Below are 144,179 nucleotides of genomic sequence, written 5' to 3'. Positions count from 1 at the left end.
AACATGTTTTTATTTAAATGCCTGTGGTGTACAATGCAGTATATGCAGCGTGAGTGATGTCAGTTTGCAGGCCTTTATCAATCCACTGCTGGATGACGGCCTGCCACGTGGAACTGATTAAGATAGGCTGTCTACCGATGTCAGTGGTTGCCGTCACTAGGGTAGCCACCTGTTCTACCAGGATTGCCCTCTTGTTTAAGGAGCTGTTATGGGAAATCTGTTAGTCTTCCCGGAACATTGAAAGTCCCGGTTTGTGGTAGTTGCAGAACAATTCAGCACTCAAGACAACGCATTCGATACGTTGTTTGGTTTGGCCCTGTTTGTTTGTTGTAGTACAGAGTTAGACTGATGGCCTTAATCTAAGTTGTCTTGTGGTTGTTGTTGTTTGACTTGCATCCCACTGGGATTTTTGCACATTTTTGTGTACGGTGCTTTTTCTGCCAATATTTTACTGTCTTTTCTTGGATTTTCTGTTTGCACTCAGTCACATATTCACTTTAAGATGTTTTTGTTCTTGTTTTTGTTTGTTGCGGTTGCACCCGATTCAAGAGCCGAATGGCTCACAGGGCTATACCTAATAAATGAACTTGAACTTGAATGTGCTGTAGTGCTCATCTTTTCTGGTGTTTAGATTTTTTGAGTTTTTTGTACCTCAGAGGTAACAAGCCTAGCCATGAGTGATGAATACATCCACATGTCACGTGAGTTATCAGGTCTTTATTTCACCGTATTTCACCGTAATAGTCAATTGTGGATTGGTAAATGAGGGGCCCAAGACCATTTCAGGCATCGCCGTGGCAGGAGTTGAACGTTTTTTTGTGCTTTGCGTTTTGCCACAGCTCCACCGCTTCATGCCTAGCAACAGCACGTGGTGTTTTAAAGGTGCGGTGAAGTGTGGCCATTGCTGGACGGCACCAAGGTGGTAAAACCCACAACTTTACCCCCAAAAGTCAGCAGGGTACACTTGCAACAGTTCTCTGTGCCAACAATTGGCACGACTAGATGTCAATGTTTGCAATTGGCACTGTCCAATCACTCACTCCAGACACTTATTATTTCCCTGTTGATCACCTAAAATGAATCTTAATGTACCCAAGCGTACAAAGTACGTAAGTAAACTATGTAAATTCTGCCAACATTGGGCAATATATATTTTAGTGAGTGGCCGGGTGCCACTGTGGTAACACTTGTGCCACACAGGAAGAAGGGTCTGGTTGTGTTCTGTTCAATTCCCGACTCGGGTGCCTTTCCTGCTTGGAGTTTGTAATGCTCTCTCTCTATTCTGCGTGGGTATCTTCTGCATCATCCGGTTTCTCCACATATATAAAAAAAACAAGCGACTCAATGTCGAAAAACTTACCTACAAATTCATCAGTTGGGATTGCACATAGCAGCATTGCCACCTGCTGTGAAAACTTGGCCGGAGCCTCCTGAAAACGATTCTTGAGACTCGGTGAGGTTTTTCCTGGGTAAAAAAAACCCAGTGGCAGATACACAAATGTAAAACTCTCCAGTGTGCAACTGTGGTCATCCAGAACAGACGTAATGCCCGATCCACAAAGACGAAGGAGACGTCACAGCGACACACTCCACTGCCCCTGACACAGTCGTCTGGCTTGACCACCTGAATTGTAAAATTGCAGTTGTTGCTCTGCATCTACATCAGCCATCCGAAAGAAGACGCGTAATAATGTGTGTGGTGGTAAAGAATAACAAAGCATATCCAACAAAATTAAGGTCCTGGCTCGGACAGAATGCAGGGGGAGTTGTAGCACAGTGGTTAGCCACTGTACTATGAACCCCGTTACCTGAGATCAAATCTGGCCAACAGCTAACATCGGTGGCAAGTGATATTTTGAACCGTTTCTGGGCCCCCTGTCACCAACCCGTGGTAGATGTGTGGTACAAACAACCCTCGTGACACAGCGTGGTGAGGCCTTCATCCAGCGGTGGATTAACAAAAGGGTGTTTATTGTATGTTATTAAAGTGAAAATCAAATGCACATACATAGTACCATGAAACTCCTCTGGTCTGAGTGATGTTGGGGGGACACGATTAGTGGATCATATTATCTTCCTTTATTCACTCGGTTATCTGCAGATATACGTGGAAAATAACATGGATCTGTTGCCACTTCCATGTGACTTCTCGTGAGTGCAAAGTCTTCCTTGAACGGGTGACGCACCTCCAAGAGACAAGTGACAGGCGATTCATTGACAGGCAGAAGCAGGTAATAGGGTGAATTTACAGCCACTTGCTGGTGACTTATTACCTGCAGAAAAATGTGAATAACAGAAAGCATCCGTAGGATTTTCTGCAGATTGAGGCTCAGATCATAATAGTGTTGGCTATTAGGGGCTCAAATAAGTGAAGTTTTATTGTACAGTATGTTTTTTGGAGGCCACGTAAACTAATGAGAAAAAAACAACCGTTTACTACTTGTGTTTCTTAGACATTGTCTCTGCTTTAGAGGGGTATTTGTGTCACATATTCATGAAGCAATATCAATGACTATTTTTTCCAAATTATTTTTCCATTGATACACGATCACGGTTGTCATAGGATAGGTGTTGTGTATTCCAGCTATTACAATTGTCTCGCCCGAGCAGCTCGTAATGCCCATGAATGAGTCACCGTATCAGAAAACATCTCCAGAAGAGGCTGACGCAAACTTGAGTTGTTATTTCAAATCTCCCTCTGCCCGTCCGTCCATCAGAGACGCAATGAGTCATCTGTGACCACAAGGGCTGTATAAGGGAGAATATGCTATTTATAGACCAGATACAATTGAGTGGGACACGTTGCCTTCAAAACAAGAGGCGATAATATAAAAAAGGCGAGATTATATATTTACATAAAGTTGCGAAGTAGCCTACAGCCAATGGCAATAATCATTCCCCCCCAACCCCAAACGTTCATCATGTTATAACAATGGAGGCATTCTGATCTGCCGTGTTCTTGTCATTGTGGCGTTCGTGTTTTATTTATGACGATTCTCAAATTTTCGCCGTAACCGTTCACACGTCCTGCCTGCCGCTGAGAAGGAGACACGTTCGTCTGCGTGGCGAAACTCGCCTCCTTGCCAATGGCACTGTTCATTAAGGCAGGGGGCTATGGCGGAGAGAAGGGTGATGGGCATGATCTCCTGATGGTGGACCAAGGGGGGGGGGTTAGGGCATGGCCGTGTGGCTGTGTTGTTGGTAGCGGCGGGCGGTTGTTGGTGGTGGGTCGCAGGAGTTATTGAGGAGGAGGAGGCGGGGAAGGCTATGGAGGGAGGAGGGGGATCAGGACATTATGGAGGGGGGTGGTAGGGGAGGTGACATCATTGTGGTGGTCTACTCGTAAACAACGGGCGCGGCCACGGCTGGCTGGCTGGCGTGTGCGTGCGTGTGTCTGTGAGGACCCCGAGATAGCATCAGCTGCAACTCAAGTGACGCCTCCTCGGCAGAGTGGCGTGTGTACGGGAGTGCCGAAGCAAGCTTTTGTTCCTGGCACAGCTGCACCCGAGGCCATGGACGACCCTGTTAATGAGTTCTCCGAATCGGTGCAGGTTGACACGGAAGGGAGTGGGGGCGAGTCAGATTTGTCCTTAAGCCTACCCGCAATGTGTTGGTTTAAAAAAATATAAAAAATGGGAAAAAACTAAACAACTTCTGAATACAGGATTCAGATAAAGATTCACGTCTCCGCATTATGTACTCATATTTTTTCGCCACATTATGCCGTGTGTGTAATGGTCAGCACGCTGGGACTTGGAATCTCAAGGGCTGCTGGTTTGATTCGATTTTTCGGCGAGGCAGTCGAACACATTGGTGGGAAAGTTGGTTAACACCCTGAACCTTAACACCCTGTACCATGCAGGAGGATACATGGGAATACCACGGTCGATCGGGAGGTTGTTTGTGGCGGGGTAAAGTGTGGGGTGCTCCCATCTCTTCCGAGACATCTGGCGAGCGTGTGAAATATTTTTAGGTTTTTTCGGTAAGTCACGTAGGTAAAAAATTAAAACTGATAAAAGTAAAATAAAATAAAAATTACGACGTTTCGGAGGAAACACAAGCTTCCGTCTTCAGGTGGAACCATCACAGCACGATAGCTGTATCAAGTGATACTTTTATCAATTTAAATGTTTTACCTACGTGACTTTACCGAAAAAACCTAAGAATATGAATCCTTACAGTCACGAAAGCTTCAAATCTATAGCGCGTGAAAGTGGGCCGATGTGGCCGTAGAGGGCCTTTCAAGAGCTCCCTTTTTGCGGAGGCTCTTCTGCCAGCAGTGGTGTGAGCAAGCAATTGCAGGGCGGCGCCTTTACATTCCCAGTACTTGTAGAAGCTACATTGAAAACTAAAGTTTAAGGACTAGTTTTTGTGTTCAGTTGTCCTTCCCCCGCACCTCCGGTTAGCGATTAACAAAAAAAAACCTCTTATGGATAATATTGGTTGCTGTCGTGTTCAACTGACTTTAGGTTGTTTTGCTGCTATAAATGTCCAAATGATAAGGCACTTTGTTCAGCTATCATTTGTGACCAGGTCGCTTTTGAATTAACAAGTTAATACCCTCCGTGAGCTTTGCCAGGTAGGATGGGGATGGTTTAGTTTATTGTGTTTGGGTGATTTGTTTACCTTTCTTGTACTTTGCACTTCCATCGTGTTTGTGTATTGTTCGTTGTTGTGGCGTTCTTACCCCGTGCCACTACTGGACATCTGTGAAAAAGAGCTAATAGCTAATCGGATTCCTCCAGGATAAATATATATTCTGAATTCTGAATACAAGCTCTGGATAGCTGAACTCTCTACAAATATCACGACCTATTCTAACATGCAACATGCCTTACAGAGGGAACTCGAGAGGAGGTTCTCCCGCAATAACTTATCCGATCAAGTAATTGCATGGCTGCACCTTTGGCCTGAAGCTGTGATGCTTAATAACGTCAGTACGTTACACAACTCAACTGATCAGGTTCACTGCCTTGGCTGTGATCGACTTTGTGGTTAACACGCCTTCAGTACCACGCAACACTGGAGCTGTGGTTGTACACGGGTGCGTATGCCAGCTATACGCGTGTCAAACTGTACAGAAGTCGTATTTTGAACATAAACCCATTCGTAATATCGTTCAGTTTTGTTTAACACACTACAAAGTTGAACACTTTTTTTAAGGGTGGTCATTGTTACGAAATGCCTAATTATATCACATGTTGAATGTCTCTGTTGTATATTGATGGACATCTGTGAAAAGGAGCTTCATGGTTCAACGGATTCCTCCAGCATAAATAAATATTATGATGATCATGATGAAAGCTTCACTTAGTCTTAAGACTCTTTTTCAAGAGGTTCTCAGATTTGAATGTTTCGCCAACACTACCGATTATTATGAAATACGTTTAGCTTCACGTGCAAGCAAACTTGAGTATTTGGCACACACAAACTCACGCATGCAAGTGGCAAAACTAAACGCTGTTATCTCCTGGCCACCTCATAGCCCCACACCTACAACACCTCGCAAGCCCCGGTGGTCACTCACCTACTACACGAGAACGAACTGTACTCAACCCTGATTTTCTTTCAAAATCTGACAAGATGGAGCAAAAAGGTTTGCCATTTTTTTTCCACAGACCTAAACCCGGATACACGTTCCCCTGTCTGCCAAGGTCTGTCAAAACTCTGTGGTATTCTGTCAAAAGTTCGGCACAATTCCACCGTGCATCAGTACCAATCAATTGCTACCATCCAAACATTATGGCAGCAATTCCCAGCAGACCGTCGAGACCAGGGCTCAGCAACGTGTGACACCCCCAGGGCCGCACGCGGCTCTTTGAGGACAGCTTCGTGACCGTCATTCACCACGTGCATTGCTGATCTTGAAATATCGAGGTTTGTTTTTTGTTGGTTTGCCTAATTCGAAAAAAAAATGCTCCAAACCCAAACAAGTGGCACCTCCGATAAGCACGGTTGGCAACGTAGGGTGCGAAAGAAATTCAACATTCATACATACAACCATAATTCTGTGCATAGAGGGTAATATTATCATAAGCACGTACACCTGCATCTATTTAAATGCATTATTGATCCTGTTTATTGTTTTAATTAGCAAATTTCCAAATATCATAAACGTTACCTTTTTTGTACAATTTTACATGGCATGGTAACGTGCTATCTTGCATTAGTCTATACAGGATATGCCTATGACCGCATCATCTAGAGCGTGTTCGATCAGTCCTCTCTCAGAAGCTAAGCGAGTTTTGAGCCTGGATAATAATACCAGCGTAGTGGTTGGATGAATGTCCACCATCTATTCAACATGTTTTGGAGGCTACTTCAGAGGACATTGAAGCAAACACCACTAGGTTTAATCTTCTTGGTTTTTTCGGTAAAGTCACGTAGAATGGAAATAATAAAATAATACAAATAAAACATAATAAAATAATTCTCACGACGTTTCGGCCACAACGCAAGCAGCCGTCCTCAGGTGAAGAACAAGTCTGTCGGAAAGACAGAGTCTGAATTTTTATTTTATTTCCATTCTACGTGACTTTACCGAAAGAACCAAGAAGATGAATCCCTGCAGTCACGAAAGCTTTAAATCGAAATTTACACCACTAGGTTGTTCTGTACAATGCACCAACGTCCCTGCGTTCGCTAACCCGCACTCACCAGCAAGGGGAAGTATGGTCAAATAACCTCCACGGCACGCAGGGGAGACACTCATCCAGCAGTGGGATAACAAAGGGATGTCACTGAACACGTGCACGCAGTAAATGGTTATCGCTATTGCACACGTTGCTCTCTAGATGGCAGCATGAACCGCCCGACTCGTGCAGTCTGGGTGCATTAGAGTAGCACACACTCCATGTGGACAACACTCGCACACACACACTGCACGTGAACACTCACACACACACACTGCACGTGAACACACACTCACACTGCGTGAACCACACTACTCATGGTGTGTGTGTGTGGGAATAACACACAATCCAAGTGGACAACACTCACACACTGCACGTGAACACACACACACTGCACGTGAACACACACACTGCACGGGAATACACACACAGGCACCACGTGAACCACACACTGAGTACAACACACACGCACACTGCATTAACCACACTACACATGGGGTGCGCGCGCGCGTGTGTGTATTTTGATGCACTTTCAATATTAAAATGTTTCCTATTAAACATGCAAAATACACTGTTCAATGCATTCTCGGTCACAATAACTACCGTTGTTAAATTAATTAACACTGTCAGTGAAAGGCACCACTAGGCATAATGAACTGTCGTCACCCCCGCCCTCCCCCCTCCCCAATTTTACCAACATCTGTTGTTCCGCTTATAGGTAAGTAATTATAAATTGAAAGGCAGTCTATACATATGAGAAAGTTTATCATTATTTTGCTGCTGCTTGTTTACCCAGGAAAGCCTTAGTGAGCCTCGTGACTCTTTTTCAGGAAGGGTCCTGCCAAGTTTTCACGGTAGGGGTAGATCATTTCTAGCACGCATATTCCAATTTAGTAATTTGCAGATTTTTTTTTCAAATGTGTCAAATTGCGACCATTCATCCTTACGTGGAAGATTTTGCTCCAGTCTACAACATGATAACATTTCCAGCGCATATGGGTTTGTTATATTTGTGTACAAATTGTTTTAATAAGTCAAAGTGATTTCTTGGTCAAATAAGCATCTCTCATCTCCCGTTTACAGCCCTGAGGCCCAGGGGTGAGTGAATATACGACATCATTATGGAGGTGCGAGTCTCTACATAGGACTTCCCCACTAAGTGGTATAAATTTGATCGACCCTGGGGGGATGATTGGCTGAGTAAACCTCCAACTAGGATTTGAACTCGCAACCAAGCCACCTTGAGCCACCTTGGCCAGTTTTGGCACATCCGTGGTTCAAACTATTTTAACAACTTTGAAAAAATGTACTTCGCGGGCGTGACGTCATATTTCGCTTTAGCATTTGCACGCAGAGACCAAATGAAACGTCGAAGGTGTTTAGCAGCGGGCAGCTGTTGCCTGGTGACTGCTGACAAACATTAACAAAACAAGGGCTCAAAGCCAGTCACTGCTGGGAGCGAGCCCTTCACGATTGCGCACCTGAAAAGTGGGTCAAGGGCAAGTCATGTCTCATTCACCCCACGCCCGTTTCTGTTTTAATTCGTGGATATATTTGCTTGTATCAAGACCTCGGTTCGAGAGAGCGCGGAATGACTCGCATCAGTTGCCACTGAATCACACTAGCCAATCGTAATGGTGTTTGATATGCATTTGTCTTCATTAGAATCCGACTGACAGTGCGTAAAAACTGTCAGAAAGCAGAACAGTATGTAACGAATGTGGAGATGCTTTGGGAATTTCACCGAGAGACACAACGTGGAACGCATGGAGCAGAGAACAAACACATTGCAGTATAGCCATAATATGGACTCCATACTCTTTGGTTCTTTCGTTAAAGTCAAGTAGGTAGAAATAAAACACAATAAATCACGACGTTTCGGACGCAACACAAGCGCCCGTCTTCAGGTGAAATTCGCGAATTTTGTTTTATTTCTACCGACGTGACTTTACCGAAAGAACCAAAGAGTAGTGGATTCCTGCAGTCACGAAAGCTTCAAATCAAGAATAATACGGACTGTTAAGAAATGTGTGGGCTTGGGAAGGAGACATTGCTATAAGGGGTGACAGCAGATGGACTCGACTGATGACAGAATTGCAGCCAAAGGCGAGAGCATGCCCAATGTGATGCCAACCCCAGTGATTGGGACAGGGCATGACAGCGAGCCAGAACGCAATATCGCAGGTCTGTCAGAGATGGTGACGTCGTGGGAAGGCCTTCACCTAGCAGTGGATAGAGCATGGCTGCTGCGGATGATGATGATGGTGGGTTTGCACTTAAAAGGGTTCAATTTCCTGCACTGCCTGTGCGTAGTAACGAACACCACAAAGTAACCTACTTTTGCCACCTGATGTGTTGCTGTGTGGGTGTATTATTCCAAAGCGTTGTACAGTGATCAACGCTGGAAATATTAAATCCTCCTTGTTCAGACCATGTTCTTGAATAAACTGCCTTGAAAACGCGTGCGTTGTTTTTTCTTCTTTCAATACTCTGATCTTAAACACGCATCCTTTGCTAGACAACTGTTATTGCAGGGAAATTGCCTAACCCCCCCCCCACTGTCCCTCCACAGCGTCTGTTAAGGAAATACAAAGCGAATGAAAAAGGAAGGAAAAACGATCCCAGAGTGGTGAACTTTAGACCCATCTTATCGCCGTTGCAATAATGTGTCCGGACAGTCCTGATGGATTTCTAATGGCTTATCATGTTGCGTTGTCTTGTTGTGTGTTCTTTGCGAGCTTGTCCCTATTTAATGGCCTGGTCTTTTTTTTCGCTGCTAATTGTTAAAAGCACCATTTCCACAGCAGAGGCAATGTGTTTTTCACATGCGGGCAGCCAGCAATTTTCGTCGCTAAGGCAATAGAAGATCGGCAATTGGCACTTGGTGGCAGCTGAGGTCATCAGCGGGTATCGATCACTGGTCAGATGCCTCACTGGGCACGGTAATGATTTTGTTAATTAATTTTGTTGTGCCGCGAAAAAAACACATTTTGACCAGCTACCAAATCACCAATGTTTATATTATACATAGGACTGCGTTCGGGATATTGCACATGAGAACTTAAACAGATGCGTAATTGTATGATAATAATACAGACGTGAAAAAAATGTATTGTCGACATTTCTGTAGTTTCACCAAATATATCGGTTTTTATAAAACATGAAAAAATATCTCTAAATTGTTAGTGTAGATTAAAGGAACATAAGTGTTTCTAAGAATATACAGAAAATTCTAATAAATTAATAAAATCCTAGCTGTTATGAATCCACCAGCGGAAGGTCTCTTCACACCATGTCAGCGATCAGGGTTTTGACCATACTTCACCATGCTGGTCAGCGCGGGTTGGTGAACGGTGCAATGGCAAGACCAGTTCTTATATATCACTGGCCGCTGATGTTAACCGTGGCTGGGAATTGAGCTTGCGTCGCTGGGTTCGTAGTGTATCGAGCTAACCACTGTACCACCAAATCCTCCCTGAATAGAATAGTTTGTTTTTATATTAGTGGCAGCCTACAGCAATGTCTGAATCGTATTAGCTGACAGTGTAATTTGTGCATGACAACAGAAAATCCCTAATGCAGTTTATCAATTGACAATCTGCTCTATATTAATCTTTATAGCTAAGCCGGGAATTAGTATTTTTTATGACAACCGGTGCTCTTCAAGGAAGAACAATACAATAACCTTCACTGCCGCATGCATATGTACAAATGACCTCTGTTGACAGAATACACTTTTTCAATCACGCAATCATGGGGACAGTGCATTTGGCGCAGCCTCGTGGGAGCTGCCGTCAGCGGACGTAAATTTGTGCGTTGGGGCCACATTGAGCGCACATGCTTTGGTGCAAATACCGCATTCGTTGTGAAAGTGCTGCCTGCTGTAAACATTAACAGAGGGAAGGAAATGGATGCCAAAGAAGGCCGATGGAGCGGCACCATGCTGCTCGGTGTTTGTGTCTGCTGCGAGAGTGCCGTGGCATGTCGTTGACTGGCCCGAACGGACATTCCCTCGCAGCAACACATTCTGCATTGGCAGAGCGGCTGGACCGTTTCCTTCGTACGAATATTTCCACGATCGTTGGAACTGCTTCATGGTGATGATTAACTTGGATACTATGGTTGGTGCAACGGGCCTCTGTCGCCTACGTGTTTCTGATAATGATGATGGTTATAACCTACCCCCCCCCCCTTTGAATCATGCCGTAAAAGAGATAAATCAAACTCTATTTTCGTGGCTATTTTTAACTCTACTCGACTTGGCCAGTGGTTGGGGCGGTGACCTCATTTATGGTCTGTTGTGTGTTGCGCATTTAGGAACGGTGCCTTTGGCTTGATCCACAGTTTCATGCAATTGCGCCAGAGTCAATCTGCCAAATCTCCCGGTTTGGCCAGAACGGAATTGTTGGTTCCGCAAAGGCCGTCCCGGTGTTGCATTTCCTAAATTTGCATTTCCTAAATGTTTGGCCTCGTGCTGGACTCACCACGGTGGCTAGGAGATGTTAACTACCTCGCCTGTTATACAGGAGGTCGTGGGTTCGACCCGGAGCCTGATTCTTGCTGTATATTTGGAGTTTGCATGTCTCTCTCCCCGTGGTCACGTGGGATTTTCCTCCGGATCCTCCGGGTTTTCCTTCCACATTTAGAATGAACATGCGTTTAGTATATTCGATTGCTACAAATGTCCACGTGATAAGCCACTTCGTTGAGTTATCACTTTTCCCAGGTCGCCTCTGAAAAAGAGCTATATAGCTCAGTGGGACTTACCTCTTAGCAAAAAAAAGGTAAGGTTTAGTTAATATGTGAAACCGACGGGCCTACCCGAGTTGTAGGTGAGTTTGTCAGTGGAGTCGACCAATACGGCAAGCGTTAGGTGAGGCCAATGTTCTAGAGCAGCAAGACCACTCACTGTGTGGACGGGGCTCGTGATGGCAGTAGGCACGCCTCAGTAAAGGTGGGCGGGGCTGCCGGAGGAAAGGGCCGTCACCTCTCCATGTGTCCTGGTTGAGGTTGCCAGAAATGTGGCATCATTATGGATTGGAGAAGGGTTGTGCAGGGAATTCGTGCTCTTTGCTGCGTATTCACGGAGAAGAGGTCATCTGAAAGTGATTGCCAATGATGCTAAATGTAATACTAGTTAAGGATTCACCCAGACGTGCTAGATTTATGCTAGTGTCAGTGTATATTTACCACAAGAGGGATGCACAAGGGGAATTACGCAACAACATGTATCCCGTTGTATCTCGTTGTCCGCCAATAATTTGTTCGGATATGAGGAGTTATATCTGCAAATGTTTACGTACATATCATAGGATACACCAATAGTATCCTCAACATCGACGTGAGCGAGAGGAGCTTAGCTATCAATAAAATAAAAGAGTGCAGGATTATCCGCTGTCATCACTAAATCTGTTGATCCCCCCCTCCCTGCTGTTTATTACAGCGTTGTTAGAGCATGAATAATGCAAAAGAGGCTGGATAGCCAGATGGTGAACTTTAAACTGTCCTCGGCTCAATAGTTACCATGTTGGGCATTTCATGATGCTCAGTAAACTATTCCATCAAATTTATGAATGCGGTTTGAAAGCATTATTTATCAATTGGCGTGTTTAGTGGCGGTAGTAGTGGTGTGTCCAATTTGAGTTCATTCTGATACAATTTTGTGTGCGCTCACTAAATGTGATGCATATCATTGATTGGGAAAGTGGATAATGGATTTGTAAAAGGGTTTTTAATTGGTGACCTGAGTCTGATTCCTGGCCACGGCTCCAGCTCCCATCGATGACGAGTAATATCTAAACCAGCACTGCACCCCCATTCCCCTCCAGTTTTACAACAACTTGTGCTCACCAGGGTGGTGAAGTATGATCACAAACCCCCCATGACTGATAGACGTGGGGAGGCCTTCATCCAGCTTTGGATTGACAAAGGGCTGGAGATTATTCCGAAAATTACATGCACAATTACTTGGAACAATGACTGCCACTGTGCCAATGTTTACAAACGTGTCATTTTTAATAAATCAGATTACGTTTTGTCTGTATTCTGATGCTACAGTCGAACAATGCTCCACTTTAGATACACATGTCCCATGGAATCTAAACAATTGTACCCTTAATTTTCTTCTACTATATTTCATATCGTGTTTGTGATAATTATACGGACGGTTTAATATTTTGGCTGGAAGTGTTTATTGTTTTCATGTTGGAAGCCCTTGCATTGGCTTCCACGTCACACACTCGGTTCATCCTTCGCTTATTTCAACAGGACTTCTCGTCACAGTTTTATCTTCGCTGGCAGAGGCCAGAGCAACATGAAAAAAATACAGTTCCCGTACAATTGTGACAGGCTTAAATGTAACTTTCCAGCTCTCTACCAAACCTCTCACTATTCTCGAAAGGTTTTGTATCTCTGGCCAATGAGATTGTGGCGGATTTTCAAACTGATGATGACTGGGGGCTCCTCACGCTGTCGTCAAAACGTCTCGCTTCGTGAATAAAATGGATCCAGTTTTTTTCCCCCAATGGCTGTCACCGACATTGTTGTTCCAAAACATCGCCCTGCGTGTAATTTCTCTAAAAGCTGCCGTCGTTGCAAGATAATAATGATGATGATAAAACACGATCTCGAAAGGGTACTTGAGCTAACTTGCCGTGACAACGTCGTATTTTATGTCACGTTTGATGTTTATTTTCTTCTCCTGCGCTCTCGCTGCGGTACAGTACACTTCTGTAAATGGCGAGAGAGGGAAAAAAAACATCGCAACGGGAAAAATTAGCGGAGGCCGACAAAAAAAGAATTGCGTTAACAACGCACGAAGATATGCGTCGCGTGCGAACAAGAGCGCTTGTGGACTAAAGCTCTCGGCTCTGAACCCCGTGGAGTCTGCAATTCCCAATTGTTTTTGAGTTGCTGGTGTTAAACAACACGATGTTCAAAACAAGCTGTGTTTTTTTTTGGGGGGGGGGGGTCTGCAAAAGGCTGAGAGGTTTTGTTGTTGTACGAGCAGTGCATGTCGTTGTGCGTCGTTGAAGCTAGCAGCAGGATATGGCGATCACTTTGGTGACTGATATTGAACATTGTTCTCGGTCGGGGGTTGTGCTTCGGTTGGGGGCCCAGCAACTGAACTTTCGCTGTTGTAGTTAATTGAGATGCTGCTCGATGTCTGCCAGCCTGCTTAGGAGCTGGAGACGACTAATGAGGTAGAAATTAGACTAATGTGGCCAAGGACACGGATCTCAGCTGGATTCTCACAGAGTGCCAGATTCTGTCTGATCCCCCCTCTGTCCTTTCAGCGGTGTCTTGATCATGCATCAACCCAGTGGCCAGGCGTACTGATGGTTCGTGGATAGTACGTAACATTATTAAGTTAGGCTTTCAGAAAGCACTCTAACCTGCTCTCGCTTGGCTCTTAATTGTATCGTTGTGTTTTCGGGTCGCCCTTCATTACTGCCCTAGGTATACACACTCTGATGTGATTTCTAATCGTGCATCTTCAATAATATATTGTTTAAATATATATAGCGAACCTGTACATGTAACTTTTGTCTTACTCATGTCTATCTTGAACGCAAAATTTGCAGCCTTCTCAATGAAGGTCTTCTTCAACCTTTGGCAACACGGGACACTGACAAATTAAATGGAACAAATGCTGAACGGTGAGGACAGAGGCACGGAGTGCCGCTTGCTTGGAATTACAGTGAGAGAATGAGGAACACATGGTTTACAGAAAGAAAAATGCCAATTACAGACAGATTGACTGTTCAGGAAAGTCGGTTTGGACATTGTCCTTGGCCAATGAAGGAGTCTTGTGATGGAATTGCAAACAAAAGAGAGCATTGCCGGACGTGGAGCAATGAGATGAGTTCATGCAACGGGAGTAGTGAAATAGATTGTGACAGTGCGGGGCCGAGAGAGATGGCGCAGACCGGAGACGTTACTGATCGTTGATGAAAGGGAGCGGCGCTTGGACAGAACACAGCACTGGAAGGGAGTGTTAAGGAGTGGAAGCCAAAGGGGACGACGGCACGCCCGAGAAGACGGCCGCCAAGGAGATGGAGCGATAAGAACATGTGCAGGAGCTAGATGGATTGTTGGATCATGATTATGTAAGGGATGCAGGTGACTTGAGAAGGCCTTCATCTAGCAGTGGATGCAGCCTCACTGCTGCTACTGCTGATGATATAAGCAGCATGTTTGTAAATGTATACGCTCTGGCTTAACGTTTACAACTATGTTTTGGGAGGGAGAGAAGATGAGTTTGTCGACAGGGAGTCTGATTGGTCACTCGCCACGGTGTTGGCCACGGTAAACATCGCAAACACCCCCCCCCCCCCCACATCATGCCTCCCCAGAAGTGTCACCATCTAAAGTTCCCAGCCTCAGCCGGTTTCACAAAACGGTGGCGAAGTGTTTGCTCCACGTTCACAATAGTTCTTTTGTATAACCGCCGTTAAAACACTCAGATGCTAGATAAGATGCTAAAGCTTGTTGTTGCGATTCATTATTATCATCATCATCATCGGAGTGCTGTTTGACACTTCCTTTAATTTCGTGCTCAGTTGCTTTGTGATGTTTTTTTCTGTATGCTCGATCTGCCTGGATGAAACTTGCGCAATTCTCGAGCCCCGATGAGGGCCAAACGCGATTTGGCTGTGGTCGTAGGAGCCACGCTGGGACAGTATTGCAAGGATCTTAATTTTGGAGCTTTCGTGACTGCAGGAATTATTCTTTGGTTCTTTCGGTAAAGTCACGTATAAAGATAAAATAATAAATTAAATAATAGCATACGACGTTTCGATGGCAACACAAGCAATCATCATCAGGTATAATGAAATAGCGACATCAAATCTAACCAGAAAACTATAGACAGACATATAAGCAGACAGATATCACCAAGATACATAGAGCGAGCAACACAGGTACAGAGAGGGGTGATCGTGGGGTGGCCTTAAATAGACAGAGGGGGGCGGAGGCAGCGAGAGGGAGGGGTTAGAGACAACATTTACATGTCAATGAGTACGAGGAGACGCGTAGAGAAGTACGCAAGGAATTGCATAATAAGGTTGCTGAATCAGCCTAAGCCAGTTTTCTTTACTAATTTTCAGAGGGGGGGACACTTTGGCCGATAAGGCGTCATCGGTGTGGGGGCCGCCACACGTTTGAAACCATTGTGGGGTTTGAGAGCGGCACGACGACGACGATGGGGGGGGGGGGGTCACTCTTTGTGTTTTGTCGGGGGCCAAACGTCAGGGGCCGCACTAAAGGCCACGAGGGAGCTTCAGTGGCCAGCAGGCCTTGCAACGAAGAACACTGGCCTCAGCTGTCAAGGTCTTGTGCTGCTCCTATTCGGATGTAATTTCTGGTTGTGCCGCGCGATGTGCAGCACGATGTCTGTGACATTTCGCTCCACGTGTGTATGTCGAACTTCTATTGCACCGTATGTAGCCAACCGTGCTAAACGGAGGTGCGGGAGCTTCTTCCTGTGAGTGTGTCCCAGTGCGTCTGCATTCGGTACACCTTAACCCCATGCGCGAACAGCACACACATGGCTCTCCAATGTCTCTTATTATTCACATATTTTTTTCACCCTGATTATTATCGCTTGAGATGGAAGGTCTCGTTTGTATGGATGTCCACGGTGTCAATTGGCACATACGTATTGCTCTCGGATGTGTCTTTTGGTTGTACCACGTGTTGTCAAATAACTGAACAATTCAGTTCCTTAAGAAGCCCCAGGCACGTTGAGCTGAAACGTCGGACATCGTGCCGTACAACACGCGGTACAACTGGAAAATACACCAGAGAGCTTGACAAGAGCAACCTCTTCAACGCTTCCATCTCTGCATTTTAACCCCGACTTAGCAACAGAGACTGTTTTAGCAACAAAAACTGTTTTTTTTTCATGAGCAGAGGACACTGGATGGCAGGAGGCCCGCGCACCTGATCACACTCGGTGTGGTGACCTTCGAGTTTACACGTTTCCCCTGAAAGCCTGGAGTGGTTTTGCTGTGAAATCGTGCTCGCTCTACCAGTCGCTTTAGAGCAGAGAAGAGGCTTATTGACCGTGTTATTGTCCCAGGGCTGGCCATAATGATTGCGATGTCCATAGGGGCCAGAACAGACTCCAGAGATGGCCTTGATAAAAGCTTTTGTGTGGAAGCTTTGTGGCCGTGGACATGTTGTATCTTCAGACATGTGTGCGACGTTTTTGGTGTTGGGGCAATGGATTGAATATTCCTTGCATACGGAACTATAAAATGGATGCCACACTTCTTTTAAGTTTAGATTATGTTTTATTATTATTATTGCAGCAGCACACATTTCCACTCACTTGTTATTAGAATAAACACTTTGCAATGCCATTTTGTCCAAAATGCTTGCTTACTCTATACCGTTAATTACCTTTCAAGGTACAATTTAAAAAAAGTTTTAGAAAATAGCTACGTTAATATGGAACCAAAGTATAATGCGTAAGAGATTAGTCAGTAGTATAGTTTATTTCTTCATCGTTCAAAAGTCGATTCTTAAAGGCTCTTACTTCGTACAACTTACAGCTTAAGCATGCCTGACGGATGAGATGTATAATACACGCACCCACGTGAACCCTCTCGGCTTCTCATTACACTTGCCGAAGTAATGTTAGTTAAACCAATTGAGTGAAGGACAAACACACTCTTTAATCTATTGTGGCAGGACAGTGCTTTGAGCATGGTTTCAACATTAAATCAAAACATTTCGGGGCAGAGTGTGGATAGTGCAACACAAGCACGGTATAACCAAAAAAACACCCTCACAACATTCGTCATTAACACTGTCTGTCCTTGAACATAAATACAAGGTGCTTCAAAAAAATGTTGACACGTCTGAGAATTTGCAACAATACCACAAGACATGTGCTGCCTCCGGGCTCTGGAGACCATCTGGAGAAGATTCCAGGCAACGTGTTGACAATGATGGCGAACAAGTGGAGACTTTTTAACTTTTTGAAGCTATTAACATCACATTTGTTATCATGTTAAAACGATAGTCCCATGTCAGTGTTGACTTTTTGTCGAAGCACCCTGTACATGGAGTAGGCTGTCTTCGGAGCATGTGGAGAGGGCATGAAGACGCACAGTATGCAGAGGTTTTTTTCTTCCAGTTGCAGATCACACTTTTACAATGGGTTGCCCTGAGCTACTACATGTACCTACGAATATCTATAACTGGGAAATGAGATCCTGAATGTCCACTGATATATAAAAAAAAACTACTCGTCAAAATTCAAAACAATTCGTTTGATCAATTTTGTAAAAAAAAAATGAAAGAGTTGTCGATTGTCTCAGAGCTCCAGAGGACAACTTTCTTTGCCCAAAACATCAGCCTGCGTTATGTTTGCAATTTTAAGGCAGTGTTAATGATCGATTAATGCTGGGAGGTTTTTTTTCTCTTCGCTCGTTCCACTGTGAAAGTCGATCCGATGCCGCTGCGAGTTTACCATCGTAAAATCGACCACGTGTTCCATTCTTTGAAACCGCGCAGAGCTGCTTTACAGACGCCGGGTTTTCGATGGGGGCTCTCTCATTGCCACGTGGTCCAAACGGGCAACGCATCGCACGTGGCTTGCCGATCAGCTTTTACCAACAAGTTCAGAAGCTCTGCCTCTAGAGATGTCGAGCGTGACAATCGAGAAGAGATTGCAACTTAAAGCACTTACAGTAGAAAAGCATTGCTGCCACTTTGGAGTAATCTGTGCCACATGCAGCAAGCCTATCCTCATCTCACCAGGTAAAATGTTTTCATTAGAATCGTGCTGGTTAATAAAAAAAAATAATTAAACCTTGTTCGGAAAATCAATATGAAGGATAAACATACTCTTAGGTTTTTTTCGGTAAAGTCACGTAGGAATAAATAAATAATAAAATCTAAGAACGATTTATTATTTTATTTCTATTATTATTATTTTTATTATGTATTTTAATTATTTATTTATTTTTGCCTATGTGACTTTACCGAAAAAACCTAAGAGTATGAATCCTTGTAGTCACGAAAGCCTCAAATCTAGAATTAAGGATAAACATGTTACATTTATTTATATCGTTTTTTATGTATTTATTTCTACTGTCATCGCAAATGGTCCTGGAAACCCTCAATCCCTCTTCAGTTCCAATCAACTCCCTCTGGCTTTTATGGAACTCAGTTTCCTCATTTACACCATCAGTGGCCAAGTACGAAACACTCTGGCCCTGTTTCCATGGAAAAGTCAGGAAAATCACGAATGGCATCGTGGTGTCTCACTCTGCTCCTCCTATTGCCTTTCCCGTCTCGAAATCACATACCCTTGACATCTGTTCACATTTCATCATAAATATCACACAAAAAAACACAACCCAACAAAAACTTCATCCATCCTCAGTAATGTATCTACCAAACGCATCCCTCACCCACCCTGGCCCCGTATATCACCAGCTTTGTCAATGCCTCCATCTCATCTGTGTATATTCCCCCAGCTCCCAAGCCTGCTGCTGCTATTCCCAACCTGATATAAAACCACACTGGATGCCAACATCATTGCCAATTTCCACCCCGTCTCAAAACCTGACTTTTCTTGAAAAAGTGTCGGATAGGGTTTTCTTTCATATCTCTCTAAACGCCTCTCCTCCCGAGGTCCCCACGACTCGGGGAACTCTGCTTTCACCAAGGTGATTTTCCAGAGACGGTTCTCCTACATGTGGTAAGCGGACGTCTTCTTTCCTCGGACCGTGGATCATTCTCACTGCTAGTCCTTCAAGACCATTTCTTCAGCTTTTTAAATCCTTTATATTAAGTTCGCTTGCTTGCGTGCTTGCTTGCTTGCGTGCGTGCTTGCTTGCTTGCTTACGAGCGTGCAAACCTTTCGGTCGTTTTTTAACCCACTTCCCGTGATCCAATAGAGCTGACATTTTGCACACAGACTCGTTGTGCGAGACAATTAATGTTCGTGAAATTTTTTTTCTCCAAAATTTTACACTGTTTAGGGAAAACAAATTAAATATTTAATTACCAATTGTTTAATACTGCAGACAATCATCTGACCCATAGGTGGCAGCCATCTCAAGCCAGAGGACGAGAGGACTCTCGCCGCCACGCATATAAAGGATTTAGAGTGAAAAACTTTGTTTTTACGGGTTATACTTATTACATCATGGACTGCTCCATCCTCGTTGAGTGTCTCCACACAACAATGCAGGCATCTCTGACACACTTCGTCTCCTGGGTCCATTCTCGCCTCTCAAACGGCTACTTCTACATTTTCATACGAATACTGTCTTCCTACTCTTTGGTTCTTTCGGTAAAGTCACGTAGGTAGAAAAATAATAGATCACGACGTTTTGATCGCAACACACAAGCAATCGTCATCAGGTGGGACAACCGCAGCAAGAAAAAACTGCTGAAGTAGGCGATTGTTTCGTGTGTTGCGATCGAAACGTCGTGATCTATTATTTTTTTTACCTACGTGACTTTACCGAAAGAACCAAAGAGTATGGATTCCTACAGTTACGAAAGCTTCAAATCAACTGTCTTCCTCTCTAAAATCCCTGTGCTTATGCATCCACGCAAGACTCCATCCTAGGCCCCCTGCTCATATCAGTATATCGCCTCCCACTTGGCAAGATCCTATCCAGTTTTAATGTCGGCTCTCACTTGCATTGGTAATTGTAATCTGTACATCTAACTCCACGTATCGGACTTCACTGTCCACTCTCACATTCTGCTTTGACATGGTCTCGTGTTGAATATGTTCTAACGTTCTCCAAATAAACGTTGCCGAATTGATGTCCTCCTCATCGGACAAAAAGGTTCACTTTCAGTGGACTCCAGTTTTAGTGCGCACCTCTCAAATTATTGACATTAAATTGGCAAAGAGTGCAGAGCCTTGGAGTTGTTATAGATCCTGAGCTGCTATTATCCTCATTCCACATATCTCAACTCCCCAGGATCTCACGTATCTATTTGCGTCACCTCTCCGGCACCCACTATTTATTTCCTTAACCCAGCTAGCGCCGAGACCCGACCCCCGTCACGTGACTGATCTCCAAACTCCACACGATCTACAATATTACTGCCAGGCTCCTCGCTATAATCTGCAAGTGAGACGTCACACGTATATTCTAATCACCCCACCGGCTCCTAAAGCAGTACTGGATCAATTTCAAGATCACACTCAACATTTCTTTGGGCTCGCTCCCTACCTACCTCGACCGTTGCGTCTCACACCCCTCTCTTCCACACACGCACTGCTCCAGTCACCAATGTTTTCTGTCAAATCCCCCCGTGAACCATCACTCAGTGGGAAGTTGCTCACTGTCCTCCGCTACCCCCATAGTCTGCAACTCTCTTTCTCAGGACGTCCGTTCTATCGATTCCCTACCCCTGTTCAAGTCCAGGCTCAAAATCATCCTCTGTTTCCTCTGCCTATGACTGACTTCCTCTTTACCTCGACACAATAAACACACCCACTTGTTCTGTCCAGCACCTCGAGATGCAGTTGCATTTTGATGATAAAATACATAGATAAACGTTGCCTTTCATTGTGTTCTTCCGAAGAGACCCACCCTGCTCACAAACGGGAAACAACATGAACACGTGCTCGATATATGAACGAATAAATGCATTCGGGATGCAGTGAATAAGTTCGAAGTTTAAATAGGCTACACTTGACAAAATTCCATTCAATAATAGACGGTTATAATCAGGGTGCTAATGTAAACAGAAATCATTAATTGCAGTACAGTACACGAGACAAGCAGTGGCTGATTGGGAGAAACACATCCATCCATCCATAAGGCGTAAATAAATAAATGTGTCGTTAAAACCCGCCACCACCCGACACAGCCAACTAGTAAGGGTTGGCACGTAAACAGAACATGCCAAAAACCTCTTATGGATGATATTGGTCGCGAAAGCCTCCGTGTTAAACTGTTAAACATCCATCCATCTTGGAAAACATATTTGAATAAAAAACAGCAAGTTTAAAATTCGAATACACTGCCGGTATTTCTACTGATTATTTTATGGAAATCCAGCGTATCTCCAAGAGGGCCTTGCAAGACAATGCTAGTTGTCTCCAAATCACAAGTAAGATTGCACTCTTTATTCATTTCAAGAGCTAGTGTTTTACGACGAATATTCTGAATGGCTATTTTGGCAAAAAAACTTTAAATTGGCTCAAGTTTTTGTTTGCCATTTGTCAACATGCACTTGGATTTAATTGAGGCTGGGTGGGTAAAAGTGTGTCGAGGTGTGAAAAAGTCACTTTAGATTTGACAGGCTGCACATGCAGTTGGACACAGACGATACAGTTAAAAAGGGGGAAAATGTCAGATACTTTCTCAGAAAAGGTCCACTTTGTGATGTTAATACTTCCACTACCTATACCATTCAGATTAATGTACTCTGTTATTAATGTGATGGAATGTAATGTTATTATAAACCAATGTGGACGTATGTTGTTTACCATGTTTTAATCTATTAACACCCTATGGAAAAAAGCTACAATTTCTTAAACACCCGTAAATGCAACAAAAATACTACATTTGCAACATTCTTGGTAATTTTATTTATGTCAGTACATGCAGATATTCTGCTTTTTAAAATGGATGTTGAATGGAGTTAGGATAAATCAAATACAGTATTACAATATGTCATGGATTATACTAGGTTAGTAATAACCTGGAATACATTCTGAAGGAACTAAAATACTGCACAAATACTTAGGAACAATTCTGTAGATATGGAGTTCAGCAATATTAAAAATGAGCACTACGTCGGCAACATCCAGTCACCATTCTGTTCTTGCGCATGGCATTGTGTTTGGGAGCTAAATGCCAAATGTCGAAGTCTGCTCGCCACGACAAGAAGGCTTCAGGAGAGAGTTCGTGTCGTTTTGCTTTTCCTCCGTTGAAGTCGCGCAGACTACTGTGGGTTTGATAATTGATTTTTTACCCTTTTATCTGGCAACAAAACTGACACCTTTTTTTACAAGGAGTCATGTTTGCATAGACCACAATACCTGCAGTCATAATGCAAACAAAAAACATAACTCTGATAATGTATGCACGGTCCTTGAAGTTGATTGGTCCACACCCGAGAGACAGCTTTCCTTAGAGCCTAGTCTCACTAGGCGCAGTGCGCCTTTTGGCGTCATCTGGTCCAACCCATGTGAGACTAAGCTCTAAGGAAAGCTGTCTCAGGTGTGGACCAATCAACTTCAAGGACAGTGCATACATGATCAGAGTTATGTTTTTTGTTTGCATTATAACTGCAGGTATTGTGGTCTATGTAAACATTACTCCTTGTAAAAAAAGGTGTCAGTTTTGTTGCCAGATAAAAGGGTAAAAAAATAATTATCATATTTTTTATTGGCAAATGAGGTTCCAATGGTGTAAATACTGTGGGTTTCTATATGGCCCATAGTTTCGGTTGCATGGCCACACTCGCACTGTGGTTCATCTTTTATTTCCCGTTCATGAAGGACATACCCGGTTACCATCATTAACACTGTTTTGCTACATTACGTCATCCAGTCGGGTCTTTGCTTAGATGTCTTCAACACACTTCCTTGTGGCTTGAAGCTATTTTTAGTTTTAATGACTTTTTGACAATTCAGGTCCCATAACAATGCATTCCAGGTCATGTATTGCACACAACCACAACTCTATATATTTATATTTGGACAAACGTTTTAAGTGTATCTTTGTTACATACATTTTATTGAAGAAAACCTTACGTTATTTTCGAGATGTTTGCTCCCATATCCCAATGACCAATGACATCTTGATTTGACTGTTTATCATGAGTCGCTTTCTGGAGAGGCTTGTGAGACAGGCAGGAGAACTCGAACACGATGATCGACATTCAAAGTGTTGTGTTGTTTGGTAAACTTGTGAAACGCAGACAGGGGAAACACGTTGTTACTTGGTAAAGGAAGCAAGGACAAACGAGTGACATTCATCTACTAAAGTTATTGAAAATGTTTTCTTCAGGTTGTTTTCTAGACATACACATTTTAAAAAAGTAACAGTAAATATTTTGCCCTTTTTAATGATCACGCATTTTGCCGCGCCCACTCCCAGGTTATGGGTTTCTACTTGAGAAAGCACTTCCACATGCGCTTAGAGCACATCCACAACCCGGTTGCCGCAGATGGCCCCCGCACTCTGGCGTGTGTCTGCGCCGTGTTTGTACCTGTGACATGAGATCACGGGCTCACCAAAGCCATGTGATGGGGGCCCTTTTGCTTACCAGGAACAAAAAATCAAGCGAAGCATCGTTGTACGCTGACGTTATGGGTAACACCGTGTTAAATGTAGCGCACACCATGCCGACATTTCTAGATATGTCGTTGAGCTACAGGCAACGCGAAGCATTGGCCCAAACCAAGATAGAAGCCAAACGTAGTCTTTGTGTTAGCCCAGGTGTGTTGTTTAATTATAGTCGTTCTTCTTCCCACTTGACCAATGCGGCTCCGTGCTGTAACGCTGCTCTGCGGCCGCGTCCTCCAAGGGCAACGGAGACGTGTAGTAATCCAAGAGGGTGCTCTTTCCGAAGTGATCAGACCTTGCTTCCGTGTCCTCGCCGTGCAAGTGCCGGCGCTCCGTTCGAGTCCCGGCGGACGTCTCTGCGGCGCTGGGCGGGCCGACTACCGGCGGCGCGGCGCGGGACGTCTCCCCGCGACCGTCGGTGACCGGCGCGCTCGGCAGGACGGTGCTCACGACGCCGACCGGTGCCGCCGCGGTGGCTTTGGGGACGACCGCCCCGTCCGCCGGGACGTTGACGGGCTTCCAGAAGATGCAGTAGTAAACGGCCAGCACGATCGCAGCCGACGAGACGGAGAGGACGTAGGCGAAAACCGTCGCCAGCCGCACCCACTTGCGATTCGTCTTGGCGGCGAGTTTGGCTTTCTTGTCGCCCGTGTAGGTGGGGGCCTTGCCTGGCCGCTCGCCGGCGGGCCGAGAGCCCATGGCGTCGCGCTCGTTCATCGGTGGGTTTCGCAGCGCCACTCTGAGATGTGTCTCGATTCCCTTTGCGCCACGGGTTTATGCCCCCCCCCGCCCGCCGCCCCTAGACTGGGCAGCACCGATGACCTCTCCGCGCACACAATTCTCTCTCCTGTGCAAGTGAGAATTTAAAGAAAAAAAGAAAACTTTGTTGTTGGTGAACTTTGACATGGGTTCACTGCACATTACACGGCTGGCAGCCTTTGAATATCATTGTTCCCCCATGAGACTGTATAATGGCACTTGCTTTGACAGTTTTGAGATGTGGCAGTTCGGGCCGTATCCCATAAATATGAATTATTTCACGCTAGATGAAGTACTGCCGATATAATAATGCAGATTGTTTAATTGCATAGATATAATGTACAGTACACGTGCAGCCCTTTGTCAACCCACTGCTATAGGATAGTCACCCTACGCCACGTGGGTCATCGGGGTCGATTGGCCATACTTCTCCACGCTGGTCAGTGCAGTGCGGAGAAGGCAGCGAGCGAGGATTGAGGCGAGGACATAGAAGTACAGTCGAACGATTGACTTTTGTTCACTTTACATACAGTATTGCATATTCGTCTTTAAATACAGATATATAAAAAAAACTATAGCATTGAAATTAACTTGTATTCATGAGCTGTTTAAAAGTTGGATAGATTTAGCAGTTAACTGAGAATGCAAAACAATTACATTCCTAAAGACTGTCCATGTATATCCGCACAGAGCCAAGGCGTGCATTGAGCGTCGATTGAACAATGCTGGACCGAGCGATCTCAGTGCAAGTTATTTGCTACGCCATCCACACGGCATACATACAGTACAGCTGAGTATAAGCCACAGCAGAAGACAAATGGACAATAAAAATCAATTTGACACAGACGTGCGCGTACCCGGCATGCTATCTAGCCACATGGCACGTCCACGTTATTTACCGTACATCACATACACACCACCGCTTGTGTTTGTGTTGTTGTTGTTACCTTCAAAGGGATATTTCGCCTTTCATTTCCGCGAATCTTGACCTTAGACGAGACTGCTGGGCCCGCGAAGCTTCCACAACTGGCTGAGCTCCTCGTCAAGTTGAGACGCAGGCCACCGCCGCCAAGGCAGCGGCATTGTCGTTCAGCATGAGGCTCCCCTGCGCCCGTGCTGGCACCGTAGCGCCTGCTGTCCGAGGTGCTGAATCTGTGGGCGGGACTCTGAGCAGGTCGTACGGGCCCCGTTTATTCGGGAGCCAGTCCCGTTGCGTTGTGACGCACGACTACGGGCGGCCGAAACGGCTGGAAAGAAATCTGCAGCTGATACAGTGCGACTCGAGCATCAGGGCCGCCTTGCTGGCAATTTCCTCTTGTCACCGCTTGCCATATCTTACCGTAAGTATTGTAACGAAAGCGCACTCGTCCCCCCCCCCCCCCTCCCGCCGTCGCCGCCCCAACACGCATAGCAGCTGCAGCTGCAGTAGCAGCTTCAGCAATGTGGCAGCCAGTTTATTACAGTAGTTGGGCAGTCGTGGTGGTTGGTGTGGGTTGTCATCGAACCGCTGCTGCAATTCCCACGGGAAGGTTTCAGGGCTGGTCTGCTCCCCCATCCCTCTCCCCCATCCCTCTCCGCCTCAGCTTGTGAGATGCTAAAATAAACACGCAGTTTCAGATTGCGGTTACATTCCGGCAAGAATTGCTGGGTTTTTTTCCGGGTGTACAACGCCGCATGCCATGTGTGGTAACGAGCTGAGCACTGTGTAGGTGCACAACTGTGTTTCACTCTGTTAATCCCTGCGTCTTTTAATCGTAAGCTACAGAAAACGAATTGGTTTGTTGTACAAAGATATCTCCCATGATATTAGTTCTCGTTTGACGGCAGAAAGATTTGCCTTGCGATTATAATTAACTGTTTAATACTCTTTTTGTCATATTGTCATTGTGTTAAATTTTCTCAAGAGGTAAATTAAATAGTATCAAATACATTTGCCACGGTTTTTAGGATGGAATTATTTATAACACCGATAACAGCTTGTACGATGCTTGTCCAATCTGATTTAAACATAACCCATTTGATAATTAACACATCTTAATTGTTTTCTGTTTATGTCTTATGTTTAGCGAAGTTTAAATTTTAAAATAAATGTAAAGTTACTTCTTTTAAAACCATAAACCAAATTACATTTCAGATGAAGAGAAACATGTACCAGAGGGATAATGCTTGAAAAATGTAACACTGCCCTTTGTAGTATTAAGAAATGAAAGCTCCTGGACAATTTTGGAATAACTGTGGACACCAACAAAGAATTGACCAGCTTTTTGGAAAAAAAATTGCGGACATATTTACTAGACGTTTGGATATAAATGCAATACCTCAATCATGTAATAATCTCCCATTCTTCTTCAACAATGGAGGTAAACTAACTTGAACAATTACAGAATCACTCGTCTCCTATATAAATTGTTCACGGAGATCATTTGGGAACAATGAATGGGCAATTTACTGGCCAATGAGCCACGTGAGTAAGCCGAAGTAATGTTTCCCACATATATACTATCAATCAGACTATGATACTTTATTTGATTGAGTATAAATTGATGAAGTAATCAGAGCTGTCACAAACCGATTCTTAAAGAAAAAATAATCTAGAAAGGCTTGACAAAATGGATTTATATAATGGAACACGAAGATTGCCTAAAGTAACATTACATATCAGAACGAGAGTCAGGCAAAAGGAATCAGATTGAAAAAAAAGAAATACGGTAAATATGAATGATCAACCATCTTAGTTTTGCTGGTGACACCGTCGTTATAATTACAAATGGAAATATAATTATAGAGACTGAAACACGTAATAAAGAAACTGCAAGTTCAGCTCAAGATAAACACAAGTAAAATTAAAATCAGGTGTAAGAAGTTCGATAACCAAATGGGCACATGTTGCTAACGGTGACACCACTGGAAGCCACATCCTAGTATCTATACCTCGGGCAATTACTAGCGGACTGGGTTCAAAGGATGAAATTAAGCCGGAGTGAGAACAGGGTTGAGTGCTTTTGGAAAATAGAACTTGATAATGACAAAATACCTTAGTGTGCCTACAGGATAAAGGTTGCAATCAGCTGGAAATACGGACATCGACAATTATAATGGAAGAAAAGCTGACAAATACGCAAGGATGCACGTCAATGCTTGGAATTAGACTGTTAGACAGGCAAGAAACACGTGGATGAGAGAACAAATGCAACGTTGAGGTCTCTTGTTGACTTAAGAAAAGTGTGATCGGGCAGGACACGTAACTCGACGGGGTGATGGACAACAGTCAGGACTGACAACGGAGTGGCAACCGAAGCAGAGAGCACGCACGACTCAGAGGACGGACACCGCAGAGAGGGGGTGACGAAATCATCTCTGGTGTGTGACAGATAGACGGATTGTGTGACCACGAGGTCGTGTGAGATGGTCATTTATACATGATGACTGTACTGAACTCAGGGCACACTGCTGTTAATGTCCAACCCATCACTATGAAACAAGCTATCCCAAAAAATATTTTCGTGAACATTTACGTCCAATGAAGAGCTTTGCCTCTGATGGAGTCATGTGAATATGCACAATAATTATCAATTAACGAATCGATTACAACAGATATAACGGACACGATGCATGCATGAAATTCTGCGCATCAGATTCTGATAGTGCTCTTAATTTCAGAAAATTATATTCATAACTCAATGTTACTCATGATAAATTCAATCTGGAACGCAACACAGTATCCACCTGCTCGCAGAGATACCGACTCGGAGACGTGAGGAATCACAGACAAACAGGAACGCAGCCACGCGATGAGCAGGTTGCCAAACTTGCCCAAGTTCTGTGTTTCTCTATATATCAAGGTGTTTGTCGGCCATTTAATGGGTGTTTCACATGTGGGCGGAAACTGGAGCATCTGGAGAACACACACGCGTGCGAGAGGGAAACACTCGAGCCCATACAGACGGACCAGGTGGATATTCTTAGTTTTTTTCCGTAAAGTCACGTAGGTAAAAAAATTACATTAATAAAAATAAAATAAAAATAAAATAAAAATCACGACGCTTCGGAGGCAACACAAGCTTCCGTCTTCAGGTGGAGCAGTCACAGCACGATAGCTGTATCAATACAGCTATCGTGCTGTGACTGTATCAATACAGCTATCGTGCTGTGACTGTATCAATACAGCTATCGTGCTGTGACTGTTCCACCTGAAGACGGAAGCTTGTGTTGCCTCCGAAACGTCGTGATTTTTATTTTATTTTTATTTGACTTTTATTAATTGTAATTTTTTACCTACGTGACTTTACCGAAAAAAACCCAAGAATATGAATCCTTGCAGTCACGAAAGCTTAAAATCTGGAGCAGGTGGAGTCCACATTGTAGCTGTACCGCCGTCTCCTGGCGAACCAGGGTTAAGACAACTTCCTCGATGCCCGCGAGCAGAGAGAGTTTCTCAACATCTGTGCGACCCAAAAGCCCCTTGCCTCCACAGTGCTGGGTCACCGGGCTGACATGAGTCAGGGCGTCACGACGGCGAGATGGAGGTCGTGGGTCCGATCCCGCCTGCTGTATATTTGGAGTTTGCATGTTCTCTCTCTCTCTGCCCGTGGCTCGTATGGATTTTTCTTCGGGTCCTCTGGTTCCCCCCCCCCCCCTACATTTATAATCAACATGCTTTTAGAGTATTTGGCTGCTATAAGCTTCCACCCGATAAACCACTTAATTGAGCTTTCATTTTTGACCAACAAATAGTTTTATAGCTCAGTGGGCCTTACCTGGTAAAATAAAAAGTTGAGTTTTAGGGAACGAGACTGAACTCAAGGACAGAAACAAAAGTCGAGGAAATATAAATGAGCGAGTGAAAACGAGACAATAGGAATGCATCATTGAATCGAGTCATTGGAGTGGAGAGAGGAGGCGGGGTTACACGCCTCACAACACCGCGCAGGGCGATAAATCTATGATGTTAAATGTGAATTCGTCAAATTACCCGATGCAGTACTGCCATCTGCCGACCCGATTACGGAACGGAATTTCAAAATCAGTGTCGTTTACATCAGTACCATTAACCACAATACTTGTGGTCAGAATAAAAACAAAAAGCATACTCTGGTAATATGATGCATTGGCTTAAAATTGATTGGTCAACACCAGAGATAGCTTTCTTTCGAGCCTAGTCTCAAACGGTGTTAAATGCAGACATGAATTCTTGTGAAAGGTTTCAGTTTGCTGTTTTAACATCTTAACACCTGTTTTGTTGTCAGAAAAAAGGGGTAAAACCTATTCTCAATGTGTAATTCGCTAAAATTCAGCCGATCCATTTATAGACACCCCACTAAACAGTGGCAGCGGGATTGCACGCAGAAATTGTTAAATTTTATTTCAAAGCCTCCACCTGTTTCTCACCTATATATACACACACACACAGTATACCTGATACATATTGGAACACTCCGTGTAAAATATGGAGCCGTTGCGTTCACAATACAGTCGTGAAGCATCTGTCGCGAAGCAAGTAAGAGGGCCGTAATAAACCAATGGGGTATCTATAAACGGATCACCCATTTCATTGGCAAATTGTCTTAATGTGTCACTACAGTAACAGCGGAATGTAAACCACTGTTAGTTAATGTTTTAACATCAATTGGATGTCTTCGGTTAGGTATTATTTGGCTAAAGTTATATATATATGTTGTTTTAATACTGTAAGTAATTATATTAATGAGCGAGTGGTGACGCAGTGGTTAGCGAACCTGAGTTCTATTTCCCGAGTATGGCAGCGGCTCAGGCGAACTCACTTCAGTAGCGAGTGATCGGCCACCACCCCGCACTGACCAGGGCGGTGAAGTATGGTCAAAACAAATCACCAGCACCAACACGGCGTGGGGAAGCCTTCGTCCGGCAGCGGACTGACACACGTTTACATTTGTAAATCTGCGTCTGACAATTGTAGCCGCAGCAATTGACTCGATTTATTATTTTTTGTTACATTGCAAGATTGGCCGTGTGTCATCTGCCTTTTAATCGACTGCATGTATTCCAGAGCCTCGCCAATTCACTGCAAACCACAGGGTGGCACGTGTGCAGTGAGCCCACTGATTTCTGGTGACCCTCTTTCGAGATGCTTCTCAGCAGGTGATTGAATATCGTGAGCGCGGTGGATTCATGTCTCACAGAGGAGACCGGTAACAGATGTAATGAGTGTGTCGGTTTTGGTGGGAGGAGGCATGTAGAGTGGCTTTGAATTCAACTGTGCCTCTTCTCTCGATATAATTTCTCCCTATGACAATGGCACAGTATGTTCGTGGGGCACCTATGCGACGCGAATCACTCTGCGTTGAGGTCCACGCACTTCCAACCCCAATTGAACTCTCTGTCACAGGTATATATTGGTTCAAAGCTTTCGTGACTGCAGGGATTCATCTTCTTGGTTCTTTCGGTAAAGTCACGGAGAAGGGAAATAATAAAATAATAAAAATAAAACATAATAAAATATTATAATAAAAATATTATAATAAAATATTATTTTATTATGTTTGATTTTTATTATTTTATGATTTCCCTTCTACGTGACTTTACCGAAAGAACCAAGAAGAGGTATATATTGCCATACTGTTGTATGTGTCGCTTTGATCTTCGCTGCCGTGACTTGCAAGGGCCCTCTGCTCAGGATCAGAATCAGATGGAATTCATACGGGAGGAATCCGATGAGCCAAAAAGCTCTCCTTTTTCACAGCTGCTCAACAGGTCTCCTGGGTGCAGCAAGCGAGCAAATGTAGCGCCTGCGGTGACAATCGGACCCTCCTGTCGAGCTCTGGGTGCGAGACGAGACGGGTGGTTGGTGAAGACCAAGCTGAGCTGCGGTCTTGGGGACGACGGGATTCTTAGAGGCGGTAAAGCCCTGCTCGTCTCTCTCACTCATCCCCGAACGCACGCGGCTGGCTGATTGAATATGCATTGCACCACGTTGACACCAGGGCGCGCCACACGACAAATTTATCGAGCACCCGAGTTCAGCGTTGGGATTTCAGTTGAGTTCTTTCGAAGCTTACTGATATGCAAAAAGAATACCCACACATATTTGGTACACATTTGCGCAAGATAATCACGCGCCTCGTTGATGAGAATATAAATAGCATAATATAAATAAAGCAGACAATATGCATCCTTCACGCATTGAAATTAAACAATTTCTTACACAACCCATCAGTACAATGGTCTATTGGGAGTGCATACACGTAGTGAGTGGTTCATTACAAGCAAACACTGGATCGGGTTGGTACAAATTGGTTATTATAATCTGTGCCTGCCAGTGATAATCCTGTGCTGGTAATAACCACGAGCCCATGATGAGACGCATCAATGGCACCACGGTTTGTGATGTGTGCCCTTGTACAGGGTAGACTGGAATGATTGAAAAGGGTCATTGTGGCTTGTGTGTCAATTTAATAATGTGCTTTGTTAACTCCTCATTCTGTTGATCTTATTCAACGTACATGCAGACGTTTAGATTACTCGAGCACGATTATCATTGCCCATTAGTATGGGGTTGGAGATGTCGGTGTTTTGTTAAACACGGTGAAGAGTGCATGGAAACAACTCTTCCTTGTGCTCTTGCGATTGGCCTGCATTGCAAAAGTCCAAACATGATCTCACTGGCGTCTGTTTGCTTTCCGGCTGTTCCTTGCGCCCCTCCCAAGCCAAGTTTCCTGGCAAGGGAAGACCTATTGTCAATGAGTCGGCGAGGGTGTGCTGCTGCTTTTATACACTGATTGGAACAAGACCCCCCCTCCACCCGTCCCCGTGGCCTCCTCACCCCTGGCATTAGACAAGGTCTCAATGTTGAATAAATGGGTGTTGAATAATCTCTTGCCATTGCACGTGCTGGTTATTTTAGGGTATCAGGATGAGAGCCAAAACGTGGACTATATTAATGTCTGAACTCCACTGCGATGAACGCACGTGCACATTAATATAAGTGCAGCGACGTAGTTGTGGTTGATATTTGTATCACGTGGAAGTTGTCTCTGTGTACATGTAGCGGACCTTTTTGTTAATCCCCTGCTGGATGTAGGGTCTCCGCATGCTGTGCAGGTTGCGGGGTTTAATTACTGACGTTTGCACAAAATTTCTGAAGCTTAGTTGTTAGAATAACACAACGATGGAATGTTGCCTAATGAGGGGTAATTACATGTCCGTAGCCTGACATAGAGAGCAATGACTGGGACAAAAAAAAACTCATTTCTGCATGGTCCTCCTGAGGTGCAAAATACATGGTCCATGGAGGTTCCACGGCTTTAACCCTGTCCCAGAAGGACGCATTGTCTTACTACTCAAACACTCATTAATAGCACGCGCCACTTAATTGTTGGCATAGAATTGCTTTCCTGCATGTGAACCTATAACTCTGAAATATGTAAAACATGTGATGGGAGCCAGGTCTAGTGAGAATGCATTTTCTCATTTTTGTGTGTAAATGGGTATTCCATTAATTATGTTAGTATTTTAAAAAAATTATTATCAGAGTAATTTTAAATTAACAAGTTTAATTATTTACATGGATTGTGAAGGAGATGGCCTTGGAGTCTTGGAGTGGAATGATTGGGGAAAGACTTGCAGGATTGCAGATGTCACACGAGTGGGGAAAATGCTGGGAAGAAGAAGAAGTAGTGAAGGAAACAAGATGATTTCCAGCACCAGCATGTAATCGTAATCGATTTAGAAACTAGTCAATAAAATGCCACTGCTACGTGAACCATCTATCACATGTACACCGGGCCATAGCACAACACCATGCCGGCACGTGAGACGAAGGGAGTGACGGACGTATCGGGTAAAGTGCCCTCAACGAGATGCCTCTGTCCAGGTGATGGACGACAGACGGTTGACCGGCAGAGACAATCCGCTGGTGGATGAGAGCCTCCCCGTGCCGTGGGAGCTGTTTGATCATAATTAATTGAATGGGCGCGGCACGAAATGATTGAATCGGTGAGTTGCCTTGTCAAGATAATTGACGGAGGCACTTGTCGAGTTTTAATTGTCAATTTAATGAGCGTGAGTAATTGCAGTCTGCGACATTTATGGCACTCGTGGGAATAACGAGAGGCGCTGGAAGTGAATTCCGTAAAGTCCAGTTAATATATATCCATTTATGTGTTAAAAAAATCAATTAGTAAAAAAAAAGTGCCCAAATGAAACGTGTAATTCTCTTATTTTAACGTAACTTTATACATTATAGTGCCATCATCATCCACAATGTATCCACTGCTGAATGGAAGCCTTCTCGAGGTGTCGCGATCTCTCACGGTCGAGCGATGTGACAGTATAACTGCTACGTGCACATGTGCTCATTTCACCCATTTCGAGAGTCATTGTTTATATTAAAACACATTTGCCAGTCCAGTGGAAAACCTATTTTAAGAAAGGAAACTACAACGCCCACACCTCGACCTGACCTTGCACCACCCATTTCTTTACATTAATTTATTTTCCATCCTTTGATTTGTTTTTTTATTTTATTTCAGAACTGATTTAGCAAAAGCAAGCAACTCATTCGTTAGGTCAGGCTGAAGTGCAGTGCATCTGGGAAAACACACAACTCGTTCCTCAGACGTTGAAAGTCTTGCTTATCGAATTGGAACGTCGGTACAAAAGTTTAACTGTTGTTGCGATTTCACATGCCGTAGATGTAGGAAGCCGTTGATCAAAATCGTCTGGAATTCGCACGATCACATAAAATCTCGCAAGCTAAGCTTGAGCCTGGCTAGTCAGCCAGAGGAGGGCCGCGGTGTGTTTTTTAGGGAGCAGCAGAGGGCAGTGCATCTAAATACATTGTTGTACTGTACTCTCCTTCTATGCTCCCGCATTTACGATTCCCGTTTTCACCAATCCGCACTGACCAGTATGGTGATGTACGGTCAGAAAACCCCCACGACCCGCGAGGCATGGGGAGGCCCTCGTCCAACAGTGGATTGACACAAGGGCTGTGCGTGTGCGCGTGTAGGAGCAGTGAGGCTGCTGCTACTCGGCCTGGTGGTGGCAGGACACCGGCTGATCATTATCTGAGCGAACCCCCCGGGCGGTGCTGATGTCCTACAACTCAATGCCGTGCGCTTCGCGATAAGCGGCTCCCCAACTCCACCGTGTACGTGGGCACAGCGTGGATATTTACATAGAAGCTCACTGATAAAGCGCAGTAGTTCTGTTCCTAGAGTACAGGGCATTCACTGTGAATTTTTTTTATTTTTACCACCAGGGGTTGCAACATGGGCAAAAAAAAAGTTCACACGAAGTGAAAATTATATTGAAAGTCAGGATCATTGTCCGTGACATATCCACTGCTGGATGAAAGCCTCTCCAAGCTGTTTCCATCTTTCACGGTCCTTTGATACAGCAATCTTCTTGCGAGTGCCTTCATGCACTTGAGCCAACTTGATTGCTCCATCTCCGTGGTGGACTGCCTCACACATTTATTTTCTGCCACTCCACCGTTATTCACAAACACCGGCCAACATCCATTCTCGTGACATGTTCTGCCCAAGTCCACTTAAGTTTCTGAACGGTCAAAAACATTTCTAATAATTTGCGTTCTGTAATCCATGTCTTTCTTTTTCCTGTCTCTCGTTGTGATTCGAAGTGGAATCTGCGTCTCTCCGCGTTTCAGTCCACACTGTTCAGGATTCATTGTGTTGCCGATTCAGAAATAATAAATTGGAGTGTGGACAAGTAGGCCAAGTGTAGCTTGGAAGTGATGAGAGGTGGACTAGAATCTAAATGATGAGGTCAAAAGGTGATGGTAGCAGGTTGGAGTTATTTTTGAAAGCTTAAATTAATAACGAAACTCAACATTCCAATGTGCCAAAAGAAGGTTTTTAATCGGTGTATATAACATGATATGACATTTATGAAAGGGAGGCGTGACAACGTGTTTCTGTAGACAAATTACTAAAGTTAGGTGCCAATTATCCAATCGTTAGAGTTTTACTCCGTTTTCATGTGTGTAATCAGATTGACGTTGCTTCACATGGACTGGAAAAAAACGCGATGTTCCATGCCAATGGATTTTCCAGGTGAAAGTAATTTAACTTTAAAAAAAATCTCTCATGATGACTTCAAATTTGAAATAAAGAATCAATCAAAACAATGAAGAGTCAAAGCAAACAGTCGCCACAAAGTCTGCGGACTGAGTAGCAACGCGAATAGTTTTGATGTGAAAGCAACCACGTGCAGAGGAAATGGAATAAGCATCGTTTAGTTTATGTTTTTGCACTTCAAAAACATTGCACACGTTACAGGTTGATTTCTTAAACGGATTCTGGCCTGGTGGAATGGTCAGCACGCTGCAGTGCGTGGCACTTAAACAGGTGGCACGCTCCTTAAATTATCCCCGCCTCTTTGTCTGCCCAGCCGTCTGCAATCAATAGATTATATTGACAACTTATCCTGCGCCATAATATTGGCAGGTCATCACAAAATGGTTACACCGCAGTTTGTCGATGGGGAAGGTCCCGTGCGCGGGTGCCGTGAAAGTGTGTGCAGCTTCCAGGCCAGCGTGGAGAAGTACCCCAATACAGCCACAGAGGGACTGTCAACTGCTCCCTTTTGCGGAGGCTTTTCTGCCAGCCGTGTTGTGAGCAAGCTATTGCAGGGCTGCGACTTTACCTCCCCCGTTACTTCTAAAGGGGGACGGGCGTTGAGAAGTTGAGCAGTGGAAGATAAATTGAAAACTCATTTCGTGTTTATAAAAGTCGAAAGCAGCCATGACAACACGTGCTGAAGCAAGCAAGGATACTCAACTGGGTGGGATCTGTCATGCGAAGCCCTCTAGCCATCGAACAAAGAGGGTCACCGCATCGCGGGCTTTCAGATGCACTTCTGCGGCTGTCTGGAACGCTCTTCCTTCCAATATTAGGAAGCCACTGGAGTTACACACTTTTAAAGAATCTAGATTGAAAACTATTTTTTTTGTGTTTATATTGTTGTCCTTCCCCTGCACCTCCGATTATTACGGTTGGCTATGCACGGTGTGAAAGACGTTCAACATACATACATAAAAGCTTTGGACAGCCACCCTCTGGACAGCCGAACGCTCTACAAATATAACGGCCAATTTTTTTCCATGCTGGCCAGATGTCTTGGAAGGTGTGGGAGTTCCCACATTTTACCCCACCACACACGACCTGCCAAATCAACAAACCACGGTGTGTCCATTTCGTCATGCCTTGCCATGTGTCGGCGCGAGAGGAGTCGTCATTTCAGTACAGCATCACCATCTATACTGCCCCCTAGAGAGCTTTTAGCCGATTTTTCCATGCTGAAAGAGGAGTTGAAGTAACCACACTTTACGCCACCACACGCGGCCTGCTAATCGACTAACTGCGGTGAACCCATTTTTACTGTTGGGTAGACAGAGGCGAGAGGGGATGAATACGATTTCATGAGTAATCGTATTATTAAAGGACTACAATTTGAATTACAATACATTGCGTTTAAAACCCGATTACTCTTTATTAACGTAACTCTCCAAATGTTGTTTATATAGCAATAGCCACGCTGAAACAAATATAATTTGAAAAGCAAACAATGAAATTCAGCTTTTCGAACAAAGGCACGCCACGTTAAAGCCATTTTCCCGTTTCAGCATGCAAGGATATTAGACATTCCTGCGTCAATTGGGCATATAATGGCATCTTGACTTCGGAAATTGTCAATAACTCACTGACCTTTACCACGTGCATAGCCGGTAAAAAAAAACCAAACAAATGTGGTAAATCTCATTAATACTGCCTCAGCAATTTTAAGGCGATTTTTTTTGTCAGCTGAAATACATAAATCGTCCACTCATAACTTTAATTGTTTTTTACTGAACTACTGCAGTATGTTTCTCTACAACTGTCCATAATCTTTATCGTGCAAGAGGATTTAAACGAAACATTGGAACATCTTGAAAGACATGAGCGGCCTTTGATTTGTATCACTTGACACACTTTGATTTAGGCTGCTCATGCCACTAACTGTACCGACAAAGGTGCAGCACTGCAGTTGCTCGCTCATGCCACCACTGGCATCAGGACCTCCAATAGAGGCTTCTCTCGAGGGTATTTGGCCTACTCTTCCACACTGCGCAGACCTCTTACAATTGTATTCATCACGTATAGCGAAGGGCCGTTGTGCAAAAAGCGTGACCTCTTTCGACAGCATTCATGCTGCCAGACCCTGGCGTGTCTCGAGTGATTTGTTTGATGCACGGATCACGTGGGTGGCACCGTTCATTCGAGGGTCGCAGTCCGCTTCGAACGGCGACATCCAAACTGAAGCACGCGCATTTTTTCAAAACGGAGTTTGCGCATCAAGACGGCCCGTGCGACGTGTTCACACAAAGTGACGGCCGTCTTCATCCTCGTACTAAGCTCGCAATCGCTAGGAGGCCGGTCGCGGATGCAACGGATGACATTTCTGAACAAGTCCAACCGTCGGATGCCAAGAAGTCGTCTTTGGCATCGCATGCTGCGGAAGGACTGCAGCCGATCGAAATCACCTTGAAGCAATGTCCAGGCGTCCGCACCATACAACAAAACACAGCACCGTTAGACTCTCGATCTGAACAGGGGTGAGTTTGCATGTTGTACCCCATCACACGCCGATAGAACAACGGGGGTCAAGGCAATTCTCCTGCAGGGTGGACAGAGGCGGCGGGGGAGGGGAGGGGTCGGCTGGCGCGGGGGGTGTAAGAAACTTGATTTCGGCTGGAGTGGTGGACATGTTCGGTTGTTTATCTTGGCAGAGTATTCCATTTCGCAAATGGAAGGTCTAGAGTCGGCTTGGTTCATCATGGTAAGGTTACGATGGACAGTACATTCAACGTATTGGCAACCGTTGTCCTCTCTGTATACTGGCCCCTGCCATAGGAATGGAGAATGTCCACCACTGGCTAAGGACCATCAACCGAGATGGGTATCAAGCCACGTGTAAGCGCAGACGCACTTCGACCTCGATGAGAGTGAAACATGTCAATGTTTATTTTGTCTATAAAAAATAACGATTGGATACGAGTCGTGTAATGATTTGCCCCAATGCGATTGGAACAGTTGGCTTGATTTGAGATCACAATTCAATATAGTAATATTTTCTCTAAATATCGTATTGGGATGAGTGTAGTGCATCTCGTGGCTGCAGGGGTCATGTAAACCATTATATACAGCATACTTAACGTTGATAATTCAAACAAAAAAATATTTCTTCAATGGCAATACATGAAAGCAATGTGAATTGTGGGGAGCAGTACGGCATTGTGGTTCGCGCACTGCACTACAAATCCTGCGATCTGAGTTTGATTTCCAGCCACAGCTAACATCAGTGACGAGTGGTGTCTCGACCGGTCATGGGCCTCTCATAGGTCGTCTCAGCCTTAAATGAGCACCCGGTGCTCGCTAACAGTACTTGTTTTATGAATTGACAAAAATATGCTCACGAACAACACTGATGCTTATATCATGGAGGTGAGAATCAATTTGAATCGACGAGTGTATTAATGCATTCAAGCATTTATATTGAATAGTGAGGAACTTATGGTTTTGCATATACATATGAATTCGTCAATTTATTTTATGTTGTCATGTGAAGCATATCATTTATACTTTTTGCATAAATAATTTTAACAGTGTTTTCTTTCAGTGGTTTTATGTTCAACAATTACATTTTTCTTTTGTAAATTACATTCACTGGCTTATGACCAATGCAACTGTAAATGTGTGTTTTATTGTATAAGTTGTGCCTGATAAAGACAATGGTAAATATGATGATCATCCTGCATTACTGTATCCGACATGCTATATAAAAATATGCTTTAAAAAAACATGTTTACCGGTCAACATCATGTTTTTCTCTACAGTATTTGAATGGGCCCTAAAAGCTTTTTTTTACAAATGTGCTGAACTAATTTAAAAATAACGAGTTTTGGATGTTTCACTGGAAATATTGCCACTTTTACAATGCTGTAGTATCTTCTTGGTTCTTTCGGTAAAGTCACGTAGAAGGGAAGTAATAAAATAATAAAAATAAAACATAATAAAACAATTCTCACGACGTTTCGGCCACAACGCAAGCAGCCGTCTTCAGGTGAAAACCAGGTCCGTCGAGGCGACAGAGTCTTCAGACTCTCACCTGAAGACGGCTGCCTGCGTTGTGGCCGAAACGTCGTGAGAATTGTTTTATTATGTTTTATTTTTATTATTGTATTACTTCCCTTCTACGTGACTTTACCGAAAGAACCAAGAAGATGAATCCCTGCAGTCACGAAAGCTTTAAATCGAAATTTAATGCTGTAGTATTTGAAAAACACGTGAGTGCAGAGGAAGATTTAACTACTCTAAATGTTTAAACATGCCTCAGGGTGGATTACTACAAACTAAATCCAAACTATCAGTACAACATATTATTTTTGCCTTGAATAAGCAGACAAGCCAAAAATGGTATAATTATTGCTTGAGAGAAAATTATGTACATAGAACTGCAATTTTATGAGCTTAGATATGTTTTAACTTGTTCTACATATTTGACTTATTATAGCTTGTCTAGCTAGAATATTACAACGTTTTTCTATAACATATGTGTGTGTCTTCTGAGCGTACAGTCCATGAGAGCTGGTGAGGTTACAATTTTAGGTGTGGCTTACTAATTATCAGGATTCTGCGTGGCTTAACTGATCCTTTGATAACAGAATACCACTCAAGTTCGTGCCGAATGCACAAGACAGAGAATCGGGAAGACTGCTTTTGTTCTATTTCATATTGATGCCATTACTGCGCCCTTTGATCTCTTGCCTCTCAGCCCCAGCACGTGTTCCCGTTTTTTTATAAAAACATTCTCAGAGAAGCGTCGGCAATTCGTGGGTTAGGAATTTTTATTCCCACAATCAGCCCCGATGGGATGACAGTGATGCTGTCACCATGATGCCATTGGCATTGTCGTCAAATTCCTCGCGGTGCGTGAAGTCGCTGCGCTGTTTCGGGAGTGGAGATTGCGTCTTGCCCGTTGGGGTACAGGGCATGAACGAAGTTGGCTCAGCGACGGACATCATGATTGTCAGCAATGATCAATCCACGGTGGGATGAAGGCATCTCCAAGCCGTCACCAACTCTCACGATTCTGCACTCTTTAACAAACCACCCAGCACCTGCACGCGATCTGATTTCATCGCTCCATCTCCTCGATGGATGGTCCCTTGGATGCATTCCATTTCTTGGCTGTCACCATCGGCCATGATAACAGCAGTCATAGTTTATACGCCTCTGCTAATCCATAGCGGGATGAACTGCTTTTCATGCCGTGTCAGTTGTGGGAGTTGTTTGACCAAACTTGAACATTTTGGTAAGTGCTGATTGGTGGGATAATAGGCCAGGAATCAAGCTCAGTTCTCTGGGTTCACAGTGCAGTACGTTACCCACTGCGCCATAACCCATCCCGCACACAAGTCCAGTATACTGAACTAAACGCTCTACATATGCAGTCATATGTTGCTATATCAGCACTTCAAATCAATTTTAGCCAATTTAATGTATATCCATCTCGCATACACATGACTTCCGTTCACAACTAAGTAGCGGTGATGTCACGTTGGTACGCGTGTCAGGCTTGGTCCTCCTTGAGGCTACGCGAAGTGTCAAAAGCTCACCTCGATGAAGATCATGAGACGGGTTGAAGCATCAAGGTCACGTGACTACTATGACTGGCAGGTCCACCGCCTGTGCTCCCCACTGCGCATAACTGGACGTGTTTCAGCTGCCCGGTGCTTTCCTCGTTGTTGTGTGCGTATCGTCTCCACCTTCTTGTTCTCGGAGGGTGGTTGCCTCCAACTGCCCAGTAGCGTATTTCATGAGCCCCCTTCACAGAGGCTGATCTGAACACCGCGGATACCCGTCATCTGTGAGTCCACTCAGATCCTAAGTCCTCCTGTACCAGATCCACCCATCTCTTATCTAGCCTGTGCTATGCCCATTCAGTCGACTTAACCAGCCAAACAGAAGCTGCTCGGGCATCTGGTGTCTGGCATTCGAGCCAATGCATTATTTCCTGCTGTAGGAGTTCACCGTTGGGCCTATGTCCAGATCTTTCAAGTATCTGTGAGCTCTACAAAAAAACAATCCAGTCTGGTTGAACCTCGGAAGGATCATATGCAGACCAGTCTGACAGCTTCAAGCTGGCTCGAGTGTTTTTGGTTCGGGATTATAATTTTGCAGGCACGAAGAAGAGGGCGGGGCTTCGTGTGAAGCGACCGGCCAGGCAGCTTCCAGTGTGATTCACCAGATAATGAGATCCTGCTGCTGCTGATCTGATTCTGAGCGAGACCTCTACTGCCAAGCCGGAACTGGCAATGTTGACCACTGCTCAGGTACGTAAAGTCCTCCACAACCACTCCATAACTCGTGGAGGGCTGAGGGGATGGAGTGCGTGATCACGCAGATTACCAGTGCAGTTGCTTTGTTTTGGTGGATGTGATGGTCAGCTCCTATTTCTTATTACGTGGCAAGCTCATGTTAAGCAGGAATCTCCACCTCGTCAGAATGAGCAGCAGTTACCAAATCACCAGAATAACGACCATCAATACGTAGCAATTATTAGTAGGAAGTCCTCCCTTGTATGTACGCACAGAACCGGCCCTAGACCTTCGGGGGCCCTAAGCAAAATTTGGTTGCAGGCCCCTTTGATGTATGATTTTTTTCACCCACTAGCTCGCAGTGACTCTAGGGGGCCCTCTGCTGGCCACGGGGCCCTTTGCAATTGCAAGGGTCGCTTAGTGGCTGGGCCGGCTCTGTGTACGCAGGTATCGATTTGTCTCCCTTTGTATCTGCACCAGATGTAAATTCCACTGGTTACAGCCATGAAAGACTTCTCGAACTACGTGGTCAAACATACGTGGACTAGCGTAGGGATCAAAGAGCATCTCGGTTGCATCCCAAGCGTCAACTTGAATGGCCATCCACGTGTGCAAGGGCACGTGATCTGCGGTGAGGGAACACGTGCTAACTTCCCAGTGTGTCGGTCAAGACCAAGCCCCGTCACTCGAGCACAGTGGCGTGTCCAACAAGGGGGGGGGGGGGGTGGTGCGGGTGGGAGGGAATGGGGGGGGGATAGAGGGGGCTGGGTGATGACCCCTCCTGGAGACCCCGAACAATTGCATTTAAAACACATGTATATATTTATCATAGAAGGTGGATTTAATGTATTATTGTTAATGTAGGGCCCTCTGTGAAATGTAATTGTGGGGGTGCCCTCCTCTTTGAAACGTTTCTAGATGTGCCTCTAGCAGTGCGGGTGTTAATCTTCATTCAGGCAGATGTTAACCGCTTAACGCCCAATTAATGCGCTCTCTGAGTCCATGGAAGCTCATTAAGCTCCAGGGTACATGAATCTAGTTAGACCCAGTGAACGGCTGATAGAGGCGTTTCCGTGTCTATGTTGACGCATGTGAAACGCCTATATACTCGTGGGAGGTTCAAGGTTGTGTCATCATTGAGATCTGGGTAACGAGTTTGGAGAAATTTATTTTGAAATTACCACATACCAAAGGCGGACAACATGCACGAGTGTGTGTACCAGCAGTACACGGATCACTCTCATACATATACACACAAGGAGTGTGCTTCGTAAAACAGTCTGGCTTAAACACGTACCTTCGCGTCCATACATTTAACTCGTACAACACCCGCAATTCGCCACTAAGTGGCGATGACGTCTCCATGGCGCTTGCGCCAGGCAAGGTGCACTCCGAGGCCACGTGAAGTGTCGAAGGCGCGCTGACTGACAAGAGGTAACGGGACGGACCCAGGTGTCAGGGTTGACTGACTGAGATGACTGGCAGATGCACCACCTGTGCCCCCTACTGCGCCAACTCGCTGCATTGTAGCCGCCGGGCGGTCTGCTCGTTGTGAGGGTCGCTCCTCCGCCCTCCGTTGTTGTTGGAGGGCGACTGCGTCCAACTGCCCAGTAGTGTCCTTCATGAACCTCCTCCATAGAGGGCGATCTTGACACCGCTGGTATCAGTTTTCGGCAAGTGCACTCAGCTCCACATCCTCCTGTACCGCATCAGTCCATCTCTTCTCCAGCCCGCGTCGTGCCAGGTTATCCCCGTCTATACGGCCAAAACAGAAGCTGCTTGGGCATGCGGTGGCTGGGCATGCGGGCTACATGACCCAGCCAACGCAGCCTCGCCTACCGGAGGAGCTCACTGATAGGAATGTGTCCTAGATCTTTCAAGGATTTGTGAGCTCCTCACACAATCCAGGCTGGTTAAACGCAGGATGGATCGTAGACAGGCCAGCCTGAATGTTTTAAACCGACGCAGATGTTCCATTAGAGGGGTCCACGTTTTGCAAGCATAGAGAAGAGAGGGCATGACTGTGGCCGAGAAGACCCGGAGCTTCGTGTGGAGTGGCAGACCAGATAGCTTCCACACAGCGTTATGCAGTTGTTGAAAAGATAATGCCGCTCGGCTGATTTGGAGTGAAACCTCTGCTGCCAAACCGTAATTAGTCATAATCAGACGATTTAGGTATGTAAACTTCTCCACTCTCCACACCTGCCCCATCACTCGTATGGAGTTGAAAGGGTATTGGATGACACAAAATATCCAGGCAGGTGTTTAGTTTTGGTGGGGCTAATGGTAAGTCCCCACCTCTTAGTGGCGCACTCCAGGTTCAGCAGCAGCGCCTCAAACTCATCAGAGCGAGGAGCAATCGCCGAACCATCAGCATACATACCATGTTAGGTAGGCCAGGTTGAGTCACAAACCGTGCCTCTCCATAACAAGGGCTCACCCTCTTAAGCCTCACCTTACCATATGAATAGGGAGTGTGCTGTACTTGGCCTTTCCCCCCCTCTACAACCATTATATAAACGGAGTGGTAGCTCCTGCAATCTCTCATTTACTTGATACAGCTGTCGTGGCTGTGACGGTTCCACCTGAAGACGGAAGCTTGTGTTGCCTCCGAAACGTCGTGATTTTTATTTTATTTTACTTTTATTAATTTTAATGTTTTACCTACGTGACTTTACCGAAAAAACATGAGAATATACATACCATGGTTGACCAGTAGAGTGCCATCCCTTGACTGCACCCGGGCATCGATCAGCCTCCCATTGTGTCTGTACCAGATATAAATTCCTCTGGTACAGCCTTGGAAAGCGTCTCGTACTACGTGGTCAAAGATAATAAATAATGTCCGAGCCAGAGAACAACCCTTTTGTATCACAACGTGAGCAGGGAATGGCTCTGACTTCTGGCCACGTAACTTTACCCAGGCCTGCCCACCATCATGAAGGTCCTTAACGATTGTGAGAATAGAGTCAGGGACCCTGAAAGCACGAAGAACAACCCAGAGCCCTGGCCTATTGATTGTATCAAAGGCCTTAAACCAACTCAATAATGCAGATATATAGGCCTCGTTTAAATTCCCTCCACCTCTCCTGTAGAAGACGCACAGAGACGATGGCATCCCTTGCAGGACCGACTAGGCCTGAAAAAGGAGACTACTGCAGTTGCCAAACAATCACACATAGCTACAGACAGTAATGGTAAAACTCACGAAAATCAGATTTACATTATTCATAATATGTAGACAATTACCCCTAAACATATACAGTACATGTACAGATATTTTTGTTAATTTACTGGTGATTAGAGGGCAATAACCACTCCGTGTTGGTTATGGTCATTGTTTGACCATACTTCACCACACTGGTCGGTGTTGGCTGGTGGTGGCAGGAAGCATGGACGTGCTGCAGGATCATGGTTGCAGAATTGATTTTGCTGCTACCCATCAGAGCCAAGCAGCCTCTAATGCATGTTATGTGTGGTAGTGATCCATTCAAGCACTTTGCAAACTCAAAGCCTGCTTAGCATTTTAAAATCTGATCAGATTGTGTGATTTCGTTCAGGGGCAATATTGTAACCGTAAACATATATTTTAAAAACAATAATAACGTTAGCGAGTAATCTCACATCACATCCCCTATATCTTCTTAGATTCTGTTTGGATCTGCCAGTGCCCGAATCGGAGTCTGTAGCGAATGAGTCTCTTTATTTAAAACGAGGCGAGAGCGGCGAACGGACTCTGGTGAGCACATCCAAGGGGTCATTTCCTACTCTCAAGGCGGGGAGACACAGGCGGTTGAACAATGCGTTTAGATTATTTAGCTGATAAAAATGTCCACATGATAACCCACCCACTTCGTTCAGCTATCGCTTCATGAAAAACAGCTACATAGCTCAGTGGAGCTAACCGGCAAAAAAAAACATTTTAATGAATACACTTTTTAAAAAATACTTGAATCAGCAACCTTTGAATCAGTGTGCCAACCATTACACCAAGGTAGCATCTCACAATAGATCAGTGTGCTTTAGCTGGTAAAATAAACATATATTAGCGTGCTTTAGCTGGTAAAATAAACATATATTAGTGATTTGCGTACTTTTCCTATACTTTGCACTCATATCGTGTGTTCGTATTGCTTGTTGTTGTAACTTGCTGACCCGCGCCTACTGGACATCTGTGAAAAAGAGCTCTGGAGCTCATCGAATTCCTCCAGGATTCATAAATATTCCGATCCTCCGTGTGCCACCAACCAGATGCAAGACCCCCCCGGGGGATTCATCTCGGCTCAGCAGCAGCAGCAGCAGCAGCCTGCCGCCGTCTGCCGTGCCGCTAGAGGGCGACACGCGCAGCGACATCCTCGGCAGAGCAAGGTGCGTGGATCAACAACAAGCAGAGGGCGGCAGGGTTATCAAGAGACATCGTGAAGGGGTGCTTCTGTTATTTGCACAGGAGGAGGAGCAGAGGGTGCAGAGGAGCGGGAGAGGCATGGGAAGTGGAGCGAGGTGAGAGGATCGAGCGAGATGGGAGAGAATGGAGAAGGGAGGGAGATGGTGAGAGCATGGCGAGGGGGAGGATGATGAGAGGTGATGATGAGAGAATTTTTTTTACGAAATGATGAACGAAGCAAAGTGCCGACTACACCGAGCATCTTCTTGTTTCCACCGATCGTAAAAAAAGAGAGGTGAGATCGATGGGAGAGCATGGCGAGAGGAGGGAGTTGAGAGGGGAGCATTGAGAGTGGAAAAGATGGGAGAGCATTGGCAGGGGAGAGAGACGGGGAGAGGGTAGAGAATGCTTTATTGATGTTTACTCAAGTGGTTTTCTCACTCTGATTTTGTAATGGGATTTGATATTTTACGTGACGTCTTGCATTTTAGACATCTTTGTTAATGAATCATGGGTTTTATTCTTATTTTTTCCGTGAAAATGTTAGCAATAACTTTTTAATCTGCATTTTTTTAGAGTAATAGAAAGTACGGTGGGGATATAGTATGTGTGGTATTGTTCCACTTCGCTTGAACCGCTTTTACTGGTTGTTGTAAGTAGGCGACTACTTTTAAATCAATCCACTGCTGGATGAGTGTCTACTAGTCTGTGCTGGTCATGGGGGTTATTAATGAGCTATTAGTCACAACACCGCTCAGTCGTTTACAGGCTTTAAAGATTTAGGCACCTACATTTAGTTTATTGGATATTTCACTGGTATTGTAATGTTTAAGATAAATGTTACTTTGCTTTAAATATACGTTATCGGTGGGAAAACAGCAAGTTTGCATGCCGAATTACAGGAAAGCAGAGCAAATCGTGGTTTTAAATCACCGTTTTAAGTGTGTTTTTCGTTTTTTTTGTTTCAGGGGGCATATTTCGTCGTGATTTTGCACAAAACGGGTAGCTTATAGCCTAATTTGCTAAAAAAAACCAGTTTATTCCGTGTAATTGCAAGAAAATCACGATTCCAATGGGTAATGTAATGAAACAGCGCCCCCTAGGGAGAAATGGCGCCCCCTAGTGGTGAAACAGCGCCCTCTAGTGGCCAAAAGTGTTCAGTGGCAGAAAAAAAAAATTTCACCTTTTCCTTCTCTCTTCCAGGTCGCCTCGTTCCTGTGTTCGCCTCTCCACCTGCACCCATCAGGAGGCACTCTCTCATGTCTGGTTGCAGGTCTCTGTCTGCCAGCCTTGTGTACAACATCCGTCAAGTCTTGTCACGAGGGGGGGGGGGTCCATCTCCAACTTCGCCGTATGCCGACTTGTCCTGTGTTATTCAGAGGAGTTCCACACATATGGGTGTTCACAATCATCTCTGCGCGCCCCCAGTGACTGCAAACCTACTGCATTGTCATGTAAATATTGCAACTATTTAATCTGGGATTTGAACCCAGGTCGCCAGACTTATAAAGCAGCAAAGTGATCCATTACACCACAGTGGCTTTCTAGTGGTTTGTAATGTTCCGGTTATTAAATCATCGACGTTGAAGAAGTTGGTTCAGGTGTATTTTTCAAAATGTAATAAAAAAAAGTTAAACGTTTAACTTTATCTCATGTAATTGAGCCAAAAAATATGTAAAATATAGTGGGATTTGAACCCAGGTCATCAGCTTCAGTAGCAAAAGTTTGTCCACCTCGCCATAACGGTCTAGGCATGCATGCGACTATTCCGGTTATCTTATTATTGTTTGAAACAATGCTATTTCACGTATATATATTTTTTTAACTAAATTATTTTGAAACAAAAAAATTCGTCAGCGTTTCTAATTTAGTTCTATTCGTCATTCAAACTAGCAACAAAAAAACGAAACTAAAATGTGGATCTGAACCCAGAATTTCATGAGTTGCAGCCTCATGCCGTTGGCCACTTGGCCACTGAGGAGATGCGACATCGTGGGCCTCCACGTGGGTCTACCGGCGTGACTTGAACGGTGCATAACGCAGTCAGTGGAGGATAAGAGTGTGAGTAATTATGCAATCATTGAATGAATAAATGTATTTTCGCAAGTGACAAGCGTGTGTGTTTGACTTCATCACGTTGAAGTAACGTCGTTATGGGCATGCATAAATAAAACTTGGTAAAAGCTTATAACCGGGTTTTGAACCATGACGGATTGCTTCAAAGGCAGCCGTGTGAACCATTACACCACCACGGACTGAGGATGGTGGCAAGTATTCTGATTCATATTCTTAGTTTTTTTCGGTAAAGTCACGGAGGTAAAAAAAAATTAATAAAAAGTAAAATAAAAAATAAAATAAAAATCACGACGTTTCGGAGGCAACACAAGCTTCCGTCTTTACTTGATACAGCAATCGTGCTGTGACGGTTCCACCTGAAGACGGAAGCTTGTGTTGCCTCCGAAACGTCGTGATTTTTTATTTACTTTTTACTAATTTTAAGTTTTTTACCCACGTGACTTTACCGAAAAAACCTAAGAATATGAATCCTTGCAGTCACGAAAGCTTCAAATCTAGAACTGTTAAACTAAAGTCGTTTTCCACTTTATAGAAAAAACTTTTTTTTAAAGATGTACCTCCTTCGCTTTTCATCTTCGTGCATTATTGGCGAATTTTCATAACGAAGAGGTGAACAATTTAAATGGGAAAAAGGGAACGTCAACAGGTACGGGATTTGAACACAAGCCTCACGCACACTGCACGTTCGCACACCGCGGAGCTGTGCGCGCAGCCAGTGCCACCCTTGCCTCCGTGTGGTGGCATCATCGTTCAGAGGCTTTAGAAAGACACCTGCCACAGCAGCAGCTGCCACCGTTTTAAGTGACGGTTGGATCCTAGCCAACAACTTTCTCTCCCAGGCAAAGAGCTGGCGCATGGAGGTCGCCTTCTTCTAAAAGTTAACATCTCCTTTACATTTCGATTTAAAGCTTTCGTGACTGCAGGGATTCATCTTCTTGGTTCTTTCGGTAAAGTCACGTAGAAGGGAAATAATAAAAGAAAGCGTCTCCTCGACAGACCTCCCCGACAGACCTGGTCTTCACCTGAGGACGGCTGCTTGCGTTGTGGCCGAGAATTATTTTATTATGTTTTATTTTCATTATTTTATTATTTCCCTTCTACGTGACTTTACCGAAAGAACCAAGAAGATCTTCTTTACAGTAATTATTTTCTGGTATTTGCATTTTAAGCGACGAGAGTGGATATTTAAGCGATGCTTCATCTTTGAACGATACGAGGAGTAAGTGGGGCTTCGGCAGGAGCCGTCGGGAGAAGGGATTGTGGCCAATGGTTGTGACTACCCGTGGAGTGGCAGCCCCATGGGGTGCTCCCTAAATGTAACCCGATATTGAGTTTCTGCAGAGAAACAGTCGGATTTTATTTAGATTATATATGGAGGCAGTCTAAAAGTAAACTAAAACTAAGCTATTTTTATTTGATCAGGTAAGGCCCATTCAGCTATTTAAGCTATATAACTCTTTTTCAGCAGCGACCTGGCCACAAATGATAGCTCAACGAAGTGACTTATCATGTGGAAAAATACTCCCAACGCACGTTTCTAAATGTGGAGGGAAAGACCGGAAGACCGACAGAAAAATCCATGCGAGAACATTCAAACTCCAATTTTACAGACTCGAACCCACGACCTCCTGTATACCAGGCAAGGTAGTTAACATCTCGCACAGTAGCGCACAGTTAGTCATGACAGTGGTTATTATGTTTTCTGATAAATCACAAGAGGCATCTCATCGCGCTGAAAGTTGCCCCCTTTATTATAATTTGCAACGCCTTTAAATGGAACGAGCGAGGGAACAATTGGATCATTGTGTGCTTGAAACTTTGACACACTCCTTTTCAGTACGTCAGCATGCTGTTGAAGTTGCATGTTTTCCAAATGTGCAAGGCTTGCTCATTGCTCATGGTTGCGTGGGTACCGCTATACAATTAGATTTTCTCTGGAGGCCAGTATTACTCATTTCACCGAGATTCAAGAAAGTGAAAACCTCGCCAACGTTAATTTACTTGGTACGAAACGGTCATAATTCACGCAAACGCTCTTTTTATGATCGTTATGTTTGAGGCAAAAAAAGCATACGGTGTCGTGTATTTTGTTAATGTTGTGTATAGCAAGAACATTTGAATAAATTTGCGGTTTAGTTAATTTGAGATAGCAACATATGCCAACGATGGGAATGATACCACGTGTTTGCACCGCCTTCCCGGTTGTGGCAGCATGTTTCCTTTCTGAGTGAAGAAAACATAACAAGTAACTCACAAATGTGTGCACACAATCATTTAATAATGAGGCTTCTGTTCATTGGTCTGGAATGTCACCAGACCAGAGCTGCAATATTGCCAATTTCGGTCTGCAGTTAATGAATTTAGATTTGGCTGCTCCAGTTCATCAATGTGTTAACATTTTGCATTCATTATTTAGCCTTGTTAAATTTGGAGTGCCAATTACCGTATGCTTACGCACGTATGCCCTGTGGCAAACGCATTGTGCATAATTGGCCTAATGACGTAATATAAAGAGTTGTAGGAGAATGAGACTCTGTGCCTGTTGCGCTGTGTGAGGCCACTATGTGATGGGTCTGAACAAGAACAACAACAGCACGTGTACCATGGCTCTTACTGGTCCAGTGTTGTTACATTGTGCCTGCATATCTTTCCAAAGTTTGCTCGTCGCAGTCCGCACCTCCGATGAGCATGGTTGGCTACGTACGGTGCGAAAAAAGTTCAACATTCTGTCCCTACATACGGCCTGACAGGTTATACAATTAAATTTGGATGTATTTTAGCTTATAAATGTGACTGCATCTTAAGGGGCTGCACAGAAACAACAGTTGACATAATTATTTTGTGGAGACAAAAGAGGCATTCAGTCACAGCCAGTGGATAGAAAGGACTTCGACAGGGGTAAGGATGACGGGCGAACGGGAGTTTCTGACGTAGAGGGGGCAGCAGAGGAGAAGGAGCGACCTCCCACTGTGTGAAGGTTGCCCGAGGGCTTCAATAGAAAGCCTGGGGCTCAGGGTGCGCGGAGGGGAGTGCAGTGAGATGAGAGGCGAGAGGTAGGCAGCTGGGAGTCCATGGAGGATATGCTGTAATGTTTATAAAAGCAACCATGAGAACACGTGCTCAAGCAAGCAAGGGTACTCAACTGGGTTGGGATCCGTCATGCGAAGCTCTCTAGCCATCGAACAAAGAGGGGCACCACATTGCGCGCTTCCACATGCGCTTCTGCGGCCGTCTGGAACGCTCTGTCTTCCGATATTAGGAAGCCATTGCAGCTACGCACTTTTAAATATTGATTGAAAACTCATTTCTTTACTTGTGTTTGGACAAATTATCTACGCAAGTATGTCCAATGCATGCTAACATTGACAGCATGGTCTTGGTCCAAAACAGTTTAAAAGACGTAGTCCATTAAAACAAGCGTGTAATGACTCAGATCCAACACAATGTCACGATTCAATGTTACGATTTGGTGTCACGATGTGCTTAAAGGATGGATAATTCATTATTATTTTTGGTTTTCCCTTGGCGCTGCGGGGCTACGTTTTGAGCAGCACAAGGCGATGCAGCAAAACTCTATAGTTGCACTGCACTGCTATGGTGCCATGTGTACGCTCCCCACCTTAACCAGTGTGGTGATTTATCGTGAAATAACCCAACAACTAGGCCCTTATCTCGCAGTGGATTGGATAATGGGGCTGTAACTGTAGTACATGTGGAGCATGTAGAATATAGACTAAATAATGGCTGTACGTTTCACACTCCGTGAATCCGACATGTAATGTTTAGTACAGGTATCTCTCGATTTACATAAAACGAAACTTCGTATATTGAAATGGCCTTTTCCGTTAACTTAAGACTAAACATGAGGGATGTGTTTCGGACAGTCATGCCAACCCTACTCCTAACCTAAAAAATATACAACCATATTACTTTTCGCAGTACAAAAATAATAATAAAGAACGTGAATATTAAAACGACTAAATAACTCTTGACTCCAAGATTTCGTGACTGCAGGAATTGATATTCTTGGGTCTTTCTTTAAAGTCACGTAGATAGGTTCAAAGAAAATGGCTGCTGACATTTGGGCTACGCTCATTTCAAACCTTTATAAGCAGGTTGCCTTGGCAGACTAACCCCACTTTCATGATGACGACCGCTTGTGTTGAGATCGAAATGTCGTAGATTTTTTTGTCATTTTCTTTGAAACTATCTCCATGACTTTACCGAAAGACCCAATAATAAGATTAGATAACTATTAATTGAATACGAAAATAATTAACATTTTCAGGGAAGTCACCAAAAGATCTGCACGTTGGAATGAATAGAAAGGTGACGTGAAGGCGTTCCTGTTGCACTGCGGGGGACATCGTGACGCTGTCGTGGATGGATGACGCAGCCGACCGGGTGATTCTTCTTTGAGTTCGTGGTGCGTGCCGTAGTGAAATTTCGTAAACGCGGAAATTCGATTCCATCAATCGAAAGTTCCCATGATTTGTTAATTGCATTCACGCGAGATTTCGGAAACCGAACGTTCGTACATCGAGGGATAATACCTGTACTGGATACACAATAGGCGAGTGATGATGCACCGATTCTCTTAATTAAAATCGATTCTTACACTCGTGCAGACAGGCGCTCATATTCCTACCAGGTTAAACAAAGTATTCACTCTGGAGTCAAATTGCAAACGCGAATTATGACAAGGAATCAGATGACGAGAGGGAGCAAATCTTTAAAGATCTAATTTACAGGAACGAGAAGATAATCGGTGCACTTATAAATTATTTAAGCTTACATAGCAAGGATGACAAGTTATTTAAATCAATTGTTTATTACATACTTACCTACACAACATACAAAGATTACAGCAAGAAGTTGTATGCCATTCAATGAAGTGACCTCAATGATTATTTGCAAACACATCGCAAAACACACGACTGCTGTCGGGAAGGATATTTTACACGATCAATTACAAATGTCGACAAGGGTACCACCGATCGTTCGGGCATCAGTGTGGTGTGGGTTTTTACTCCTGTTGCCATTTTCCAGTGAACTCGGAGGCCTTTTTCCGGATTTACTCCAAATGTGGTGGCGTCCAAAAAAATGTGGACGGATTAGGGTCCCTAGAACATGTGACCACAGTTTCCGAGCCCCCTGTAATTCCATCGTTTAGTCACATCCTGCCACTCTCCCCCTCCCCTCCAATTCGTCTTGCGTACAGCCCTTCCGTTTGAAATCAGAGATGCAGTGTCTCAGCCAGACTCATGGAATGGCATCTTCTGTATTGATTCTGAGGATACGGGATGTCCAGTGGCAGTCACATGGGGTTTTCAGATATTTGGTTGCTCCAGCTGTTACTGCTGCGAATGGGATGTCCAGCCGGATTCCAGTAAATTAGGTTCTTAGTAAGTACCAATTAAGTACAAATTATAATCTACAAATCACTTTGATTTGCTGGGACCAAGGTTCTTATGAATAATTCATGGCCATGTACATTTTTTCTGCTATATTTGTAAGTTATGAGTACGTTTGTTTCACAGCAGGCCAATGTGTGCCTGTCTCATGGTCCGCATTTGCTGACGTAGAATTTCATTTCAGTTTCATTTATTTGGTAAAGCCCTGTGAGCCATTCGGCTCTTGAATCCCCGCAAATGACGAACTTTAAATTATGCCACGGCGAGCAACCATCGCCCCCCTAGTTCAAAACCTTGGCAGGATCCTCCTGAAGACGACTCACGAGACTCAGTGAAGCACTGCTGGGTAAACAAGCGCAATCATATAAGCACGTGTGTCCGGGTCAATATTTAACATACACGTATTGGTAGATATTTAATATATCATTAGAGAGAGACAGCTCTGTGTGTCTCTGTGTTGTCTCTCTCTGCTTGTGTGTCTGTCTGTGTGTCTCCGTGTCTGTGTTTTGTCTCTCTCTCAAATTTAGTTCTACCTGATGACGGTTGCTTGTGTTGCAATCGAAACGTCGTATTATATTATTTTATTTATACGTGACTTTACCGACAGAACCAAAGAGTAATTTCTGCAGTCACGAAAGCTTCAAATATATAATTAAACGTTTGAAAATGTAATTGGAAGTATGTTTTGTCAATGTTATTAATTTGTCAATGACACTACAAACATTCTTCATAAGGTAGTAAAACAAAATTATCCCGTATTTTAAAAAAAATATATGTTCGGGTAAAGCGGTGGTGCAGCAGTTTGCACACCGCATTATAACCCCGGTGACTTGAGTTCTCTTCCCGGTCACGGATAACATCAGTGGCGAGTGATACCTTCACCGGTCCAGGGCTTGCACTCCTCAACCCGCACCGACCACATTGGTGAAGTATGGTCAAACAACCACCTCGGTCGACATGGCGTGAGGGAGGCCTGCAACAGATTGACAAAGGGCTGTGAACTATTATTATTTTAAGATTTTATAATTTTCCAAAAATATTCGCTGTGTTGCTGGTAATGTGCTTGGCCGTGTGACAGCCTCTTTCCGGAGTCGGACATCACAGACAAAAGGAACAATAATGCATCGACTCACAGGTATGCACCCATTATTAGCAGCTAGTGCGGGGTAATCCTGAGCAAACGATGACAAAGTTACAAAACAATCGCTGTCGTTAATAATATTGTGCAGCTTGCGAGCTCACTTTTTTTTGGTTTCGGCTGAACAAAAAAAAACTACTTGTTCAATTTGTAAACGACAGATTAAATCAGGAGTCGAACGTCGCGAAACGATCATGTTTCCAAGCTTTTAACAATTAAAAAAACAGCCCCCTACTGTGTGTTTGTAGCTAAATTTGTGTTTGACGTGGTACACTTTCTGCTACAGATACTCTCGGTAAATGAACTCAGTCTTAAAAATAAAAAGAGGGCTTCGCAGCGCTAAGCCGCATGTTTTTTTTTGGGGCCACAAGTATATGTTGTCATTTCGGGAAAGGATCATTCCACAGCTGACAGTAATTGTGGTTTCACAGAGGTATTTCAAGGTAATCTTGAGCTGAGTCTTGGAGCAAACTTGACATTTTTTTTCAACGGGATGAATGATTTGTCTGTGTAACGGCTGCTTAAGTTGGAACAAAAATTGCAGACCGCGCTGAAACGAGCAGTCCGCTCAGCGCATACCCGATGTCTACAGGAAGACGTGCACAGACAGTGGAGATGATGTTTACATTTGAAGGTGCTACCGAGAGCCAGAGGTTTTAAATCCAGGCAGCCAACCGTCCTCAAGTATAGTGAGTTGACAGTTTCAGTCCAGTCACCAAGGACGACACAAAGACAAAGATCTCTCGCATAGCCTTTAACAGACTATACTCTCTGCTTCTTTCGGTAAAGTCACGGAGATAGAAAAATAATACAATAAAATAAAACACGACGCTTCGGTGTGACTTTACCGAAAGAGCCAGAGAGTATGGATTCCTGCAGTCACGAAAGCTTCAAATCAAGATTTAACAAACTAGTTTGGGCAAGTGCTGTTAGCGAGCACCTATGATGGCCGGTACGGTACGCGAGAGGGTGGCCAACACCACGTCAGGCCGCCTTTGTCTCCCTCGTGGCGATGTTTACACGTCGTGAGCGGAAATCTAACTCGGGTTGTCGGGTTTGAAGTGCAGTGAGCTAACCACTGCGCCACCGCTCCCCACAACGACTACACACGCAAACATGATAATCAATAAACTAATTCTGCACTAACTGGGCTCGATTCTATTCCTGAAAATGTAACATTTTTATTGAACTGTCACGTGCTCAACATGACTCCCAGTGGCAGAGTGGGTGTGGAAGTGCATCCCCCTACTGTGCTGAACAAAAGCCACTCGAAGGAATCTCCAATCTCAGAAGTTGTTTTTGTGATATCCGCTGTTTCCCACACACGTTTACACTGCTCTGCAAGCAAACGTATTCGATACTTGATCTCAGCACATTACCAAGATTGCGAAATTGGTATAAAATGGAGACAAAATGAGAAGAGAAATGAAAAATGATAGACACGCAGTAGGCCGCAGAATATGCCTGCTTGGAAAGAAAATGCCATGTTTTTTTAAGGGGATCAGCATGGAATATGTAAAGATTGTGCCATCATTTAAGAGTAGGGCAATATCTTTGGTATTCATTTGAGATTTAGCGAGGGTTTTAAGAGTTATGCTGATTTAGGGGTGTGCCAGGTGGCACTGAGAGTAGACATCTTTGTTTGATGGGCACATTCCGGCTTTAAGGAAGGATGTGGCTGCCACATGCACATATACCTCACTAACTCCAACTTAAGAAGAAAATTCTAAATATGGCAAAAAAATGGAAAAAGCGTACCATTATTTTAACAATAAAAAGCGATAGCGATTTCCACACTCAAATGAGCATGAGATGGAGCTTATCAACAGCCTTGAGCCAGCGGTGGAAATTCCACGTATCTATGATGGGGCTAACTACTCACATCACAACCACCGTTGACTTCCCACAATGTGGTTCTCATCGACCTCGGAGGGACGATGAGCTGAGTGGACCACGGACTGGGGATTTGAACTCGTACAATTCCGCTCGTGAGTTGCGCGCACTGACGGTGCACTTCGTTGTCTGGCCTGACATGAGCAATGGGGCAGATGCAGGTGCCGTGTGGCCAGGTCGCTCCGGGGTCAGAGAGCACAGTGCTGGCACCACTGAGACCCAGGGTTTGAATCTGGGTTTAAGAGACCGGTGATGGAATTTGATTCTAAGGTCTAATCGAGTTGATGGTCTTAGCACAGTCAACGATGCACGCAAATCCAATAATAATAATAACACACGTGGGGTTTAATTTAATTTGACAAAATGTCAAATCTGCAAGGAAAATAAAATTAACATCCCTAAAGCAGGAAACATGGGACAGTGCTGTGCCACTTAGTGTGGATAGAGGTCAATTTGAAGGATCTCAGAAGTAGTTCTGTGGTATCACCTTCTGCGGACTGGTCACCAACATGGGGCGGTGCACTGCTCTGCAAGAGTTCAAAATGAGCATTTCTTGATGTCGATGTTGGGATTGTGATACCGTTGGAAGAAAAAACAAATCAAGAAATATCTTAAGTAGCCTAAATTACATACATTTAGATTAAATAGGAGTCTAGAGTGTTATATTTATATAGTTAAATAACATATTCTTAGGTTTTTTCGGTAAAGTCACGTAGGTAAAACATCAAAATTAATAAAAATAAAATAAAACAAACAAAACAAAACCATTTTTTTTATTAATTTTGATGTTTTACCTACGTGACTTTACCGAAAAAACCTAAGAATATGAATCCTTGCAGTCACGAAAGCTTCAAATCTAGAGTTAAATAACATTCATGATATGCATTTAACAAAAATAATTATCCCAATGCTCCACTACAGCACGAAATAAGATATAAAACCACATTTCTTGAAAAGAACAGGGCCCCAACATTCGGATGGTAGTGCTCCCACAAGTAACATTTGGTAAGAGCGAGTGTTGGTTTCGCAGACTTCACTCCGCTGGTGAGACCCAGAATGGGTGAAACCCAGTCCAGAGTTTGTTTGCTTAAGCAAATTCCGCGGATTAATATAAGTCTCTCAGAGGTGAATATTTGATGAAGGAAGGGATTTCTAGAAGGACGGAGATCGGGAAAGAGGCTAAGAAGCAGAGAAATAAAAATGCTGCTTGACGACTTGAGGAAGACGAGGGGGGGGGGGCACCGTGAAATGAAGAAAGTAGCTCAAGAATGGAGAGAAGGGAATGAGTTTGAACCAACGACCTGCCATATATATAAAATATTTACCAGGTAAGGCGCACAGAGTCTATACAGCTCTTTTCAGAAGTGACCTGGGCCACAAATGATAGCTCAACCAAGTGGCTTATCACGCGGACATTCATGGCAGCCGAAGACTCTAAACGCACGTTGATTCTCAATGCCGAGGTGGAAACCGGAGGACCTGGAGAAAAGTCTACGCGACCACAGGGAGAGAGAGAATATGCAGACCCCAAATATACGGGCGTCTGGGTCAGGATCGAACCCCCTACATACCAGTCGAGGAAGTTCACATTTAGCCACCATGGCAGAACTAAGGGGGACTAAGGTGTACGAGTCGATAAGGCCAAATAGTCGGACAGACAAAAAAACAACCCCGATATTGATTGAAGTCAATGTATTATTTAATTACCCAGAATCCTCCACCACAGCGCATAACGAGTTTATACTCTTAGGTTTTGTCGGTAAAGTCACGTAGGTAAAAATAATAATAATTGAAAATAAATCTATTAAATCACGACGTTTCGGAGGCAACACAAGCTTCCTTCATCAGGTGTAAAAAGGCACAGCAAAATAACTGTATTGCAGTTACTTTATTTTCATTTTTTTTATTTTTACCTACGTGACTTTACCGAAAAAACCTAAGAGTATGAATCCTTGCAGTCACGAAAGCTTCAAATCTAGAAACATAACGAGTTTGTTGTGTACAGTCGTTTCCGATGTGCCCGTACGTTACAGCGAAGTTGACTGTGCGCTAATCCACCTGTGTGGATGACTGCACATCGGGTGAGTTTGCCAAGCAGGAAACCAAATAAGAAGTGGTCCCAAATGAGGGAGGCAAGAGGCACGGGGGGGGGGGGGGGCTCACCTTTCTTTTTCCACGTGAAATGCGTGTGGATTGTGTCTGCTGCTCCACACACAACCAGGGTCACGCTCCACTGTAAACTGAACTGCGCCATTGTATATTTGCCAAACGAGAGCCAAAAACTCCTCGCCATGAGTGTGTGTGTGCACGATACTTACTACTAAATACAAAGATCCCCGCCGTATAGCCTTCACAGACTGTTGGGGCAAGTGCTGTTAGCACCTATGAGGGTCGGTGGCTAGCACCACGCCCGACCGCCTTTGTCTCCCCAGTGGTGATGTTTACACACCGCACCAAGTACTCATTTTGTGGATAAGTCGACCTACGGGAGGCCCAGGACCGATTCAAATATCCGTCACTGGTGTTGGCCACGAGCAGGAATCGAACTCGGCTCACTGGATTCATTGTGCAGTGCGCTAACCGCTGCACTTATCACACACACACACTTGCCGTAATGTTGGGGGAAGGGTCTCTTCGGGAGGGAGCTGTAGAAAGCCCCCTCCAGAGGGTGTATTTGGCCGACTCTTCCATGCTTGCTTGCCTGGCGTCTTGGAAGAAGTGGGTTATCGGAAGGTCGTGTGTGATGGGGTCAAGTGTGGACACACCACCCTCTTGCAAGACGTTTGTCCAGTGTGGAAGAGTAGACCAAACACCCTCTTGTTGAAGGCTCTTCTGCCAGCGTTGGCGTGAGCCAGCGAAAGTTCGGGCCGCATGCATCTTGAACTTTTACAATTTTTCACGTGAACCCACCAATCGACGAGCCGTGGTGTAACGCATTGAAAGTGCTGGATGGACCGAAGCGGGTTAATTTAAGAAACCAGCCACATAGCTTCTTCAACATCCACCCCGGTGTGATGGAAATTCAACAGGCGACCTGAGGATTGTAAAGCTCTGCGTGCTAACCACTACACCACGGCAGAAATTGAGCGCATTAACATTAATAACAAATAAATTAAAAGTCAATATTCTGGCCACAGGAGACATTTCGATGTGAATATAAAAGAAATAGAAAAGTTTTTTGGGGTGGTTCGTTCGTTGGCGTTTGGCAATGGGAAACTTGCTTTGTTTTTCATAGGCAACTGTTGCTGGCGCTCTTTGCTCCCACTCGGAAATGTCAACATAATGGGGGCTTTTAGAAAAGCAGAGGATATATACTGTACTATATGTACGTATGGACCACCGGCAGGTTAAGTTAGCCATGACCCGGTAGAATGTGGCTTGTTATTGTGAAAGGAATAACTGTGAGACTATCATTGTCCGAACAATCTATGAAATATGACGGTAAAGATGCAACCTGGAATTTCCTTGTTCATGCCACTGCTGAAGGGCCTCGATTAAATGGATCTACAGAGAGGCCTTCTGGAGGGTCTTTGGCCTACCCGTCCATGCTGGCCAGACGTCTTGGACGAGGTTGGAGTACCCTCACTTTACCCCCCATCACACGCTACCGGACAATTCTAGATTTGAAGCTTTCGTGACTGCAAGGATTCATAAAAAATTTCACGAAAATTAATTGTCACGCACACCGAGTATGTGTGCAAAATGTCAGCTCGATTGGATCACGGGAAGTGGGTTAAAAAACTACCGAAAGATTTGCACGGTCATAAGCAAGCAAGCAAGCACGCAAGCAAGCAAGTGAACTTAATATAAAGGATTTAAAAAGTGTGCTGTACTTGGCCCTTCCCCCTCTCCAACCATTATATATACGGAGTGGTAGCTCTTGTAATCTCTCATTTACTTGATACAGCTGTCGTGGCTGTGACGGTTCCACCTGAAGACGGAAGCTTGTGTTGCCTCCGAAACGTCGTGATTTTTGTTTTATTTTATTTTATTTTCATTAATTTTGATGTTTTACCTACGTGACTTTACCGAAAAAACCTAAGAATACCGGACAATTCCTTAACTGGGCCGTACGCTTGTTTTACGACTGGGTGGGCAGAGGCGGTGGCGGGCGGGGATGTATAAAAGCTGCCTCATTGTTTTCAACTGCCCAGGAGATTAAACCAGCGATCTCTAGATCGCAAGTCAAGTGTGCAAAGCCATTAACACAATGGCAACATCCCGAACGAATGTATAGTGGTAGCATAACATCCTCTTGCAGTGTAGAACATTACACATTGCTCGTGGCTGGAGTGTGAGAGACACGATGAGCAACAACCTTGAACTTGAATTAAGGGAGCTCAATTAAAGGAACCGATGGGCAGACTGTGAATGAATGAATGCGAATATTGAATACAATTTTGGGAATAAGATGCTAAACTATTATTCACATGTATTGTTGAAGGCCCAAATATGTATTTTTTTCATATCAGTTACATTAGGTTATTCCAATCCTTAATCCACTGCTTGATTAATGCTTCCACATGCCATATTGGTCATGGTGGTTGTTTGTCCATTCTTCACCATACTGGTCAGTGTGGATTGGTGGAGCGACACAAGTTCAGTTCCGCAATCTAACAACAAACAAACCTCTATTGTGGATAACATTTGTCATGAAACCGACGTGTCAAACAGGCTCAGTTGTTCAAGTGTCACTCAACTTTAACGGTGGCCGTCGCCAGAGTTTAACTCAGGTCAGGGGATCCATTGTTAGACTGTGCAAACCACTGCACCCACCACTGCACGCACCACTGCACGCCTACGACATCATAACCATCAGCAGCAGCCATTGCCGATCAACTGCTGGATGAAGCCCCCCCCCCCCCCCATGTCACCCCATCACTTTCCGTCACGATCCAGAGCTGTTGCCATTCGCCATCTCTTGCAAATGCATTACATGGTATCGGTGCCGATTAAGCTAGCGCGGGGCCTGTGTAGCACATGTTATAAAAGGGGCCTCAATAAAAAAAACACGTAAATATAAAAACACATAAATGTTTAACTTGCATCTTGAAGTAATAGTATTTTATCATTTGCTATACAGCCGGATAATGACAAATCGCTAACCTTAAACACCCAGTCGTTCATAAAAGTTGAAGGCAGTATAGTAATATAGCAAGTGCAGAATCATTGAACTGGAATTGATAGCTTGAAAGCATTTAGCGCGGGGCCCTTGAAAGTGCGGGGCCCGTAACTGCACATGTAGATACTTTTTGCTACTCGGATAATCCGGCACTGGATGGCATCTTGGTTGATGGTACCCAGCCATTCTGAGCACCCCCTGCTCTTTCGCATCTCAGCAAACAGCCACCCCTACATTATATCACGAGTGTCACGTTCTACACCGAGTGTAAATATATAAGCGTGTATGCATTGGTTTCTATATTAAAACCGTTTGATTCTTGGTGGTAATATGGTGACTTGAATCATTCACGACTGTTGCTTACATTTCCAGGATTAACTGAATGCAGGAAACGACCTTTGCTCTTACACATCCTCCACATATTCACAGCTCCGCGCTATTATTTCTCGTCATGAAAACAAACGACGGACAAGACATAACGAACAGAGAGGTTGCTCTGACCCTTGTTTTCTTTTGTTAAACCGGCACGCAGCATTCTTTAAATAATGGTTGCCCTTGTATCTCAATGGAAGTATTAACAACAAGTTAAGTCCATGGTGTACAGTGCTTTGTCATGCTAAACCACATGGAATTGATTTACGGACAAACATTTCATTCTGGATCCATTGAACTTCTACCTGGCTTAGAGGCCATCGAAACACAACGAGCAGGCTTGAGCTTTACGTGACTATAATTGACAGTCGTTGGTCAATCCACTGCTGGATGAATGTCTCTCCAGGCCATGTCGGTCGTGTTTGATTATGCTTCACCACGCTGATGGGTGTATGTTGGTTGAAGGGGTGCCAGGGACTGACTCAGATATCACTCGCTGCTAATCTCTGGGATTCGCAAACTCTGCTTGCCTGGGGTCATTAGTGCAGCTAACTGCCGTGCCTTTGCTCAACCACAAATTCGACAATTATCAATTGAAGCCATTCTTACACACACACACATACAATTCCAACGGGTGTACCGCGAGCTTGAGAATCGATTTAAACGAATTAATCATTGCACCCTTACACCTGCAGCTCGCCCTGACAACTGTGCCACCACTCCCCCACTATAAAGATGTAATGACACTTCATTTCAACTACAGTGGCTCTCGCTGATCGTGTTCGCTCAACCAGCCACCCCCCACCGCCTACCGCTCTGGGAAAATGTTGCCAATGAGGGGAGAGGTGGCGCAATGAATGAAAACATATTACGAAGCCAATAAAATGTAGTTCCCACGCTCTCTGTAAAGAAACCATAGGTCACGGGGCCCGCTGTGTGGCGCGAAACTTGCCATTTAAATGTTGTGCTCTATTGGCGAGTTATTTCCATTTTCAGAGCTCGGGGTTTCACAACAATTGTGGCCAGAGTTTAAATCGCGAAAGCGGCGGAGGCACGCAAATGGATGGCGAATACACATGCATCGACTGATTAGATTCTTAGACTCACCATGCATTGCGTTGATTATGCATATTACATGTACACGAAATGGTAATGTTACATATAGGGTATTGGGGTGAGCGCGTTAAATAAATGGGAATTAAAAGGATGCACTCTCATTTATATAATTGATCACTTTTGCTTAACATTGGGCTGTTTCATTTATTGGCATTCTCTTTGTCATTAAAAGAAATGTATTGCACATTTTATATCGATATAATAAGCAGCTGTGCGTATGTTTCTAAGCATTAATCTTAAGGCTCATGTGGTATTTCGTTTATGTAAACGACGTTGGAATTCCACCGCTGTATGCGGTAGATGCGTTCCAAAACAACAAAACGGGTGCACAAATGAAAGCAGCACGAGACAGCTGTCTCCTGGTTAACACACACAGCAGATACACACACACTGGGTAGCACGTACAGCACACACACACACACTGGGTAACACACACAGCACACACACACACACTGGGTAGCACGCACAGCACACACACACACTGGGTAGCACGCACAGCATACACACACACACTGGGTAGCACGCACAGCACACACACACACTGGATAGCACGCACAGCACACACACACACACTGGGTAACACACACAGCAGACACACACACACTGGGTAACACACACACACACACACTGGGTAACACACACAGCACACACACACACTGGGTAACACACACAGCACACACACACACTGGGTAACACGTACAGCACACACACACACACTGGGTAACACGTACAGCACACACACACACGCACAGCACACACACACACACTGGGTAACACGTACAGCACACACACACACACGCACAGCACACACACACACACTGGGTAACACGTACAGCACACACACACACACTGGGTAACACGTACAGCACACACACACACACTGGGTAACACGTACAGCACACACACACACACTGGGTAACACTACAGCACACACACACACACTGGGTAACACGCACAGCACACACACACACACTGGGTAACACGCACAGCACACACACACACACTGGGTAACACGCACAGCACACACACACACACTGGGTAGCACACACAGCACACACACACACACTGGGTAACACGCACAGCACACACACACACACTGGTAACACGCACAGCACACACACACTGGGTAACACACAGCACACACACACACACTGGGTAACACGTACAGCACACACACACACACTGGGTAACGCGTACAGCACACACACACACACTGGGTAACACACACAGCACACACACACACACACCTGGGTAACACGCACAGCACACACACACACACTGGGTAACACGCACAGCACACACACACACACTGGGTAGCACACACAGCACACACACACACACTGGGTAACACGCACAGCACACACACACACACTGGGTAACACGCACAGCACACACACACACACTGGGTAACACGTACAGCACACACACACACACTGGGTAACACACACAGCACACACACACACACTGGGTAACACGCACAGCACACACACACACACTGGGTAACACGCACAGCACACACACACACACACTGGGTAGCACACACAGCACACACACACACACTGGGTAACACGCACAGCACACACACACACACTGGGTAACACGCACAGCACACACACACACACTGGGTAACACGCACAGCACACACACACACTGGGTAACACGTACAGCACACACACACACTGGGTAACACGTACAGCACACACACACACACTGGGTAACACGTACAGCACACACACACACACTGGGTAGCACACACAGCAGACACACACACACACACTGGGTAGCACGTACAGCACAAACACACACACTGGGTAACACGCACAGCACACACACACAGGGTAGCACGTACAGCACAAACACACACACAGGGTAGCACGTACAGCACACACACACACACTGGGTAACACGCACAGCACACACACACACACTGGGTAACACGCACAGCACACACACACACACAGGGTAACACGCACAGCAGACACACACACACTGTGCTGCTGTGGAGCGTCCAACCGCATAGCTGCATCTGAGTGAATTCAAACTGCACATTTAGAAAATGTTGGGTAGAAATTGGCGAGCCGCATATTTTCGCGAAGTTGCACAAAACGAACGCGCGTAGAGCGAGGAATACCCGTACGTTGCGATTCCATTTGATACATTGGCTGCTTATCCTTTCCACGATTTAGAATAGCCCAGCAAATGCTATGTCGTGTTTCAAACTCTTTAAATGTATAGGCATGTGGCATCTGGGAGCGTGAGCGTGTGAGTAGAGGTGTTGAAACGAGCTTTCGGCTGTATTGTATTAACTGCTGAGTGGTGAGGATTTGGTGAGCTGATTGGTGAGTGGTGAAGATCAGGCGACTTGCTGACTAGTGAGGATCAGGCTGGGGAGTTGTGAATGTCTGTCGAGGGTCATGGTGAGCATCACGTGAGCAGGATGATGATGGGCTGCCCTCTAGAATTGTTTTTTTTTTAAATAAAAAAACGAAGAACCGAACAGAACTCCAAAGGCAGTCCGCGTGTTAATCTGTAAAGTTGTTTCAGGTTGCCCCATACCTCTGTCTTGCCAACGTTGAGTCACTCCCTCTAAATGTGGCGATGACCTCTCTTCTCCTGTCAACAGAAAAATGTGCTGCATGCGACCAACAGGGGAATCTACCGAGAAATAGACATATTAGGTGCGACATGTGCAACACTGTAGCACCACCGCTAAATGTTAACCAGTCCGGTTGATGCAATGCAAACTATGGGCCATATAGTAAACAACTGGAGTCTGCGTTTCTTCAACGGAGGAATAGCAAAACTGCACAAGCTCTTCTCTGCTCAAGCCCCCTCGTTGTTGCTGCGAGCAGACCTCAACATTGGCGATTAGCTCCTAAACTTATTGCTGCCATACGCAAGAATATAATCGACGCAATGCACACGCTTCATTGTTGTGATGTTGTTGTTTTTTACCAAATCCCCGAGCAATACAGAATTACATCATACGTGCAATTGAATAATTGTAGCCACGCAAGTTCAATTCTCGGGAGCAATGCCAGAACACGTGTAAAACAACCTCGGGTTTGTAATTGGTAATGCGCATTTAATTGCATATCATTGTTGCCACTTTTTTATACTTCGACAAATAAATCTTTGTTTATGGAATAGAAGACTGTAGTGCCGCGTTGTTTTAGTTCGAATGGAGTGCCCGGTAGTGAATTGGGTTTAAACAAAAGCAGTTTACCCTGAGTGATGAATCTGCAGAGTAAACGTTATTTAATTTCTCCTTTGACTGTTTTATATTATGAGGCAGCGTTTAACATGTTAGCATATTAAGTATACTAGGGAGTGGTGGCGCATTGGTTAGCGCACTGTGCTACGGACACGACAAACCGAGTTAGATCATCGGTCACGGCTAACACGTTGCAAGTTACATCAATGGCTTAATGTCAGCCAGGTCTGTCTGGTTTTGTGACCCAGAACGCTTTGATTTTACACGCTTTTATTTAACTCACTCTGTCTGTTGTTGTTGTCGTATCCTCAAATCTTGTAACTCAATTTTAACCCACTTCCCAATGTGGTATCGACTGCAAACTTGGTATACTTATGTCATACTGATGACAATACTATATTCTATGAAAAATAAATAAAACAAGTATTTTTAAACATTCATTTTTATATGTTATGTTTCGGCTTGGGTCTAATTGTCCACGCTCAACTGACGTTGGCTGTAAATCACCACGGCCTCTTATGGCAAGCTTTGCGGCCACCTCCTGGAGTCGTGGAGTTCTGCCATTACGAGTAGGGTACATTTCATTAAAGCGTGTTTAAAAAAGAAGAGTATTTTTAAATATCACTTATTCACACCCAGCACACCACATCAGTATACCCCTCGGTGTGGCTGTGAGTCACGTGCCGACTCCTGGTCTGGCTCCCACTCCACCTCTTCCCCCACCACCCCCGTCAGCGACCTGCACTGAGCAACGTGGCGAGGTATGGTCAAACAACCCACGTGACATGGTGTGGGGAGCTGTCATCCAGCGGTACAATAACAAAGAGCTGTTTAAAACCCAATGTTGAAATAAAAATGTGGAATTCTATATATCTTACAGCGATGGCCATGATATTGTAGATAAGGCAACTTATATTCCAATTGCGCTGTCAGCATCATGTCGTGAGAAAAAGTTAACTGCCGAAATGTTTTAGCTAGCAGTGCACCACTGTGTGAACGAGCGCGGTTCTGTAAGCTGTCACAGACATCATTGCAACAAACCTCTTGACCTATACTCGGGGCACCCCTTGTGTATGCCCTGAAAACTGTTCTTTGCATGCCAAATAGAATATTTTCATTCTCCGAGCTAAAGAAAATAAGCCAAATTATGTTAAAAGACAAACGCAATTATATGGGTTTATTTTTTGTGTGTCCGGTAATTAATTGGCGACCCCCCCCGTTTTGTAAAGCGCGGTTTGTTGCCTGCATTCACACTCAGGGTGTCATCAGTGTCGGCTCATTGCTCTGCCGACTCAGTGAGTTACCAGCCTACGATTAGCACAATTGGCTACGTACGGTGCGAAAGAAGTTGAACACACATACATGCATACCGTCCACCTCGTCAGGTTGTTTAAAGCTGGACCAAAGCATTAGTGCAAGCGTTGGGGGGTTGGTTGAGAGGGGAATGAAAAAAAAAACCCAACCCAGCATAGAAATGTAGGCAATTGCTCACTGTACAATAATGTTATTTTATTTTCTTGCCAAGACCGCTTGTGCACACACCCTTGCAAAAAGCTTGTGCCTACAGACAACTCAAAGCAAAGGAAACAAAAAAAATATACTTAACATTTAAAAATACAGCAGCATTTCCTGTGGGATCGCGTTCGTGAAATTGAGTGTACTGTAGTGGAAAGATGCCTGATAGAGCATCCACCACAAGTCCTCCTGTCCCTGACTAAATATGGAGCCGTGCAAGCTTAACGAACTTGCTCTATTTATTATACAAATTAAAGAGGAATGTGCAGTTACTCTGCTCTCTTATAAATAGGGCGCACTTCCCCATTGAACCTCTCAAAAGCACACGCTTATGAGCAATTCCAAAACTGCACGCCCTGTTTCATATCGCTCCAAAGTCAACTTGATTAACTATGTAATTTTTGTAAAGTAAATTATGATGATAATATGCTGCTACTTGGTCAATCCACTGCTGGATGAAGGCTTCTCCGTGATGGGTGGGTTGTTAGACCGTACTTGATGTTGTTCAGGATGGGTTGATGAACACGGAGTGCCAAAAACTGGTTCAGATACCATATGCCGCTGATATTAGCTGTGGCCGCGATTCAAACTCAGGTCACGTGGTTCATGCCCGCAGTATGTGAACCGCTGTGCTACTGCTCCACCCCAGGATAGCATTAGCATTAAAACACGATTGCAATTCCATTGCTTTGCATGCATTATAATTAACGTGCGTTGCGAAATCATCTCACATTTAATGGGTCCCGATTTGTGCGGTAACTGCACTGCCCTGACCCCGGACAGCAATCTTCCTTGGAAACAGTCACACTTTAAATACGGCTCCTTCTTTTAGCTCAGTGGCGCGCAGGGTGCTGTGAGCAATTTTCCACTGACATTTAACCTCGACGTCTTCCCCCTCTGCGCTGCGAATAAACAAACAATTTTGACCGAGTTGCCCTGGAAAGAGACCCTGTGGCAGAAACTACTTGCAGACTCTACTGATCAAAGGGCCCGCATAGGCACGCAGATGTGTGCACCTTGTGTTAAGTGCCATGTGTGCAGGAACTTCATTTGCACCGTACATAGTCAACAGTGCTAATCGGCGGTGGACAATAAACTGAAGAAACTGACTTAACGGCATCAGAAAATCTACAGACCGATGCGCACATCCCCCTTCGTGAATGGAAACTTAGAGACGCAAGCCACAGTAGTGCGACTTGTGAACATGCAACCCAAAATATGGACCACACAGTAAGGCCACTGTCGCCTGCGTTCCTTCAATGGAGAAGGAGGAACATCAACACCACACGAACTCTAACGCCCGAAGCCTTCTCGTCGTGGCTAGCAGACCTCGGCATTGGCATTTAGCTTCTGAACATATCGCCAAGATGGGGCGGAGAGGATTTTTAAGCGTTGGGGAGACAGTCTTTAGCGAATGTCCTGAACGATTGTGTATGACATCACCTTGAATAAACGCAGACAGTTATTCTTCATTCCTGAACCAGGTGAGAACCTACCGAGTCCAAAAGTATTTCTTTTTAAAACGGAACCTGGAGATACAAGGTCAGATAAAGTAATACCACAATTGAACACAACATTTCATGAAAAGTGAACGTTTAATAACGTTGATAATTGTTTTTTTTACCCTTCTATCTGGCAACAAAACGGACACCTTTTTTACAAGGAGTCATGTTTGCATAGACCACAATACCTGCAGTCAAAATGCAAACAAAAAACATAACTCTGATAATGTGCACTGTCCCTGAAGTTGATTGGTCCACACCCGAGACAGCTTTCCTTAGAGCCAAGTCTCACATGGGTTGGACCAGATGACGCCATTATGACTGCAGGTATTGTGGTCTATGCAAACATGACTCCTTGTAAAAAAAGGTGTCAGTTTTGTTGCCAGATAGAAGGGTAAAAACCCAATTATCATATTTTTTACTGGCAAATGAGGTTCCAATGGTGTTTAATAACGTTGTGCATGTTGAACTTATTTGGTATTGTGCGTGGCCAACCGTGCGAATCGGAGGTGCGGGGGTAAAGACAACAAACTAAACACAACACGTCCTGAAATCTCATTGAATAAAGGCTGACCAAATATAATTCATTAGTGTACCAGGTGACATCCTACCGAGTCGAGAAGTCTTTTTTCTTTCAAACAGGACCCGGGTTACAAGGTTCAGATATGGTAATAATAAAATTGTAAGACATTTCATGAAATGTGAAAGTAAAATAATGTAACTTAGACAGAGGTTCGCCAACAAAGTGAGTTAACACAGACAGCAGAAATAAAAGCAACGATCAGAAACTGTATCAGATAGACGATATGAAAAGATTACATAGAGCGTGAATCATCTCAGGGCGCGAGTTGGATTATTGCATCGCAACACCACGAGTGTAAGGCGACTATACATTCCAGAGTCTTAATCCAGCAGCAGAATGATCATGGTTGCTGCTGCTGATGATGATGACACGGTGAATGCTGCATGCCGTGTGTTGCAAATACGATGAAGGCCGAAGCATTGTCATGCGCGACAATGATTGTTTTGGTGTCCCACGGTAAGATGCGATGAGCGGTGTGGAGCCGAGACGAGCCACTGACGACTCCATTGGCAGCGATGATCGCGAGACGACCGGGCACTGTGCAAGACGCATCACGACGCGTCCCATGCGTGTCGCACACGGACCGGTCGCTTAAATACAAAGCGGGCTCCAGGGCTCTGTTGGAATGAAACCGTCTTACACGCAAGTTTCGGCTGTAACTAGAGCACGGGTAACTCCATCTCGGATGTTACAACGGCGACTGTTTGGAAACACGGCTGTCCATTTTCCCCCTCCTTCTACTTCTTCCTCCTCCTCCTGCTGCCGCTCCCCGCCTCCCCCCTCCCTCCTTCCCGTTCCGACCCCCCTCCTCCACCTCCCTCTCCGCTGCAGCAAGCCCGGCTCAAACCGTGCCCAATCAGAGGGGCAAGTCTGCACGCACTCCATGAAAGGCAGGGAGGGAGGGAGGGAGGGCGGGCGGGAGGAGCGGTGGGACAAGCGGGGAGTGAAGAGGCGAGGTTGGGCCACGAAAGTGAGCTTTGGGCTTGGCTGGCTGGGTGGGTGCTAACCGTGGGTGGGTGGGTGAGTGGGTGGGTGGGTGAGTGCATGTATGGGGTGGGTGGGTAGGTGGGCGGAATTATTCTAGGAGCGAGGAGGTGGTTACGCCTGTCAGAAAAAGTTAAGCGGCTTGAAGAGGAAGAGACGGAGGAGGTGGTAGGGTAGTTGTGGTCGTGGTGGTTAGAAGTCGCAAGTGGTTGTGGTAATGCTTGGTGGTTCATAGGGATAAAGGGTGGGTGGATGGGGGGAAGGTTTGAAAACTTCCCAGACCTGCTTAGTCGGGTTCCTTGAAGCAGCGGCGACCAAGTAAAAAAGCCAGGGCAGCCAGGGGCATTGCGTGCGCTGCTGCTGCTGCTGCCGCCCAGCTCGTCCGTGCGTGGCTTGCATGCAGAGCTCCGTGCACGTCGTAGCCTCCTGCTCCTCTTTGCTCATCTGAGCCTCTCATCATCTCCTCCTCCTCCTCCTTGCTGCAGCTGTTCGGGGCGGGCGGGCGGGGGGGGGCGGGCGGGGGAGCTGGAAACACAGGCGACTTCATAAACGAATTGATTTCTAAGCCCAGAAACAAAATCTAGGCGAGAAAAAAAAGAGTGGTGAGTTTTATCAGCCGATACGCCTTTTCTGTACACATACCGTATTGAACTATTGCAGAATTAACGACACTCTATTGTCGCTCATGTGACTTCTTTGGGGGCTTGCTTCGGCACGTGAAAGCTCTCTCGTCTTCACTGTCTATCTTTTGTCCTCTCTCCGTGCTCGGCACAACCAATATTGTCACCGCACATGACACGCTATTCACTCTCGACACATCAATCTACGACTTCTATCGCCATTCTCCCTTCGCACCCTGTGTTTGACACACACACGCACGCACGTGCCACGTGCAGTCTCCCTTGATCCAGTACTGCCACTACACGTGACACGCTATTGTCTCGACTCGCCAACCTATTGTTTCTCTCCGTCCTATTGTCTCTCTCGCTTATCGCGCGTGGCACAACACCGCCGTGTCTGCGCGTGACGGCGACTCTTGGTCAGCCCGCTGCGATCTCTGCGCGCCACTTCCAGACGGGACATTCGCCGAGAAGCCGCCAAAGCACGAGCTTCGTGGAACGCCCCGAACTCTGCGGGCTTGAGCAACGAAAACCGAGGATCGAATACATCCTCCGCGAACCAAATGGCAACTCAATCGCGCAACCGGGCTGCCTCCCACTCATCCCTCTCGTCCTCCTGGTACTGCTGTTGCTGCCTGCTGCAGCTGCTGCTGCTCGCGTCCGAGGGCCCGCGCAGCACGGCGGCTCTGACGTGTGTCTGCAACCGGGCGAGCTGCGTAGAGCCCCGGGGTTGCCGCGGCAGCGCCGTCCTCGATGTGTGCCGCTGCTGCCTCGTGTGCGCTCGGCAAGCCGGCGAGACGTGCGGCGGGACGTTCGCGCTGCACGGCACGTGCGACGGCGGGCTACGCTGCGTGGCGCCCGCCACCCCGAGCGCCGTCTTCGGCTTCGAGCCGGGCTACTGCCAGGGTAGGGTGACACGACCTGCGCCACTCGCACCTGGCGAACACGACGTGACGACGATTCACAAACCTCCCCCCACACACACCAACCCCCACCCCCCCCTGTGTAGCTTTTGACAGACTGTTGGGGCACACGGGTGGCCAGCACCACGCCTGGCCACCCCCTTGTCTCCCAGGTGCTGATTATTACACGACCATTCCACTCACACCTGGGGACACAAAGCCAAAGATCCATACACAACCCTCTCCATCTCCCCTATAGCCTTTGACAGACTGTTGGGGCACACGGGTGGGTGGGTGGGTGGCCAGCACCACGCCCGGCCACCCCCTTGTCTCCGAGCTGCTGATTATTGTTTAAATATGATGGCGCTTTGAGGGGCAGATATTGTGCCAGAAATGCACCACGTGTCTAAGCAAACATAACATTGACTTGACCGATGTTTAGAGCACGGGACACGCACGCACACACACAATGCACACGCACTCCACCTGTAGGCACTGTCTACAGGTGCTGATCACACCTGCATGCGAATCGACCCATCTTGGCACACCTTGACATGCAGCCTCTATGCACCTCCACGCACCGTGCACCTGGACAAAACTGCAGACGCAAATACGCACACAGACACACCTTTACACACCTGTGTGCACCACCACGTGCAATGCACTGACACACCCACTGGCACACCTTTACACACCTGTGTGCACCACCACGTGCAATGCACTGACACACCCACTGGCACACCTTTACACACATGTGTGCATCGATGCTCACACCTTTGCATGCACTCAATAACCTGTATGCACGCACATGGACATTACTGCACGCGTCATGATTCACATGTGTGAATATACACCTGCCTAGAAGCACCTTCGGCACGCATGGCCTTATACGTCACTGCACATGCATGCAGCTGGTAGTGTACATTGCACACACATGGAAAGATCTGCATACACATCTAAGCTCATGCACTGCCGTCAGTGCATCTACACATCTGAAGAAAACACATGCTCTTATTTGTTTGGACATCCCCATACCATTCATCGTTGGTTTATTTAGGGTTAGATCTTGGCGTGTATAATGTCAATAGGTTATGATAACTCTCACCCCCCCACGACAGAGCCAATCATATCAAGCTGTCACGTGGGGCAATACACCATTTGATGTGGGTTTTCAGGTATTTTACAAGATTGTCAAAAAGTTTGACTACTTAATAAAATTAGCCACATATTGCTTGCTTTTCAACATTCCGGTTTGCTGAAAAACAAACTCATTGGGTACATTTGTCCACGTGACAACTTGATTTTATTGGCTCTGTCGAGTGGCAGAAAGTTATAGATGAAATAACTGACATTATACCGACACGATCTACCCCAAATGAACAAATTATGAATCATGATATTGGTTGTGAAAGCCTACGTATAAATGTATCATGTCAGGCACTTTGTCCCATTAACATACTGAAATACTCATGCGGATGTCATGCTACGCACATACTTTAGCATGTGCCTGCTAATTTAAGAATGTTGCAGGCCCTTGAAGAATGTAGCAGGGCCTTGGGTGGGTGTCAACGTTTGAACTTTGAAACCACAATCGCAATGCTCAAAGGCCCTGGCTTATCAGTGGTACCATCATATTGCTCACAATGTATTGCCTGGAGCCTGTATAGATTATCACTATGTTACAATTAGAAACTTAAGCACAGCAACCGTTCCTTGCAAGGACCAGGAATGCTTCATCTTTATTGGCGTACTGTAAAATTGGCAGTTGTGGTTTGATTAAATAAATGGCTCATGGAGGTGACTGGCTGGCCGGGCTGGCACCATTGAGGTCCTGGCATCTAATCCAGATATCAGCCACCCGTGATGAATTCAGATTCTCAAATGTAGCGAGTTGATGACCTGAGTCCAGTTACCAGTGGTCGCATGAAAAATTCATCATAAATGAGAAATTGTCGCTTAATTTGGCGTATACGAACTCTGAGGTTAAATATTTTCATTTTTAAGATGCCGAATTGAAATATCTTGATAGGTAAGTTCTGTTATGTCACCTACCCGGGGCTGTCCCCGAGCACAGAGTGATGCCGTGCTCGCTGCAGAGTTCTGAATGGAACTTCTATCGTGTCATGAGATGAGGCCAAGAGGAGAATTGTAACATCACTGGGAGAGAAAAAAAGACTAAATATGATTTTACTCCTACATTTACTGTCCTTGTGTTTATTCAAGGCCAACGTTTTCTCTGGTGGGGACTTCAAAGTTGGTTTATCTCATGCCAAGTCTATTACAAAAAAAAACTGATGATGTGATGTTGTGTAGCATTATGGATAATAGACCAATACACGAAGATGCAGAACTGAAGGCGATATACTTTTGTTGAATCCACGTTTTGTTTTGCTCTATCTTTTATTGGGGCAGGGTGTTTTTCAGTTTCGCCCAAATTGTGCCACCCACACACAAAACACTGCGGTAGCATTGTTCGTATTAACAATTCGTTGTGTTTGTTTTGAGCAACCTGTTGCACCGATTTCGTTATCGAGCTTGGAACATCTTAAGTACAGAAGCGCCAACTCGTAGGTTTATTTCTTATCGTCGCTTAGACCAAAGTGCTGCCAAGTGTCCTTTGAGAGCAGTGGCAGTCTGAGCTGCTCGGGATTGCTGTCTGGGGGGCAGTGCTTGTCAACTGTGGTCTACGAAATGTGGGAACCCCCCGCGGTGTTTGTGAGTGCAAGCCAGAGCAGGTTAATTTTTACAAATGAGCGCAGTTCAAATCTGCACACCGTACCAGATACGCATTGCTCACTCTGCCTCCACTCGTGCCCTGACAAACAGACAGACGCCACGACATGACTACATGGATCCAGATAAACTGGTAGTCGTTTGTGCAATTCGAAAATCACATTTTCAGTTTACCAAGCATATCTATTAACGTACGTGATCTCGTGAGAACTGATTTCATACTCATGAGACCAGTCTCATGAGTATATCCCCACTGCGCAAGTAGGAGACCATGAACTTACCATATTTTGGATCATTTGTGGAAGGTGGTAGAGTAGCTGCTCTGTGGCTGGTGCATTATGCTAGGAACCAGGCAACACCCGAGTTTAATTCCTGCCCACGACTAACATCAGTGGATGTTGATATCTGCACCGGTCCTGGTTTGCCAACTCCATTTTCACCAATCCACAGTTACCAGTGTGGTGAAGTATGGTGAAACTACCCCGATGACTGACACAGCGTGGGGAAGTCTCCATCCGGCAGTGGATGGGCAAAGGGCTATGAATGGTTATTATGATGATGATGCTTTGTGTGGCTGTTTATTTGTGTTCGTCTAATGGGAGGTTATGCTAAGTAAGTGTGGATATACCTGCAGAAACAGGTGGGAGAGTATGCGAGAGAGCAGTGAAGTGGAGTTGGTTTAAAATGTCACCCAACCTCACGAGATGTTCTAGACAGGGTGCACTTAATAAAACACAACAGTTTTCGCCAGTAAACTATTCACCCGCATTTCTCAATATTTGAGCTCACAGCTTGTACAACGATCAGGTAGTTGTTTGACAAATCCCAGTTGCAAAGCTAAAATGTTCCTTAAAGGGAATTCTTTAGCGCACTGAATGTACCTTTGGCCTAATTTCATGCACTTGGACTCTTTGGCAGCTAGGGGTTGTCAACTTTTTGAACCTGTCTTCAGACCCCCCCCCCTCCCACATCAGTTGAGAAATTGGCTTGCAATGAATGCTACTGTGATTTTAATTAGAAGCACTGGGGATGAAGTTGTTTTCCGTCATACTCCGCACACACGTGTTCAGGATGGAGTGGTAGTGGTACACACATTGCACCGTGATCATCTGACATTGTGTGTCCTGGCCACGGCCAACATCACTGGCGAATGATTTCTGAGCTGGTCCTGGGCAATCCCCTTCACACCAACCTCTGCACTCACCAGTCTGGTGAATTTTGGATGAGCAAATCCCCATTGGCTGACACCGTTTGTGGATACCATCATCCGGCAGTGGATTTACAATGGGCTGTGAATTGTAATTAGTTTTATTTCTATATTCAGTTTAACACTTTGTTGGTAGGAATGATAAATATGGTATAATACAATCGAAAATAACTTAAATCTAATTTGTTGGGATAGAATGAGAGGCAAAGACTTACTGTTGGCCACGAGCTCTGAGCGCAAATTCCAGACAACATTACAATTCACTGCCAGTTCTGATTTAATCCACATTCTTTAGGGCCTAGAATACCATGTCCCACAAAGGTTGCTGATGCAGTTTAAATCGCCAATGGTTTCCAAAGTTAAAATACGCTTACCAAAGTGCTTCCAATGAGAACGGTGGCACCTGAATACACGAATAATAATAATAAAATGTACAAACATTAAGGGACTGCCATGGCATCGCTACAAAAGCATCATTGTCAGCCATGGTCTATCCCCTACTTGATGTCGACATTCACAAGCCATAGCCATCTCTTATAGAATCGATCCAGCTCCTACATAGCAGATAATGTAATCGCAAACTGAAACAAAAAATCAGATGTAGTTGGTTGACATGTCAGGTAGTAGCCCTTCTTTAGATGGCCATTAGAGTGCAGAGATATATTGACTTAGATTTCGAGATCATACTTAACACCATGGTCCCCAGTTTATCAGTCAACTCTACATCTCTAAATCAGTTGCACATCTACAGTGCCTGAAATGCCACCCTATTAATAAGTGCTGAGGTTTTTTTTTTGGAATCGTAAATTGTTAAATAAATACGTGAGGGGGAATGGTGAGCTCAGCGGTAAGTATGCTGCTTTTTAAACTCAACTAAACTATATATTTCTATTTAAAGCTTTCGTGACTGCAGGGATTCATCTTCTTGGTTCTTTCGGTAAAGTCACGTAGAAGGGAAATAATAAAATAATTTAAATAAAACATAATAAAATAATTCTTACGACGTTTCGGCCACAACGCAAGCAGCCGTCCTCTTCACCTGAGGACGGCTGCTTGCGTTGTGGCCGAAACGTCGTGAGAATTGTATTATTATGTTTTATTTTAATTATTTTATTATTTCCCTTCTACGTGACTTCACCGAAAGAACCAAGAAGATAAACTATATATTTTTTATTTTGGCAGGTAAGGCCCACTGATCTATATAGCTCTTTTTTTAGAAGCGAGCTGGCCACAAATGACATCCCAACTGAGTGCCTTATCATGTGGGAATGTATAGCATACAAATATGCTAAACACATGTTTCTAAATGTTGAGGGAAAAAACCTGAGGACCCGGAGAAAAATCCACGCAACCACGGGGAGAACACGCAGACTACAAATATACAGCAGGCGTCAGGGTCGGGATCGAACCCTCTTGTATACCAGGAGAGGTAGTTACCATCTCGCCATCGCGGTGCCCTCGATACCTGAGTGTGATTCTCGTCCATGGCTAACTGGGGAGAGTGATAGATGAGATGGTCCTGTGACTCCTTCTTAGACACAGACATTTGATTTGAGCTGGAAGAACCCGATGAGCTATGAAGCTCCTTGTCACAATGTATCCGGCCTAAAGCTGGGGCCGGCAATGGAAGTTACACAGGTAGATAAATTAAACAATCACAACTTCACCAGCCCATGCTGACCAGCATGGTGAAGTATGGTCCAGCAATTCCTGTGACTGACAGCAGCATGGGAGAGGCCATATGATCGAGCCGTGGATTGACAAGGGGCTGGATATTTTCTACACAATGGACGACTTTAGGAACATATTTGACATGGGGCAAGTCACACGCAATTTGAGAAATGCAAAATTTTCTATGGACAAAATATTACTATTATTGTCTGCCCATCCCCATTCTCACTTTGTGTATTCATCTCATAGCACATTACGGTCAAACTAACCCCGGAATATTTAACAATGAAGCAGCGGTCTGGGTTTGCGCACTTTTTTTTGTATATCCTGCCCTCCACAATGGCAACGCTTCATCGTCGTTTCACTCCCCACGTTAGGTAACCCGTCCCAGTGGGGAGGACATATTTTGGTTTGAAGTTAAGACTTCTAAAAATCCCACAACTGATACACGGCCATCGAGGTGCATAAACTGTGAGTGTCCTTGCCGCTGAAAAGTCCTGGCAGGCGTCCAGATTCCCACTTTCCCTGAGTGATGCTGGGCCGCTGATGTGGAGTTACACTATTTCCAAGCCAGAACGTTAATTTCCTGGGAAAATGAAGCTCTCCCGCAGCCAGTTTCCAATTACATGCGCTCACATATATACATAAAACCCGGCTGAAATAAATGTAAAATTTGCAACAATTAATTTCAAGCGTCACATGGGTGGTGCTATTACATTAATCAAACTCATAACGCCTGTATATGCTTTTTTTATCTTTCTTGTGCTTAATGTGTTTTAACAGTTAATTAATTGATTAATGCAGCAATAGGTTGGTCTATGATGATCTGAAATGGGTGACAAGTGTTCACAGCACTCAAATGGTGTCATCGGAAGTATGGAAAAGTCACGGTCGGTAACTTTACAAATGCTCTATCATACTTCTGATGGAGTGTAATAGCTGTAAATAGAGGCCTTTCAACAACATGCTTGTAATTGAAAAGTGGTAATATTTTCATGACCTAGTCATCATCATCAGTCACTGGAGGAATGCTCTCACAAGCCATCTCTCACAATCCTGCAACGTGACATTTGTAATATTTGGAATTTTCATTACCACGTGGCAGACATTGATGGACATTACGAAAATTACTTTCTTTTGCTAAACAATGTACACTACTAAGAATCAAACTATGAAAATCATCGAGAATATGCTTGTTATGTATTGTATGAGAAATCCAACATATTCCTCCCAGCGTTGCTGCACTTCGCAAGATGTCTAACTTCACACAATAATTGGCGTATGGCTTACATCACGAAGGCGGCAAGTACGCAGGCAGGTAATGGGCCAGTGAGTTCACGGGTGGCGAGGCGGCACAGGGAGAAGGAACACTGGGGGAGAGTGGGGAGTGGGGAGTGTGGAGGTCACGCTGTTTGCTTGTGCTTGACCCTTTGCAGGAGGCACCGACGTTAGTGAGCAGCGTGCGTGCCGCCCTATTGCACCAAACACTGGCTTTGCTCCCAAATTCTTGGCATGCTTTCAACAGACCCCCACCTCTATTCCATTCTGCCCCCCTCCTCCTCCTCCTCACACTCTTTTTTTCCCTCCCTGAGTGGTGTTTCGGCAGCGAACCACATCCCGTAGCCCGGGAGAGCCTTTCCCGCAGCTGAGGCCTGGACAGGCAAGCGCCGACCGCATTCTCGCTCTGCCTGTCTTTGCACCGTGGCTGTTTTGAGCCGCGCTAACAATGCAGTTGGCAGTGTTCGGCTTTCCACTCTCGAAATGGAATTGGCAGGTTTTTTTGTTGTTTTAAAAATAGATGCGCAATCATTTGAACCACGAAATTTCCCATCGCACGTGGTAAAGCGGTTAGTTTGCAGCTTTCACGATTTCAAGGTGTCTGTAACTGACCTACATATGTCAGAGTTTCACAGTGCTGACGCTTTTTTTCCCTGTGCGTTTAGCCCAATTTCTAAAGCACGCGTAAAATGAAACCCACTTTTCACACCTAATACATGAAGACAAATTGTGACTGATGTAAATTCGAATGTTACAGATGGGCTAGTAAGCTTAAATTTTGCACAAATGTGCCCAAGCCTACACTCCATACGTCATCTTTCATTTGAAATCCCACGTCAATCCACTCCCCACGTGCTGTGGTTCATGTGCGGATGTTTCACCACGCCGTGTCGAGCAATACGAGTTGGCCAACGGACCAGTTGAGATACCACTCTCGTGGATGTGTGTTGGCCATGGCCAGAATCAAACTCAGGTTGCTGAGTTCAAAGGACAGTATGCAAACCACCTTTGCCACTGATTCACTGCAAGTCTATGATTATACAATAATAAGAATCTCAAAACCGAAATGTTTCGATGATTTTTTTGCCAGCGCAAAAAGGCAGTGGATTGGTTTCAATCGTAGATCAGGGTCATCTTGAAATTCTATTTTGCTTTAAGTCTTCTGTTGAACACCAACAGGTGTATGTACTCCCCCCCATCATCAGTGAACCAAGTAAGTTGCCTCCCATGGAGTATGGGGCTAAAGCCGCGAGAAGTGAGGCAAAGCCTCCCATCGGTTACGACTTGGGATATGAACAGAGTCTTACTTCCTTCGTACATCAGTGTCATGTAATTATGAATCACCATCCTCCAAACTCGGGTTTAATTACTCACGGAATATGTTCCAGGTCATTGGCAGATTGGAGGTGGCATGTGACTTAATAGCCACAGCCACGGCGAGAGGTCTCCTGGATGTGGTGTGTCAGGTACAGAAATATTTTCTGGGTTGCTGACTTTGACAGAGCTGGCTGAAATTAATCCGTGCTCCAAATTATTTATTTGAATTAATAAAGATTAAATATACATAATGTTCTTTGCTGTAGTAACATTGAAGATATGTTATGCGCCTTTTGCACGTTTAGTAATGTAGATAGTTCTTTATAACCAGGTAAATAATATATATAATTTGTATTATTACCAATGCAACGAGACTAGCAGTCTTATTTTCAATGGAGAGTTGGGTATATATTTATGGGGCAGGTCATTTGCAAAGTTTCTGTGATGTGCACCTACATAAGCTGCCATGTTGAGACTTCAGGAAGCAAAGGGCTTAATGAATAACGCCAGCTAATGCTAGATGAAAAAAACAAAAACTAAAGAAAATAATTAAATAATAATTGCCATGTGGCTGTGTGTGTGTGTTATTCAAGGAGAATAAATCAGCTGTTTCACACCGAAGCTGGATTATATTCGTAAAAAAATGTTCCCAAACAGGCGACCCTTTGCTGCACTGCGAAATACACTGGGTCAAAGAGGTAGTCAGGGTAGAGAGGAAGGAATGAGAACCAGTAGCGTGGATTTCAGGGCATTAGCTTGTGATTTCTTTGGGAGCTAAACTTCCATATGTTGAAACTTCTCGCCTACTCTAAGACGACCTGATGCATAATACGGCACACTGTTAGTGTCTTGAGAATTTTAGGAGTTGGCAGGCAAATAGTTAAATTTTAGTTTCCAATTAAAAAAAAACATATAGTATTACAACATTCTTGAAACAAGTATTTTTGGATAATCGCATTTAACTTTTTAGATGAGCCATTTAAATACAGACACACCGTATACGATCCTACTGTATATGTATTTTAGTGACATTCCAGCTACTTGGGGTGTGATAATGCATTCATTAAATAAAACGTTATGATACAAAAAAGACCAACGCAAGACTTGAATAACCAACTGAAGACCTTGGTGAATCGGTGCCTTTTACACAGCTACTAGCCGAATGTATTCAACGTAGTCAATGTATTCCCATCACCCCACGTTATGTATTTACTGGAGCGAGTCACCACTGGGTGTGCCCCGCATTCTTTATACCGCGAGCATAATGCAATGTGATCAGGCGGATTCCACTTTCTCGCCACCTGATGATAACAATTGAAAGAATAGGAATAATTTTCGATTTAAAGCTTTCGTGACTGCAGGGATTCATCTTCTTGGTTTTTTTCGGTAAAGTCACGTAGAAGGGAAGTAATAAAATCATAAAAATAAAACATAATAAAATAATTCTCACGACGTTTCGGCTACAACGGAAGCAGCCGTCCTCAGGTGAAGAATGAGACACTGCCAGGCCAGGAGCCTACATACAAGCTGAGTTGGAGGTGGAAGAAGAGCGCCTTAACAAAAGAATGTGCATATCAAGAGGAATCCTACGCATTTCCCATAAATATGCTGGATTCCTCTTGATATGCATATTGTTTTGTTAAGGCGCTTTTCTTCCACCTCCAACTCAGCTTGTATGTAGGCTCCTGGCCTGGCAGTGTCTCATTCTTCACCTGAGGACGGCTGCTTGCGTTGTAGCCGAAACGTCGTGAGAATTATTTTATTATGTTTTATTTTATTATTTTATTACTTCCCTTCTACGTGACTTTACCGAAAAAAACCAAGAAGAATAGGAATAATTGTCAGCCCCTTTAGTAATTTCCGCTGCTGATAGAAGGCCTTCCCATGCCATGTCGGGCAAGGACGTTGTTTAATCAGACTTCTGCAGCGTGGTGGAAGTATGATGAAACTTCCCTTTCCATTGATGTCAGCCACAGCCGAGAATCGTAACTCGGTTAGTAAACGTCGCACAATGCTACCGCTTCCTGCATATATTACAGCATATGCATTTAAAATACATACGGACGGGGGTAGCTTTAAACAGATTAAAATATACAACACAACTATGATTGGCAATCAAAATATAAATATATTACTCGCATTGCATCAGAATTGCCGAAGGCACCTATCGGTTCTGTCGCACAGAATAACCGGCCAAGACATTTTTTTTCGTAGCAGGCGAAATGGAGGGATTCCAATACGAGTGGTGAGTCATCTGACCGGTTTTCGTGTGAGTCTGGATGTGGTTTCGCTTTGGTGAGGCTTCATTGGATTACACTACGTAACAATTTTTGTTCCTGGGTACTAAGTGTTATATATTTTTCATTGCTTGTGCCTAGAAAGTATAGAAAACGCATATGATTCCCCACAAACTTTGCTTTTGTGACCAGGACTTTATGAGAACAAAAGACACAAATGCACACGTTTTCTCATTGAAAATAGGTACATTTTAAAATATCAATGTCCTGGTCACAAAAGCAAAGTTTGTGGGGAATAATAACCATTTTCTGTACTTTTGAGGCATTAGCAATTAGTAAATAAGACTACCCAGGAACAATTTTGTTGTTGTTACACAGTGTTATCATTCAAACGAACTGATTCAGCTGTACGGAGAGTGGGCTAAGTGAGAGGAGTGGGCAGAATGGCTCCATTTAACTTAGGGGTGACCCTACACCCTGTACACTTTGACACACACACACTTAACGCAGAAGACACTTCCCTGTTTTCGTTGTCAGCTTGTAACTTCCCACTGCTGGGCAAAGGCCTCCCCAATTCTCTTCCTTTCCTGAGTTACCCCCATCACTATTCAGTGGTCTTGCATCTCATTGATTTTGTCTCGCTACCATCTCTTCCTCTATCTTATTCTGTTTTCTTTTGCCTTCTGTAGGTACATTATTGTCCCTCTCTGTCCATGGATCAAGGCAACAAAAATAGATGGAAAGACAGAGAGAAAAATAGGTGCCCTCGGTATCGTCTTCCCTGCACCCATCCCTAATCAGACGTTGGCCCTCACCCTGCCAAACACAACAGTGGGCCTTTTCACATGAGCGATATTTTTGTCGACTCAGGTGTGCCAACACGAGTTATGTCCACTCAAAGGCCGTGTCGACATAACGTGTCGCATTAAGTTGTTTTCTCCCGTGAGTCGGTGGAGATTGCTATTTATTTTTCGCGTCAAATGAACTGTGTCGACACGAGTTCAATCGACAAGTGCACGTGAAAAGCCTCGCCTGTGCCTCGGTGGGGTGGCCCGCCCGTGACTGAGGGCCACGTGGTCTTCTCCTGCCGTGCCCTGCAAGGGCTCAGATTGCTGGAAAGTGGACGTCGAAAAACACCGTGTGATGTCATTCGGAAGCGTTGGCCATCGAGTGACTATGCGATAAGGGAAACATAAAACTTATCTGCCACTGGTGTGTGACAGAAATACTTGCGCAGAAGGTGTGGAAAGATTCACCAATGCCACCACCCCCACACCTCATCCTCCTCCGCACCCACTCCTCCAGAGAATTGGTGAATTATCACTACAGCATTCAGGATTGTGACTTGATTCAAGCATCGATTATTTTAAATTGTGGTGACTGGTAGCATCTTTAGTAGCTGAAAGGGGTGTCACGTAAATCCATTATATATAACAAAATATCATCATCAATATCAGTGATATATCCACTGCTGGATGAAGGCTTCCATAACCTATCACTACCATCAACAACATATAGGAGTTGAAAAGTTTTGATGCTTGAACATGTGATTCCACGCTTGTATTGTGAGCCTAAGTGTATATATTAATCGATTCATCATTCCCATCTACCTACAGGAGAGCTCTTCTTATCCGTGACGCTATTACCCGTGACCTCTATTATCTGCGGGAGCTGTAGGGTCTGCAAAAAGCAAATAGAGTACTATCCGTGACACCATCCGTGACACCTTTTCTTCTTTTTATCACAAATAATACTTGTCCCCCAACATCACTGTGGCGAAGATAAGTTCCGTATTGTTACGCATTTGTAAAAGCGGGATCTCATCCGATTAAAACAAAGGTGTTGGTCGATCCAGCTATGCGAACGTCTGTGCACATTCAGGAAGACCAGTGGCGATATTGCCAGACGTTGGTGGCTATGCACGTGGTCTACGTTCGATCACTTTGGAGGCGAGGGTTGGTAGATTACACAAATGTTGTGAAAGTCCATTTCTGTTGACATGGAGCTGCCATTCTAGAAGGCGGTACAGCAATTGCGGACTGTTCCATGTGTACAGAATCGAGGGTTGCCCCCTCGCTTGTGTGGGGTTTCTCCAGGTGCTTGGGTTTTCTCCCAGATGCATAAACGCTCCACAATTAGCTAAAAACATCTTACATGTAGAGGCCCGCAGAGCTTAGATTATTGTTGGCACCGACTGATCACGTGACTCCCCTGTTGCTTCTCTGTGGTTTTAAACTATTTACTATTTAAACTAAAACAATTTTTTATTTGAACAGGTAAGGCCCATTGAGCTATATATAGTTTGTTTCAGAAGCGATTTGGCCACAAATGATAGCCCAATGAAGTGGCTTCTCGGGTGGAAATTTATAGCAGCCAAATACTCAAAACGCGTGTTGTTGTCGTTTCTAAATGTGGAGGGAAAAACCGGAGGACCCGGAGAAAAATCCACGCGACCACGGAAAGAACGTGCAAATTCCAAATATACAGGCATCAGGTTCGGGATCGAACCCAGGCGAGGTAGTGAACATCTCATCTCTGAGTCGTTCTCTCTCTCTTTCTTCGAGGGTGAGCGAATTCTGTGCACGCTACAAGTTGAAATTATTGTTATTCATATTAGACTTCGCTATCTATCCGATATCTTCACAAACGTTTGTCAAATGCGGGTTAAGTATGGTGTGAGTTACTGCAACTAAAGGGAGTGCAGACAGTCATTCATGCAGTTTGTGATAGGGGGGTGTTTTTGTTTCCGCAGACTTTCGCCTCATAAACAGTGTTCCGTCGGTTTATTGTTTTAAACAATTACGTTTCGGTGTGTGGTAGTAGAAACATAAATAACGTTAATTCAATGCTTCGTCTTGTGAAGGTCACCGCAGATTGGGCCAGCGAGTAGTTTGGTACAGCGCAGCGCGTTAACTCGGCGCAGATGTCCTCTACGGCACGCAGCAGTGCAACTTATAACTATAATCATTGTTATGGGAGTGGCCAGTAGCAGCGTGCGGTTAACACACTTAATAGTATTTACGAGCCGAACGCAACTGGGCAATTTTTAATCACAATTAACGCAGCAATATGATGAAACGCGCGCTAAACTTCAGCATTGGAGAATGTTAAGTGCAATTGCCACAACCAGTAGTTTCCAAGGCTCATTGTAGATCTAATACATTGGTGGTGTTTCGCACAATAGCACGTACGGGAAACATTTCTGCAGGCCTAATGCATTGCTCGATAAGCTCGAAGGGGATTGCATTTGCATTGCTTTGTGAGCAACGTAGACGACACATCACACTCCAATTAGGGCACCTAAACCAGACGACTCGTCAATGCACCGCAGTTTGACATCCACACCTGGACATGGGCATTGCCTAACAACTCATCCCGCTTGAGGCGTTAGCCCCAGGTGACTGCTGGCGCTGAGCTGTGGTTATGGTCGCTACCTCCGTGGTCACAATAAAAAAAACAGGGCAAATCATGAGTTAAAGGATATCTCGCACTACAGTCCCGGCGAACAGGGGAAAACGACGACAAAACACGGACTTTTGATGTTGAATGTTCTAGGAAGCCATCGCAAGTTTATCTATGTTCTATCCCTCTGGGGAAAGCCACCTCAAAACAACAAGAGGACAATCATGGAGATAACCAGGACAGGTGGCAACCAACCCCTGAGCCGCGGCCGCGGTGTTGTGATGCGTGCAGCTGCCTTTTTCGCCACGCGGGGTTTCTCTTGTGGTCTGAGGGAGGGCCGGTTCCCTCTGGCCTGCCGGCTGAGTGGCAAGTTCTAACAGATGCACGCCGGCCGCGTGCGCTCACTTGCCGATGTTGAATCGGCCGCCCGCGGGCCAAGAATGCGCCGGCGCGAGCCAGGGGGCGAAACACGCGGCCGGGCCACCGGTGTGGTGACCGGCCGTGGCAAGCTGCCGCGAATTTCGTCGACGACGATCGTCGTCGTCGTCGCCGCAGTGAAAATGTTTTTGTTTTCCACTGAGCGACTGCCACCGCCGGGGTGGGGATTGGGATCAAACCGAGCAGCCGCTCCGTAAGTAACAAAACTGCGTTCTCAAGCGGATGGAGGCGATGGACTGTGGGTTTTTTTTGCACTTGATTTGGTTGAATTACGGCACCAAGAATTGAATCGAACAACAACTTCGCGTGACGATGTGGTCGTTTGTGGGATAGTGCGTGGGCCGTGCTCTAACACGGTTGGCTACGTACGGTGTGAAACAAGTTCAACATACACGCGTATAATGGGGCGCGCTAATGTCTGAGAGACTTTGGATTGGAATGACATGCTTCTGACAGCACAATTGGAATACAACGGAGAAAAAAAAACTACTACAGTAAGTGTAGTCCAGTGCAGGTAAAATGGACGCCCTAAACGTTTTCAGCCATTTGAACAGAGAAACAAGAGCATTTGTTTGATATTTGCAGCGGTTAACAGAAAAAAGACGCTGTACACACCGGATGCGTAATGATGCATCGATTCAATTGATTCTCATGCTAGGGACACATGTAACCATATGGAGAGCAGAAGAATCGAAATGTATTTTTTACGTGTGTGTTGTAGGTGATGGGTCCACATGACCCCTGCAGCCACGAGAGGCTGCTGCTGCTGCATTCACCGCCGTTGTTTTACAAATGAAATAGATTTTTGGAATCGAATCGCAGCGGTGACTCCAAGGCATTTCATCAACTCGCCAGGGAGGGGACATTGTGGAGAGTACGGGGGGGGGGGGAGGGGTAAATAATTATTAAACCTGTAATCAACACAAAATCCTACTTTCACTATTCTATTTCCAAATTACGTTTTTCCTAAGCAACCTGCCCTTGCCTGTTTTTCCCTTAGAACTCCGTCCAAATGTGCATTGCCCAACCATCATTTATCACTTCAATGTACAGCCTTCTGGGTACGCAGGTATATTAATATTGCATTTGGCTTGTAATTCAATCGCGGAATCTTTTTTTTAATATGCAAAGAAACCCACATATGTGGTTGTGCTTTTTAACGATAAAAACAAAATACCATCTGCTTGAACTGGCTCCCATCTAAGGCAAGAGTATTGCCACTATACACAGGTGCCCCCCCCCGAATGGTAACTGCCCAGGAGCAGAATTTTGCCAAAGAAATCAATGGTAGCGACAGCCAACAGATGCCAGGCACTTGCAGACTTACGCCTAAAAATGCCCGTACAATTGTACGTTGTTGTTTTTGTTATGCACGGGTGCCTGTGCTTGTGCTGTGATCAGCCGTACGTCCGTTCGGTTTGAGGGAAGGCACTTGACACAAATCTGGCAACCTCACAGACCACATTCCAGTCTTTAAAATAATAATAATCATGATAATGCATATGTGATGTCATTTTAAGCATAAGTGTTGTTGTAAACCGTATGGGTTATTCATGGGAATAAGTCAATGTGCTTGCACATACACGTGCAATTGAGCACATTATCACCACCCCAGCGTGTCGCAAGCCTTCCACCCTTTAACCGTGACTTTAAAGTCTGTTTTCAAATGAACGAAGCTTGAGACTTGCCGTTAGACAGACAATTTAGGTGGACAGTCGAGGCACTAAGCGTGTAACAATTCACCGCCCCTACTAATTCACATTTTCTAGAAACCATTCTCGTTTGTCTCGCTCTGACTGCCTCGTTTATGTGTTTATTCCACCCCCATCCCACCCTGTTGTGTGTGTAACAATTGTGTCCGCTACATCATCCTCAATGGCACGTGTGTGCGCGCAACGTTTTTCACAAGCAGTAAACAACAACAAGAACAAAAAACGATTCTGCCGATGCGCACCATTCCACGCGTACATCGTGAGCACAATAATCAACGTTGATGTATGAATCAATGGCATCGTTACAATGCCCAAGTGCACATCTACGATAGCCGTCCGTTATTTGGACTGCACTTTCCTTGATCAAGCGCGCGCCCAACGGAACATTGCAGCTATAATAGCCACAGGCGTACGAGGCCCACCAATCAGTGCCGTTATGTCACTCGGTCGGAGGGGGGCTGGCAAACCCCATGCACAGTAAGTGCTGCTTTCTTACCCCCCCCCCCCCCCCAGCGCCCAGCCCTCTCCCCCCTTGGGGATGCATGGAACTTGCACCTGCACTGTTACAAAACACCCCTTAAAATAGTCGCCGCCACCACCACCACCACGGCTGCCACCACCAGCAATGGAAATGCACCTGTCGGCACGGGAAGGCATTGGCCTCCTCCCTTCCCGGAGCACGAGCTCGCCCGTCGTGCTCGTGAGATGAGCGTGACGTCTTTCACATACATCTGAGAGAGTGCTACTGTTGCATAAGCCTTTCCTGACTACTCACAACATGGCCATGGCTTCTTGCACTGCAGTAGTTTTTTTTCTCTCTCTCTCTGGATTTGGATCATGCCCGTGGTGTTATCGTTATCGCCCAAGACTTACAATCCAGAGGTGGCTGCTACGATGCGATATTCTGGCACAATTCTTTTTAATCCACCACCCCACACCAAGCTCCGTTCAACCAGCAGTACAAATTGATAGACCGCAGTTCATTGATAGGCAGGTCGTGTGTGGTGGGCAACAGCTCCGGCATGTGGGCCAATGCACGGTGCGTCTTCCCATGGCAGCCGATTGACTGCTGACCCTAACACGTGTTTTCCAACTTAAGCACGGATGGATTTGTGAGTTGTTGTTTTTTTACATGGAAAGATGGACTATGTCCAAACCATGAGGCCGGACTCACCCTTCCCTGGTACAAGTAGTGACACGAGCATGGTTAATAGAGTCCACAAACTGGGTGAGGCAGTGGCGAGAGCTGGCTTGGATTATTCATTACATTCATTGGCTGATGACCAAATCTCTGGAAAATTTGTCTCATCGGATCCCGGAAGCTGAGAATCGACCGAGCCCGGATTGTGCCTTGATGGGTGACCGCCATGCCTGTTACAGCGTGTTACAAGCCGCAGGGCTACATTGTGGGCAGGGCAGCAAAATCAATTGTCGCACAGTACTCTAGTTATATGCTATAATGGCTGTGCTTATCCAACCTGCACTGACCAGCATTGCAAGGTATGGTCAAATAATCCCCATGATTCCGTACTGCGTGGGGAGGCCCTCATTCAGCTATGTATTGACAAAGGCACATAATATGTTGTATTAATGAAGACATTACTTGTGTATACGGGACTGCTGACTAAAGGCAGGAGTTTTTGTTCAGTTTACCCATACCCCCCTCCCCCAAAACCAAGACAAAGATTCCCGCATATAGCCTTTTACAGACTGTTGGGGCAAGTGCTTTACTCTCACACCGCACATCACCATCTGTTTGCACATGTCCCCTGCTGGGAGTAGGGGTCACGCAGGGTGTGAGTTGGATGTTCGACCTTGGCGAATGGGCCTGCACCCTAGGCCCAACTCCGATAACCCTGTTAGTCCAACATTATCTGTGTTTACTCATGGGAGGGTGGTAAACAGGGTGAGTGATTGGGTGGGCAGGTGTTTGACAGATATGCATTTGTGCATGAGACGGAATGAGTGAGCGAGGATACAAATCGGTGAACTGATTGTGGACCCATTTCTTTGAATTCTTTCTATCTTTATAATATGTAACTCTTAAACGATTGAGAAGTAATCTTGTGACATCGCTGATGTGCCCCGATCAAATGCCAACACTGCAAATTGTAAGCTTTTGACAAATTCTGTCTCCACGTTTTAATAATATAATTGTTCTAGAATTATTGTGCTGGTGTTAAGAGTTGAAATACATATATATAGCTTTCTCTTAAAATGCTGTAATAAATTAGCTGCCCGGATTATCCGGGATAAAACCTCACCCACATGGGTCATCACAGGACTTGGCGGGGTTACTGTGGGGGCAATGCAGCGAAACTACATCCCAACCTGCACCACATTCTTTGACCGGCGTGGTGGTGAGACGTATGGTCAAATAACCCTCATGACCCACGCAGGCATGTACCATAAATATACCATTCGTGCTGTTAGCGTGACTCAGTGCGTGAGGCTAATGCACAGTTCCGAAACGATTCTAACCATCTCGCAGGTGCGTATATAATATCCGCTGGTCCTGTGTATACTTTTAAAAAAAACAAATCTTTACCAATTACCTTGCAAAACTGGTTAAAGCTTTGGACAAGACCGCACACAAAATAACCTATCCGAGAAGGTTGCAAAACAGCACCGAGTGCGTCGCGTAAGCACGCGCGCGCGCGTTGAGTTGCAGACCGTCGCCCGCCGGTGTCGATGTTGCGCACGCGGTCCACGTCCAGAGAGAGGTACACGCACGGGGCGCCTTGAAAAGGGGCCAGTGTGCGAGGGGCCCCGTGTAAACTTAGTCTGGGAGTTAGACCGCCCCGCACCGTCGGGTACAAAACCTGCAGTGTTTTTAGCCCAACGGTGTACGGTTTCAACTCTCAGGTTGACTAAGTTCAGTGTTCATCTCTGGCCTCCTGCAGCCCTTTGACCACTGCCCCCACCCCCTCCAACCCACTCCCTCCTGCCTCCCGCCTAACCATGCCATCCTTGACCTGCCCAGGGATCCCCTTGCCTTGTCTACTGGATCGTACTCCACAATTCTGCACAGGTTGCATCATCAGGATTTAAGAGTAATATAAAGCAAGGCGGTGATATTTTTTTTTAGATGCCGAACGGCAAAATCGTGACCTCGCGGTATTCCCTTCATGCCTTGCACGTCACGTGACGCCGCACCTTTCTGTGTGTACAAAGCACACAGCCTTGCTTTTGAACACCAACTCAGGAGGGTAAAAACACTTTGGCCTTATTGTTTTTAGAGAGCAGCTGCACAATGAAACACTTGCATACCGGTGTCATCTTCGGTAGGAATCATCAGTACGGTACAGCCACCATTGCCTACTGCTACAGCTGCAAGTGGATGAGCCCTCCCTGGTCAATGTGGGGGGCGTCTGGCATTGCCTGCAAGGTTTGTGTAGCCCACAGCAGGGGCACAATGTGTACGTAACTGTGCCCTGCGATTAGAGGCAGCTTGGCTCAATTGTCATGGAGCTGTTGTCCGTATTTATACTGCCAGGGAGCAGCACAAGATAAGCACAGATACTAGCTACTGAATTACAGATGTTACTGTATTGTGAAATTTCGGGCGCGTTTCCATGACCGCTGGGAAGCGAGCCGGTGCAAGTGGGCTGATTCTGCGTTGCCACGGCAGCTTTGCTGGACTAAACTGGTATCGACTGGCCTCAATAGGGCAAGGTCAAAGACCAAAATGTCAACATGGTCAAAGCCACTGCTGCTACCGCACCTCGCTATCATTGCTTTCTACCCTCCGTGAGATGTCGTAGCTGCTGCGCGGTAGACGCGCGACCCCCGAGGTCTGCCCTGACAGAATCCCGCCATGAAGTGGGCTTGTGAGATTACCTTCACAAGGAGGGCCCACGCTTGGGCTGCTCTCGGAACCTATCGTGAGGTCACAGGGTCAGCGTGTAATCGGGATGCATGGTCAATGGGCACCCCTTGATTAGTTCAACCTCGGGTCGGTGTTATTGTTGAAATGAAATTGAGCATCTTCTTCTTGGTTCTTTCGGTAAAGTCACGTTGAAGGGAAATAATAAAATAATAAAAAAAACATAATAAAGATATTTAATAAAATAATAAAAATACAACATAATACAATTATTTTATAATGTTTTATTTTTATTATTTTAATAAAAATACAACATAATAAAAGTTATTTAATTATGTTTCATTTGTATTATTTTATTATTTCCCTTCTACGTGACTTTACCGAAAGAACCAAGAAGATGAATGCCTGCAGTCACGAAAGCTTTAAATCGAAATGAAATTGAGCAATAAAAAAAAAACATCCTAAAATGCCAACTCTGACTCGAGCCTGCGTTAAATGGGCCAGGGAGGCCAGGGAGGCCAGGGAGGCCAGGGAGAGGAGTGGCGGTGGAGGCAGCGGGAGGCCAGGAGCCCACGGGGCTGCCGCGTGGCCACGCTGCCTGCACTCAAATCGCTCAGGGTCATTCCTGGGCTAACGGAGCGCCCCTGAGAGTGGCTGGCAGCATTGTAGCGTCAGTGCTATTGTGTTTCCGAGGGGGGGCGTGAATCCAGTGATCTCGTTTGCTCATGAATGTTATTGCCCCCCCCCCCTCCCCAACAATCTTGTCAATGTGCTCTTCAGCTTAATTATAGCCCATGTTAACTCCTATGTTTGCAGAAGTGGAGCATTAGTGCAATTGAGTAAAACAAGCTCGGGCATTTTTTTTCACCATAATGAGCATTACATATAAAGCAAGTTTGTAATTAATATTTTAAGTGCATTTGTTAATTAGTCATAATATGACACGGTTAATTATTAATGGTTTATTAAAAAATACAAATGTCTGGCCTGGTTTTTCATTGGCCTATCTCCTACACCCGTGTGGGTTTAAGAGTTTAAGTGCATTTGTATTATTTATTTTCATGTGCCGGTACAGGGTACGACCTATTGACTTTCTCTGATGTTTTCCCGTGCAGAATTTTCAGACATTTTTCACCTTCTGCCGCTAGCTGATAGAGCTCGTCTCAACAAACACTGCCAGGGTTACTGTACTGCTCGTCTGCAGTGTCTGATAAGGTTGCAATCTTGGCTTTACATTGGCAGAAAAACGTTCTCAACAACATTCTGCCCCATCGAGGCAGTTTGTTCGCAGAGGAATCTAATGCAACGTACGTTCGCGTGCCAAAAATAAATTAGTTCGAAAAATTTGTGCGAGCGGCCAAAATGTTGACAAAAAGTTTAAAATAAGACAGCCAACCTACTCGCGGTATGAAAGGGGAACGTTACACAAATAGACCACCACAGTGGTCTCGGTAAGTGCAGAACTATACTTACAGCTGGCTGGACAGCATTATGGCACAGAGCCTGACTCATGCTCATAGGTCCTGAGTTCATATCCCAGGCAGAGGTAGAATCTTCTCTCTCGGGTGGGAAAATATTATAGTCGCATTGTTTTCTGCGAAGTAGATTTCTGGGAAGTTCAAGAGATAGAGAGAGAGATTGTTCCCTTCCATAGCAATGCGGACTCTGCACCACTGGCTCAGAAACCGCCGCGAGACATGAGCTGAGCCAATCGCTCAGACATTGGTGATACAGTCCCGGCTTGTGACACGTGACATTCATGTTTGATGCACGGCTATACAAAGTTTTGCCATTACTATAAATAAATAACTAAATAATGCAATAATACTAGCCCACAGTCAGTACAATGCTGGATGAAAGCCTCCGCACACCATTTAGTTACGCGGGTTGTTTTGACTATGCTTTTACCTACGTGACTTTACTGAAAAAACCTAAGAGTATGAATCCTTGCAGTCACGAAAGCCTCTAATGCAATAATACTAGCCCACAGTCAGTACAATGCTGGATGAAAGCCTCCACGCACCATTTAGTTACGTGGGTTGTTTTGACTATGCTTTTACCTACGTGACTTTACCGAAAAAACCTAAGAGTATGAATCCTTGCAGTCACGAAAGCTTCAAATCTAGACTTGACAATGCTTCACCACACTCGTCAGTGTAGGTTCGTACAGAGAGCTACGTTTGTTAATCTTGGCCGGGAATTGAACTCAGGCCTCCTGGTTCATTCTGCAGCATCGTTAAACCGCTGTGCCACCACACTACCGAATGAGCCGCTCCTGCGAGTGAGTTGCAAGGATATGGAAAACGAGGCCTGGAGCTTCGCGTATGCACACTGCACACGATCCCTTTCGCAGCAGTAACCCAAGTGATACCCCCCATCATAGCTGGCACGGCATCTCCGCTCGATATAATTGTGCACAGAGACGGAGGGGCGTGTGTGTGTGTGTGTGTGCGGCGGGTTTTTTTCCCTCTCTCCAGCGAAATGGATCGCTGCCAATGACGTCACTTGGCAAGAGATGGAAGAATGACGCGCCGTCTCGTCTGGGCCCCGTGGGACGCGCGCGATCACATTGGCACCCCGAAACGCGTTTCCACTCAGAGGGGCACTTCGTGGGGGAGATTTCATGAAGGCGATCCATTGATACGCGCGCGTTTTTCAGACCACCTACCGTGGGGCGGGTCACCTTATCTCATGGCCCCACGACGAGAGATTCTCTTTTCAAAAAGGGCTCGCATGCTTTTACAGGACGTATCGAGTTGAAGCGCCAAAATGTCTTGCAACGTAACACCCCCTAGCGCCCCCCCCCCGCCCCCCTCCCCACGCTGCACTCAAAAGTATGAGAGTGACTCTTACTGTGGTAAGTGCACAGGTAATGATCACGGCTTCAGAGTAATCGCAGATGTGATAACTAAGAGCACAGTCATTGTTAATAAGCTGAATATCACTGATTAGGATTTGCATTCAGGCATCCATTTCGAGCGGTGTTTCTCAAACTCTTTTGGCCCACGGACCACACAGCACCCTACTCCGAGTGAAAAAACACGTTCATTTACCTCTCTAAATACCAGTGACACAAAATGATTCATATTACCGGAACGTAATTTTTTCTTTTTACGTGGGGCATTTCGATTTTAGGGTAATATAATCATGGTAGTTTGCCGAACCTAATTAAATAAAATATCATAAGTATAATATAATCTTGATTTTAAGCTTTCGTGACTGCAGGAATCCATTTTCTTTGGTTCTTTCGGTAAAGTCTCGGAGGTATAAAATAATATAAAATAGGTAAGTCAAATATAAATTAATGTCCGAAACAAAAGGTATGAACGTTGATCATCATTGTCCGGATCAACCTGCGTTTGCATCACAGGCCCACTGACCACCTGGAGGACCGTCGCAGACCATCTGCTGGTCCGGGTCACCACACTTTGCGAACCACTGATTTAGACCATGTGGCTTAAACATCTTTCATCTAAATAAAAATGATTTCCAGCACGTTCACTGCGAGAGGAATGCTTCCCTACGCCGTGTTGGTCATGGGGGTTGTTTGACTCTACTTCTCCACGCTGGTCAGTGCCATTTGGTTAAGATGAGGGGCCACAACCGGACCGGATATCGCTCACCGCTTACGTGAGCTGTAGCGAGGAGTCGAACTGAGGTTGCTGGGCTCGTCGCGGCATTGCGTTGACCACTGCATCACTGGGGTGCCACGTTGGAGAGACGTTAACTACGTCGCCTGGTTAACAGGTCTTGGGTTCGATCCCGACCCTAAAACCTTACAAATTTGGAGTTTGCATGTCTCTCTCTCCATGGTCGTGTGGATTTTTCTCCAGGCCCTCCGGTTTTTCCCTCCACATTTGGAAACATGCGTGTAGAGAATTTTGTGGCTATGAATTTGCACGCGATAAGCCACTTCGTTGGGCTATCATTTTTGGCCAGATCGCTTCTGAAAAAGAGATAAATAGCTCAGTGGGCCTTACCTGGTAAAACAAAAATAGTTTAGTGAAATAATTTACCTTCACTTCCCCAAGTCTTCTTCTAACAGTAGTGCATGCCATCTTACCACCTACTGAACAACACATTACCAACACAGTGTGGGGAGTTCTTGAACCAGACATGTAGATGGGCGAACGGCTGCAAATTTGATTTTCGGCACGGCACGATGGTCAAACAAAACAGATAGCAATCGGAATCCTGAAGAACTACATCAGTCCAATGTGAACACGTTTCAACCGGAATGTGTTTGCATGTTCCCCCATTTGTGAGATTTTTACGATATTCAGTGAACGCGAGGTCGGTCCATCCTCTCGATGTTTCGGCACCGTTGCTCATGTAGCAGCTGTCATCTTGGCTGCTGCCTTTGGCACGGCTATTTCAGGGTCTGTCTGGCACACTTCTATTTTCTGGAGCTGTTAAAGTATATGACCAAAGGACAAGGCGCTACCTATTTTTGCAGTTTCGTGCCCGTAAGCATTTAATTTGCTGCTGCTTGGCTGTCCAGCCATTCGGTGACAGGCGCGATACCGCATCTCCGGTGCATGCAGCCCGATGCTCTTCCCAGTGGCAGTGCAGTCGCGGGGAGAAAAAAACAAAACAACTACGAGCAACCGAGATTCTGCTGAGCATTAATCAAAACAAGAAAAAAAGCACAATGTGCTTCTTTCAATGACGTGGGTTCCTTGGGAGATGCCGTGTGCGTATCCCGTTGTTAATCAGTTGTGCTCTACAGTGATGGCTTGTGCAGAAGCCTGGCTGTTCCCATTAAGCGGGCATGCATACCTGTGGGGGCAGGGGTGGGGTTATAAACAGGACCCCCTTAGAGAAAATGAAATGCCCCGCTTCCGTGCGCCATACAAGTTTAACTTTAGGAGGGCAAGCAGTTTTCTGGGCCAATGGAGGAGTGATTCTATATATTTTTTTGCACAACCTTTTGTGTTGTGGTACCATCCACGGATGGGAACTGTTAAAACATGAAGAGTTGTGTACGTGAAATTATTAAAATTGTTATTTTGGTCTCTTTCCTGGCACGCCCGTCGACGTTTTTAAACGAGATACAGAATCTATTTGGAAAACTCACGGAGCAGTGTAGCCCTATCTGCCTGAGAATGGCCGCGTAAGTGATGTTCAAAGCAACTTTTCTGAAAAACCCTTCAAGTGGCCTTCAAAAAACAAATATTCCACAGCAGCACCAGTTCAGATATCACCTGCCACTGATGTTAGCCCGAGCTAGAAATCCGATTCGGGTCTGCTGGGTTCATAGTGCATTGTGCTAACCATTGTGCCCCCCCCCCCCCCCCCCCCCGGGCAGACCCGGCATGTTCTATATGGTTTAATAATTATCTTCTCTTATAAGGCGGTGTGTTCATGGCGAGTGTGATTTAAAGAAAAGTATATATAGGCTCTTGTGCATTACTGCCAAGGTAGTTGTACATTTATTTAACCAATTGTTTGGCAATTACCAAGCTACACGTCCTTCACTAACAGACCTCAGATGTATTGTACTCCGCAATCTGACTTGTGCTAAATATATAAAACCGTCTTGTTTATTCGTACCATAAGCAGACAATTAAGCATTGCATTGTTTGTATATGTGTGCTGTATTGTGTAAGCTGAACATAACAGCAAAATGTATTTGTTTAATGTAGGGGAAGAGTAAATACACATATACTGTGGTACTTGAATGTGAACTTACTTTGTACACACCATTATTAATAACAGCAGCATGATTGCTGAGCTGCACGATATCTTACGGTCTCATAAACGTTTCTGCACATTCTAAAACGTTTCTAATTTTTGCTCGTATTATATCTCACTCGTTTTAGTCTTTTTTTTATCGTCGTCTTTTCCCTGCCGCAGTATTTATACTGAAAGGGAGACCGTCATCACCTTGCCCCACAGGAACTTTGTAAACGATTCCCTCTATTTCTTACCCTCTGTGCCCACGTCGCTTGCCAAGCCTCGTATATCCCCGTTCATTAATTGTAACAGATGTTACATCTCGTGCCTTGGAGAAGTTTTCCCAATTTTCTTTGGGCACCATGGGATTTGGGAATTTCTGAACCAATTATGAAGAATAACACTCTCTATTTATTGTCATCCATCACAATCATCGATCGTGGTTTTTTTATTCTTTCTAGGGCCAGATAGTGGCTCTAATGTGGGAGCAGCAGACACTCAAGCGTGCGATCGTGAGTTCAAATCCTGGCCCGGATCGATGCCTGCTGGTTAATCAAAGAGCCACCGCCGAATGAGAAATATCGGCGAGAAGTCAGTGGGAGTTTTCCTTTGGAAACAGTTCTCCAATTGCTCATTGCCATCATCAGCCATGGTAAAATCCACTGCTAGATGAAGGCCACCACAAGCTTGACTCCTCTCACAATCCTGTGTACGCAATAATCCATCTGGTGCCTGACTGTATTGCTCCATCTCCTCGAGTGAGCGTCCTCTCAGACACGTCCCACTCCCCTAGCCACGGACGCATAACAAGATGGGCGCTGTGAATAATGTTCGTGACGCATTCCCAGTTTCATCACAGTTGTGCTATTGGAGTCATGTCAGGAGACGAAGAATCCATTCTTTATGCCCAACAATCCATGCTCCATCCCCCGTGGTGTAGAATAGAACGGCCGAAAGAATCAGCATTCGTAGAATTTCTTCTGCGATGTCTTCAAATGACTGTTCATGCCTTGTTACATTGGAAAATGTTTACTCTGTGGCAGTGCAACTGACATTTTTAATTGTCAAGAGTTTGTATTTAGCTAATTTAAGTAAACATGTGTTGTTATCGCATGTAGATATATATCGCGCCTTATTCCAAGGCGCTGAACAGCAATCATAAAATCGTACATAAGATGATAGTCGTTGAGATAAAGAGTGGGGTTATTGAAAGCGGTGCTGTAGTTCTGGTAACAGTTAGGACAACGGGCTGAGACTGACTTTCTCCACTTGAGAAGCTCGCTTAACCACGGGTGGTCGAAATCTAGATTTGAACTCAGTATCTCGGCTCATTGCTGTGAACCGGAGTCGCCCGGGGATACATTGTTTTAACTTTCAAATCATTCATGATTGTGCATTACCTTCATCATCATCATCAGTGTTCCTTAACGATCACAATGAGGCCCCAGTGTTCACAATCGAGTGCACGCACCAGGCATGTAAGAATCCAACCCCACTTCGTACGATTCCTTGGATTCAATATTGGGGGGGTCATGATTTGATACGATTATTTTGTCTCCGTATTTATTGTTTGTTACACATGCTCTATCCCGTTTGTTTAGTCTAGTTCCATTAGCCTAAACGTAACATATCATATTAATCATCATCAGTGTGGTTGAAATGGGCCTTGGCTTGAGGAATGAAAAGCGACACACTGGATAGCTACGTCACTGAGCATCAGAATTATATCCACTGCTGGCTGAAGGCCTCACCAAAGCCACCATTTGTTGTTATCTTATGTAGCTATATATCGCACCTTATTTTATTATTTCCATTCTACGTGACTTTACCGAAAGAACCAAGAAGATAAAGCCACCATCGCCATCTCTCACAAGCCACCAGAGATGTGACAATAAATCTACCATATATACACACAATTTCCATGCATATTGTAAACAATCACGGACCTTGCACACGCACACTTCCACACGCGCATCGCGACCGTAAGAACCCTATTGCAATCAATACACCGAGCGCACCGTGATCGTGATTTTCCCCATTACGTTTGCAGTCGTGCCGCCCAGCTGCAACGGCGTGCGCTGCGCCGAGGCCAAGCCCCCGCTGTGCCCGCCCGACTCGGCGCTGCGGGGCGGCGAGCAGGCGGAGGGAGAGTGTTGCCCGCGTCCCTCGCGCTGCGAGTGCGAGCGGGAGCGCTGCGTGCCCACCGTGTGCCAGCCTGGACACCGCCGCGTGCTGCTGTCGCACGCCACGGGACAGCCCGGGGACTGCTGCCCCCAGTACGGCTGCACTGCCGGTGAGAGGCGCGCGCGTCGCTCCGCGCTGGATTCTCTGCGGATGGAAGCGGTGTCCTTCGTTTAAACGGGGAGATGCAAAATATAGGCGCCCCCCCCCCCCCCCCTTTGCCACCGTCCACTATCTCAGGCTTAATTGAATTGGATTCTTTGGCATGTGACGCGTGCATGAATATGTGTGTGCGCGCGCATAAGAATGGATTGCTTAGCAAATTATGTAAATTGTTTATATGGGATTCATTTGCTGGGCGCACGTTATAAATGAGCGAGACGATACAGATGAGACAGACAATACTGAACAAACAGACGATACAAATAAGACACACAACTTACATATCAGATATACAATACAATGTCACAATTCATATTGCGATAGAGTATATTTAATTGCAGATGAGACATCCTGCTAATTGAGGCCATCTAGTTTTATTTCTCCATTCATGTTGCATCATATAACTGCCCCCCCCCCCCCGTCAGTTACAAATAAAACATTGAGAAAGTCAGTGTTTTATGTTTTCTTCTACTCAAATCAGGCTCGCATCTCGCCACCGGCGGTTGTAAAAAAAACATTGAAACTAATCACTAATTTCCATTCATTGTCCATGAGCAACAATTCGGCTTGCGGCAGTCTGACCAAGCTCGATATAAAAGCTACCCAGCGGGGGAGTGGTGGTGGGGGGGGAGAAAGAGAACAAATAAAACCATCATGAAGCCTGACTTTGGGAGCTCGAACTGAACTGCGCACAGCTGGTTCACGTTTCTGTGAATTCTAGCGAGTTCCTGGGGGACTGGTGAGAGGCCTGGGTTTGTGGCGTCATGCGTCAAACCCAGCGAAATTTACGGAGGCCCCCTCGGGAGGGTGCCCAAAGACACCTTCATTTACGAGCCGAAGGAAATTCTTCACGTGATTTTATGGCATCGCTCATGTGCTTTTGATGTCACGAGTTGTTTTTCTTTTTCTTCATGGTTTTCACATGCATCTTGATGTGAATCGTAAACTGCACGAGGTGGGCGTCTTCAATAGCCAGCACAAGTCTACGTGCAGATCCAGCAAGTGCGCTGCCGGAGATGGTGACAGGCACCTGCTTTTTATTCGGTCCAGATTTTGTCCTTCGTATATTCATGAATTGATTAATGTTTAGCTCCCGCATCTGTTTAAAATGATATAATAAGATAATTGGTAAACATCTTAGATCAGTGGTGGGGGGACATTTTTTTGCCGTGGGGAGTAATTTTTGCCATGGGTCGCATAGGCCTTATAAATACATTTGACAGGCCGCACATTAGCACACGCATGTTCAGTGACTTCTATTCCTGCAAGGGTCTCTTGCAGTGGCAGAACAGAGTGAGAAAAAACTGTAAACGGTTTTTTCTAGGTGGCTCAGCCATTTGAGCAAATGGCTCATAATCGGAGGTTTGTGAGTTCATATCCTGATTGGGTGTTGAATCAGCCCATTATCCCTGTATGGTCGATAAATTAGGTACCGCTCAACAGTGGTTGGCCTCTGGATAGACCCCCACCCTCCATTATAGGTATGAGGAATTTCCACCAGTGGCTCAGGGCTGTAAATGGAAGATATGCACCCCGCCTCAATGCTCATTTGAGCAGAAAATCACTTTGACTCTTTCTTTAGTGTTTGCAGATAACAATCAATCCCCTCTGGTACCAAATGAAGGCAGCTAAGATGCTGGCGGTGATGGATAAATATCACTTGCGGTCTGCTTGAAAGTGGTAGGCCTCATGTGGCCATGGGCTGTATTAAATGAAGTTTTTTGGCCCATGGTTCTTAGGGTCCCTGCCTATAGAGTTTAGATGAATGACATTTTTGGCGACAGAGGTTTTTCTTCGTCTTCAGAATTAAGCGAAATAATTGTAAAATGGTTATTCATGTTTTTATTGGATCACTGTTTTGCTTGTACGGTTGACATCATACGTGGTAACATTAATCGTGGTATTAAAAAAATAAAGCGAGAAAATGTATATATACCTTTTTAGTCCCACGGCCACCCACTCCGCTTTCACTCGTACCGCCATGCCACCGTGTTCTCATTGGCAGCGAGGCGGTACATCAACGGGAGTCACACGGGACGCGGCTTTGACCCTTGGCTGTTTGCTCTGTTGCCGTCCCAGCCGCTGTGGGGCTCGACTGCAGCCAGGAGACGTGCTCCCTCCAGCAGGACACGGCCTGTCCGCCTGACAGCTTCGCCGTTTTCGGCGGCGGGATGAGCGGAGACGGTTGCTGCCCGCAGCCACCCAGGTGACAGTCGGTGGCCACGCGTCGTGCACAATGCGACGGAATAATAATGAGAATAACAACTGCACGGACATTTGATGAAAATAGAACTGCAAGACGCCTCTGCTGTAGGAGACGCCGGCCCGAGGTGAGAAAAGATGGTAAAAGTTGCTCTGCACGTTTCGGACAGTGGCCAAGACGCAGGCTTATCTGCCCTTCGTCAAGAGTTGGCCTTTCCCACCGCCGGTGCATCCCACTGCAGAGGCGTCCTTGCAGGTGCTGTTTTCATCAAGTTGTCCCCGCAGCTTCTTAAAAGTGCTTTCCCGTACAGCCATTTCGTCAATCCACTGCAGACAATGGACTCTGCCTCCATGCCGTATCAGTCATGGGCGTTGCTTGATCACACTCTATCACGCCGGTCAAGTTTGATTGGCGGAGGGGGGTACACCGTATCGGCGGCAGGGTGGCGCAGTGGTAACATGCGCGCCTCGCGGATAAAAAGGTTCCTAGGTGAGATTGCTTCCTCGGGCGCCGTTGCATGTGGAGTTTGTGTGTTCTCTCTCCCCCCCTGTTTTGCATGGGTTTCCTCCGGATTCTCCAGTTTCCTCCGATAGCTAAAAAACCAAACAAACAATGCAACTGGCATCGGCCAAACATCCCAAAAGCTGAAACATTACTTGCAACCGACTCAGTTGGCATGACGACAACATCGCCCCCTGCCGCAAAACACGTGGCAGGACCCTCCTGAAAAAAAGCATCTTGAGACTCCGCGAGGCTTCCCTGGGTAACAGAAGCGAAACATTGCTGCGAGGATTTGCCACTGATTTTGTTAGCTATGGCCGGGAATTGAACTCGGATTACCACATTCGTAGCGCAGTGCGCCAACCATTGTGCCTTGTAAAGGCACCCTGAAATCGGTCACCTCCACAGGTTGACACTTTATTTCTGAAGGTGTTTCTACAGCGAGTTTTATTTAATGATTTGTTTCACGTTAATTGCGTTGGGGATGTAATTGATCGTTTAAAAACACAAGCGAGAAAATGTGTTATATTTCCTGTATGTGTATACAGGCAATGGCACTTCTTGAGATCACTTGAATCGAGAGGCTGGAGGGATAGAGAGAGCGGACAATGGTTATTTGTGTTTATGCCGGACGTGTTTGAGTTGCTGCTGTTGTTTGTGCTTGTGCACCGACGCCAGTGCAGCAGCAGAGTCACCAAATTATTTTCTGCAATGTACTGGTGGGGGAGTAAGTAAATAAGTAAAGTTCTGATAAGAGAACACGTTGGTATATAAGCACAGTTGGGACTTGCTCCTGGGGGTGTGCATATATCCAGATTCCACTGTGTATAGAGAAAGAAGAAGAAATAAACAAGTAAGTATAAATAAAGACGTACGAATAGCAACTTAATTCAGCAGAAAAAAACCCACAACGGACGGAGCGATGCTTTCTTGCGGAACGTGGGTGAATATTCTTGCCAGAGAGATTCTCCTTAGATCTCAGTAGGTGGCACAGAATTAAACAATATTCCGTCGACAACAAAAGGATAATTTAAGGGCATGGTGACGCGTGCAGTTGGAACGCGGCTAACGCATTGAGAGAATGTAACTTGTCGGCAATATATTCCCCCCGTTGCCAGTCCTACACAAATAAAGAATCTTGGCGCGTACGACGTAAGTTGCCTTCTTTGGCAAAACAACTTTGAGGAAATAAAAAAAACAAGTCAACAATCTCATCTTCAAAGGCCTCTCTGATGTGCTGCTGCTGCTGCTGCCGCTGCTGCTGCTGCTGCATCGCTGTGTCTGGCCCGGCCTCTAGGTGCGAGTGCCCGGGGGTCTGTGAGCTGCCTCGGTGCGAGGCGGAGAGCGAGCCTCGTCTCATCACGGCCGGCGACGGCAACCCCGGCAGTTGCTGCGACGTGTACGAGTGCACGAACGGTGGGTACTGTTCAGCATGGGTGCCGATGGCCAGCACGCGGTACACACACACACACACTCACACGGGATATGCTCGCATGCGTTGACTATGTATGGTGCGAAATAATATCAACATACATACAAACATGGGAGCTATTGGCCACCACGTACGCAACACAAATATGGACTCTGCTGGGAAGTACGCAATGGCAGTGCTGTAACCCAATGGAGGCCCGAAGCAGAAACTTTGCTAATCGGAGGTGAGATGATTGACTGGGAGGCTGTTGATCGACATGCAGTTGCTGTTTTGATGACATCCGTTTTGTGGTTTTCCACGTAACAACCTGAGCCGTGGGACGGCAGTGTCACCTTCAACCCCAAAATATAAATTTGACAGCGGTGTATTCGCAGTCCACCAAATGTCCAAGTAATTGCATGGCTAAATCACTTATAACTTGGTCTCTCAAGGTTGCTCTACACAAGCCATACGAATAAAAAAGAGCTCGTCAGGATACACAACTTGTATCGCAAATTATTAATTGACAGCACACAATAAAATGCACCTCAAGTGTTTTATGAATTGTGAGTTTTTTTCTAATGTTTATTAGGAACTGTATTCCATCTGATATTTGCTTAGTTTGTCTTGCACCACTACTGGAAACACGCATCACACACGAACCAACCCTTTCACCTTCGCGGAATTGTTTGATTTCCTGTGCACCTTGACTGCAATGCCACTCCTACTCTTTTCCCTCTGTGGGATAAAAACAAGGGGTTGAACGTAGCACCTTTCTGACTGGCAGTTTCGCTGAGCTGTACGTATCTTGGAAGCGAGAGGATTATAATTGGAGTGGTCAGCTGTGGCAAAGGGTCTATTTGGACAGCATCGCCAGTGGAAGCTCACATACGTCCAGTAATCATTGCAGATTGTCTGGCATTAAGCGTTTCACAAGGGGTGTTTCTTTTTTTTATGTTCGCCAGTTCTCCCCAGTGATTGAAACAATGGGGCAAGTTTATTCAATTCCATCCCCCACCCCCACCAGCCCCAACTCTGTTCACCCAGCAGTATAAATGGTTACGCCACAGTTCGTCGAGCAGCTGGTTGCACGCGGTGTATGTATGTAGGTTGAACTTCTTTCGCACCCTACGTAGCCAACCGTGCTAATTGGATATGCGGGGGACGGACAACAAACCAAATAGAAAAAGCAGTTCTAAATAAATTAGTTTTCAATTTAGATTTCAAAGTGCATAAATCCAGTGGCTTCCCAATATTGGAAGAGGAGGGGCATTGTAGACGGCCACAAAAGCACATCTGAAAGTGCTCAATGGTGCGGCAAAGTGTGGGTTACCCCCCTACCTCTTCCATGTCGTCCGGCCAGCATTGGAATGTACGCCAAATACCCTCGACGAGAAGAGCCCTCTGGAGCTCCCCCGAGTGGAGGCCCTTCCACCAGCAGTGGCGTGGGCAAGCAATTGTAGGGCTGCACCTTGACCTTTACCACACTAAGGTTACATTGTCTGGACTCAGGTTTTACAGGAATTCTGGATCACCTTCTTTTTTGGACATTCCGTGTTGGTATGAATAGGGGTCTTATCTATATTGTCGTAACCTTTCCTCAAAATCCCCATACTCACCCACTGATTTTCAAAATCAAAGTCTCAACGTTGTAAGTGCATGTGTGGATTTAAGTTTTGCAAAGCCACCCCTTCTGTGTTGTTGATGACATTTTTAGCTGGAGAGCAAAATTAGTGGCATTTTGGAGTTCGAGTTTAAGCCACGCCAAGAACTCAGACGCACGTGTGTGTGTGTCACAGTTGTAGATAGTGCACGACCGGCACAGGGGCACATGTGCAAATGTATGTTGTCGTATTTCACTTGATTCTCTACACTGCGGATTTAAGGCTTCATTGCTACAAACCAAACACCAAAAGAGAGAGAAGAGAAAAAAACCTTGATTTCCTTGGACCATCAAAGCTGTCCTGTTCCTGCCATACCAAATATAGATGCTTGTGACAGAGAGCAAACACCCTGATGCGGCCTTGGAATGCTAAAAAAAAAACGTTTACATTGGTTGACTCTCTGGCACGATGAAAACAAAATAGTGTTTCTTCATGTATAGATATATATGCATGTATGTTGAACTTCTTTCGCATGATACGTAGCCAACCGTGCTCATCAGAGGTGTGGCGGAAGGACAACAAACTAAACACCAAAAGCAGTTCTAAAAATACGAGTGGCTTCCTAATATCGGAAGAGCGTTCCGGAAAGCCACAGAATCGCATCTGAAAGCGCGCGATGCAGTCACCATCTTTGTTGGGTGGCTCGCCAAAAGCCGCTGTGATGATGACCAGAGCTCGCGTAATGGTTTATGCTCCTTTAGTATGTTTGCCTGTGGTGTTACCAATCCTGCAAAAACATTTTCCTTCTCAGTGCCAAAATGCAAAAGTAGAAGGGCGACACGTACTGCGCGTGTTGATTCGTTAAAGTAATAATTAAAGCACGTCTGCCGAGGAGACGGAGCATCGACATTGGTATGCATTTAGGAACTAAGTGGATCATAGCATCGCAAGATCAGGAGGGAGCACCGTTATTGGGGAGGCCTTTATCCAGCAGTGGATTGAACATGACTGATGAGAATGATGATGGAAACAAACAAATAATTAGTCAACAGACTGCCAAGGTGAAGGCTTTCCCACACTGCGTCAGCCATGGGCGCTTTTGACCTTACTATACCATGCCGTTCAGTGCAGCTTAGTGAAGGGGGAGCCCGTGATTGGTTCAGATATTACTCGCCACTGATGTAAGCTGTGGCCGGTCATCGGGTTCATTGCGTAGTTCGCTATCAACTGCACCCCCCCACCCCGCTCCTCCAATAATTATTAATGCATTACTAGTCGTTTAGAATAGTATGATTGAGAACCTTTAGTGTCCTCATTAAATTTGTGTGTGGATGGTTTATAGCAAATGCTCATACCGCATTAATTCATTCACATCTTACAGACTGTTTTAAGAAATTATGAAGCGAGAAAAGTTATTTCATACTAATTGGCTATTGATCAGTTACCCAGTCGTTGAAAGTACAATCAATAGGTGGAAACTAATAGAATTTTGACAACATTTACTGCTTGTTGATCAACGAATTAAATCCGAAGATAATTACGTAGAACAGCATACATACAGTTGCACCCGTGCTCTGATTTAGTTAACATCGATTCTTAAGTGGATAAGACGTGCATTGAACTGTGCATGTAAACAGGGGATGTTTCTCAGTTTATTTCCCGTGCTGTATTCCCGATAGAGAGGCGTCAAGTGCTCGCGTAATGCATGATGATCCTGGTGACCTGAATAAATTTCTGGCCACGGCTAACATCAGTGGCAAGTGATGTCTGCACCGGTCATGGTGGGTCTCCTCTTCTCCATCCTGCATTAGCTAGGATGAAGAAGTATGGTCAGACAACCCCAATTACTTAAATATGATCGAGACTACTAATGGCTGCTACAATCCCCACAATTTAACAACTGATGTATTGCTTCCATCGGGGTTTTTGGTGAGGATGGAGGGAGTTTGGGTGGGGGGCGAAATCATTACACCCATATACAATATCTATCATATCCACTAAAATAGATTTATTGGACACGGAGCCTTAACTTGTCTATGCACGCACGGGAAGAACAGGCATGATCTCACACACGTATAGGTGTGAATGAGATAAGAAGGATGCATTTTAACATTCATGTGTGTGAATGCACCAACAGCTTTAGATGTGTCTCAGCAACACACAGAAAAGTTCCTGTCTGTGTATGAGCTTGCAAAATATTAGACAAAGGCACATAAAAAAGATACTAATATTTTCTACAGTACTTGTACAATGAGATTAATAAATAAAAAAACTGCACATATATAACATACATATTAAAGGGTACATTAATATATATTTTTGAAAAAAAATGCCTCCGCATTATTGAATAAAGAGTTCAGGGTTTGAATAGCAGCACAATGGTTAGTGTCCGGTGCCATGAACCTGCTTTCCTGATTTCGATCCCCGACCACAGTTAACATCAGTGGCTTTCGACCCCTTACCCTTCACAAACCCACGATACTGACCAGCTTGGTGAAGTACAAACAAACAAACAACCCCCACAGACGGCACAGGATGGATATGGCCTTCGTCAAGCAGTGGCTTAACAGAAGGGCTGTAAATTGTTTGTATTGTATAATCAATACGGCACTTGGAAACAGTGCTTTTAAATAGTGTAAACGCCACATTGACGCTAAAATCGTATTTATTGTTTTTGATGTAACAAACAAAAATTAATGTTAAACTATAAATAACTTTACGGTGAGTATGAAGCCTTTCGCATCATCACAATTACAAGACTGGTGATCGCTTACAGACTCTTTGGCCTTCTTTGTTAGCGGCATCGACATTGTTTGAAACTGCAAGACAAATGCTTGACAGCTTAATGAAGAGAAAGTTACTGGGTAACGTAGCGTATTAAACGGCATGCCGTGGCAAGAATCCAGTCTTGGCATCGTCCTAAATTGTGGAGGAGGGAGGCGGGAATGTTAACCAGTGCCAAATGCCTGCAGCAGTTAGAGGCCACCTAATGGGCTGCATTTTTCAATCAGAAAGGAAAATTGGCTCCTGGGAATAATGGACGATTTGGTAGTAAAGTGGACAAACGGAAGAGAAGGCCGTTTTTTTGTTGAATTGGCCACTTTAGAAACAGTTGACCTCAAATTAGCGGCGGTGCTGTTCCAAGTTTGTTTTGGAAACCTCTTTTTGTTTGTTTTTTTATTTGTGCCGCGACTCTTCGCTCTGGACGACGCTTCTTGTCTGTGGATGATTGCGTCCAGCGAGAACATGGGAAGACAAAAAGAGAATACAGCTGCACTGATCACCGCAGATGTTGTTATCTATGTTTTGCGCTGATGGCATTCTACCAGTAGTGTAGGTAATTATTTACATGGTATTGTCTGAGGATAGCAGTCCTTCATTTCTGCTCATTCTGGTCCAAACGTCCCACAATAGAAACTCAATTATTGAAAAAAATCAATTTCGAATCATAATATAATTTTGCGGAAAACCATCGTGTTAATAGTAAAATTGAAAAATAGTATACAAACCATTGTCAATCCACTGCTGGATGGAGCCCTCTCGACACTGTATTGGCCATGGGGGTTGTTTGTGCATACTTCACCACGTTAGTAAGTACGAGTTGCTGAAGGGGCAGCAGTGGGTTCACAGAGCCATTTGAGACTTCGCTAGCAAATAATGTTAGCCATAACCGGGACTCAGGTCGGGTTTACAGTGCAGTTAAACAATAAATATTACTCAAAATCCAGTACAGTTTGCCAAAGATGTCTAATGATTGGTTGCTAAAGCATACATTGGGTTGATAAAACATATAAATGTTAATTCATGATTACATAAATGAGTTTGAAAGTAATTTATTTTGTGTGTGTGAGAGAGTGAGAGAGGGAGAAGTCAATAACGTTGTCAATAAGCAGATGTATCGATGCATGAGCCAGATGGGAAAAGGGCCCAAAGCTCGTTCCACACATTCTCTGATGGATGATTGTGCAATGATGCTCGGGCTGTGTGCCTGGGCAGGTTTGCTTGGAGGTATAATCGTAATAATGTTCTTTATTTTGCATCAACAGTCTCAAGACTCGTCTTAAAGAGGGTATCCAAGACAATTTGTACTTATATACTTTATTTATTTTCATATATTTATTTTTAGTGTACTTGCTTACCTTTCCCGTACTTTGCACTCCTCTCGTGTTTACGTAATGTTTGTTGTTTTGTAACTTTCTGACCCGCCCCTACTGGACATCTGTGAAAAAGAGCTTCATAGCTCATCGGATTCCTCCAGGATAAATAAAGATTCTGATTCTGAATTAAACGAGTGTTTGGTATCTGGGAGAAAAAATCTGAGCACTTGGAGAGAGCCCACACATATAGTGGGATAACACACAAAGGTTCATACACATGGATCCACAATCTATTTGTTGTACTGACATCTGGGTTTGGGAGCTCTATGTGACACACAACCTTTGCCTGCAAAGTTCTAGATTACAGCACTTAACTGCCAGCTCTTCTGGTTTCCTAGTCCCGTTTTTCCATTGGCGCATCTGAGCCGAGCCAGCGTGGCGTCGTTATGGTGCGGGTGATTTTCCACTGGCTGTTTGCCATTTTGGGCCACAAAACCAAACCGTGATACGCTGGCCTCACTAGGCATCCGAATCAGGCTCTGGGTCAAGCAGGGCCAGGTATGGGGCTAATACTAAGTGCCTTGTGCGTGACGCTATCCAGAATGCAACTCAATTACAGCGTCTCCGTGCCATCTACGTGCTTCCCAAACTCGTCCATTTGTAGTCATTCATTGCCCAACAACGGTTCAGCTCTTGCAGTGGAAAAAGCAAACTGGCACTTCCTCTACCGAGCCGGGCTAGGCTCGGCATCACGGCCCGCCGCCGGCGTGACCCGCTTAACCGAGGAGCGGCTGCCTTGCAGAGACGAAGGCCACATGCACCTTCAACGGCGCCGAGTACGGCGATGGGGAGATGTACCGCATGGACGCGTGCCGCTTCTGCCGCTGCCGCAACGGCGTCTCATTCTGCTTCTCGGCGCAGTGCGGCGCGCTCGCGTGCCAGCGCCACTATGTGCCCGACGGGGAGTGCTGCCCCGTGTGCGAGGGTGAGCTGCCGATCACGCCGATGGTGATGATGCTGCTTTTAATGACGTTGATAATGATGACAATGGTGATGGCATTGATACTCTTGTTCCTGCTGCTCATGATTCTGATGCTGATAACGACACTGCTGCTGATGATGATGCAACTGATGCTATTGATGAAAATGATGCTGCTGATTATGCTGATGATAACAATGATGACGATGACACTGCTGCTGCTACTGATTATGATATCTGTATAAATTTTGAAATTGTTTTTTTAATATCAAGATTCTGCTCCTACGTGCAAAAAATTTCCCTTACATTTAAAAACCATTCCCTTCCACACAGTGTTTAATTGACAGTTCAACTCACACCTTGGACAGTATGAACGCAAGTGCTTGTTGTACCATAGCTTATTGCTCATTTAAAATGTACTTCACCAGAATTAAGTTACACTTTGGACTTTCTACAACTCAATTTTAATTATTGCGTAATGTTCTGCATTCATTCAGTTTTTTTGTTCTCTCTTTATTGCAATGGTTATGAGATGTTAATTACTTCGCCTGGTATGCAGGAGGTTGTGGGTTTGATCCTGACCCTGACACCTGAATATTTCTAGTTTGCATCTTCTCCACGTGGTTGCATGGATTTTTCTCCTCGTCCTCCGATTTTTCCCTCTGCATTTAGAATCAACATGCGTTAAAGCATTTGGCTGCTATACATTTGCACATGATAAGTCACTTCGTTGAGCTTTCATTTGTGGCCAGGTCGTGTCTGAAAGAGAGCTATAAAGCTCAGTGGGCATTACCTGGCAACATAAAAATAGTTTATCTACAGCTTTGAATTGATACAAAAAAAAATTCGACCCTAAACTATGACTATTCATCGAATTTCTGGGAGAGTGGGGGATAGGGATGTGAATAAAAAAAAATGTATTACAGACCTAATAACCACGAAACCGTAATCCTTCCGCATGACACAAACCCGAGTAACCGCAAACAACGTTCAACAACGACGACGGCCGTCGAGTGGCCCCTCTGCGTTCTGAGCGAAGGCGTCTCTCTCCGTCCGCTCCGCAGAGCCCGAGATGGACTCGAGGCCGTCGACGCTGCAGATGATGTGCTTCGCCAACGGCCAGATCCGCGCCAATGGCGACCGCTGGCGCGAGGATGACTGCACGTTCTGCCAGTGCGTGAGCGGCGAGCAGCACTGCACGGCCGCCTCCTGCCAGGTGTCCTGCCTCAAGCCCATCTCCGTGCCCGGAGAGTGCTGCCCCGTCTGTGAGGGTGAGCGATCAGCCCCCCCCCCCCACCTGCACGCTCCCCCCAACCCCCCAACCCCTGCCTCCGTCACCCCCCCCCCACCTCCCCCCCCCCCCGCCCAACTCTTCTACCTGACAAAATTGTTTTGGATAGCATTCACCTCAAAATCTAACTTCCCATCAAAAAGGTATGAACATTATTTGATCATGTTATTCGAAGGTTATGATGTCTAACATACGTGCCTACTTACTTACGCACATGCGGTGCATACATGGACCCATGGACTCACGTGGACACCCATAAACTAGTGCAGAGACCAATGGACTTGCATGGAGACCCATAGACTAACATGCAGGCCCATGGACTTGCATAGAGACCAATAGGCTAAATAATACAATAAATTACATTGAGTTGCTTGGGGATTGAGTTCCAGAGGGTGAGGGCGTAGTTGTGAAAAGGGCAGGCCACCCATGGTGTAAGATCTTGTGAGCAAGCATTGTTACAGCAATCATCACTCCCTGCTGGCAGAATAATGCCCAATTGCTAGCCAGTTCTGAGTCACCTTGTCCCGCACAGAGGTAACTGCCACTGGGGATGCCCATTCAAATGGTTGAGATCAGATGAAAGGTGCTTTGAGTTGCTGAGGCAGTCAATAACCGTATAAACGAATGTATGTTGAACTACTTTCGCATCGTACGTAGCCAACCGTGCTCAGGCTTTTTGGGTGAGGTCACGTGAATGTTCAAGTGGTGTACACCAAACCTCCACCCGACACAGCCAATTAGTATGGTTTGTTACGCGAACAGAACGTGCCAATGTGTTACTACTTCAGCACCACCGGTTGTGTGTTAGAGAGCAAAACCCACGCCACGTTTACAACTGAGTACGACGTTTTGCTGGTGATTACAACCTGCACCACGTGGCATTTTGTCAGATGATGCTGGTATGACACTTTTACATTGACGCGACCTCACTCACATTTTTTTTCATCATTAATAATAATGGGCATGAAAGCCTGCATGCAAAGATTATCACTATTATTACGTAAGAAACTTTGATTGCGGTACTCATGAGTAGAAATTTAATCAAATATAAAGCAGAGATATATTTCCCAAATTGTCAATGAGAATGAAGTGAAGGGAGAGGTAGAAAACCATGAACATTACTGAGAAAGTGCCAAAATATTACGAGTGTATTAGCTGCAAAGTGCCTTGTCTGCTCAGATAAATGTAAGCACGCACATCGAGTTCACCTGCGAAGACATCCCGTCAAAACCATTCTGTACGGAAAACGAAAAAGTCACCAGCACTAAGCCAACCTTACCCATGTCTGTCACTCCGAGTGTAACCCCACGTCATTACCATTTTTGGGGTTGGACGTGACGGCTTTACCATTTTTTCCGACAAAGAATCGTTCTGACACCCAAATGGCACCGCTTAACAAGGGTGTTCGGTTGCACGCTCGTATGCACGTCGGCAAAAACAAAAAATATAGAGTGATTGAGACCTCAATAAATTAAGAGAAGGACCTGGGGGACTTGCAGTGGAACGCACGCTCGTTGCGACGCGGCGTGGGATTTCGGGTGCCTGCGGAGCGCACGAGGAATCCGTGGCCGTTTTAAAATTTGCGATCGCGGATCTTGCCGAGGCGGAGAGGGCCCGCCTTTGATGGAAGCCGTGCCCCGCCGTAACCTCGCCACTCCGCGCAGGAATGCTCGCTCAGTTTCCGCGAACGTAAGCGCGAACGTCTTACACGTGTACGCATCCGAGCGCACGCGATTTGTGTGCTGCGGCGCGAGGGAGAAATGCCCAGGCGCTGTCCTGCCTTAACCCTAATCGCTCGGGGGGGAGTTTCTGCTCCGTCTGGTAGGGCGCGCGGGTTCTCTCTCCCCGTCGGTGCCTACGTTGTGTACATTGTTCGCTGGCTCCCTGCCAAATGGCCTACTTTCACCCAAGTACACACCGTACATTTTTTGTTCTTTATAACTCCCTTGTCCTTTTGTGTTGGGATTTGGACGCGGGGGTGGTAGGCGGAGTTTGGGGGTGGGGGGGCTCTTCATGTGACGAGCAGGTCTCCCAGAGGTGGACGGAACGTGGCGGAGAGCGAGTAAATGGCGGTGGCGAGCGATGGGCGCTCTAGCTGGCTGGTCCCCCCAATAGTGACGAAACAAAAGCGTCGTCTGCAATGGAGCGACGGCGACTTTGCGTCCACGCTGCGACGGCGAGCGCCGCAGATGTTCCTTGTGACAAAGCTTCAGTAGTCGCGTGCGCATGCACGGTGAACTTATATCGCACCGTACGTTGCCAACCGTGCTAATCGGAGGTGCGCACAAAAACACAAATAGAGCGCTATTGCTTGTTATTAATTAAAATATTCGTGCAAAAAAAAGTAGAGAGCACATTTTTTTAACCGTTGTGTTTTTTTTCCCACACGACAAAAATTTTTGGGCGAGTGAACCGAGTGACGTGATTTAGTGCTGCCGTTGGACGAAAGGATTCCGAGGCCGGGTGACGTGTCCTGGTGAGGGTTGCCCAGGGGTGGTGTGCCGCATTTGGGCTAAACGTTAGGTGTGAAAACCAACAGGCAAAGCCTGTGTGTGTGTGCGTGCGAATTCACATTGGGTTTTTTTCCGAAAAGAAATTGTTGCTTAACACACTGCCCATTTGAATCACCCTGCCATTTTTTCTTTTCAACAGAGGTGGCTTTTGGCTTTGAACTTTTGTTCCTAAAAAACGATTTTAAAACTAGCTTTTTTTTTGTCAGTTTCAAATTTTACACCGGCTCCCACTTGCAGAAATTATTTTCATACAAAGTCGCTGTTGATTTTGTACATTTGTATGTACACAAAAAATAAACCTGACTTTCCATCGCACATATACGAGATCTCAGGATTCTACCAGCATGGCATTAAAAAGGGCACACTGCGTAGAATAGCATATTTCGAGAAGAAGAAGCAAAAGGATTGCTTTTATAATTTATTTTTGTGGTATGGCGTACTGTGCCAAACAATTGCTCCCAAGTCTGGATAAAGTGAGCGGCTGAATTGATTTTATGCAGATGTGGAATTCCGCCGGAGCATTTTTGCGGCTGTACACGTGCTCGCCTCGAACCCACGGCTTTATCCCCTGTCCACGTGCGAGAGCAACAGCAAGAAAGAAAAAAACAAACAAACAATCTGTGCACCACAAGCACCGACACTCTCACAGCCATCTTAAGAGAGCCAGTGGGATCTGATAAACAGCAGATTTGAATCGATTCTTCACCTAAATCCAGGTGAGAATTTGTGAAAAGGTAGTCCGTAACAAAAACAAGGTGCAAATGGCACTGCATACGACGGGGTTTACATTTGGAAGCACTATTTGTGTTACGGAGCGGCACACACTTTAATGGCTTGTGCACGTGCTATATATTTGACGTTAGGACGTGGATAACATTTAAATAAAGGTGTTAGAGGTAGCGTTGCAACTTCTATTGTGTCCTGCTTATAAGGAAATTAAGATAATAATGGAGTGGTGGCGCAGTGGTTAGCATACTGCACTCTGATAATAGTAATCCGAGTTCAATTTCTGGGCATGGCTCAGATCAGTGAAGAGTGATACCTCAACTAGTTCTAGGGCCTCCACTTAATAAATCTTCAGTGACCATAGTGGTGAAGTAAGGCCAAACAACCCCTTATTACTGATGTACAACCACATTTGCAATGGATTGCTCAAGGGTAAAAAAAAACATTTTTATTGTAACAATAATAATAAAATGCCACATATCTACCTGTTAAAGTCTCACTAGTTCTCAAGACACTTTTTTCAGGGGGTGGTCTTGCAGTTGGATGTTTATCTGGTATCATTGCTGAGTGTTTGTCATGTGGAGGGAATGGGATAACCTCAGAGAAAACCCACGACACACATGACGAAAGGTGTCACTCAACACTGCCACTTTCTGTCCACACGTCCCAGCTCTGGGCCTACAGCACCTAGCAAGCCATGGTGGTCACCTATCCAAGTACTAGCTAGGCTCAACATCTGCTTAGCTTTAGCGTTATTTTGTCATGTGTTTTTAAGAACTTGGTTGAGCACAGTTCACTGGCATACAAGTGCCGGTCACTGGAAAACAATATATACTGAGAGTAATTTCATGCAAACAACATCAGAAATGGTTATCGATATAACGAAGGAGGAGAGACATGAAGTACCCATACATGTATGGGGATACAACTAAACCTGGGATGAATCACATCTTGGTGGCAGGATTGGATTTTTTTAAAGTAACATTAACTGTGTGTAAATTAATGGCCAAAAAGTATTCTTGTCCGACATGAAACGCCATTGGAATAATGAGCCACTGTAAGATGCAATTTTGCTGCATAACCGTGACCCTAAAACACCTTCAGATGCAGCAGTCAGTCACCACGGCGGGTGGGGACGTCAGTGGGATTTTGCACTTGCAGCTGCGGGTCTCTGTGAAGGCTTGTTGCGTTGCATGACGACCCTTTGCAGTCCCATAAGCTGTTTGCCTTGGCACCTTGACAGGCACAATTGCTGCATGATGAATTGCGGTATGCAAAACGTCCAGGGATTACAAAGAGAAGAGAAGAAGATAAGAAAACATTCTCGAAATTTGCAGCACGGCCAGTGCATTGCCAGACGCACGCTCTGGACTCTCCTGTTTGATGCTAAGAACGCAAGCTGATATAATTTGCCTTCCCCAATGGGAATGCTCCGACCACCCAAATTTTATTTAACTTTTTGGAGGTCATCGCATCGGCAGCCGTCTTATTTTTGTCCCCCAGGACAATGTCTTATTCCACTGCCTATTAGAACGTGCCAAATATTTTCAATCAAGAAAGCCGCTGCTCCCTTGCACATATATATCGTTTTCATCACCATCATTATTTCCAAGTGTGACCTATCCACTGCTGCGTGAATGCCTCGACCTATACCCACACCATCTCTCGTGATGGTCTGGTCTGTGTGATGGCCCAATCTATCGCTCTCATGTGAATGAGCTGATCTCATCGCTCCATCTCCACAGTGGTTGTCCTCGCATTCTGTCATCAGTCTCACCCATTGGCCATTCGATGATGCATATTGCCAATGCCCACATACTTTTGTTTACTCTGCTTTTTCTTTCGTATGGCTGATGTAGATGCAGAGCAACAGTTACAATTTCGCATTCTGGTGGTCAAGCCAGATAACTGTGTCAGGAGCAGAGGAGTGCATCGCTGTGATGCTTCCTTTGTATTTGTGGACCGGGCATTGCGTCGTTTTACGTTGCACGGTCTGTTCTGGATGACCACAGTCGCATGCTGGAGAATTTTACATTTGTGCATCAGGTATCCACATCTGCCATGGTTCGTACAACGGATGTGGTTTAGGGTGGACCATGAGCTTCATCGAAGATCAAAACCAGGAAAAAAATGTTGTTGTTGCGTTGGGTTTTTTTTTGTGAGTTATGATGTTGCCTCTGATTTGTCTTAGTCCCCGTGTGCAAGAGCTTTCTTGTCATCTACCAGCGCAATGCCAAGCCTGCATCTTGCTATATCTTGTGCAATCTTCCATTTTTGTTCCATCTTCTTCAGCAGCATCCACGGTTTTGATTCACATCAGGGCCGGGGGGGGGGGGGGAGTTAAAATTAAAAACTTTATTTTGTAAGAAACATTCATGTAGTTTTTTTCGAAGCGCTTTCCCCTGCTGTATGCACTGCTTAAGATATGGCGCTACCGATGTTGCGTCTCTAACATGCGTGGCTGCATAACCGTAGCCTCTAATACACATGATCAGAAACACGCGTGCACGTTCAATCGTATTACACGTTAAAGCAATGTTATTGCCTGTGTCAATACAATCGGGCACGCTCAGACACAATTTTGCTCACAAGGACACATTGTAAAACACAACCAACATCATAGCATTAAACATTGCCTTTGAGCAAATCACCACCAATCTCCATCAGCTCTTAGAAGCTAAGCAGGTTTGAGCCTGGTTAGTATTCGGATGGGCGACTGCCATACATAAAGCAACGTGTTAAAGACTCCTACAGGTCAATGTTGTCATTCGACGGTCGCGTGGCAAATCCATTTTGTACTGAATATGTTTGACTGGGAAAGTTAGTGGTACAAGATGCCGGGGAAAAACAGCGAATTGAGTGAATACGCAATTTGAACAATCGGATGCATCTGACTATCAAGTTAATGAGCAACGTCACGAAGAAAGCAAAGTGGAATGCCACGATCGCTGATGTATTTGAGAAAGGACATGGCACGTAGAGTGAGAGTACTGTTCGTCTATGATTCAATGGCTATTTTCTAAGCTTCCGCCAACCTGCGCTGACTAGCAAGGGTGAAGTATGGTCAAACAGCCCTCTTAAGATGCGTGGCATGGGGGAGGCCCTCATGCAGCAGTTAACATCTCGCCATGGTGTCTAGATGTTAACTCCCTCGCCTAGTATGTATGAGGTTGTGGGTTCGATCCCGACCCTGATGCCTGTATATTTAGAGTCTGCATATTCTCTCTCCCCGTGGTAGCGTAGTTTTTCCCTCCAAATTTAGAAGCATGCGTCCAGAGTTTTTGGCTGCAATGAATTTCCACACGATAAGCCACTTCGTTGAGCTATCATTTGTGGCCAGGTCGCTTTTGAAAAAAAGAGCTGTATAGCTCAGTGGGCCTTACATTGGTAAAATAAAAATAGTTGATAAAGTTATTAGTTTTAGTTTAGTCTTGACCACTGGTTATATATTTTAGCGATCCTTCTTGTGACTTTTTCTGCCCAATAGCACTTTCTTTGTCTTTACAGTCAAATGTAATTTCTTCTAACTTGCACATCTAAGTCACATTCAGGTTATGCGTTGACATTTCAGTTGCGTACACGACACAAGGCCCAGTGACCAAGTGGACCTCGCCTGGTCAAATGAAACTACATTTAGTCACAATTTAGTTTCAGATCGACAAAAGGGCCGTCCGCATGACGCGCATGCACCGTCACAGCAGGGGAGCGTGTTGACACCTTTGTTGCCCCGCCTCCCCCCTCTGCCTTTGTTTCCATTGCCCCCCCCCCCCCTCTGCCACGTGCTCAGAGCCGACGGTGTTCACGATTCAGCCGCCCGTATGCAAGCCGGTGCCGCACTGCGAGCTCACCGAGGACGACTGCCTCTTTGGCTTCAAGCTGGACAAGGGCGGCTGCCGCACCTGCCTCTGCAAGTCGAGTGAGCGAGCCCCGCACGCCCACCCTGGCCCCCCCCCACCCGCCACGGGGGAGCACAGCTGGGACACGCTTAACGCGGAGAGAGAGAGAGAGACGCAGACGCACAATTCGTACAACACTGAAGGATGTTAATGCTCGGTTGGTTAATACAAAACAAAAATCATCGTATGAGAATATCTCGCTTAAAAGAATGGCGTGGAATAGTTAATCTAGGTAAAGGTGCGGCCCCGATATTGCTTCCTTATTCCACCGCTGGCAGAAAACACAGCTCTAGAGAGTCCCTCTAAAGTCATCTTTACTGCAGCCTTGCACACATTTTGTCCTCAATCGTAAAAAAAATATGTTAATAAATGCGTAGGTTTGATGAAACAAAGTAGTTGTACTTGCGTGCCTGTGCTTAATTTGTGTTTCGATGATTTACCTTCTCAAAACAATCTGGCCACGTCTCGCACCCCCAGAGAGGGCATCTTGCGAGCACCCCAGGTTAAGAACCACTGCTCTAGAGTGTATTTAATCTACGCTTCCACGCCTGCCGGACGTCTTGCAAGAGGTTTCCACACGTTACCCCACCATAACTCTTAAGGATGTTAATGCTCGGTTACCCCACCATACGCGACCTGCCGATGGAGGTCGGGCTGGCGGAGGGAGGTTGGGATTTAAGAAACTTGCCCCATTGTTTTGACTGCCACACCAAGAGAGCTCCAACTGGTGGTGCCTTGGGTTTGCAAGTCCATCACCCATTCTACCACGACGAGCATCCCATAGTTAATCTAATAGGATTAAAGTGCATTTTTTTTCTATTAAATTTTATCCCCTTTCTTCTTCCCTGAAACCTGGGAGAATACCATTAAAGGATTAGGGGTGGAAATATGCACAGACGGTGCATCTGTTTGTATTCCCACAGCCGCGTAATCTGGAGCACATGTACAACGCATGACCTTGTGTGTGTGCGTTTCTGCGGCTGCCAACCAACGCACGTTCCTGGAACAAGCTTCACGAAACGTCCTTTAGATAGCACTCACCCTTGATGCCCACCCACAGTTCTGTAAAAGTACTTTGAACAAATGATTGGAAGCATCCTTATGTCGTGATCCACACACCCCCCACACACTCCCTCAGTCCCTTCCGAGAAATGTAATTAATTGTCATGGTTCAGGGTCCGTTACTCAAGATTCACTTGGTCAGATGTTAGTTTCCATCTCCTTTTGTCTGCTCCCATCAACCTAACCCAGGGGTCGGCAACCAAAATAACAAGAAGAGCCATTTCTTTCCAATTCGGTACAAAATTCAGTATTTCAAGAGCCGCAATGCATCTGAGTACATACTGTACATACGTACATATCGTCAAGAAGCAGCCCGTAAAAAGCCGCATGCGGCTCCGGAGCCGTAGGTTGCCGACCCCTGACCTAACCGAATATGATTTGTGCCATGATTGAATTAAATTGTAAATCCTAATTCATCAATTTCTCTCATGCACAAGTTAACTTGTGGTTCTCGATCAGTGCCACTGATTTTCATAAATTAATTGATGACGCATTAGGTACATGCCTGTCGATGTATCTCCATCCATCTGCTCCTCTGCTTATCCGTGCGTGCGTTCCACCCCCCCCCCCCCCGCCCTGTGCTATTGGTGCTGCCCCACAGAGGCAGAGCACTGCAGGGCGCTCATGACGGGCTGCTCGCTCGAGTGTCCTCACGGCCACGTGCTCAACGCACGCGGCTGCGAGCTCTGCGAGTGCCGTCCCCGGCCAAAGAAGTGCCGCCCGGTGGCCTGCTACAAGACCTGCCCACACGGCTACATGTGGGCATACTCGCAACACACAGTCACGCTGTGTGCAGACAATCCACTGCTGCATGAATGTCCCTCCATGCCGTTCGGTCACGGGGATCATTTTACTGATGCTATGTTTTTTTTTTTACCCACAATGCTCCACATCAACGGTTAATGAGTGTGTATACGATATTTGCTTGTTGCGTTGAAGAGTGCCCCTTTGTTTTTATGGAGTATTCTTGCCAATAACATTTGGTAATCCAGCAGCATTTGTTTACCAGGCCTGACTCTGCTAGAGTTTGCTTGCTTAAACGAATGTTCTTGGACAATAATGGTCTGGAAAGCCAATAGGCAGAATGGACTAAAACATACCCTGCTTATATATGTTTCACCACACTGGTGACTGTCGGTTGGTGAAGATGGATGCACAGGATCTGTTCAAATATTGCTCGCCGCTGATGTTAGCTGTGGCCAGGAATTGATCCCGTGTGACCAAGTTTATAGGGTAGTGCTCTATTAACCATGTCACCGAGTCATAATAGATGGGAACACGTATCGAGCTCATGGAAATTCCATCCGACGAGCTGTACTAAACACGGTGTAAGAATGTAACATTTCCTACAAAGTGAATCATATTTGTTTCTGTTAGAGAATGTAGCTGCTTATTCTGGCAAGCTTTGTCTGTGGACAGACCAGCCGCTGAAACTTGGAACCCCGTGACAGGTTGCAGTTTGCGATAAATCTTGACGTCTGTATGTTTTTCCATTTTGGAAAGGTCTCCCCTTTTTTTTAGGAACGTTCCACGGAGCTGTTTTTTTGTCCTTTCCGTGCATTTTCCAGGAAGAACAAGCATGGCTGCGAGGTGTGCCGATGCGCCAAATGCCCGGACTTCTCCTGTGACAAAGAGTGTCCCTTCGGCTACGCGGAGAACAGCAAGGGCTGTCACCTCTGCAGGTGCAAAGGTGACTGCAGTGCCTCCTTCAGAGCATTCTCATTTGCGGTCACTGCCCATGCATATGTTGTCACACAGTGCCTGCACACGTCCAAGGAATTTTCGCCAAGCCCGAATTTCTACAAAGCCTGTGTAGAAATCTTGACTTAAAGCTTTCGTGACTGCAGGAATTCATATTCTTTTGGTCTTTCGGTAAAGTCACGTAGGTAGAAATAAAATAAATCACGACGTTTCGGGCGCAACACAAGCGTTCATCATCAGGTGGGAAAGCTTGTGTTGCGATCGAAACATCGTAGTTTTTTGTTGTTTTCTTGAACCTATCTACGTGACTTTACGTAGATAGGTTCCAAGGACGACTTCGTTACGTTGTTTGTTACAGACCACCGTCTTGTACTCTCATGCACTGCGCCTCTTTGAAAGAGTTTTTTTTTTTTAAACCAAATTCGAAAAAAAATTGCTCATCTTGTTATTGTGATTGCTGACCCCCATCTTAGACCATTGGTTCCCAACCTTTCTAGACCACCGTCAGTCAACCCTTTGGCCGCTTAAGTTTGGAATCTTGTGACCGATAGGTTGCGTTTTTTGATAAATCTTTGACGTTCATATGTTTTTCTTTTTTTCCATTCTGGCAAGGGCTTTGTGGGAAAAAAAATCGTATCTGCAACAGTTCCACAGAGCGCCTCACACCACGGCGGCCTTGTGCACAATCCGTAGTACGCAGACCGCAGGTTGGGTTACCCCGCTACTTTAGACCATTCACGTTGTAGCCTAATTCATTTTAATTAAGAAATATTTTTTTTAATGTAAATTCCTGTGTGATTCTGGGAATCAAATATAAATCATATATATATTTTTTCTTATTAAGGCAGTACCCAATTCATTGTTGAGCATAATTTAAGACCGAGGATGTATTCATGTAATATTAATGTTCCTTTCCTTGCATTCGACAAGTAATAAAAGTAAATTGTGCAGGCACACGTTTTTATTTTCACACCCACCCCGCCACTCCCCCCCCCCCCACCCATTTCAAATATGTGAAAAGCACCTTCACTTTTTTAATCATTATTACAATATTCATTGGTTCAAAACAAACTTGGGCTTGCACAATGAACAAAAGCTAGCGAAACTCAGTATCACACCAACATGCATGCAAAAGCATATGGAACATTACGATAAGCCGGCAAAGCCAGCAAATGTAGCGAGCATCATATTTTGTTCAGGTCCACAACACACATGGAGGCGCACAGACACTAATTCTAACGCACGTGCGTTAGTCATGCCGGTAGAGATATATATTTTCAATTGAAATAAAAAAACGTATTAAACAATTAAATATCTATTTATCAATCTCACATACAACAACTAAATACAGGTACAGATCTGTACAATTGTGCGGCAAAGTTTTGTTGTGGTTGGTCGAGGAATTTTACGTTGTAGCTGTCAAGAAAACGTTTGCATTGTCCTTGGACGGTCGTTCGGACCATCTAATGGCTGGATAGAAACGCTTGGCATGTCGGCTGAGTAACAACCGAAACTGCATGTAATTTAGACTATGCCGTGTACACCGCTACCTTGGCAACACAAATCTTCAATCTTAGACACCTTACTGTTTATCCTATATAACCTACAGGGAAAGTAAATAAAGTGAATTCTAATGTTCCTGGAGGACGGAAAGCAATAGTTTAGTGGCATGTTAGCAAGCTGTCTTGTAAACATTAGTGCCCAGCTGTGTGAGTTATTGCATGCCCACAAGCGTGGCTGTTTGAATGGTGGACTAATTAACGAGTGCCCGTATATTAATGGCTTTGAATACGACGGAACGTTATTCTAAACACAGCTGTAAACTTGTGGGCATATGTTGGCACCCCGAGACACCAGTTCGTTAGCTGGCTTTTCGACGTATGTATTTAACTGAGGAAGCAGCTGCATGGTACAATATGCGAGACCGCTAGTGTTTAATTCTTCCTCTATAAACACAAAAACATCTGCGATTAAGGCCTTTTGCTCTGGTTAAGAGGCAGCACCTGACGTGACTGGGAATGGCAGCTGGCTGTGGGGGCACACACCTGCAATCCAGTGCTGAGTAGGCAAGGCTTGCTTGGCGAATCACACACATTTGCCAAGCTCCCAAACTCTCAATCCTACCATGTGGCCGTGCGACATTAGTACAGCAAGTGGATTGGATCCATTTGTGTAGAGAATGGGAAGTGATCTCCTCATATGCATGGAGTACTCAGATTTTCTACCACATGCCAAGCAATCACATATGGACTTGGTCAAACATTCCATTGTAGGACCCTCCTGTAAATGAGCTTTAAGCAGTGGTAAGGCTTTCCTAGATAAACAAAGGGCATCATGATTATGTGTCAAGAGGAGATAGTTCAAACCTATAAATACATATTTATTCCAGCCATAGTGGTGCGACTGTGTAGTTTCACTATGGAGATTTACAAAATGTAGAATTGCATTCCTTAGTTTGGCTATAATCCCATTGAACATTTTTCTATTTGCGCGAATTGTCAATTATGCTGTTAGCACAAGCCATCTCTGGGTTAGTGTTATCAGCCCATTACTGTAGGACTGACATCGTTCATGTTCTCCAACATTAATACATGTGAACGGTGGTTAAAGAGAAAAAAATAGCTCTTGGTCTTCTTCATGCGCTTAACAGACACCAATTATATTTATATTGATAACCGTTTTCAAGAGGCCAACATTGATATTAAATATTTCTTTAAAAAATAAGCTGAGCAATATTCCTGGACTGCAAACCTCTCAATGCATTTCAGAAAATTTGGTAAAAACACCACCACCTTTCGATTTGAAGCTTTCGTGACTGCAGGGATTCATCTTCTTGGTTCTTTCGGTAAAGTCACGTCTGTCTCCCCGACAGACCTGGTCTTCACCTGAGGACGGCTGCTTGCGTTGTGGCCGAAACGTCGTGAGAATTTTTTTATGTTTTATTTGTATTATTTTATTACTTCCCTTCTACGTGACTTTACCAAAAGAACCAAGAAGATGAACACCACCACCGTTCGCTGTTGCAAGCTGCCCGTGCCACCCCACCGTTATCTGTTAACATTTTGCGCTTTACATTTCCAACTCATTATTTCCTTTTCTGGGAAAGCCTTTTGGTCAGGAGAGCCATAAAGAACAACGGCTACATTTCTCAACCGTCTGGCCACAATTCAAGAAGGGGAAAAAAGAGAAGCGAGGGCTTCACGCCACTACATGTGGGTTCAATAAAACGACCAAAACAATGTCACTCGCTTTGTGCCACAATAAAACACTACCTTTTTTTGCTTGACAACATTACGGTGCAGCCGTGCAGAGCGAGAGAGAGAGAGAGCCCTTAACCGTTATCGTGACTTATAGTAAATGTGTAACTTAAAATTTTATTGTCCATATGCAGGTGTTGAGTTGGGGCATTTTTTTTTGGTGTGGTTGTAATAATTTAAGTGGCCGAAACTTATTCAACTGCAACAAAGACAGAGATCCCCCGTATAGCCTTAACAGACTTTTGGGGCAAGTGCTGTTAGCAAGTACCTATGAATGCTGGGACGGCACGCAACTGGGGTGTGTGGCCAACACCACGCACGGCTACCATCGTCTCCCCAGTGGTAATGTTTACACACCACACCAGGTACTCATTTGAGGCTAAGTCGACCTAGGGGGGGGCAGGGCCGGTTCAGATAATCGTCACTGGTGTTGGCCATGAGCGGGATTCGAACTTGGGTCGCCGGGTTTGTAGCGCAGCGCGCTAACCGCTACATTACACACATACTGACATGCAATTACTACTTTAAATGTTTTCAGCCCACGATTGCTATGATTTTTTTGTGTTTTGGAATGTACTACCATGCTCATCTCTGCCCTTGGATTTCGACCTTCAGATGTTATCACAGGCAATTGTGGGATAATTAAAATGCATTTACGGTTGAAAATGCATTTCAACCGTGAGAAATGGAAATACAGCAATGTATTTTTAAAACTATCTGTGCGAAGCTATGTGTGTTTCTTTTTTCCCCAGGGTACTCCAGGTTCTTCTCACATGCCAAATACTTGCAAGGCCATGAGACATAACCATAGCTTGGGAGATCGTCATCCAACAGTGGATAGATTGTGACTGATGATGATGCCAAATACTCAGTCATGGAATTGGCCAGCATCGGAACCTTTAAAAATAAAAGAGTTACGTCCCGGGCAGCTTTTTTTACGTTGGCACAATGGGCATTATGAATATTCTGATTGTAAAGCAGAATTAAAACTTACAATTGCGAACTTGTAAAATATGAAACTATTGAAATAAAGATAAATAAAGAAAAACATAAATTTCCATATTATTCACCTTATTGACTCAATGCTTCGTCTTGCAATATAACTTAAACTTTTTTTTAGTGCCATAGATTACATATTCTGAAGAGATACATTCTCATATATCGTGGATAATATTTGCCCATATTTGGAGGTGGCCGCCACCAATGATTGAACTGCTTTCTCAAGCGTGGCGAGTTAACGGTGCCACCAGGCCGATCACCATCGACTCCATTCCACAAACAAAGTAAAACATTCTTATCCAATGTCAGCTTACTGCAATTTTATCGTTAAATAATTTGGTGCATTATAGGGGACACACAGCATTTTCAGTGCTTGCAAAATGTGTTCCCATTCAAGCGACTTAATAAGTCGTTCTGTAAGATAATCTTCTGGGGTCATGATCTTGCACATGGTGGTTCAAACTACTTGCTGAAAATTTTAAAATAACTTTTACATGGATAACACTTGGATTGGATTACAATTTGCGAGGGAGAAAAAAAAATCTAAAACACTTCTGAAAAGGAGCGATGACAGGAACGGATGCAATTGACAAGTTAACACATCTATTTCATCGTTCTGTTGTGACTTCCCCACATTAGTCATCGTCTTCTCGCTTCTTCGCAAAATGGATCAGCACACAGATCATTAATTTGTGGTTGATGGCTAAGACTAATATGTGACTGCTCAGAGTGGGAAGGTAGCCCTCCACTGCAGAGGTCATGCCCTGGCTAGTCTAGGTCTGGGCATGGTTAACATTTTGACCTGTGAGCATCCATCAATTGTAAAGCACCAATGGATCCATTCAAACTCCATCTGACAGGACAAATGTGAAAAATCCACACTTAGAGGACCTCCCATGATGCAACACTGACCTGGCAGTGTGTGCATGTATAACATGGGGCTCTTCTTTCCAGCATCAAAATATAAGAGGTTTTACCCTTTCTGGAATTAAAACAGGAGGTGTTAAGATGTTAAAACACCAAACAGAAACATTTTGCAAGGAATCATGTCTGCATTAACCACATATACTTGTGGTGAACATGCAAAAAAAAATCCTGTAGTAGTATATGCATCTTCTCGTTTCTTTCGGTAAAGTCACGTAGAAGGGAAGTAATAAAATAATAAAAATAAAACATAATAAAATAATATAATATATATTATATATTATTTTATTTTATTATGTTTTATTATGTTTTATTTTTTATTATTTTATTACTTCCCTTCTACGTGACTTTACCGAAAGAACCAAGAAGATGGATCCCTGCAGTCACGAAAGCTTTAAATCGAAGTATATGCATTGTCTTTGAAACTGAATGGTCCCAGTGGCGATGTAAAAACATGTAAAAACATCGCCACTGGGGAGACAAAGGTGGTCGGGCGTGGTGCTGGCCATCCACCCCCTCGCGTGCCGTTCTGGTTATAGGTGCTCGTGAACAGCACTTGCCCCTCCAGTCCGTTAAGGCTACACGGGGGGTCTTTGTCTTTGTTTGCACACTATCAACGTTTTTTTTTCGTTGTTCATGATCTGCCAGAGGCCGCCAAGTCTGGAGCGGTCGCCACCACGGCGCCACCGTCGCCACAGTCGCCGCCGGTGGTGGCGGCGGCGCCCGCGGGAGGATGGTGCCTGTCCATGGACGGGCGCCGCTACGCGGACCGGGAGAGCTGGCACGACGGCTGCCGCGAGTGTTACTGCCACGGCGGGCGCGAGATGTGCGCCCTCATCGCCTGCCCCGTGCCACGCTGCGCGGTCCTGGAGCTGCGCCCGGGCCAGTGCTGCCCCGGCTGCGGGGAAGGTACAGCGGAGAGTCGCACGTTTGTCTGGTCGCCTCGGAGCACGTCAACAGCTCCAGGTGGCCCCTTGCTACTCCCTTTTTAGGCGCGTTGTAAAGGCTGACCTGACAGAGGTAACGTGAGAACGTGAACAAGGACCGAGATTAAATGTGTTTGTTCACTGCGGTATATTTAAGAAAAAAACGTTGTCAGTGTGGGTTTGAGAAGAAGAGGGATCGAGCATAGATTCAGATATCGCTCGACACTGGTCTCGACCATTATCAGGATATTTATTTCAGCTGGAGGAGGAATCCGATGAGCTGTGAAACTCTTTTTCACAGACGTCCAGTCGTGGCGCGTCAGCAAGTTACAAAAAAGCTGTGGCTGGAAATTGAATGGGGTTGACAGCACACTGCAAAACAATAAACAGAAAATAAGCCCATTGACGTTTGCAAAAGGCCAATCGGCCAATGAACTAAAACACTTTTTTCATTCTCAGCTGCCGGTCACACAGAAAAGTCCAAAAAGTGTCCCAAGTTAATGTCGAATGACTCGACAATAATACAAGCACAACATAGTAAATTAAAACAGCCCGGCCCATGGCCTTGTGGAAAGACGAACAAAAGTGTGTACATATGTTGCGGTTTAGTTACGCACGCCCGCAACACTCCGCAAGAGTGCTTAATTAGCTTTTTCGGTGTCAAACAACGATGTTACCATGGGCGGCTTGCCCTTCGCGTGTGCCACCCTCATTGTCTTTCCATCACATCACCGTCCGCTTGCGATCGCTTGCCAAGCCCCACGTCGCCCCACACCCAAAACAGGTCGCTCCCCCACTCAATCCGCCGCCTTCGCCCGCCCCATTATTCCTCATCACACAAACCTCTTCCCCCTATTCATATCAAGTAAACAACCGAATTAACCGGGGCATGCTCTCAAATGCACATCCAAAGTTAAGTTGGCAGTGCGGATTTTAAACAACAACAAAAAAACGCGGCCGTAAATATAGAAGGTCTTGGGTAGTGGCCACCCCTTGTGCACGCCTCGCAACACACAGTGTGCAAATTTGGCAGCCACCTCTCCTGAGGGACGGCCCTCTATTACGAAGGAGTGATTCAAGAGACAAGGCGACTTAATTTGTTCAGCACATTTTCAATTCGTGATGCGTGGTTCAGACGCGCATTACACTTTCTGTCTCTACGAAAGGCATGGCGATGTCCTTTTCAGGGGCGGTGTTCGAAACTCTAAATTCCTTGACCCGCAGCACAACTTTGATCTGGCCTAGACAAAGCAATGGGCAAACGCTCAATATAACGGAATGCCCTTGTCGCATATTTGCCTGCGTTCTGGGAAAAAAAAAAAAGATTTCGCCTTCAAAGTTCCAGGATTGCTCTTAAGTTTTCTAAACGTTTGCCCAAAGTCATGCAGCACCGAAAATTTATTTTGAAAAATATTATTAATGTTCAGGATAAACCAACGTCTGTCGTTCTCTTTCTGTGTTACTTCCTGTAATCTGCTTTCAGAAGCAATGTGGTTGCTTGTTTGTTAGCACAGAGGACTTACAATAACCATCCCTCTCTTTTCAATCTGCCACAAGCCTATGAAAACATTTTTTTTAAAGGACAGCGGTTCTTGCTCGCGAGTGACTGTCCCTGAACAGAGCGTCCGTTATTCATTTGGAATGTTTTGGGTGTGCTCTCTTGGCCTGGGATGTTGTGCTTTTTTTGCCGCATTCTGCAGGGTCCTGTCACTTTCTTGGCATGCAAACAACAGGGTCCTTTATGCGCCTTTCGCTGCCTTGGGTAAGGCTTCTAATCTGAAAGTCTTCCCAGTGCTGAAAAAATGTGAGCGTTAGCCTCGGAGAGCTGAAAAATGAATTGGGGGTCACTGTTTGGCTGCTCCCCCCCCCCCCCCACCGTTTTTTTATGCCCTGTGATTGGCATGACAAAAAAATAATCTTGACACAAACTTTATTGGGGCCACACTCATTTCGCCGTCGTCATCGGCAGCCACGATCAAATCCACCGAGATATGAAGTCTTCCCCCCGAACCCATCGCAATCAATCAAAATCCCGCACAGACCCAATTATGATGGTGAGAATTTTCGGCCATTTGTCAATCCAATGCCCGAATGAATGCCCTCCCCACGCTGTGTCAGTGAATGGGGTTGATTGACCGTACTTTACCACGTTGGTTTGTGCAGGTGACTGAAGATGAAGGGTCAGGTCTGGTTTCAGACATCACTCACCGATGATGTTTAGCTATGACCGGGAATTAGGCTCACCCAGCTACTTGGGTTCATAACTCAGTGCGCTAACCACTGTGGCACCGCTCCACTATATTCATTTGTTCATTTTTATTGTTGCGTACAATTGCTGTACTTTGTCGCACGGTGTTTGTAAACGAAAATGTTACCCTGTTGCTTAAGAATGTTTCTGGGAATTTTGAATGGTTGGAATGAAGAGCATTTCTCAATTTTTCATTTTTAATGACACACGACACTGAGCGAAGCCATTTTTACTTCAAAGAAAACCATATTGATGAATAACCACATTAAGCTGTCTAAGATTGCTTTCACGGTTTTCCACAATTTTTCACAATCGTTTTACTGCGTTCAATTATAATCTACGAACGTCCTACAGCAGTCATCGTAATGCTAATTATATCCTGGCCTGGAAGAACTCAGTAATTTCATTAAAGATTAATGTTGTCTGTGTTGTTGAATCAAACTAAAGTCAAACACCTGACACAGCTTACTGTGTGGCTCAATGTAAATTGGGGTTTTATTTTTTTAAATGTTCACATGGCATACAGAGCCATGATCGAGTGCTATTTAGTTTGAGGATGTGTATTTTGGCCAAACATGTAGATTTATAAATAAGCAGTACTTGTATGAATGCAAGCACACGAGTGGTGGTGAATTGGTCCATGCACTGTGCTTTCAAACCTAGAAATTACATGGAGAGGTCTATATGTGGATTTCCAAAGACAAATATCCCCCGTAGCCCACACTGACTGTCCTGTTAGCGAGCACCTGTGATAGGCAGCACTGTGCCCACGCCCGGCCACCTTTGTCTCACCAGTACAGATACTCATTTAAGGCTGAGTCGACCTAGGAGAGGCCTAGGACCAGATCGGATAAAACGTCAGCGGTGTTGGTAGTCGTGAACGGGAATCAAAGTCTGGTCGGCACCGCTCCCTAACTACCGCTGCCCGTACACACACACACACGCGCGCGCGCTTACAAACGAACACACGAGTAATCTCTCTCGTTTGCGTGTGCGGCACAGGCGAGGCGCCGGGCGAGCGCGTGGAGGCGCGCGCGCCGCATGCCGTGTGCCAGGCGTCTGGGGGGGAGTACTACGTGGAGGGCGAGAGCTGGAGCGCCGACTCGTGCACGCGCTGCGCGTGCCACGCGGGCCGCGTGCTCTGCGACACTGCGGTGTGCCCTCCGCTGCTCTGTGCCGAGCCACTCCGCAACAAAGGCTCCTGCTGCCCCTCCTGCCCAGGTACGCCTGCTGTATATTTGGAGTTTGCGTGTCTCTCTCTCTTTCTCTCTGCGGTCGCGTGGATATTTCTCGGGGTCCTCCAGTTTTCCCCTCCGCATTAAGAAACGTGCATTTAGAGCAGTGTTCTTTATTCCAAGGTCCACGGTCCACTGGCAGCCCCTGGTGACCTTTAGTGCGGCCTCTGACTTGTGGCCCCCGACAATACACAACGAGTGAAAACATCTCCCATCGTGCTGTCAATCCCCCAATGGTTTCAAATGTGTGGCGGCCCTCACACTGATGTCACCTTCCTTACCGGCGAAAGTGGCGCCCCACCCCCCCCTCTTTAAACGAGGCAAACTCCGGGGACCATAACCCATCCCTCACTTTTTAACCTGCTTTTTTTTTATCATAACAGATGTGGCGGAGAGCCCCCAACAACCAGGGAACGGCAGCGAGAGCGTGTACTGCGTGTCGAAGGAGGGCGATGTGTTCCTGGCGGGCGAGGCCTGGAAGCCCGACTTGTGCACGAGCTGTGTGTGCCAGGAGGGCTTCGTCCAGTGCTACACCGAGTCGTGCCCGCCCGTCGCATGCAAGCGCCCGGTGCTACGCAAGGGGCAGTGCTGCCCCTACTGCCTGGGTAAATATAGCGACGCCGGGGAGAATGCGCGTGCCGTCGCTATGCCAAACCCCTGCCAAGAAGACCTCCGGCTGGATCTTTTTCTCTCGTACCCTGTACGCATGTGTATTAAGTAACGTATTTTCATATATATTGTCCAAAATAATTTGAATCGCTTTCTCAATACATTACTGGATGAATGCCTCCCCATGTCGTGTCGGTAATAGGGGTTGTATGACCACATTTCACCACGCTGGTCAGTGCAGGTTGGATATCACTCCCTACTGATGGCCGGGAATATAAACTCAGATCGTCGAGTTTGTAACGCAGAACGTTAACCACTATGCCACTGCTCCCCTTATTGCTTACACCAATAGAAAGATCATCCCTATAGCCTTACAGACTTTTGGGACAAATACTATTAGCAAGCTGGTACGGCCCCACGGCTGGCTACTGCCGTTGTCTCCTCAGTGGCAATGTTTACACACCACGCCAGGTACTCATTTACAGCTCAGTCGACCTAAAGGAGGCCCAGCACCGGTTCAGGTTATCGTCACTGGTGTTCATGACCGTGAGCGGGAACTGAACTCGAGGGACCAAGTTCGTACCGCAGCGCGCTAACTGCTACGCCCCCGCTCCCCTTACACACACAAGACAAAGATCCCCCATATAGCCTCAACAAAGCACCTATGAACGCCACCACGGCACACGAGGGGGTGGGTGGCAGCACCGCGCCTGGCCATCTTTGTCTCCCTCGTGGTGATGTTAACATACCGCACAAGGTACTCATTTGAGGCTGCGTCACCCTCGGGGAGGCCCAGGACTGGTTCAGATAATTGTCACCGATATCAACCGTGAGCGGCAATCGAACTCGGGTCGTCGTCGGGTTTGTAGTGCGGCGCGCTAACCGCTACGCTCCTACTCTCGTTTCCCTTTCACACGCCCGCACACATGCACACGCACACACACATGCACACATGCACACATGCACACATGCACACGCCCGCACACATGCACACGCACACACACATGCACACGCACACACACATGCACACGCACACACACTTGCACACGCACGCACACATGCACACGCACGCACACATGCACACGCACGCACACATGCACACGCACGCACACATGCACACGCACGCACACATGCACACGCACGCACACATGCACACGCACGCACACATGCACACACACATGCACACGCACACTCACATGCACACGCACACACACTTACACACGCACGCACACATGCACACGCACGCACACATGCACACGCACACACACTTACACACGCACACACACATGCACACGCACACACACATGCACACGCACGCACACATGCACACGCACGCACACATGCACACGCACACACACATGCACAAGCACACACACTTACACACGCACACACACATGCACACGCACACACACATGCACACGTACACTCACATGCACACGCACGCACACATGCACACGCACACTCACATGCACACGCACACACACTTACACACGCACGCACACATGCACACGCACGCTCACATGCACACGCACACACACTTACACACGCACGCACACATGCACACGCACGCACACATGCACACTCACATGCACACGCACACACACTTACACACGCACACATGCACACTGCACGCACACATGCACACGCACACACACATGCACACGCACGCACACATGCACACGCCCGCACACATGCACACGCACACACACTTACACACGCCCGCACACATGCACATGCACACACACATGCACACGCACGCACACATGCACACGCACGCACACACACACTCGCACGCACACATGCACACGCACGCACACACACTCGCACGCACACATGCACACGCACGCACACATGCACACGCCCACACACATGCACACGCACACACACATGCACACGCATGCACAGAGGTGGTCGTGCCGCTGAAGGTTTGCTTCTTTGTGGATGAAATATACGGCGAGGGCGAGCGCTGGAGCCTGGACCCGTGCACCCACTGCCACTGTCGTAACGGCGAGGCCGTGTGCACGGTGGAGGACTGCCTGGTCCCCGCCTGCAGCCAGCCACTCCTGCACGAGGGCTCCTGCTGCCCGGTTTGCCCAGGTACCGCCAGCGCAGAACAACCCACCGGGATTCAATGCACTGCTATCCCCCGGATCACACAGTTGTGGTCTCACGCGCGATTTCTCGTGAATGGACGCATGTACGTTGGACTTCTTTCGCACCGAATGTAGCCAACCGTACTAATCGGAGGTGCGGGGAAGGACAACAAACTAAACGCAAAAAGCAATTGTAAAGAAATGAGGGGTGTAACATCGTATTGTCGATTTGGTTTGGAGTTGTTGGATCAACGTGTTTTTTAAATCTCAATCTGTTCGGTGAATCGGACCAATCCATCCATGTGGACATATTGAATGTTATCCACTTTGCAGGTTTTCCTTGCCAAATCATTGATCGGATATCACTAATTTCAGAATCACATTTCAAAAACAATCCAAGCCACACTATTTAATCCAATTGGACTCAACCTATGCACCCACACCACACTCTTGTACGAATCCGTTCCTCCTAACATGCATGGGAGGCTTTGCAGGGGGGCGAGGGGGGGGGGGGAGAACCTTCGGCACTGAGCATCCTGCCATCTCCCCACCCTGCCCCCTGCCAAGCCATAACGAACACAAGGCAGAAACAAAATCCCAGCATACTCTCTGGTTGACCGGAGTCATGTTGTTAAAAACTGTTGTCCGCAAACCCATTGGGTTCAACAAGAGTGAGGGGGGGGGGGGCATTGAAGGAAGCGTACAGTATGGGGTGATTGGCCCAAAGCGCGAGGCTGGCTTGGGGCCCGGTATGCCCTTAGTCTGGGCCGAGTGCTCATCTCCGTGTCTTTGCGCGCAGCCTTTTCAAATGAGCAGCCTGGAACGGTTCTTTGGGTTCGCTTCTAGGTGCCAGCTCGCCTGGCAGGTATGGGGCTGGGGGAGGGGATAGTGTGATGTGGGACATGGACGGAACGGCTCCCTGCATTTGGCCGTGGTGGCTCGCCGGGTGTAGTTCAGCTTCTCGATCAGCTGCGGCCACTCAGTCCTGGCATAAACTCTTCCCAGGTTTTCAGTGCACGGCAAGGGCTTTGGAGGAGCAGCATCCATCGATGACGACGACGATGATAGAGAACACTGAACCTAAGCGCGATGTATGAAATCTATTTGAAATGTTCTCAGTTCCTGTAGGTAAAGCATTTAAATCCAGGGATCGAACTTACAAATGTAAACCTGGCGAGGTCACATTTTATGTCGCTGGCATCGCCACTTGCGTGTTACATTTGTTTCTCGTAAATGCGTACGTGCTTGTATCGGTTTTGTGAATGTCTCCACAAGGTCGAATGTCTCCACGGCACTTTCCCCAACGGGCTGTTAAAGGTTATGCAAGGGGGTGGAGGGAGATCTTTGTCGATGCACTTGTATATGCATGTGCACGCGTGTGGGGAGCAGTAGTGCAGTGGTAGCACGCTGCGCTATGAACCCGGTGACCTGAGTTCGATTCCCGCTCATGATTATCCCGACCGATGCTGGGCTTCCCCCAGGCCAAATTCAGCCTCAACTGAGTACCTGGTGCAATGCGCAAACCTCGTCGCTTGGGAGGCAAAGGCGGACAGGCGTGGTGCTGGCCACCCATCCCCTCGTATGCCGTTACTGCCCTTCATACGCGGTCGCTAACGCCACTCACCCCAAACCTCTGTTTTGGCTACAAGAGGCATCTTTGTCTTTGTCTTCAGACGACGAGCTGTCGGGCGAGCCGACCAATGTTCCAGTGGAAAAATACGAAGACGACGGCAGGGTCAGAATGATGCCTCCTGCCCAGCTCACCACCGTGCCTCCTCTGCGCGCACGAGGTGAGCACCCCCCCCCCCCCCACCCCAAAGCGAAACATTTTTCGCCCCAACCGACCACTCTCGCTGAACAGCTGCGCTCGTCAAACAGCGAGGGCCCGTGACGCGCGAGGACTATGCGACGACGACGAGGCGCCTATGTTTAGCCACTCGCGCTGGACAGACACCCTCTCTCGTAGCGGCACCACGCCACAAGCCCCCCCCCCCCCGCCCCCCCATGCTCCAATACCCGTGGGAAAGCCCCACGCGCGGCGCCGCTGACACTATTTATTTTTCCCTGCTCTGTTCACGCTGCCGAGCCGTGGCGTTCCTCGTATTAAGGCCGGGCGAAAAATGTTGCCTCGTAAGGGCTGGATGATGGCACAAGGCCTCTTTCCTCGTTTTTGGGGCTGTCACGCGGCCCCCCGGCAAACTTTGTTTCTTGGCCACAGCCAACCGACAGTGCATTAAGCCGATTGGCTGGCCACAAATGATAGCTCAATGTGGATGGAAAAACGGGAGGAGCCGGAAAAAAAAATCTAGATGATCACTGGGAGAATATGAAAGCTCACTCCAGGCGTCAGGTTCGTAATCGAACCCACGACCTATACACCAGGCGAGGTAATTCACATCTAGCCACCACAGCACCCACGGTTAAGGGCCTTCTTGTGCCTGTGTGCCGGTCATGAGAGTTTATTGACCAGGTCTCCCACCGAGAATCTTTCACGGCTGGTCAATGCGAGTTAAATGTGTGTAGCATAGACACAGAAGCATCGAAGTAGAGAACAACAAAGGATTTCGCTGCACTGCCCCCTGCTTCCCACCACCGTCCTCCTACCAGCTCTATGAAAACCTATTTGTGCATGCTGGTCTCGCCTTTCAAAGCACCATCCAGGTTTGCATCCCGCTTAGCTTCTGAGCTCTGAAGAGATTGGGTAAATTTTGGGCGATTAATTCATAGGTGGTCGCACGTGGTGTTATAAAACGATCAGCATAGCTCGTCCAAGTGTCCCCATGCTCTCAAAATCAGAATTGGGCATCGCTCATCTTTGCAGTTTTTTTTGTTAGCAGGTCCATATTCATATGGCAGCGGCCAATCGGTACATTATCTCGTGACTGCAAAATGGTGCAGCCTCACGAAGCAGTGCTCGTTTTTATAAACCTTCGAGTGGCGTTGGCTGGCCACAATTTGAATTCAACATCTAACAACCGGTAAGCCTTGCCGCTCTAGAATTGAGCTACACTCCTGGCCAGATGTCGCACTAAAGCCACGTGTGTGGTGAAGTTGTGAGTGCTTGGCACTCACAATCAGGTTCATTAGCATCGTCGTCATCATCATCAGCCATGATACATAAGGTGTCCCCGATGGCATTGCCAACTCTCATGGTCACACTCCATCTCCTTGGTGAATGTACTCTTGGCCACGTTGCTTGGTGCTCCGTCGTTAGTCTCAAATATTGGCCATCGTTACTTTCGGTCACATGTTTTTGCCATAGCCCACAGACTTTTGAGAAGGTAAATTTTAACAGTTTAACACGTAGGCTTTCACGAAAAATGTTATCCATAAGAGGTTTTTGGGTTAGGTATTGGTTTAGATCGTGTAAAATCTACGTACATTTTACACGATCTCACCCAAAAATCTCCAATTTGGTCAACATTATGTCGATAACTTGTGTTAGCAAGTTACAATCAGGTTAAGAGTAAACATTTCAGCCGGGGGTCAACTTAGACCTGTATCCCTTTGATGTCGATACAATTCATACCATTTTGCAAAACGTTAACAATGGTTGTCCCTTTGGAGCGGCTAACCGCCTGCCATTTGACGTTAAGGCCTACACCCAGCTGGGATTGAAAAGTGCTGTAAATCAAGAACAAGTTCTACCTATTAAAAATAACGATGCTATGCCTCTCTGGTGAGCATCAGCACCGACGCTATGTATCAAAGCATCTTTCCAAGCCAATAGACGAGACCTCACGAGAAATAAGCAACCCCTTACCCGCCCGCCAGCCTGCAGAGTCCCTTGGCATCGCACCTCGGGCATGTCTTTAGCCCGGCCTTGGCTCTCCCCCTCGCGGCAGGTGACCTGGATAACAACTCCATCTTGGGGGCGAGCCGCGACGAGTCAGGGCTCGACGGCGGGGTCAACGAGGCGGGCGACCTGTGGCTGTTGCAGCCGATCACGTGGGTGGTGATCGCACTGCTGTCGCTGGGCCTCGCCGTCGTGCTGCTCGTGCTCACCATGTCTCGCCGGCGCCAATGGATCCCCCTGCAGCTCTACAAGACGCCTGTCAAGGTACGTGTGCGTCTTCTGCTCCCCTCCCCCTCCCCCATCCTGTCAGCCCTTTTAAATATGGGAGGGTCGTGGTTTCGATCCCGACCCTGACGCCTGCACATTTGGAGTCTGCATGTTCTCCTCGTGGTCGCGTGGATTTTTTTCCTAGTCCGTTGGTTTTTCCCTCATTTTAGAAACGTGAGTTTGGAGTATTTGGCTGCGATAAATTTCAACAGGATAAGCCACTTCTCGTTGAGCTATCATTTGTGGCCAGGTAACTTCTGAAAAAGAGCTATATATAGCTCAGTGGACCTTACCTAGTAACATTTAAAAGTTTAATAGTTTTAGTTTAAAATGTCCTCCCTGCCCTTTTCTGCATCATTATGATCATCATCATCATCGCTCGTTGACTTTTTTTCTCTATAGGGCACCTTGTCTTTGCACTGTAAATTCACATTCTTTGGTATGGCGTGTCGTAGAGAATAACAACTGGGGTTTTGGAACAGTAACAAAATAGGTTATAGGTCAATGTTCTTAACCCCATGTTCTCTAAATAATGCTGGCGTAATTGCACGTGCAACAGACATCTAAGAGAGAACTTCTTTTTGCAATTATTGTATGTTGTCGAATCTCACATGGCTGCCTCGCTCGCCAATCAAAGGAAGAAAAAAAAGTTAAGCTGAGCGCCCTACCAATGGGCTAGTGCTTGGAGTGGAGAATGCCTCAGTTATCATTTAGATTTTGAAATGATAATGATGATGATAATTCCGAGTACATTCCCATTTTGAGGTTGAGAATACCAGGTTTTAATCAGCTGCGCTTACCGAAAAAACGACTCCCTTATCAAAATAAGAAGGAACATCGTTAATTTGTACTCAGTGTACACGTCCAGCCCTTTTGTCAATCTTTTGCTAGATGACGACCTCCCCACCCAATGTGGGTCGTGTGGGTTATTTCACCATACTTCACCACGCTGGTGCGTGCTGGTGTGGTGAAGCACAGATGTGGAAGCATAATACAGCCCAACAATTGTTGCACTGCTGTCTGCTGCCCATAATGAAGGTCATTACTAAAATACATGCGTAGAATATTTCGTGTAAACCCTTCATATGCGCGGGTACTCCCGTTTCCTCGAACATGCTAAGCTCCGATTAATTAAATAAGCCAAAAATTCCGATGCAGGACCCTCATGAAAATAGAATCCTGAGACTCATCACAAGTTTTCCGGCTAAACATAGGGCACTGTCGTGATTTCGTCAGGCGGGGGTGGCGCACGCCTATAATCCAACGATATGCAGATGAGGGTTGGTGGATTGCACAAATGTTGCGAAACTCTCTTCCTGTGGGCATCGAGGTGCCATACCCCGACTTGCCAGGAGAATGCGGTACAACACAAATGTAGGCTCTACTTGTTTCGGCTGCGCGTAATACAGTGTTTCTCCCTCGCACGCATTGGTTTCCCCCCACGTGCAAACACTCATGAATTGTCCGATAGCACCCTTTTAGAGGTCCGCAGAGCTCAGACAATTGTTGGCACAGACTCATTGCGGGGCTGACTTCCTACTTGTCCGCAATTCCTCCTGGCACCTCGTGAGTCGATCTCTCTCTACGAGAGCGAGCGAATAAGGTGCGCGTTCCAAGTTGAAACAATTGTATTCTTGTCATCTTACTTTGAAGCTGTTGGCAAAATTCATGGGGCTTTTTCGATTTAAAGCTTTCGTGACTGCAGCGATTCATCTTTTTGGTTCTTTCGGTAAAGTCACGTAGAAGGGATAAATAAAATAATAAAACATAATTAAATCATTCTCACGACGTTTCGGCCACAACGCAAGCAGGTTTCTGTCGGGAAGACAGCGTCTGAATTCAGACGCTGTCTACCCGACAGACCTGTTCTTCACCTGAGGACGGCTGCTTGCGTTGTGGCCGAAACGTCGTGAGAATTATTTTATTATGTTTCATTTTTATTATTTTATTATTTCCCTTCTACGTGACTTTACCGAAAGAAACAAGAATATCATGGGGCTTTATTAAAATGCCCGTGTTCTTTTGCAGACGGTGTACCTGCACAACGAGGTGGAGAAGAATGCGAATGGCATCAAAGTTCCGCTGAACAACATGAGCAAGGTTCCGAGGCTGGCCGACCCTGACCCTCGCTGCAGTGGCTATTACAGCATGGTCAACGCCGCCGCCGTCGTCGCGACGAACGCAGCGCACGTCTAAACCGCCAGCCACCAGCGTCCGGGCCCGGCACTCGGCACAGAACTTGCAGCAATGAACTGATGCACTTGCACACGCGCATGGCAAGTTGCTACCCCGCAATGACACGCTGGTAGTCGAAATACTCTTTATTTTCATTTCAGATTCTAGGATTGTGAGTTTTTTAAGTTTGTCGGAATAATCTTTAAGGTTGACCTGCTCATTATTATTTTTACTACGGCACAAAACCGTACAGTTAATATTAACCGTATTCCTTAAAGTGCCTGCTGCTTATAGAAGTACCCTCATGAGAAAGTTACATTGTTAGACCTTAAGCTACGAAATAAATAAAACCCAGCGATAAGCCGAGCAGAATGCGAGGGATGGTCTGTGAATTATAATTCCACGTGTGACTCAAGTTAGTCATTCGTTTTAAGCCCAGTTTCGGGAGATAAACGTATCGGTCACTTAAAAGTCTCGGCGTGCAAACGCTCCGGTCGTTATCAGCCTGACGGGCAATGGACATTTATATTTTACGTGTTGAAAAGCATTCGGGTTAATGCTCCGCATCATTTGTGGGCGTGAAATTGATTTCATTCGGCATCATTTAAGGGCCCTTTGGTGCCATCTTTAATGCACCTTTTTTCTTGCGACAAGTCTTTTATTGTGATTTGCTACGTATCAACGGCACTCCTACATGGAATAAATATGCTCCAGATATTTGGATTGTTTTAGCATTTGTAAAAAAAGTGAGTGTAAAATGTGTATATATAAAATAAGGAAACATACAATTTTTTTCAACACATTGTAATATGGTAATGGTTTTCTATTTAAAAAAAATCAAGTTCATTTGAAATAGCATTTCTTGGCCTCATTTCACTGTGTGTAACAATTGACGTACAAATTGAAGGTATTTACAGAATTTCTTCTCCATTTTTATAACCACACAAATTCACTGTGTAGCAACTCTTTTTTTTACGTGATATTCATAAAAAAAAAACCTTTTTAAAATATAAGAGAGTAAGAATTGAATGTATTGTCTTTTAGTCTGTTGTGGTCAATTAATCTGTTCTGGCATTCCACATTTTTTCTACTAACTACTAGAATACACACGTATGACTTTGTTTCTTGATTGCGCTGTTATTGGATAATGAAACATGAACTCGGAATGCGAACCTCTGAGTCCGCAGAGTCAATTGATGAATTTTGAGATTGCGATGTAGCCAATGTAGGGTGAGAAAAGTGGAGTGGTAAGTTATTTTTAAGTATGAGTTTATTTTTGACAGAGAATCTGATACTGGATGTGGGAAAAGTCTGAAAGGAACTTGCGGTGTTTTGCATGTACAGTATAAACATATTAATAATGCTTTAAAGTTGTTTTGGCACTTTGTTTTTATTAGTTTGCATTTTCTACCTTCAGAAGATGCTAGTTTTTTTTTAAAGTTAATGGCGTAAGCAGTGCTCTTGTAGATATTTTTTTCTGTAATTTTAGCTCGCATAAATTATTTAGTTTTTTGCTTTATTTATTAACATTTTCCGATTTCCTAAATTTGTAGTGTAGGTGCAAATGACATAACACAAGTTCCCATTGAGAAAAAAAAACACATACACACATAAACTCGGCTTGTTTTGTTAGACTTACTTGCAAATATTAATGATTTGTTTTTTTACAATAAGAAATGTTTATACCGGACATTATTTCATCAATTTCGGAGAGTTATTGTTTTTTTCCCCAAGTAATTTTAAGCTGTCTTATTTGGAGTGTTTGTTTTGTAATTTTTATTTTCAATGTATTTCCTTTTACTTCTGTGACATGGAAAGTTGTGAACTGTATTCCTTGGCACTTAGCAGTGCATGGTAGGGGGTTCGTTGTGTTGTTGTTTATTGTTGTTGTTGTTCTTATTAGTTATTTGCTTGTAATTTGCCAGCAGAAGATTAATAAACTACTTACTTTCAAGAAAACATTTACAGATTTAGCGGTTGTGGACATTCAATTATTTACGTTAACTTTTACAGTGTGAACATTTTATGGGGATGTAATAATGTTCGACTATTGGTAAATATGATGCCGTTCTTTGAAAAAAATTATCGTAATAAGGCGCTTACCACTGGTGTAAGTTCTTGTTTGTATTTTTTACATTTTTTTTTAAGTGTGAAGGTTTAAAATAACCAGAAAATTGCCCTACAAAAACAAAACACAAACCTGTGAGATAATGTTTCGCTTCAGGAAATGGCACATTTTTAAGAGAACGATGGCAAGCAGATTGATAGTTGTTAATGAGTTTTCGCGAAAGTGTTTAAGAAACAATTTTTGTTTCTATTTCAACGTCGTTTATAGCACAACAAGGTTTTATGTGCTCTTTTTTATATTAAAACTAACATTTTGGTCCATTCAAATAAACTATGATTTTTCAAAACAAGGCCTGAAAGTACTCCACATTGTCCATAATCAACGTTTTTGGGTTTAGATCGCGTTATTTATAAATGTGTCGTAACCCTCCACAACCCGACACGGCCAATCAGTAAAAAAGTGTCACGTTGACAAAGATATAGTTCACTGCTTTAGCCCACCGGTGTGTTGAAGCCACAACATTTACAATTTGAGTACGACACATTTATAAATAACGCGATCTAAACCCAAAAACGTTGATTATGAATAACATTGGTCGCGAAAGCCTACGTGTTAAACTGACTACTCCACATTGTGTTTACTTCTTAAGACATGCTTTAAATAATCATTTAAAGCACAATTTTGTATATATTTTTTAAAATAATTATCCATATTTATACAAAAAAACAACAGTTGGCATACTTAAAAAACTAAAATATATTTTGCTTAAATTCTCTTGCGTAAGATTTCCAAACCGTAGCTCCGGCTAGCTAATCGCATTACCGCTTTTCAGGAATAATACACTTACGGAAAAGACAAACTTGCAGAACAACACCTGAGGGTTGTTTGCTG

General features: G+C 45.4%; 2 protein-coding genes across 3 annotated transcripts; one reads left to right on the top strand and one right to left on the bottom strand.

Moving 5' to 3' along the window:
- Nucleotides 1–22,929: 22,929 nt before the first annotated feature.
- On the bottom strand, nt 22,930–25,983 carry INAFM2 (InaF motif containing 2). Its single transcript, XM_061551166.1, has 2 exons — nt 25,624–25,983; nt 22,930–24,764 (listed from the first exon to the last, which is right to left on the bottom strand). Exon 2 carries the CDS (start codon nt 24,632–24,634, stop codon nt 24,080–24,082), a length of 555 nt encoding a protein of 184 aa, XP_061407150.1. The 5' UTR covers nt 24,635–24,764; nt 25,624–25,983; the 3' UTR covers nt 22,930–24,079.
- A 45,872-nt stretch (nt 25,984–71,855) lies between these two features.
- On the top strand, nt 71,856–143,185 carry LOC133342394 (cysteine-rich motor neuron 1 protein-like). Of its 2 annotated transcripts, XM_061551541.1 has the most exons (17): nt 71,856–71,947; nt 72,420–72,871; nt 100,415–100,657; nt 102,787–102,913; nt 104,709–104,827; nt 111,326–111,508; nt 112,567–112,773; nt 119,820–119,948; nt 121,592–121,748; nt 122,559–122,680; nt 128,520–128,780; nt 132,048–132,266; nt 132,664–132,885; nt 134,795–134,986; nt 136,656–136,772; nt 138,828–139,042; nt 141,074–143,185. In XM_061551541.1, exons 2-17 carry the CDS (start codon nt 72,529–72,531, stop codon nt 141,239–141,241), a joined length of 3,024 nt encoding a protein of 1,007 aa, XP_061407525.1. In that variant the 5' UTR covers nt 71,856–71,947; nt 72,420–72,528; the 3' UTR covers nt 141,242–143,185. The 2 variants fall into 2 exon arrangements, with proteins under 2 accessions (XP_061407525.1, XP_061407524.1); XM_061551540.1 differs by having other exon boundaries at nt 71,872–72,871.
- The last annotated feature ends 994 nt before the right edge of the window (nt 143,186–144,179 follow it).

This window comes from Lethenteron reissneri, chromosome 14, assembly GCF_015708825.2.
Source record: "Lethenteron reissneri isolate LAM-NWPU_2019-01 chromosome 14, ASM1570882v1, whole genome shotgun sequence".
Taxonomy (NCBI): Eukaryota; Metazoa; Chordata; class Hyperoartia; order Petromyzontiformes; family Petromyzontidae; genus Lethenteron; species Lethenteron reissneri.
Note: the sequence above shows the minus strand (reverse complement) of the source record. Positions and strands in the feature narration are given on the sequence as shown.

Coding starts and splice junctions, on each gene's coding strand:
- LOC133342394 (XM_061551541.1), top strand. CDS start 72,529: ATGGCAACTCAATCGCGCAACCGGGCTGCCTCCCACTCATCCCTCTCG. Junction 104,828..111,325: donor CGTGTACGAGTGCACGAACG/GTGGGTACTGTT, acceptor GCTGCCTTGCAG/AGACGAAGGCCACATGCACC. Junction 121,749..122,558: donor ACCTGCCCACACGGCTACAT/GTGGGCATACTC, acceptor TGCATTTTCCAG/GAAGAACAAGCATGGCTGCG.
- INAFM2 (XM_061551166.1), bottom strand. CDS start 24,634: ATGAACGAGCGCGACGCCATGGGCTCTCGGCCCGCCGGCGAGCGGCCA.